The following is a 127,928-nucleotide window of genomic DNA, read 5'->3' as shown; positions in this document are numbered from 1 at the left end:
TATCAATATATATATAAAGATATAGATTATCTCTATTTTATTGCTGTTGTGTTGTATCTGACTAGTAACTATTAGTGTTACCTCGTTTTTATCAATATGCTGCAATGGTATTTTTTTTCTTCATCATAAAAATTTTTAAAAACCATAGAAAAATGTTGGCAAGGTAGTAGCATTGGTTTGCTTCTCTTTGATGCTATCAAAATCTTTAAAGATAGTTTATCGGATCTGTTTGTCAACAGAACAAAAGTCCCTCCCCCCCTCCACATTCAAATTACTTTTTAATGTAAAAAAAAGAATAAGGTGCTATTTCAGTCGGAATTGTGCAAAGGTATCCCCAACCATATTGATAACTCCCTTTTTCAAATCGATTCTTCAAAGAGTGGAATTTAAGATAAATCTTGAATGGTGCTTGTTTTTCTTTGTTCTTTATGCTTTTAGTACTTCCTTCATGCCATCTGCAATATTAGTAGGGCAATAACATATTAGTCCTCAATTTTATAAAAAAATGAATTAAATAACTTAGAAGTCTCTCTGTTTCCACATGAAGAGATAGGAGCAACTACCAATGTATTAGTGGTTACCACTAAATGGTATGGCAGATTCTTGGTTCAGATAAAAGCAATCATGTTTTAATTTAAAGAAAAGGTTAATTTGACACTGATGCCAGTAGGATTCTTGGTTCTGTTATGACAGTACACTTTTGCGGTCAATTGGTATCTCCATGGAAATCTTGATTTTGAAAGGCTAAATGGAACAATTTTGGTTACGCACTTATGCTGTCACCCTCAAAGGAAACTTCATATATATAGCTGGGAAGGTATTTGATTAAGTTTCCAAGCTTTTCATCAATTACATAACCCATTTCAATTTAGTTTACTCATGTAAATCAATGCTACTAGCTTTGTCCGGCAAAAAAAAAAGTACCTCAAAAGAAGAAGAAAAAGAAAGTTATGACTTCGTCACCTGCCTCGGATTTGCCTTATAAATTATTTAATGCTTGATTTTATCAGGGACAATTAACTTGTAGCAAGTTGTGATCTGACAAGGGGTGCTTTCAGGTATGATGTTATTGTTGGTTTTAAGGTGAAAATGAGGGTGCTTCAGTGAGTACCAACACTAATATGTGTTTGGTAATGTGATGCCACTTACATCATTCAGCAAGTAATTATTCAATCCTGGCATTAGCCTCATTTCAAATTACATTTGGTGATGTGTCCCCTTCACTAACACTAGCATTTCACACTGAATTGGAAATTGTTCATGGTGTTTTGTTAGATTGGAATATTTCAATCCAGAATGTCATTTATTTGAATATTGCAGATCTTTGTGGTGTGGAGAGAAAAAAACAAATACCATTGTCTATAGGGGGACGATATTAAGCATTTAAAAAAAAAGATTGGTAGTCCATGCCAATCATCGATTCTACATTTTTTTTCTTGGGGGGATGATAAAATTTTGTATTATGCAATTTCAGAAATTGTCCACTGTGCTTGACATAGTAATTGTGTTCTTGGAAAAAATATATTTTTTTCTATGTGATAGTAATTGTAGTTTGAAAACAGTAATGTCTGACATTAACATTCCTCACTAAAATCACATTTTAAAGTTGCAAAGCAAGTCATTTATAATACAGAGGAGACACTTATGTTTATTGATAAGGACATCATTTCACATCTATTACAACATGTGTTGATTTATTTTAAGAATTCTGCAAGTTAATATAGATATTGAGATCACTATAAAATTTGTTTACACTTACTAAGTAACTAAACAAATTGCCCTGAAGATAGTGCTTTTCATAAAGTTAATCAGTATTTAGCATACAATCAATATATTCTTGGTGGCATCGACACATTTGCCACCAGGGCCCAGTGGCATAGGAATCTTAGTATTATCATAACTTTGTCATAAGGAGAACTTTTAGCATGGAAAATTTGATTTTTATTGGTTGCTCAGCCCTCTTACCATAGCAGTTTACCACATTTACTATGAAAGTAACATTTTATGCACCAGGTGGATGTTTCATAACTTGAAGAACGACTGGTGATCCTTTCTTTTGGTAAATGGTATACACCATAGGCGATGGTTTAGCGCGTAAGAAAGGATCACCAGTCGTTCTTAAAGTCGCTCTTAGGTTACGAACAGCTTTATGAAACGGCCTCCAGGGCCCAGATTCCTATATCACACCTAGGTGCGATTGCGTTTTGTTATATCATCTCACACAACCTTTTTTTTTTAATTTTGGATGCTGCCTCATTATTTGTATTAGTTAATTGTTCATATTTAATCGTCCTCAAGTACTACACATCATCACTGATAACTCAGTCTATAACAATATCAGTATACTGAATGCTGCTTTCAATGTTAATAGTAATTACTCCTAAAATGTGTAGAGAAATGCGGTCTATCCTGTGAATTTGTTACAAGCTTGTACAAGGTCTTGGGTGATTGGTAATAGAAAGTGTCATTGGTTAAAGATCAAAGGTCACACAGGTATTCATCCAATCAGATTTGAGAATCGTGATCACCTTGTGCTACATACAGCATTCAGGAGCTTTGTGCTATGAAGGTTACAAAATGTTAAGCTAAGTCCACCGCAAACCACATGCCCAGTCTGTATATTTATTTGAAATCGATTGCCTTTTGTACATTTAGAAAGAAAAAAAACATGTCAAATCATATGATTCAGACAGTATACAGAAATGCAGATTTTCTTTTTCAAATTTGTTTTTCATTAGGTTTCCATATTTATCGGTTAAAGGCAAGCATTGATTTTTAGTAAATGATGTCGATTGCATTACTGCTGAGACCTCAAAATGACAAAGAATTGATTTCACTTTTATACCTAAAAGATGCGATAGCTCAGTCGGTAGAGCGGGGGGTTCGTATTCCGGTGACCCGGGTTCATTCCCACTTGGTGCGCTAGTGCCCTTTGGCAAGTAAGGCATTAATCCTCAGTACCAGGTCCTTCGGAGATGACCTTAAAGGGGAATGAAACCTTTGGAACAAATAGGCTTGTGTAGAAACAGAAAAATCAAAGAATAAGAATAAAGAAAGTTTGAGAAAAATCGGACTAATAGTGAGAAAGTTATGAGCATTTGAATATTGCAATCACTAATGCTATGGTGATCCTCACTTTGGCAATGCGACAAGGATGTGTGATGTCACTGATGAACAACTTTCCCTTTGGTGGACTATAAAATACCCTCAAAATGTCTCTTTTTGCTTTTTCTTATGATGATACAAATTCTTTATCCATGATGTGTTCTTAAAAAATATGTATTACATGCCCTCATGTAAACAGAACACATTATTTATGGATAGATGTGATAAAAGAGGCAATTGTAGTGAAATATATACCAAAGTAATGGGAAAGTTGTTCACAAGTGACATCACACATCTTTGTCGCATTGCCAATTTGCTATCTCCATAGTATTAGTGATCGCAATATTCAAATGCTCATAACTTTCTTACTATTTGTCCGATTTTTCTCATACTTTCGTTGATCTGTTTCTTTGATTTTTCTGTTTTCACACAAGCTATCTTGTTCCAATGGTTTCATTCTCCTTTAAGCCGCCGGTCCTCTGGTTGCTTGCTTACAAGCATTCATGCTTTCTTAGCAATCAGGTAAAAAATCACCACCAATCACCAAAAAAAAGGGTCTTGCAGTGGTCATGGATATCTATTGAAGAATTCTTACTAAATTTAGAAATGATGCTTATGATTTCCCATGCATACATGTAATTATTATTCATATCGATACAATCAATAATATTTTCTGCAAGATATGGTCACAGACCAAAGCTCTGGGCTTTAGCTTTATTTCATGTGATAACCCAAAACTCCTTTGAAGTCAGTTGGACAAATGTCATGCTTTGCCCTGACTGCTTGTGAATTCTTCAAAAATGTTTAATAGGCTCCTGGGGTTGTTTCGTAAAGGACTTGCAACTGTTGTAACTTGCTCAGCAGCCAATCAGAATCAACGTTACCATGGTAGTTGCCACATTGGCAAACTTATAACAGTTGCAAGTTCTTTATGAAACGGGCCCCTGGTCATGCGTAAATATCCGATGCACTGCAATGTCTGTGACGGTGGATAAATTTGTCCAATTAACGCTCTTGACCTCAACTGCTATTTCTATAAAGCTATGGGTATGATGATACACGTATTCCTCAGTTTGATCATTCTATTTTGGACGGGATCACCAAACGGGTTCAATATTATTACTGGTTTTTACTTATCATAACATTTTAATCATCTATGATATGCAAGGATGAGAAGTCAGACTCGGTTTTTACTACTTTTTAATGATAGAATTAAGTATTTCTTAGTGATTTCACTTTATTGCAGAATTGATTGCTAGCATTAATGGTGTACTTATGCATGAATTTCTGGCGATCAGGATAAAAGTCTTGTTGTATCAATTTTATTAATATGAGAATTTAGACCCAATTTATTTTGGTTCTGCCACATTTTCCCCCTGTAAAAGTCAATTTTTTTCAGATTTCAGTAAATATAAGATTCATGAATAAATATAAGCTGCAACAAACCTACATGTAAGTGATGGTGATATCTTTCATTTTAATCAGATCAATTTGACAAATTTGATCCATAAGTTTTTTAGTTCCCCTAGACAGTTCTGATTTGGGAACAAAATAAAATTTCCTCCTTCGTGACCTCGTATCTTGCATAACTTGGGATTTTGTACTATTGAGATCAAGAATATCAATAGTCATTGCAAATTTCATTTCTTTGTGGCTTTAAATAAATGCAGTGCTCAGCATATTCCTATAAATAGCTCTGGGATCATCGGATCATGGATTTTCCTCTTTTGAGGTTTAACAACGCAACTGGACTTAAGAACAAGGTGTGTCAAGCACAACAATTTCTGTAATACTTGTAAAAAAAAAAACGATTAGTGAGAGAAGATTGCATGTCAGATGAATTTGATTGTAGTTGACAAGCCAGGAGAATTGATGATTTTAAGGAATACCTCAATTTGTACATTATCATCTACATGTACAGTGCTTTCTGTATTACCATATACCAGTCTTGCTGTATACCATATACGCATTTTGCTGCATTCATGTATGTAAGCTGCATGATTTTCTGCATCTTAAGTTTGTTGATTGCAGCTGGTTCGTGCTGATTGTGTCTTATTCTTTTGAATTTTCATCATATATTCCTATTCATATTATTTGTACAGTCACACAAGGTAAACAAAACTTGAGACCATCAAAAGTTTTTCTTCTTTATAAGTACAGGCCACTGTCTGGCGTATTGTCGTACTGTCGTTCATTGCCGTATTATCAGGCGATTTGGAGTAAGTTTCATAGATTATGTGACTGAAGTATGTCTCTCGGGAAGTTGTATTCAAATTAATATGCAGAATGCTATGGTGTCTCTACTGATATAAAAGGAAAAAAAACAAGTGCATTTTCACCTACATTGCTCTATTTTTTCCTTTTATACCACCATGTATATGAATGAGTGAAGTTTTTTCTTTTTTTTTTGCTTTAAAACAAAAGCACTTTTGTGGTTAAACACCTCATTGTTTTCATTTTAAACATGGATTCATACTGTTGGAAAACATGTTCACACTGAAAAGCACTTTCATAACATCTTGTATGTAAAATAACATATAACAGCAAAAATATTATTGTAGCGGTTATTTTGTAGAATTGCTTGTACATTCTTCATCTTGGTACTACTATTACATAAGGGCATTAACTTTCTTTCCGTTCTTTACATGTCATCTGTCAGTACATTAGTAGTTCTTCCTGATCATTTTGTTTCCATCCTTTTTTTTTCTTGGATTCCATATCCTCATATTTTCTTGGCATTAAATAAGAATCTACTGTTGTCTCGTGGAATGTATTTAGGGTAATAGACATTTGTTGTTGTTACATAATTGCTGTACTGTAGAAGCAATGGTACTCTCATGTAATCACATTCATCATTAGTTTAAGATAAATAACACCCCCCCCCCACAGGCATTGTAGAGGTGCTGTGGCTCAGTGGATAAGTCTCCGGACTGTGAACCACAAGGTCCAGGGTTCAAATCCCACCGCAGCTCTAGCGTCCTTTGGCAAGGCGTTTATCTACATTTGCCACTCTCGACCCAGGTGTAGTAAATTGGTACCCGGTAGGAAGAAATTCCTTGAATGCTTGTGCGCCCGATCAGGGTAGCCATGCTAAAGCCGGGGTAACAGTATGCAGCGCTTAGAAACATTTGTATTAAGCGCTTATAAAAAAAATTGCATATTATTATTATTTTGAGAGTCTTGTAATTCAAAATTCAGTTTTTGTGTCTCATCTTCATTCAAACAACCATGGCTTGAAATGCAAAATGATTATTTTTTTCTGATTCGAAAAGAAATAGATGAAACTTATTGGAGAATCGTGTGGTGTGGAAATTCTCACTCCCTTGCTTGGAACAGCTCTTACACCTAGAAAAGTTGGGCATAAATTTAACTTTTTTAAAACTTTTTTAATGTCTTTTTGGGATACATCTTCAAAGTGGGGGGATTCAACGAAAATGGCACAATGTTATCAAAATATATAAATAACTATTAGTTTCACTACACACTCTTCATGTGAGTGTGTGTGAGAAGTAAGGATATATTGGTGTTAATATTCCATTGCCATGGTAACAAATTAAAATGAATACTAAAGCCCATACATAACGTTCATGGAAGAATAGGAGAACATTAAGTGCGCTCTGTCATTTTTCATGCTGACGGCTTAAAAATTGTAGAAAATTGTGTGTCTATGCAATAATGTGTTAAAGAAAATGTATGTGTTCATGTATATTTGGTAAAGTGAAAGGCCAGTACAATTGTACATTACATTGTAGCCGTGTTTGCATTCTATATCTTTTTTGTTTCCAACTTCATCAACCTTCCAAACTATCTAGTCGTGCTTCAAGACCTGAACAGCTGATGGCATGCTAAATGTTGTATTATTTTGTAATTAAATCTGTATGATATGCTATGCAAATAAGGAGAACATAAGAAATGGTGGTGCCCAGAGGGTGAGAGATGTCAAACTTCTACATTCATTTTCTGTTGATGATTTGTGCTCTTTACTTTCAATAAGCTCTATGTTTGTACATGGTTCAACATTTAATTCATGCTGATTTGAGCTTTGATTGGCAGGGAAGTTTTCACTTCCAGTGTCAAAGTTCATTATTACCCTCCATTGATGTACTATATCATGAATGTGAAAGAAACTATTTTCTCAGAAAGTATTGTTGTATGTGGTGTCTTAATCTGCAGCTAACTCTATGTATAGTCAATCTGGTCAGAGATTGACAAACTAGTAGTGGGTTTTCATAACAAATTTACTGTCTAACATATTCATTTTCATGTGATCCATTGTTCTGTCATTGTAGAAAAAATGGGATATATAAATATATATAAAGACTATACAATGTTCATTATAACTAGTTATATTTTCTTCAAGTATTTTATAAATGTGTACATATAGTGTACATAGCTGTTTTTATGTGTTCTTTTTAAGCTTGTGCAAAGCACTCGTTAGATATCAAACAAAGAAGGTTAATGAAATATAACAAATTAGGAAACTTTTGGGGTTTTTAAAATATCATAGATCTACTCCATGAGAGACAATATATTAGGTGTATTTGTCATTGCTATGGAGTTAATTTGCCTGTGTGTTCTTGGGGTTTTATCAGTTTGATTAAATCATCTTGCTCACTTTACATTTTGGGGGACATCCAAGTTGTAGATAATAGATATCTATCTATGTCTGTTTTATGCCGTCATCACAAGTGATCTAAAATAATTTTCCGTTACAAAATTCTGAGGTCTTAGTCATGATTATGATTAATGAGCAAATGAGTTGTAAATCACAAATGTTTTAAATTTTTGAAATGAATATGATCTGAAATAAAATTTAAAAAAATTAAACATACGTTATGCAATGTTAATTTTTATCTTTGCAAATAAAATATCTGGAGTAAGATATATGCAGGCAAGTGAACATTTGAATTCTCCGTTTATTACAAATACAATTATTGCCATCAATAATAATTAATTTGGTAAGAAGGATATATAAACAGAATTGATTCCCAGGTTACATTTGGTTAATTTTACCATAGTATAGACATAATAAGAATGTTTTTTTATATTAATTACTAGATCTAGAAATTGCTGATTTATTGATAAATAGTGCATGGTATGTGAACTTTTTTTTATTGAAATCAAAGGCATCAAACAATCATTTTTTTATTAATGTATGATGGCATTAATGTGGTCTGTTTTAGAAAGATGTATAACTTAAATTATGGCATTCCATATTGTTATAAATAGAGTACTAGTATAAATGTGCATGCTCATCCTTTGATTGTGCCTTATGTAAAAAAAAAATTAAAAAAAAATCAAACTACACATGTCTGTATACATGAGGTATATCTTTTGTAAATAGGGGAATATGTATATGAATATATATTACAAAATCTTGTGCATATAATTAAACTGACCAACATGAAAACAATCTTTGAGTTTTGTATTTTGTTTGTAATATAGGTCCACAGAGTGTTTGAATATCAATGTACTTGATTTTTACGCTTATCGAAGGTTGACTTATTCAGATTTAACTGTTCATTTACTTGTCTTTTAGTATTCTCTTTTCCTAAATACATAGGCCTGTATTCTGAAGTCAGGTTTAACTTGGACCACGGTCTAACTCGACGCTAAAATTATGGGGAGCCAAAACTTCAAAAATTATGTTTATATTGTATATTATGTTTACTATATTGATTCCTTTTGCTTTCATAATGAAGAAGAATACTTCAGTTATCATTCCCAGACAATTATGAACAATGTGGGTGTCATATGAGTTAATAGAATGTGTATTGTGAAGGATTTATGCCACAATTGGCTCTTCATAGTTGAACCACAACTTAAAACCAGGGTTTACGTCAAACCCGACTGAGGTCTGCATGCTGAGCAAACTTTTCACTCAAGGTAAGGGTTCTGAATGACAGAGTACAATGACTTGTCAAGAAGGTGCTTATTTTATAAAAATCCTTGTGTTGATCAAAGTTTCAATCAGGGTCTATCCCTTCAGACCCCCCCCCCCCCCCCCCCCGCCCATACAATCAGTAATGGAGGCATACTATTTTAGACAAGGCTAACAACTGAGTTTAAAGCCACTTTGAATTCATCAACACCTTGTGTGGATGCTTATAATCCATGTTTAAATGTTGAATAATATTATGTGGGACAAACAAGTCAACTAGTGATTGTTTTACGAAAGAAAGGTTTCTTTTAGGTGGGTCAGCCTCAGGGAGCTGAAATACGCCGAGGATTTTAATTTTTCCATTCAAGTCACCTTTCATCCAACACCTTTAACAAAGAATGGAAATCTGAATTAATTACAGGACCGATGATGAAATGCCCCCCCCCCCCCATCTCGAAACTACATCATAAAAGGGTCAGACTGGGAAGAACAAAATCTTATGTCAATAGGTCATGACTTTATACCACTTTGTATCTGATTTTATAATATCAAAATTATTACTCTTCACCACATTCCTCCATACACATACATGTGCCTCATTGTGCCTTAACGGGTCCCTCATTCTAAACATCACCATTCCATCACCAATCATTAAAGGTCAAGTCCACCTCAGAAAAATGTTGATTTAAATCAATAGAGAAAAATCAGACAAGCACAATGCTGAAAATTTCATCAAAATCGGATGTAAAATAAGAAAGTTATGACATTTCAAAGTTTCGCTTATTTTCAACAAAATAGTTATATGAACGAGCCAGTTACATCCAAATGAGAGAGTCGATGACGTCACTCACTATTTTGTTTTTTATTGTTTGAATTATACAATATTTCAATTTTTACGAATTTGATGATTAGGACCTCATTGCCTGAATCACAAAATGTTAAAATAATGGAATTCCACGTGTTCAGGGAGGAATGAAACTTCATTTCACATGACAATGATGAGAAAATGAAAATATTTCATATAATAAAATACAAAAGAAATAGTGAGTGAGTGATGTCATCAACTCTCTCATTTGGATGTAACTGGCTCGTTCATATAACTATTTTGTTGAAAATAAGCGAAACTTTAAAATGCCATAACTTTCTTATTTTACATCCGATTTTGATGAAGTTTTCAGTGTTATGCTTGTTGAATCTTTCTCTTTTTATTCAAATCAAGTTTTTGTTGGGGTGGACTTGTGGATTCGAGAAAGATTTGTTCTTTCTGAGAGGAATGTTAGTTAATAAAGAAACCGATTTCTTCTGATGTTATCGGCCTCAATATATCATTACACTATTCCTCACAATATAGTTCACTTTTGTGTGAATTATCATTGTCCTGCTTATTCCATTCCGATGTCTTGGTAATAAGGAATAAGGAAATTTCCTGTATATAAACTAGGTTTTAAAGGGAAATCCTACCCAAATAAAAACTTGTCTTTATAAGGAAAAGAAAAATCAGACAAGTTGATAGGTGAAAGTTTGAACAATATTGGACAAATAACAAGAAAGTTATGAATTTTTAAAAGTTGTAAATATTGGTAATCACTATACCCATGGAGACTTCAAATTGGCCGCATATGGGATGTCATAGTGATGTAAGGCAAGGACTACTCTTCCATGTACTCCAATACATATTATGGCTAAAATGTAATTTTTCCCAAAAGTTTTATTTCAAATTATATTTTTCTTTCATGAGGACATACTACAATGTACTACCTGGGTTATATTTAGATTACTGCCCCAGGGGAATGGGTACTTAGGAGAAAACCACAAATCCCTGATAATAAAGTACATGGCCTATGGGAAAGTTGTCCTTGCCCCTTGTCATAATTTACTCACACAGTTGCCAATTTGAAATCTACATAGTATCAGTGATCTCAATTTTAAAGCAGCTATAACTTTCTCATTGCTTGTCCGATTTCTTTCAAACTTTCACCATTCTGTTTAATTTATTTTTCTCCTTCCCAACATAACATTTTATGGCCAAGGCTGGATTCCAAGGGCACAGCACAAATTCCACTCGGTCAAACTGAACGATATTTTACACATGCTAGCTTCAATAATCTCTATTATCAACCAGTGGCGTACCTAGGATTTTCCAACAGGGGGGGGGCAAATTTGACAAGCCCCCCCCCCCAAAAAAAAAAAAAAAAAAAGGTCTTCTATAAAAAAAAAGTTCAATCGTACCGGAAAAAAATTGACAAGCACAAAAAAGAAAAAAAAAAAGGTCTTCAAGCTCGCCAGGGGGCAAAATGCATGCATGGGTTGTGACTCGTCAGGGGGGGGGCAGTCTGCATAGGTACGCTAGTGCTATCAAGCACACGTCAATAATGAGATGTTGGTTCAATCACAGAGAGGCGATAGCCCCTCACATCAATTTGTTTCAGAATCAAAAGTCACAAAATAGCAAAAGAAAGACCAATGAAAGTGAGATGGATTAAACAAAAATCCAAGCTTATTACTCATGCCCTTCGCGGGCATTGTTAAGTCATTGTATCAATCACAAAGAAGCTATAGGAAGTCTGGAGGGGGGGGGGGACAATTACGTGTAATCAATCGCAACTTCAAACGATAAACACAAGATGATGTCGACCAATCGGAAGCCATATAATAAAAATTAGTTTTGACATGGACTTGTATGTCCATGGTTTTGATCGCAATCTATTCAGACTATTATGATTATTATAACATGTTGTCAGAATTTGAAAATGGTTGAATAAGGCTGTAAGCTAAGCTAATATGTGAATGTATAAGGCATGGAATGATGTTGATTAGTCATGTTTCAAAATATATTACTTAAAACCTGGTGATGAGATTCAAAAATTGTTTCAGCTATTGTGGCCCAGTGGATTGGTCTTCTGACCGAAATTCATCCACATTGTGCTGCACTCAACCCAGGTGAGGTGAATGGGTACCTGGCAGGAATTTATTCCTTGAAATTCGTATGCGCTGTAATCTTAGTCATAACGGCTGCCGAGCTACAGCTGGGGTAATAATATCCGAGTCCTTTGGAAGCGTATAGAGACATTATTCATAATGTGATATACGCTATACAAGAACTGTATATTATTATTATTCCAGCCATTTTCTTTATTCCTGTTTTGTAAAAATCTTTTTCGCTTATAAATTATGTCATCACATTTTATGACATATTAATTGCACTTATAACTTTAGTCTCTTTTTTTTGGGGGGGATGAGTTGTCAATGCTCTTAGTGAAGCTATTATGGACCAATACACTGTGAAAAAATTGGGCAATATTTTACCCAATATTTTGCCCAACGTTGGGCCGATAGTCAACCCTACCAACTACTGGTCAATATTTTACCCAACGTTGTTGGGGCATTAATGTGCCCAACTGTTGGGTAATATTTTGAACTACATTTTGGGGGACATTAATTTGCCCAACTTTTTAATAAAGTTATTAACCCAACATCTGGGCAAGGCCTTTAATAATCACCAAGAAAAATGGCATAATTTTACTAAGTTGTTGAGTTATTATGATCCCTCCCTGCAATCAATAATACTATTTGTTGGGCATTTTTCATTTGCTTTACACAACAAATGGTCATTACTTGACTGGGGTTTTGATGTCGATCCGGAGACCTTATCCGAAAGTGCTTTGCATGCACAATAACGCTGCATACAAGTGCAAGTGCATATCTCAAGTGAGTGAAGCAAAAACAAAACAGCGTCAGATTATGTCATGTATGTAGGCCTATTCTGACAAATTCCTTACAAATTATGCTTAACGTAAAGTCCAAAATAAAAAAATTAAAAAAACGTTTAAGCAACTCATCTATGAAAGATTCAGCGAGGCTCCCCAGCCCCCAGTCATCTAGAAGCTCCTCCATATCTTATCGACCGTGTGTAGCATGCTGCAAGCGCAACTCGTGATCGTAAAGTTTCGCAACATTTACCACTCAGCAGGGCAATTACTAGCCCAACAATTGGACATCTGTATTTTGGCAGCGGCAGAGTAAAAATTTGCCTAAGTATTGGGCACATAATGCCCAACAAAACAATAACCAACGTATATATTACCCAACAAAAAAATGACCAACGTAAATTTACTCTTTTTTTTCACAGTGTATAGGAGAAAGGGTTTTATATAAAGGTCAATGTCTGAAAAGTGTCCCACACATGATATGCTACCTTGAATATGCTTTTCATGTTTTTTGCTAAAAAAAAATTGTTTTATTTTTTCTTCAGTACTAGATGTCACTGAGCTGCATAATTCTCTGGGCTGGCAATTTCTTAACAAAAGGAGTAATCAGCATTCTATTGTCTTTATGTACAAGGTAATGCACGAACTAACTCCTCAGTATTTACGTAATGAATTCAAGGTCGCACCTCAATATTACTCTTCTCGCTATGGCGAAAAACTACTTTTACCTAAACCACGGACAGAATTCCTTAAGAAATCCTTTAAATATAAAGGTGCCAAGGTATATAATGCCCTAACTTTGGATTTAAAATTGTCTCCTACTGTAAACAATTTCAAAACTAAATTATCATCTCACTCCGGTGACCTGCTTATCTTGTCATGAAGTAAATATCGTATTTTTTTTTTCTTTCTACCCATTGTTTTTTTTTTTTTTTTTTTTTTTCTTTCTTCCCCATTTCCCCATTGTTCTCTTAAAAAACTTCAAATTAAAATCTGATCTTGAGCTTATCCGACTAAACAGTTCCACAAAGTGCATTCTCCTTTTTACTTTTTATTTTACTTTTTATTTCTTACTTCTCATATGAATCCAATCAGTGTATGTACATGTTTTATGATTTAGTTGTTGTCTCAATGCAATCTGTACTTTCATCCTGAATTCCTTTCAATATTTTTACGCTCTTATATTGTAGTCCTCTTAAAAATCGTATGCGTGAACCAGAATTTTGTGTTATTAGGACAGTTTACAATCATTACATATTCATTTTTATTCATTGTACATTCATATTATTCATTTTATTATTCCTTGCTCCTTGTGAAAACCTTTTTTTAATAACTTGACAGCAGCCTTATTCATTCATTTTATAAAATATTTAGTGTAAATTCTTGCCAAACTATTTAATTTTATGATCTTTTCTTATAACAACATATATCATGTCACTTTTGTTATTCTGTTTGATTTACCGTATAATGATATGCTCTTTCGTATGTGTTTACTTTTTACTTTGTATTGTATATGGACCCCATGGAAGAGCAGTTTAGTCATGTCGACTAAACTGAAAATGGGCAATCCATCCGTTTTGCTTTTTTTTTTTATACGGAAAATAAATACTATACTATACTATACAGAATGTATCATTCAATTATAGGAGAAATCATCGAGATAGTATAGTTGTGACTACATTGTAATTTTCTTGTGTTTAATAATGTACAATTATGGTTTGGCTCCGGTATGGACCTTTGGAATATCCCTTATTATGAATCATTATGATTCAATCGAAAGCTTCTTTATTACCAAACCTGTGGAAACATAAAACATTTCTTATTATGAAATAAATATTTATGTGCAACGTTATTTGTTTTCATTTTCGCATTTACATGCCGTAACTTTCTTTTCGATCTTGATGAAATTTTCAACGTTGTGTTAATCATTTCATTTTTCATATTGATTCAATTCAACTAATTGTTCGAGCGGTCTTGTATTTCAAAATGGAACATTGCTTGATCCACACTCACATCCATGTGTAATTCAGTTCCATTGGGCATGTTTGATCTGTGTGCATAGTAACACTGAAAGGGTGCCCTCTCACTGTGCTATTGGGCAAAAAGAAAAAGAGGGATATAGATTTACTGAGCAAGATTTCTCAAGGGTTTACATTTTGTGGGTCTAGTCGATATTTGTGGTCGCTTCAGCAACACCATCCCATAACAGTTTCCAAATTAAAAAAAAAGTTCAAGAACTTTTTGAAACCTGTTAACGAACATTGTGATACATTTAACGCACCTCGGAGAAATCTCAAATTTGCTAATTGTGCAATCATTTGCCTCTCATGTACACAAGAAAATTATTCAATAAATTTGATTGTCGCAAACCGCTTTCTTTTCACAGAAATTCTTTTAACATTTAAGAGTTTAATGGCTCCTACACAGGCTAACAGAGAAAAAAAGTACGTCTAACATTTGCGACGAAATTATCGTCCGTTGAAAAAAATACAAATACCAATTAAAACTTTCGTATGACATTAATTTATTGTGCAAGATACTCTTTATAGAAGTGTGTACTACATAATGTATAGACTACTTTACTTGTTTGGAACATACGTGGCTTACAACCCCGAAGTTTTCTTAAAACATTCTGAGCTTGTATCATCTTTTTAGTATTTCATTTATTGACTCTGATGAATTTTGAATCCCCAATATAATAATTATATTTTTGAGTATATAATTACATTGTAACATCATTAAACTGTTAATTGTTGATCAACGAGGTATTTCAGGCTCAAAGTAATACGAAAATATTAAAATCTTTCGGTGAAACATTTTTATATGACTTATAATCTTTAATATTATGCATGTATATTGCGAATATGCTTGATCGAGCTTTTTTTTTCTTATTCTAATTTTGAAATATGAAGCTTTTAATTTTCATTTGTTGTAACAAATTAAGCTGCAGCAATGACGATCTTACACAATAAATGACACAAGAAACCCGACCATTCGAGAAAAGGGTCCCATAAATTCTCGAAACGTCAGATCCAGTTTACCCGACCATTCGATAACTTTTATATAATTTTCGCAAAACATCGGGTAAACGGAAGTTCTCTTTTAGAATTTAGGGTGCCTTTTTCTCGAATGGTCAGGTTTGGCTCGATAACCTGATGTGAAGACACAAGCCCATTTTTTATCTATTTATCTATCTATCATGATGTGCATACAACTGGTCCTACTCACTTAAAAGACATTTTCTTTTTGGGGTCCGTTGATGACTGCTCCTCGTAATATTCACCTTGTTAATAATCATAACCACAATTCGTTACGCTTGCAACGACTCAACCAATGTGGTACTGTGGGAGAACCTGCACTTACAATGACAAGGTTCTGGCTTCGAATCACAGCAAGGCAAGAAATTATTTCCCAAATTACTCTCTTTTTGTTTGAAATTGATGTGAGACTGAAAAAATACAAGTCTAAAATTTCTAGTGTGTAGTCTTCAAAATATGTGGCATTAAAAGGAAAAAATACGAAGAAGTCGTATGACAAACATAATCGCCTCCCGCTCACAAAACAATGCCGAACTTCAAAATGAAGTATACTTTTCAGTTTTAATTGATTCTTCATGCATGGTCATGATCCCTGTTTGTTATTTGTTCTACATTGATTCTTCTCTACCCATTTCTAGATTGGATCTAAAAAGGATCAGGGATATTTGATTTTCCATGCTCCACCATCAGAAGAATTCTACAAATAGACTAGAATGACGTCAACAGCCCCTTATCCGGTCGACCGGCAACAATCACGCGAATACGAAGGCACTTATAATTGATCATGGACCTACTACAATATTGATGTACATGTTTTATTCAATTAACATTTGGCGGATTGGTCCCAGAACCCACGACGTGCGAAATAAAAATCTGTATGCACCAGTCTTAACTGTTCCTTCTTGTAACTTCATCCAAGTCAGATATCGTCCGCTCAAAACATCCAGCCCGACATCATCGGATATCGATGGATAGCGCCGGCCTCCATACTAAACTCAACCAACCAACCCGGGCAACCAACAAACCAGGTGGGTGTTTCACAAAGCTGTTCGTAAAGTTACGCACAACTTTACGCACGACTGGAACATGTTCTTAGGTTATTAATCTATTACATAGGGATAACATAGCACAAGAAAGGATCACCAGTCGTGCGTAAAGTCATTCGTAGCTTACGAACAGCTTTATGAAACACCCACCTGAAGCATTTAAAAGGAAAATGTCTTTCAATCTTCCCCTCTGATACAATGTTGCAGCTGCACTCGACATGGTTTCAACTGACACGAAATCTTCAAGTTCTTGAAGTACCTCTGGAGTTCAGCTCGTGCCTGTCGGTTCATAAAGGTATAAATGGCCGGGTCGAGTAAAACGTTTGTGAAGGCAAACCACATGGTCATCACACCAAACCAGTGATCATCGGGCAATGGTATGATATCCAGATGGACAAGAAGGTATGGTATCCAGCAAATGATTGTTGTGATCACTAACACAGCACCTGCAAAATAAAGATGGATTCTTTGAGTTGAATAGAGAGTGTGAATCTTATCAAATAATTTTGATTTCTATACGCATGACAAAGATAAACAGGACTATATTAATAACAGTTTCAAATTACTCAAATGTTCTGTAGATTAATTTTAATATTGGAACAAACCATGTACACCCGGATCGAGGTATGACTGGTACGACTATTGGTGATAAAAAGAATATGGTGATACTGTTTCGTTTCTCCCAACCTCTAGCATGACCGATGAGAGTACATATATCATTTCTAACAAAAGTGAAAAGTGATCCACATTTTCCATTTCATAGGCATGATAGGTGACGATATCTGAGAAAATGTGCCACAGAGGCAACTACAATAAAAACTCACCAATCGTAGCAACCCTTCTCTGTGCAGACCATTGCCTTTTCCTCGCTCCAAAACTTTTCTGCTTAAAAAGTCGCCTCCCTTTAGTCTTCAAATTTGCTCGTATCCTTCTTCCCATTGTCTTAGATTCTACTTCACCTGAGGATAAAACTGTACCCTCGGTTGAAGGGGTAGCATTTGGAATTTCTTGAACAGTCTCTGAATCAACCTCAGGATCATCCTCGAGCGGACGTGAGACTGAAGGTGGAGGCGAAGTGGTGTCATCACCTGTGGCAGAACACTCTTTACAGGGTTTATCCCGCAGTCCTGTCTTTTTCAGTTTGGTACCAGTTTTCTTGAGATTGTAGATAATGGCGGCATAGAGGAGCAGGAGTAAAGGGATTTCAACTACGAGTAAGCTTATCCCAGCGACGTAGAAGACGGGATCAAGCCAAGGTGGGGAACAGTGCCTGGTTGTTGGGATGTAACTGTAAGATGATATCCAACCGGTCAGTGGTAGGATTGCCGCGATCAATGATGTCCCCCATGATATCGCGATGAATATGTAAACGCGTCTTCTGTTTGGCGGGAATCTTTGAGAGAGATTGACGACCAGGAATCGTTCTAATGTGATGGTGAGGATGAGTGATGGGATAGCGAAGGTGAACAACACAGCAAGGAAACCGTTCACCTGAAACAAGACAAGACAGTAACTTAATTCAAATGGGTAAAATAAAATAAGTAGGTCAGCTAATCTATTTCAATATGCCCTATATGAGTTTTAGCCAAGGTTTATGGGGATTAACTATGGTAAAATCATTACGCAACTGTTGACCCCCCCCCCGCGCAAAAAGTGTTTGCATTTTGAAAAAAGGCAATTCTGACAAACAATAAGAAAATTACGAAAGTGGTAATGACTATCGGAACTTGAAATGACATAAGATAATGTATGTAAAGCGATTATTATTCTATATTCCCCTCTCTTCTTGTTCCAATACACATGATCACGAAATTACCCTTTTTCACAATATTTTCTCATAATTTTTTTGTTCATTTACATTATGGTCTTATAAGATATACTAAGATGAGAACACACCAAATTCTTGATAATTATGTCGGCCCTACACGGGAGATCAAATGATTTTCTAGTCTTGTCGCACTTTATTCACCAAATCGTTAGTCCAAATTAACATTATCGCTGTGATCCATTTTTTTTCCAAAAATACATTCTCATTCCTTGTCCGATTTCTTTGAATAGATTACCATTCTCATTCTCTAATTTTTATCACTTCACGCAAAGCAGTTGTCAGAAAAGAAATGCATGGTTTTATTCAAGGTTACATTGAATGATTACTCTGGGAAATGAAGCATATGAATAGGATATAGGAACTTTAGGTTAATTTTCATCAGAGGGAGAGAGAGAGAGAGAGTATAGGTATATGACTTGATATTTTATTATATTTTGTATGTTTCAAGGAAGTATGGTTCATTCGCATAATAGCTAGGTGTTTTGTCTGCTTTCCCAAATAAACATATTCACTTTCTAGAAGTTTCTGTTTTTAATCAGGGAATGTAATTTGATAGCCAAGCGCAAATCCTGTATGTCCCATTTTCTTTGTTTGATTTTCACATGGTGCTCATGTAGGCCTACATACCTTGCATGCGTTGGTGTTTGTCGTGAGATATTTTCCACCATCAAATACAGATATCATCGCGCATGGCATGGTGAAGAGGGCTACTCCTAGGTCCGCAATATTCAGAGAAAGAATGAGAAGATTGTGAGCGTGTTTTCGTAGACTGCGTGTGTTGAGAATGACAAACGTGGCCATACCACTCGCCAAAATGGAACCAGGCATGATGATGAACAGACTAGTGATTGAAAAATAAACATGAGAAGGAAAATTGAGTTGCTGTCAAAATATCGATGTCACTTATGCTTATGTAAATGAAAAAATAGTAAACGAATCAAATTTGGGTTAGGCAAGAAACAATATTTCTTTACACATGTGCACCGCCCCCGCCCCCCCCCCCAAAAAAAGACTCATGAAGAAACAAGTTCCGAATGGAAATATTTAATTTGATGCTTTGTCGTCCCGCATATCTCCACCAATATTTATATAATATTGGATGGCCTTGAGGTTAATACAAGGAAATATTGGACGAGCTTTGCATAAATATTGGACGAGTCGAAGACGAGTCCAATATTTTGCAAAGCGAGTCCTATATTTCCTTGTATTGACCGAAAAATGGGACATCCAGTATTATGATTATTATTCATACAGAGAATTTTAGCAAATAATTTTTAACTTTCCCTCCCGCCCTCAGACTCTGACTCTGCTGTATGATGGGGGGACCTAAAGCTACGCACTTTGTTTTCAAACAATAAAAACTGTCCCAATTTTAATATTTCAACAAATTATATTTCACTAATTTGTGGCAAACATTCTAAAGATCATTAACCAAGTCAGTGGCGTAACTACAGGGGGGGCATGGGGGGGGGCACGTGCCCCCCCAATCGGCTGGCCAAAAAAAAAAAAAAAAAAACGGGGAAAAGGAGAAAAAGAGGGAAAAAGGAAGAGAAACGTAATGGGGGAAAGAAGAAATTGTTGTTTATCATAGTGTTATATTATATTATATAACATACGAAGCATTTTTTCACAACTTTATGAAACATTATTTGCTCGTGTCTTCATTGTTCCTGGTGCTCGCATAGACTTTTTAACGAGATATATAAACCCGGGGAGCGTTTCATGAAAGTTGTCAGCACTGAAAAATTGGCTTTCTCCGACAGTTACCATAGTAACAGTCAGAGGCAAGTGCCTTAAACCCCTTTTCCACTAGGGCCATGACAGCGTCAGGACAAGGCGCGGAATGTAATAATTACAATCCGCGACCCTTCCGCAACCTGTCCGGACATTCCTAGGAGTGTCCGCACGCTGTCCTAAACCCTTCCTGGTGTTCGGGAAATCAAAATTTGTCCGCATCCAAATTTTGGTCGAGACCAAAATTTGGACGCGGATAATGAATTCCCGACACCTTCGGGACCCTGTCCTGACGATGTCCTGATGATGTCCTGCCCTTCCTAAACCCTTCCGCGTCTTCCGGAAACCATCCGCAATCAGGTCAGCTTCAAGAAGGAAAGAAGAAGCCATGCGGATTTTATCAGGAACATGCGGATTGGAATAGGAAGGCAAGCGGACATTTTCAGGAACGTGCGGACAGGAATAAGAAGGCAAGCGGACTGTTTTGGGAACGTTCGGACTGGAATAGGAAGGCAAGCGGAGTGATTCAGGAATGTGTGGATCCAATGCTAATATGTATGGAACGAGTACACAAGTAGCAAAAACCATTTGCAAAAGCACCAGATGGGGCAACGGGATAATACAAGACAAGAAAATTACAAAAAGTAAAGAAATACGTGGTCAAGGGGCCTAATTAGTATATACTAAACAAACCTGAGAACCTAGTATTTCAAGCAGTGTTTTAAACATAATTACGCGAGCGCAAAGCACGAGTTGATTTTTTTTTTGGGGGGGGGTTACAGACTTGAAGAAGGAATATTTCAAGCATTTTCTACTGATCTGAAAAGTGGACTTTTAAAATATTTCTTGCAATAGTGAAACTGGCAATGATGTGAGCAGATTATTTTATTCTGTACTGAACATAAAAAGATGTTTCATGCAACGTTTGATTATGAACTAGATTATTTTAATGTACTCGACTGAAAAAAGGACCTTATAGGCAGCGCTTGACTTTGCAAATAGGACAAATATCATAACAAAATTAATAATACAGGTGTAGATTCCAAACTGAAATTCAAGTGTATATTCCTATTACATTTTAAGCACTTTGTTCGATCATGAATGAGGTGTCATTAATAAGAAATAATAATAAATGGTAGCAAGTTTATAAATATCGCTTTTATCAGAACGGCTCAAAACGATTTACAGCAGGGGCAAAACGATTTACCCAGGATTCATTTCAATCCCGCATGAAAAGTGCACAATTTCCACACCCTGGGAAGCATTCCTTGCATTTATCTCGGTATAAAAATTGCGCTGGCAAATTCAAGCATACAATAACTTTCGCTTCCAAACGGGTACCCATTTAGCACCTGGGAGGAGAGTGGCAAGGGGCTTATTTCGAAAGGGTGGGTGCTGTCGCGTTAGGGTGCGTCAACGCGAACGCGAAGATTCGTCCAAAGCCCCCCCGGTTTGGCCGAAAGGGTGCGTTAGGAGCGCCACGTCGCGTCGCGTTCACTGGAACGCGCCCTTTCGTCCAAAGCCCCCCCGGTTTGGACGAAAGGGTGTGTTTAATAATAATGAATAAATAAATACAAATATTTATAAGAAAGCTGAACAAACAAAAAAGACGAGTGATATGTGAAATTTGCATAGGAACATAAATCATCATATGGCACACACATTCTTTTTAAGGTAAAAAAAAACAATGACGGCATGCTGCATGAGGATTTTTCGGTGGAAATGTTTTATGGTGTAATATTGATACATGTAAAAATTATGACTGATTTCAAGGTTCTTTCAAATAAAAAAAAGGTAACTTACCTTCAATTTTATACTTTGCAGGTGTGTATTTATTACAAAGGAAAACATTCGTATACCTGGAGATATTTGGTGTCCCCCAAATTATAAAACTTACGGCAGATGTGTCCTGGAAGGGCAAGGCCAAAATTGATGTCGGGTCAGCACTCACAACGTTTAACTCTTCAGACCCTACCTTACTATATTTTACACTTGAGACCTTGCCTCAGTATATTTTGTGAGATGTATCTGTTGTGTATGTGTGCGTGTTGTGTGTATAATAATAATAATATATACGTGTTGTTTGTATAATAAAAATAATAACAATAATAATAATAATACTTATAATAATGATAATAATAATAATTTCACCCCAAAGAGTGAATTTATGGAAATGAATTTGGAGTGAAAAATTGGCGCCAAGTGGCTTATTGCAAGGGTGGGTATCTGATTTTATTATCATTATTATTATCATTATTATTATTATCATTATTATTCTTAGTTGAACTTTTCTTTCTTTTCCTCAAATTGTCAATGCTTTAAATGATTGAAAATCCACTATTTTACGTGCAAATTGGCAATGTTTGACAAAATACCTTATATTCAGCTTTCTTATAAATATTTGTATTTATTTATTCATTATTATTAAACACACCCTTTCGTCCAAACCGGGGGGCTTTGGACGAAAGGACGCGTTCCAGTGAAAGCGACGCGACGTGGCGCTCCCAACGCACCCTTTCGGCCAAACCGGGGGGGCTTTGGACGAATCTTTGCGTTCGCGTTGACGCACCCTAACGCGACAGCACCCACCCTTTCGACATAAGCCGTGGCAAGGTATGCAATACGTCTTGCCAAAGGACGGTTTAGACCGCGGTGAGAATCGAACACACGACTCTCCGTTTACAAGGCGGGAGTCAGAACCACTACACCACGACTCTTTACAAAAAATAGGCCTTCCTGAAAAAAAGTCGTGCACAGAGCATGTTTCTCATTAACATAAAATATGAGCGCGAAGCGCGAACTCACTTCTTTCAAACATCAAGGACGAAAATAAAAAGACCTAAGTATTTTTCGTAAAAAATGAACAGCGTGCACAATCTTCTTATGATTAAACTATTGAAAGTATGAAGCGTGAAATGGACCATTGTTTTCTACAAATTGAACTAGCTGAAACGCAGATATTCTCCCCGTCTGCAGGTCTGTCAATTTCTTCACTCTTCTTCCTTTTTCCCCCTCTTCTTTGGTTACTCCATTTTTCCTATTTTACGCAGTCAATAGGGCGTAGCGTTCGCATTCGGCCTCCTGGAATTGCCCATTTACATTTTCTTACTTAGTCTATTTCAATTGGTACAAGAGGAGGCAAAGGCGATTAGACACTGGATTCACATTTTCGTCTATAAATTAAAACTGATATTTCTAATCTTACACTTTCATAATCTCGACCAATTATTTTCTGTTCATTATCGCGATTTTTTTTCCTCGATTCTATTTCACCTTATTTCATTCATCTCCTTCGTTTATTCCTATTTCTTTTGTGCTGTTTGTATATCTATTTAATACTGGGAGGGGTAAGCCAGCAGCAGGGAGAGGAGGGCCGCATCAGCACGGCACCCCCTTTTTCTTTTCCACCATATCATTTTTTTTAAGTTTCCCTTTCCATTTCACTTATTTTTCTTCTGTTTGTATTTTTTTAAAGGGGGAGCAAGACCACCTCACCCCTTGATCCGCATGTACCTGTCGAATGCAATTTGCATCCTAACTTCCTGTTTTCTTCCTCTGTTGTAATATATGATTATGTATTAAATTGTAAAAAAAATTATAAGAAAGTAATGTTATAAAGAGAGCCCCGACTTTGCTATGAACATATGCAGTCTTTTTAAAGTTACCTTAGTTGAAAAAAATCAAGATCCGAGATAATTTATTGTTATGTATAAAAATGCAAAAAATCTGCTTTCAAAAAGTGAATACTACATTACACCGCTAACACACTTTCCTTTATCCTCCACATTTCAATCAAATAATGCGAGCGCGAAGCGCGAGCTGAACATTTTTTACATTCCTACCTAAATACTGGGCATTCTAAGCACCTTTTAAAAGCATGAACAGGAAAGGAGTATGACTATACACTTGATGTGAGCGCGAGCCGAAACGAAATTCGACATATCACGTTTTGTAAATCAGAAAAAGGATGGATAATTGGATAGATGGATAATATTCCTACATTAATAATAATATTTGGTAATCTGATCTGAAACTGGCACAAGATTCGTATCTAAATAAACATGCGTGCGTGTGTTTAGATCCGGACCTAGAATCAGGAACTTCCAATTACATTCTTTATTATAATATCACTAATAAGAGCGCGATGATCGAGCTAAATTATATTTGATTTTCAGATCTAAAAAAAAAAAAGAATTTAAGCGCAGTTACGAATTGGATATTGATCTCGCTTAATAAATGATGCGAGTGCGAAGCTCAAGTTTATATTTTTATCATTACATATATTTTGAGTAGCAACCGGGACATTTTAAGGTCATTTTTGTCTTCAAATGACTATGATGACTATCTTCCTAAGCGAGATATGAAACTTGTCGATATTCCATTCTGAAAAAAAAACGGACAATGATTATTAGGAAATCATGAAAATATTGTTACATGACTTATTAATCAAATGAGGGCTCGAAATTGATATTAAGGTCAGATAACTGGACATTTTGTAATCATGAAAAGGATACATGGGTTGATATATTTTTAACAAAAATAATGCGAGCGCAAACTGTGAGCCGAAAATTTTAATAAACTGTCATAAAAGAGGAATTTAAAATAATTTGTTACAATTGATACAGGTATACATAACTCCCCAATCAAAATGCAAGCGAGCAGCTTTAGCTGATACTATTCACAATCAGACCATCCTAAAAAGGGATATTTAAAAAAAAATATGGAATACACGAAGAGAATAGTTTTTTGACAAATCAAATAATGCTAGCGCGCAGCGCGAGCGGAAAATGTTCATATTTAGACCATAAAATATAGTCATCTTATAGAAAACTATAAAATCTATTTGTAAATCAAACAAATTGAAAACTTAATTTCCGAGAAATGTTTTGTATATGTACTTCAAAACTTGATCTTTTAAGCTCAATATAAGTCTATTGAGCAAGTTATACATCTCATAGATTAGGCAATGCGGGCACAAAGCGTGAGCGAAAATTTAACATAGTGACATGAAATCCCCCCCCCCCCCCATCTTATATAATTCACTCGTCTTTCTCCTCTTGTTTTTCCTCTTCGTTTTCTCTTCTCTTTTCCCTTCTGGTTCTTTTCCCTCTCTTTCCATTTTTTAATTTTTTTTTCTCGTTCCAAATATTGGGGAGGGGGGCATTTGATATCAAATGCCCCCTTCCAAAAAGTGAGGGGACGCGTCGCCCCTGTCCCCCTGGGATGTCCACCAATGTATGCAATTTGATTTGAAATAAAAGAAAATCCTATATAGTCTTTGTAGTCGAAGAAAACCAAAATAACACCCCTAAATTCATTAAAAAAATATATGGATGATAATTTTCATGGAGTATTCGCAAGTTGTCCGATTGTCCTAGTCCTTGAATTTACCACTCGTGACGTTGTCCTAAATGTCTCCGGTTCTGTCCTTATACGATCTGCATGCTGTCCGCACCGAACGCCGACACATTTATTTAGATAATCTTGTCCTAGGACAGTCCCAGGAGTGACCTACGACAATAAGCAGACAGTCCTGGTTGTGTCCTAGGACAAGATCATTTGCATAATCTTTTACGGAATTTGGTTGCGGACAGCATGCCGAAATGACAAAAGTAGCTTCCGCAACCCTTCCTGGTCTTGTCCGCGCCCTAGTGGAAAACCGCCTTTACAGCCAATCAAAACCAAGGATTTCACTGAAATTGTCAGCACTGACAATTTAGTCAGTGCTGACAACTTTCATGAAACACCCCCCTGCTGTACTAAAGCCTCCCGTTTTCAAATCAATATACAACAAAATAATATATTTCCTCGCAATTAGAGTTATTATTGTTTTAAGTAGTGATATATTCTTATTTTTCATGACTACTGAAAGTTATTGCCCTATTTTAAGGTCTTAATATAAAACATTTCCTGTCCGTGCTAACGTTCGCATTAGTGGATTGGTGAGATTTTTGCTCTTCATGAACTCTTAAAATCAGTCCTTAAAATGTCAATTTTTCTGATCTGAATATCAAAAAAATTTTAACTCGCGCTTCGCGCTCGCATCATTTGGTTAGTGAAATACGCGGGGTCTTAGTGAATTCCTACAAACAAGCCTTGGAATGCCCCTCTTCATGTCTAAATTTCCTAGATTTTCAGCTCGCATTTCGCGCTCGCAGTATTTCATTAGTGAGATGCGTAAAATAATCATGATTACAATGACTTCGAAAAGTGGTCCATGTGTTTAGATGTAATTCTAACAAAATCAGCAAGCGCTTGGCACTCGCATTAGATGACTATGGTGAGATATGTATAATCTGACTTAATATAGTCCATAAAATATCCATGTTTGTGGTCAATATATACAAAAATTTCAGCTCGCGCTTCGCGCTCGCATCATTTGGTTAGTCAAATACGTAGGGTCTTAGAGAATTCCTACAAACAACCCTTAGAATGCCCCTCTTCAGGTCTATATTGCATAAATTTTCAGCTCGCGCTTTTGCGCTTGCAGTATTTGATTAGTAAGATGCGTATGATAATCATGATTACATGACTACAAAAGGTGCTTCATGACTGTGTTTAGATGTAATTCTAACAAAATCAGCAAAGGATGGCAATAGCATTAGATGACTACGGTGAGATAATTATCCTCTTAATGGATTCTAAAATATAATCCTTAAAATTTCCTTGTTTAGGGTCAATATATACAAAAATTTTAGCTCGCGCTTCGCGCTCGCATTGTTTGTTTAGCGAGACAGTTAAGTATCTTGGTTACAAAACAATTCGCTTATAATGTAAATTTTTAGCCGTCAATATCAAAAATTTTCAGCTCGCGCTTCGCGCTCGCATTATTTAACCAGTGAGATACATATCCGTTTGATAGCACTGCATGTCATTCAAATGTCTCTATTAGGTCAGTATACCTGACAACTGAGCGCGCTTCGCGCGCTCCCTAAGTGACCCGAAATTTTTGCTGGTGCCCCCCCAATGCCGTGACCCACGGTACGCCACTGAACCAAGTAGAAAATATCACAAAACTCACTAATACGAAAATCCCGTCGTGTTTTTCGAAAACCTCTTAGTTTCGCCGCCCGATGTAGAAGGGGTCCTAAAGCTATGCACTCGATTTATCATGCAAAAAAATAGTATTTCCTGTGCCTCAATTTCTAAAATATATTCAAATTATTATAGGATAAAATGAAATTAAAGCGAATATAACTCCAAACTTCCTAACAGTTGTTGGTTTTCTCTGCATTTAGAGATTTACTGCAGCCTCTGTAGAAAAAAATTTAATAGGAATTGTTCATCACTCTGCAGTCACAGTTCCACACACAGTGCGCATTTGCCATTGAAAACTGCATGCGCGCGCGATGAGTGGTGCGTACACTTCGGGAATTCCCCTTCTAGTCGTCCAATATTTTCAATATTGTGTCACCTCGTAAAAAATATTAGGCGAGTTCAACAAACTTTTTAAGTGGGTCGAGTGCACCAACAAAATAACACTTGTATTTGGGCTCTAAAATTGTCTGTATGAATAATAATTATATAATATTGGATGGCCTTGAGGTTAATACAAGGAAATATTGGACGAGCTTTGCATAAATATTGGACGAGTCGAAGACGAGTCCAATATTTTGCAAAGCGAGTCCTATATTTCCTTGTATTGACCGAAAAATGGGACATCCAGTATTATGATTATTATTCATACAGAGAATTTTAGCAAATAATTTCTAACTTACCCTCCCGCCCTGAGACTCTGACTCTGCTGTATGATGGGGGGACCTAAAGCTACGCACTTTGTTTTCAAACAATAAAAACTGTCCCAATTTTAATATTTCAACAAATTATATTTCACTAATTTGTGGCAAACATTCTAAAGATCATTAACCAAGTAGAAAATATCACAAAACTCACTAATACGAAAATCCCGTCGTGTTTTTCGAAAACCTCTTAATTTCGCCGCCCGATGTAGAAGGGGTCCTAAAGCTACGCACTCGATTTATCATGCAAAAAAATAGTATTTCCTGTGCCTCAATTTCTAAAATATATTCAAATTATTATAGGATAAAATGAAATTAAAGCGAATATAACTCCCAACTTCCTAACAGTTGTATTTGGGCTCTAAAATTGTCTGTATGAATAATAATCAACATTATTATTCATACAGACAATTTTAGAGCCCAAATACAACTGTTAGGAAGTTGGGAGTTATATTCGCTTTAATTTCATTTTATCCTATAATAATTTGAATATATTTTAGAAATTGAGGCACAGGAAATACTATTTTTTTGCATGATAAATCGAGTGCGTAGCTTTAGGACCCCTTCTACATCGGGCGGCGAAATTAAGAGGTTTTCGAAAAACACGACGGGATTTTCGTATTAGTGAGTTTTGTGATATTTTCTACTTGGTTAATGATCTTTAGAATGTTTGCCACAAATTAGTGAAATATAATTTGTTGAAATATTAAAATTGGGTCAGTTTTTATTGTTTGAAAACAAAGTGCGTAGCTTTAGGTCCCCCCATCATACAGCAGAGTCAGAGTCTCAGGGCGGGAGGGTAAGTTAGAAATTATTTGCTAAAATTCTCTGTATGAATAATAATCATAATACTGGATGTCCCATTTTTCGGTCAATACAAGGAAATATAGGACTCGCTTTGCAAAATATTGGACTCGTCTTCGACTCGTCCAATATTTATGCAAAGCTCGTCCAATATTTCCTTGTATTAACCTCAAGGCCATCCAATATTATATAAATATTGGTGCAGATCCACCTATATCCCTGGCTTATTAGGATGATTTTTTTGCAGTTTAATTTTCAAGGGCAGTACTTTCGTGCTTTCACACTGCAAAAACGCCAGTGTTAATTCAACACCAGGTTGGTATCTATATACCTGTCCACACCAGAGAAGCGTTGAAACAGTTAAGAATCAAAACGATATTGGTTTAACCATGGAGCTAACACAAAAGTAGCTCTATGGCTTAACACTTAAATTAGTGTTGCTTAAATGCCAGATTGGTGTTAGCCTTACACCAAATCTGTGTTGTTTCAACACCTTTCTGTTGTGGAAAGATACAGATAATAATAATAATTTGATTTATATAACGCTTTTTCCAGAGCTGGTGTTAAATTGACACCGGCGGTTTTGCAGTGCATAGAAATATTTCATCGTAAAATTAAATGTAAAAAAATTCAACGTCACATTGATCAGGTTATATGCTGAGTAATAGTAACATAACACGATGGTACTGAACAGTCATGTAACGATAATAAATCATCATCAATTTCATAAATAGGTTCAGTTGTCATTGCTTAAAGCAAATAAATACAGAAAAATAGATTGCTATTCAGTACTATACGCCCTTGTAATATTTCCTGGTATCTGGATATTGAATATTTATCTTATAATCGGCATCGTGTATACGGCATATGCCATAAATATTAATTGCTGGATTTCCTTTTTTATGCTTTTCAAGGTTGGCTTATTAGAAAAGGGAGTGAAGAGAAGTTGCCGTCAAAATTTATCACCATCACCACCACCATCATTACCATCATCACCACCACCACCACCACCATCATCATCATCAACACCGTCAAAATCATCATCATCATCATCACCACCACCATTATCATCATCATTTGCCCGTTAATTGGGGGCGTGTTGCTAGTATGTCTCGTAGTGGGAAAAGTGTTTCTAAGAGGAGTCCTAGTTTTTGTGTCTTATTTTCCTGATACAAGCACGATGGCGTGAGTAGAATTACTTGTTACTTTTAAATTAATCACAATGGCATGATGAAAAATAAACGTTAGAGTGAGTAAATAATGAGTCAAAGTTATGGAATGAAAGAGTTGTTCACGTAAAGATATTACATTACGTGTATATACGTGAATGTTATGTAATGAAAGTGTGTGAAGTCGTACGTAGTCGGGGCGAGGTGCCTTCGGGCATGAGTTTGTAATTTACATAAGAAGCATAAACGAGACACCGTTGTTGAAGATGCATACTCAGACATTTAGGCCAATAGTTTCTTTGACCAAAAGATGAACTATGTAGTGTACTTGACTTTGAAGGAGGTCTTTACAATTTACTCGACTCCCTATTTAGAATGATATGTTGTAATGCAAACATTTTTTTTGGGGGGGTATGAAATCATTTGCACCATAACATACTCAAGTCAGCTTATCAATCTGTTTTTTTTAATTGAATTGCAGATTGAGCTGCAATGTTATCTGCATGTTCACCAAATACAACCAACTGTGGTCGGTTGGTTGGTTGGTTGGTTGGGTGGTTGGTTGGGTGGTTGGTTGGTTGGTTGCCTTGGTTGGTTGGTTGGGTGGTTGGTTGGTTGGTTGGTTGGATGGTTATGTGCCTTGGTTGGTCGGTTGATTGATTGGTTGGTTGTTTGGGTGGTTGGGTGGTTGGATGGTAGGTTGACTTGGTTGGTTGGTTGCCTTGTTGCCTTGGTTGGTTGGATTGTTGGTTGCCTTGGTTGGTTGGTTGGTTGCCTTGTTTGGTTGGGTGGTTGGTTTTAGTGATGATGGCGCTATCCAATCGATATCTCCGATGATCTACACCAGGCTAGGCAAGAGGAATTCCACCTTTCCCTGAATAACTCGCGTCATTCGGTTCTACTATTTAATTGCACTGTGTGCGAGATACGGAAGGTATACTGCAAAATTAAAAAGATTTACTTTTTTATTTAATAATCATCGGTTGTTAGACTTGAAAGTTAGTACTTGTGCTTCTCTTTTCCCTTCCTGGACATGAGTGTTAGTTAATTGGTTTTAATAATATCTTTCGAAAGCATTAAGCGCTCCTTGTATAAATTGTTTACTCCATACATTAACTCTGATTTATCAAAAGCCCGAGGTAAATAAAAAAGAATACAACAGGAGAAGGAAGTAAATCATGCCATCCACATGAATATTTTTTATATTAACATATAGGAGAGAGTGCACTGTAAAATATTGGGTAAAATTATAACCAGCACGAGAGTAATTAGGTATCCAATCAAGTAAAGACAGTACTTTACCCAATGCGGGAAGCGTAGTGTCCAGTAAGGTAAAAAATAGGCAGCAATTACTTTAGAATGGGCAAAGTTTTTACATAATTACCCTCATAGAGCATTTTGGCAATATTTTCAGAGAGTGGGGTAAAGAGGGCCACTGCTCAAGAATGGTAGGATAAAATAGATTACTGTTTGTGTAGTATTTGAAGCATTTCCTTAGCACAGATTTCAAGCATAGAAAACATCTCACAGTCCAGTGCACATGGCAAGCAGGAGCACAAACCAAGCAGCACCTCAAAATCAATATTTTGAAAGTAGCATTGCCACTTTAGAGTAGAGAGGCGAGTATAAATGTGTATTAATTTCTATCTTAGTTTAATTGTGTAAGGTGTTATTGTGCATGCCAGAACACTATGAATTCAACATGTCTGATTTGGGCAAATGAGGCCACCCGGATTAATACATAATTAAACTTTATAGTTAATCTGTTAAAACTTAAAAATGCAGTGTAGACATCACCACACTTGATTATACTCCGCCACACTTGTGGAGGAGCCGTGGTATAGTGGTTCTGACTCGCCTTGTAAACAGAGGGTCTCGTATTGTTCGAATACCACAACGGTTTGGCGTCCTTCGGCAAGGCACTTTGCTACTTTGCCACTTTGCCAGTCTCGACCGAGGCCAAAACTTTTTATGATGCATTTTTAAATTCACCTCTTGGGTCAGAATGTAGTTCACCGCATCACATGCCACAAACATCACCATTATCATCACCGTCGTCGTCATCATCATCATCAACGTCATCATCATCACCATCATCATCATCACCTTCATCACAATTACCAACATCATCATAATCATTTATATTTTGTTCATTTAATATTGTTGTTGATTGTGAAGGTGACTGTATGCTGCGTTGGATCTGTCGTTTCCTCTTTCGAATCATTGACTGAGCTCCGGTTTGCTTGGCCAACTACATGTATAACATACCATGACAATTAAAATAATTAACATTATATGATCTTGAGCCAATATAAACAAAAGACAAACGCATTTTATATGTACGAGAATCGTCTTCCTCCTCAGCCAAAAATAGAATATCAAAATTATTATCATGCCTAGATCGATAAGAAAGTTCAACTCAACTTATTTTAATGCACGAATATGACTAATAATTGAATGAATGTGTTCATTATTGTTCTTTCTCTTATTTTGGGGGTATCTATATCTATTTCCCCAATCCGAAATATTCAAAACACAAAAAAGAGAAATTCAAGATATGAAACGAGACAGCGTGATTGTGGAAAGCATCAAATTTATGACAAATTATTTAGTTCTAATGATAATATTTCCCTTGCTTGTGAAATCAAGAAAGTGATGAAGTTTAGGAGAGTAATCATTAACAAGTCAGGGTCACATGGAGACCAGGGGAGTGTTTCATCACACTTCCATCCGACAAGTTGTCAGATCTGACATGTTTCTCTGATGTTGATTGGTTGAGAGGTACTGTTACTATGGTAACTGTCGGATAAAATGGGACTTGTCGGATAAAACGTCCGACAATTCTTTTCATGAAACGCCCCCCAGTTGATTCTTGTCTTGTATTTCGTCGAAATTTAATTTACCATAATTTATCGGCCTGCGAATCCCTTGTCTTTGTTCTTTGAAATTTTTCTTAAATAAAAAGTACGGAGATGATCCGGTGTAAAAAAAAGAGAGAAGTCACTGATTGCTAATTACAGGTAAGATGTACTTTGCAGATGAAAGTAATATGTAACTGTCTCTCCAAAAATATCAGTATTCTCTCTGAATTTCGGATAGAGCTATTAACATATAGACTATCTAATTTTCACACCAACGATGACGTGCTATATCAAAATATGAAATTCCATCGACTAACAATTTAGAAATAACGTCCTTACCTTAGCGATTCCAGGGCGACATTGGCTGCACTGTTAGAAGACTGATTATACATGGTTAGGATTTTTTCCAATGATGTCCTTTCTATGCAGGAATTAATTATTCCACTTTTGAGAAATTAGGATGATTTGTGACCTGCATATATGGTAAACAGCGTCCAGTTCATAATTACACATACAATTCTTTAACTATACCACGCAAAGTACCGTGATGTTTCATGTGACTATATTCCAGCCAGTAAAGTGATATTTATAATCCATACTTTCGACTCCTCCGCGATCAACAACCTTTCAATATTAGCGCGTTCACACAATAGTTTCTTTTTGGCTGATATTTAATAAGCTAAAGTTACACATTCATCCAAAGTAAATAATTCTAGTAAAATAATTCAAGTCGATCCTTTTAGAAGTTTCAATAAAAACGAGAAGGGGAAAATGACAAAATTTACATCCGAATAATAAAATTGAGAACGTATTTTTAAGAAATGGATGAAGAGAACAATGGTAGGCGTAGATTAAATCAAGGTTCCCTAGACAGAGCTACCCTTTGGAAATTGGTGATGCCGAAAAAGTCTCTGCTGGGAATCGAACCCAGGCCCCCAGCTTTGAACGCCGGTGCCTTAACCACTAGATCACAGAGACGGGTTAGTGGCTTTGGCGACCCCGATCCGATTGACCGTCAGATAGACAGATTTTCGACACTTTACCAATTATAATTTCCTTTGTCGGGTGAAGGTGGATTTTGAACAATGACAAGCCGCCATGCCTCAGCTGGATCAAAGCTATTGCTTTGATACAGTACACGTATGTGAAATTATACATGTACAACAGCTTTAGCATTTAATATCAGTTAAATAAAAGAGTTGCCAAAGCTGTTTTATATATATATATATATATATTATATATATATATATATATATATGGTATTTTCTAGTATAATATATATCGTACCTTTACCCTTTTCTTTCATATCATTTAAATAAAAAAGAGTTGATAAAGATGTTGTACATGTGCAGTATAATTTTTCACACTATCTTATAATATATAAAAATATAGCGCACAATATATTGGCTTTAATCAACAAAATACATTTAAATACACAATAATGAAATAAGAAAGTTGAGTGTGGTGGTCTTAGGAAGAAGTGTTTTTTTAGTGTCACATGACATCAAATCACTGCCACTATTATCTTACATACCACTTGATATACTTGAAGAACCTCAAACCAAATTAAATATCGATACAAATGTTATACGAAACTCGCTAGTGTAAATGAACCCATTGTCACGATAACTGTTATTCGAAACCCGAAACATGTTTTATGTGCATTCATATAAAGCTAAAACATCGAAACCAGATACAAGGATTTGAAAAAAATAAAACCTGCCATACTTCAAGTTACTGGTATTAGCAAGTAGTGAATCAGAATACTATTATGTTTGAGCAATCAAAAGAAAGAGTGTTTAAAAATGCTACCCACCCTTTTTACCGTCAATGCACTTAAAGATCGTATTGAAAAAGACAGAGATCGCACGGTGGATAGCATGATTAATAAGCAAGTACTTGTACGTAGTGATCTACGCAATCAGGAATAAGGCCAAATATAAATTGATGAAATTATTGGTAATTGGTGAATATCAAAATTGATAGTCTTTGCGCTTCAAATAGTAATTGAATTCAAAGAATCCAGAATGTCAAATCCATTAAATTTGTTCGTTTAATAGCATCATAAAAACTTGTTTTGCTTTCGAACAAACAAGACCATGAATAGACATTATGCATTTAACCATGACTATGGTTAAGATACGGTTGTATTATTATTTTTAAAGTTTTGCTGATCATACTTAAATTTCAAGAAATATACGCTTTTTCTTCATAATTATTTAAAACCCCTCTGGTCTGTCAGACTGTGTAGCGGGGTAAACAGCCTGAAAATCTTAAAGGGGCCAAAAATGGCGTATGGGGCAAGATTTCTAAACAGGTGCGAGTGAGCGAAGCGAGCGAGCAATTTGATGAACTTTTTAATCCAAAATTGTAATTATGTGATAAATTTTTACACAATATTCAGAAAACAATATCACATTTTACCCCTTTCCCGCTTCTTTATTTCATTTCTTTTTTTTTTTTTTTTGGGGGGGGGTCGTGAAAAATTGTGGGTCCATGCCCCCCCCCCCCATATACCCCAGCCAGTGCTCCTTGGGCACCAAGGAACCATTCTGTAATAGACAAAGCTTATTTTAGAATGCACTTTTCAAATATTTATCAGTCTCACCACATAGGCCTACATGGTTTAAAGAGAACGATTGGATCATAGTTATTCGCAGTATCACAAATAACCAGTTCATATTATATATATGCCAACAATGTAAAGTTTTGGTAATAATGCAGTATTTTTTTTTGAGGGTGGCTATATGCCCCTCCCCCAGAAAAACTTAATAACAATACAGACGATGTTATCATTGCTGCACAGATTTCATATTCATTTACTCAAGAGCTCCTCGAGATAATTAACTATGTACACATAATGTTTTTAACGACTTTTCTTTCATTTTCATTAACAATATTCTGTTTCCTGAGATTGAGCAACATGAAAGTATCGATACTCACTTTCATATCGCATGCTTCCTCAGTCTAATGCCCTTTGTCTGAGCATTATGTTTCTACGAATCACCAGACTCAAACTAAGGTTGAATTTCAAACTGTGTGTTGCAAATGATGTGACCAGCACTTATGGGGAGTGTTTCATGAAAGGACTTGTCAGATGTTTTATCCGACAAGTCCTGTTTTATCCAACAGTTACCATAGTAACAGTGCTTCTCAGCCAATCAGAATCAAGAAAAGATGTCAGATCTGACTGCTTGTCAGACAAAAATGTTGATGAAACACTCGCCAGGATGTCGTACACGCTTTCATCAATCATTAATTTAGCGTGTTTTTCTGTTCATAATTATGATCAAGTTCAAAGGTCAATTAGGTCAATAACCCGTGACTACGTCATGGTATCAAGTCTTATCAATGTTACTTTTTTAAATGTCATCCTAACTTCAAAAGTATATGGATCTATTTCATATCAAGTATCGCTTATCATCATGTATGAAATAGGGCCAAGTCAAAGGTCTTTTAGGATCAATTAAATTTGACCATGTCGGGGGCATCAACATTAAAATCTTAACCAAGGTTAAGTGTTTTTTTTTAATGTCATCGTAGCTTTATACGGACTTATATCATGAAACCAGAAAATAAGAATATTGAAGTATCAATGATCATGTACATCATGTATTATCTTTATTGTCATCTTTATTTCATTTCTTTCTTTCTTTTTTTGGGGGGTCGTGAAAAATTGTGGGTCCATGCCCCCTCCCCCCATATACCCCAGCCAGTGCTCCTTGGGCACCAAGGAACCATTCTGTAATAGACAAAGCTTATTTTAGAATGCACTTTTCAAATATTTATCAGTCTCACCACATAGGCCTACATGGTTTAAAGAGAACGATTGGATCATAGTTATTCGCAGTATCACAAATAACCAGTTCATATTATACATCTGCCAACAATGTAAAGTTTTGGTAATACTGCAGTATTTTTTTTAGGGTCGCTATATGCCCCTCCCCTGAAAAACTTAATAACAATACGGACGATGTTATCATTGCTGTCACAGATTTCATATTATTCATTGACTCAAGAGCTCCTCGAGATAATTAACCATGTACACATAATGTTTTTAACGACTTTTCTTTCCTGAGATTGAGCAACATGAAAGTATCGATACTCACTTTCATATCGCATGCTTCCTCAGTCTAATGCCCTTTGTCTGAACATTATGTTTCTACGAATCACCAGACTCAAACTAAGGTTGAATTTCAAACTGTGTGTTGCAAATGATGTGACCAGCACTTATGGGGAGCGTTTCATGAAAGGACTTGTCAGATGTTTTATCCGACAGTTACCATAGTAACAGTGCTTCTCAGCCAATCAGAATCAAGAAAAGATGTCAGATCTGTCAACTTGTCAGACAAAAATGTTGATGAAACACTCCCCAGGATGTCGTACACGCTTTCATCAATCATTTAGCGTGTTTTTCTGTTCATAATTATGATCAAGTTCAAAGGTCAATTAGGTCAATAACCTGTGACTATGTCATGGTATCAAATCTTATCAATGTTACTTTTTTAAATGTCATCCTAACTTCAAAAGTATATGGATCTATTTCATATCAAGTATCGCTTATCATCATGAATGAAATAGGGCCAAGTCAAAGGTCTTTTAGGATCAATTAAATTTGACCATGTCGGGGGCATCAACATTAAAATCTTAACCAAATTTAAGTGTTTTTTTTTTAATGTCATCGTAGCTTTATACGGACCTATATCATGAAACTAGGAAATAAGAATATTGAAGTATCAATGATCATGTACAGTTTCATTTGAATTAAAATGAGACGAGCGCGAAGTCTCTTGCGGCCGGCCGTGCGGGTCTCAGGGTCCGCTTTAGGGCCCTGGAAGCGCTAGGGTTTTCGATGCTCTCTCGTGCATGCTATCTCAGGTTAATTTGTCAGTATATGATGCCACTAAGTAATTAACAATTCAAGGAATCAAATCATACATTTTGGATTTAAAAAACTGCTTTTCATAATTCATCGCGCGCGGTGTTGACGCACTACTTAACTTGAATATGAAAAAACTAATTTCAGTTTTTAAATAGATATTTGGGCGGGAGGAACATAACTTTAAGCGTGAGACACAGGGCCTGGGCAGGAGATATTAAATCCCAAGCGGGAGAACGGGAGATTTTGAGAAAATGGGCTTTCGGCGGGAGATCTCCCGATGAAAGCGGGAGACTTGGTGAATCTGTTGCTCTAATATGTTCAAGTTTTATGAACGAGATCCATAAAACGTGTAAGTTATGATGACAATTCTACAAATACTCCCAACATGGCCAAATTTCGTTGACCCTAAGTGACCTTTGACATTGGTCATGTGACCTGGACTTAGGGCAGGATCTTTAATCCATCATCCTAATTTCTAAGTTTAATGAACTAGCTCTATATACTTTTATGACGACATTTCAAAAACTTTGATTAAAACTTTGGTTAAGATTTCAATACTGATTCCCCTAACATGGTCTATAAGTTCATTGACCCTAAATGACCTTTGATCTTTGTCATGCGACCTGAAACTCGAGCAAAATATTTAGTAATACTTGATTACCCTTATGTCTAGGCTTCATGCACTTGTAATTTACTTTCTAAGTTATGATGACATTGGAAAAAAAAACTAAAATCGGTTAAGATTTCAATGTTGACGACGCCGACGCCGTCAGAAAAGCGGCGCCTGTAGTCTTGCTCTGCTATGCAGGCGACACAAAAATGCAATGACTTTAGCTTTAACATGATTAGGATTTTATTGAAATCTGGATTAAATATAAAAAATACACTAAACAAAACAAACAACAGAAACTGGGTAATTTGGCACTTATCAGAAGATGGGGAAGAATGAAAGATGAAGAGAGAAAGAGAGGGAGAGAGAGAGATATAGTGTTTAAGTCAAAATCGAAAGTTAATCTGGAGATAAAGAAGATCACATTAGTTTTGAAAATGAAATTATAAAATATTTGCAGGAAAACAGACAAGACAAATAACTTGATTTTGGTGCAACCACGCGCTTTTTATATAGTGTCCTATTAACGGGGCTTTCACAAAGATTTCTCATGCGATCGTTTGCGATCATTTGGTCACATTTTGTGACCGAGGTGCCTTGGCCGAGTGGTTTAAGGCGCCTGGCTATACATGGAAAGTCCGGGGTTCGATCCCCGGCCGCAGCACAAGGCACATGAGCAAGACATTTAATCTACAATGCTGTTTTATCCTGCTTTCAAATAAATCGAAATGCTATATGCATTATTGGCAACTAGGTGTGCACTTGTTTAAATAAAATAAAAACGGTCGTAAGCAGTCGCACCACCAATTGTGAAAGGGGCTTTACACGTTGAGCGAAGCACAATTAGTTTTTGTTCAGTGGCAGACATTTGGAAAGTGTTTGCTCGAACCCCCCTCCCCCTGACAGGTGTTTGTTTTCATCCATATGAACAATATTTCGTACAACATGAACGAAAGTTCAGTAATGCATATCCATGCCTTTAAGAGGAGGGAAAATAATCCGATCATCGCATTCGAGAAGAAAGGGTGTACGCATATGGGTCTATTTCCAATTCGTCTAATGCCAATTCGTCCAATTGCCAACTCGTCTTTTATCATTTGGTCTATCATCAGTTCGTCTACACACCACATGGTCAACTTTCATTTAGTATAATTCCATTCAGTCTAATAACCAGTTGGTCCAAAAGCCATTTACTGCATATACCATTTGGTCTTCATGTGCAAAATGAATGAAAAGAAAATGGGTATTAGACCAACTGGTTATTAGACGAAATGGTAGTAGACGAGCCGGTGATTAGACGAAGTGATGATTGGACCAAATGGTAATTGGACCAAATAATTGTTAGACGAAATGTTGATGGACGGAATAGCATGAGACTAAATGAAAGTAGACCATGTGGTGAGTGGACGAGTTGGCAATTTACCAGCATAGGCGGATCCGAGCGGGGTCGAATGGGTTGCCTCCTAATTGACGACCATCATCAATATGCATAGTCATACACATTAACAAAAATTTTGATGACTAACTGGTACTGGTACTAGCTTTTAAGTAATGTATCTCATTATCAGTAGTCAGCTTAAATCGTAATTATCTTCGGGGTATGAGTATAGATTGTGTTGGCTCACAATCGGGAGGTCGAGAGTTCAAACCCCGGCCGCGTCAGACCAAAAGACGTTAAAATATGGAAGTTGTTGCTACCCTGCCTGTTTGATGTTCAGCAATACAAGGGATAGAGCTACGTCCATCTGGCAATATGATAACGTTACGCTTATTTGGATATTGATCAGACAGAAGTTGTGGGAGGAATCGTGTCATATTTAGTTCACATGCCATTGCTCCTTTCAAATATAGGTTTTCCCGTCCAATTTCGTCAAAATTTCAGCCGATTTAATGATGTAATAATTCAATTTACAACTAATTTGAATGACTTATGAGATCAACATTCAAATAGTTAATTCAATTTAATTCTATTGACACGCGTTTTAACGGTTAATCAATTTAAACAAGTATAAAGAACGATCAATTTAAAATAGCTAAGAAAGTGTTTTCAAATTCGCACCGGTACCCTCCTTGCGAACGTGTGGGAATTCAAATTCATTAATATGAAATCACTTATAGGATATGGACAGTGTTTTTCGTTGTTGTTTTTTATACTCCTTTTAATTTATGGAAATGGGTTTTACTTCTAAATTGGATGCTTACAACTTTACTGAATTCTATCACCCATCTGTCAAACCATCTTCGGAATAACAACTCGTTTTTTTTCAACCTTCATAACTTCATGTTTCTCATCCCTTCCCAAAACGATATAATATACAATTATGTAAAATAAGTAAGAACAAGATGATGAAGAAAAATACCTACCATTGGCATATGTCATCCACTCACTCACTGGCGGATCCAGGGGGGGGGTGTACAGCCGGCTCGTGCCCCCCCCCCCCTTGAGAGGCACAATTTTTTTTTTCGCTGACGAAAAACCCTATTTTTTGCTACTCAAATTGCCCCCCCCCCTTTGGGAAATCGTGAATCCGCCCCTGCAACCACTTATTAAATACCGTTTACAACCATATCCTATCGTTACATGAATTACGTCTTTAGCAAACATAATGGGATAAAATAATTTCAACTGAAAAGATCAGAAAAAATACAAGATAGGGTGAAATTTTGATAAATGTATTGTATAACGTAATAAAAATTGAACACAGAAACATGTTATCTTAATTTCGACGTTTAAAGTGCAAATATGTGTTCCGAAAAATGAAATTGAAAATGGTATCTTAGGCGAAATTAAACGATCAGTTCGTTGTCGCGAAATTAAATGACAATTTTGTGCCATTAATTTGAACGAATTTCTCTCTAAATTGAATTTCTACAAAATTCAAAGGAATGATATAGAACGGAATTGAATGCTGAATAAATTAAAATGAACCCTGTGTGCAGAGGGTTGAGAAAATATTTGGAATTTGAATTTCCTTTCATTAATTTAAATGCAACTCTGATGAAATTGGACGGGAAAACCTATACTAGTATGATCATGGACTCTTCCATTAGCTAAACCAGGGGTGGTGCCTGGGTATTTTGACATGATGTGGAACAAGACAACCTAAACATAAATTAAGTCTCGAAATATTCATGACTAAAACATTTCTTTCTTCTATTAAACCGGTCCTCATTTCCTTTCTTACTTCCTCTTTGTCTTTTTTTTCTACATGAAAATTGCAGGCCCCCATAGACATGGCAGCGATGTCACTCAAGCTGGCTTTTTTTTTTCATTTTAACAATTTATGTGATGAGGCTATCCTGTCGAAAATCACTGATAAGTTAAAGGGATGGTCCAAGCTGGAGATATTTACCTCCCAATAAATATAGTAAAATTCACAAAGCAAAATGATGAAAATTTGATCAAAATCGGATGACAAGTAACGAAGTTATTGAATTTAAAAGATGTGCATTATTCCAGTAAAGCCGTTCTAGGCATGTCTTTATGAATATTCATTAGGTGGGATAATGATGCCATTCTGACAAGAACTAAAACAATTAGATTGTCAACTGATTAATAGCATTAGTTTTTAATTGCTACAACTTATTTCATCATAATTGCACATATCATTAACACATGTATGAAAAATTAAACATTTATTACTTCATGTAATAACATAAGGAAAAGTAAAGTGGGGATGTGACATCATCAGCCCACCTAATGAATATTCATGAAGATGTGCATATAACTGTTTTCACAAACTATTGATAAACTTCAAAATTCATTAACTTCGTTATTTTGCTATCCGATTTTGATAATAATTCCGCATTTTGCTCTCTGAATTTTACTCTATATTATATTTCGATATATATGTTTTCAACCTGGACTATCCCTTTAAAGATAAAACAGTCTGCCTTCTGACTCTCGATTGTGTGTTGAAAGTGATTATAACACACTATACAGTGCGTCCTACAAAAAAGGAAACCCGTATTCAGAACTAGATTTCACAAATATTACAAATATTTTTACTCTGAATTTATATTATTATTCACTATTAAATTTATACCTATGGTAAGTGTGGAATCTTATCTTTAATTTAAGACCAACAGCTTAGCAAATAATTCATACATGGCAGATTGCGAACAATAAATATTGAGGCATATCAGAAACGATTTGCCAATCAGAATCCACTCTCATTTCAGGGATCTGTTTGTGCACAGTCGTCGTATCACGAACCAATCTTGTCCATTTTTTCTGCCCAACCTGATTTTTACATTAAAATTTCATACTCGTCTAGCTCATTAACGCGTGAAGTTTCGTCACATGGGTCATGGAATTGTGTGATAATGTTAAAAGAATAACATAATTAATTTACCCTAAAAAAAGGTGTGGGAATCCCGGTTTTCCTTTTTCCGGGACGCACTGTATAGCTAATACTTCACGTTTGGTCATTCTTCATCCAGGTGCTAAATGCATGAAATGGTACCGGTATGATGCGAACCTCACTGTCGTTGGCTTGTAACAATTATTAGAGTGTTAATTGACTGCTCTTTGTTTGAATACACAGAGAGTTTGGATTATTAATGTTCCTTGATTAAATAGATCGTTGGTTGGTCACTTGGGTTTTGTCAAGTTATATTCTGAGATGATGTTGGTTTAACTGGGTAACAAAAGTTACACAAACAGCTTTGATTCCTTACAACCACGCCCTATAATAACATGAATAACTCCTATCAAACTGTTATCTGTGGAAAAGAGGAAGCTCCAGGTCAAAACAATATACAATGTACTCTTCAAGGAAATGTCAGAAAAAGACTCTCGCACGTCCCGACCCCCCCCCCCAAAAAAAAAAATAACTCTTTGAATTGATAAGGTATATTTTTGTGATATATTATGTATTATATAAGAATCGTTGGTAAAGATTTTGTTAGTTTTCGTTTCTGTTGTTCAGCGTTTAGTCTAGTTCTTGGCTCTGGGGAGCCTTTCAAAAAATGATTTGGCAGATATTTCATCCAACTTTTACCGACTGAACAGTCAGTAAACTGTAGGCGTACTTCTCAGACATTTAAAACCAAATGAAAGTTCCATTTCCCCTACATTTACTTACGAAATTTGGAGAGTCACATGGAATTTTAGTTCTATTTCTACTATTCGCACTGTGCTTTGTTCTTCTCACTCTCAACTTTTTGTAGGATGATGCGATATCTAGCAAAAATAGATGAGTAATCAATTGAATAAATTGTTCAATATATCTTGCCCTTCACTTTCTTATCAAAGTAGTTCATGCTGCATACAGCCCTTTTGAATAATGTATAATTTCATACTGACAGTCGGGAAGTTTTCTTCACGGAAATGGTTAAGACATTATTACGTCATTGTATTCCGATAGCATGAGCTGAACTGCTGAAGCACGGATGAATGAAATGAGAGAGGGCAGGGGGCACTAAGGGAGACCCTTCTCCCGTAAAAAAGCCCGATCTCAAGCAGAAATCACCCGAAACGTAATGGGACGATGTTAAAAACAAAGAAAGAAATTCGTCTATGATGTATTGGAAATACATGAGCTACCTGAACCATTATGATGATGTGTCCAAAACTATGCACGTATCTCTTCTCCGCCGACAGGTCCATGAAAAGAAGTATATTACAAGTATCCCAATTTTATCGAAAACTGAATTGCTCTCGGGAGAAAGGGAAATCTCAATTTTGCTGTGATCGACGTACAAAAATAAATTGTTGTCATAAAATCATTCAATATTGTAAGAGTTATCAGAAAATGTAATAGAAGGGATACCAATGTCTATAAAATTTATGAAAAAATGTATCAAAGCCTTATGTCCCTATCAATCCGTTGGATTAATCACATGTGTGTCGACTGGGGTCGACTGTCCAGTTCGGTCCAGTTGGACAAGAGTCGCAACAGACGGTTATAACGAAAAGACAAGTGTTTCTGTCAGGGCGAGGCAAAAATTTGTCAGTAGCCTACGCGTTTCCCCTTGTAATGAAAGACTACTTATTTACGACCATTCGATGTACAGAACATTTCATTTTGCCCCAACAATCTAAAGTAAGCGGGGAAAGCATTTAATTTGCAGAATCTGAGAGGAGATTTGAATTTTATGTGGAGGATGCTGCCTGAAACGACTTGAAATGAATTTGGATTTGGGTTTCATTTCTTTACCATAGTTGAAATCAATTACTCAGCATATTCTCACTGGGGCGTTTGGTGCAATAATCCGGTAAGTAAATATTTTTATTGTTTATATAGCTATAAACTTACAGTATTATGCATGGAACAATAATTGTCGGCTGTCTATCGTTTTGTTCAGCAATCCATTCTTTTGTCTCCGTTTTTTTTTATTATTATTATTTTCATTATACATTACCAAATAATTATTTCTTGCTTGGTGTAAATTAGTTTAATGTCTTAAGAGCACATGAGTTCGCCAAAAAGTTAAATTTCGACAGAGATGAATACTTCAAGCACTATCTATCTGTCTATCAGAATTCATTATAAACTCATTATCTTTGTAAAATTACTCAGATATATTATTTTGAGAACTAAATGATGTGTACCGGTAGTAAAATTAAAATTTAGAATTACATTAAAATAAAAAACTGTCAATCAGTCAAAGTGATTTATTTCCAGCTTTAAAGCCAGCATGTCGGAACATTCTGTTTACACCGTTACTTTCTTCTTCTTTTTTCTCTCCCTTTCCTTTTATTTTCTTCCACATATTCAGTTTATCTCTATTTTACTTCTTTAACAACATTATACTAATAGAACTTTATTTGAAACATCGATATGTTACATTCCTCTCGCTTCTTTCCCAATGAAAACATCTTCATAGCTTGTAAGGTAATCTAGTTTTAAAATGTTTTTATGATACGATTTGATGCAGTTTAGTCCCTTGATTTTGTTTTCTTAATAAATATAAAATGAAATTCAGTGTGAATCTGAAATAAAATCTGAAATATTAAATCGCTAAATAATGATCAAAATACCAGTGATCATACAATGATAGTTATACAGAAGAAAACAATGGAATATAAATAGATAGGAGTACAATTATGTATAGGAATTTGAAAATGACATTCAGAAAGAGGTTGAAGGATGAATAAGATGATTCAGGCAGGTGCTCGTAAACCGACGGGGAGATGGCGGCTAGGAAGGAAGGGAGGATGGTGCCTCAATCAGACCACTGTCATTTCATAACATTCTAAATTCTACTCTGGGCAACCGTGCTACCTGTCACAAGAAAAGGAAATGTCAGAAACTAAGATATCTCGGATTAAAACTAATGTCGCATCGATCGAACCAGTCACGAAAATGATAGAGCTAAAGCAGGGGATCCACATCACATGCCCCAAAACATCACAAGAATACTGGTTAGGGTTCATGGTGTATTATCCTTATCCAGTAAATATGGAAATTTTTGAAAAATCTTTCTCTCCCCCGCGCGCACACCCCCTCCCACACACACTGGCTGATCCAGATGGGGGCACATCCGACCCCCCCCCCTTGGATGACAAAAAGATAGGGGAATATGTCATGAAATTTGTAGTGATGACCTTTTTTATTCTTTTATTGTTGAATTTTGCTTGTTAAATTTTTCCTTGGACAAATTGACCTCCATTTTGTAGTGACAACTTTTTTTCTTTTTTTTTTTTTTTTGGGGGGGGGTTGTCATTTTTTCCTGCACAAAAGTGCCCCCCCCCCTTTGGAAAATCCTCAATCCGCCCCGACACACATCCATTCGTCTGTCTGACTTTCACTCTGCCTGTCTGTTGTCTGTCTGTCTGTCCGTCTGTCTATCTGTCTTCTTTATCTTTATGTGTTCCCGATATATCTCTATTCTATCACTCTAGATAATTGAGCATCACGCTGAAAGTATTGTATGAGAAGAACCACAGTAATGTAAACATGACTTCAAGACTGTTTCATAACCATGGCAACCAGACTCACTATGAAGAAGAGAATGATGCCCTTTCTCAGCAAAACAAGTGGCTTCTATTGTGTGAGAGTATCAGGTACAAAAACTGTTACCAGTCAAAATCAAAATTTTGAATATAATAAAAAAAACACATTGTTTTTTCACAGACGAATTATTCCTCATTTGAGCTAGACCATTTAAGTCTACAAAAAGAAAAGAAAAAACGATTCCCTTTTTGTGGCTTTTCAGCATTGAGCTAAATAATTTGGATAACACATTGGATGTTTAGGGGAAGGCGGGGTAAGTTGAGCATAGTTGAGCCACCACCCCCAGGCTTATAATGAATGAGTCAGGCATTGTGGTGGTGTCATGTATTGATGAGCCATTAAATAACCCTTAACCCAACCACTTTGTTTGCAATTTTGAAACAAAAGTAATTTTTTAGAGGGAAAAATACAAATTTCATCCATAAAAGTAAAAAAGGGTGTAAAATAGATAAGTGCTTTTTACCCACACACATCTTTAAATATATTTTTTTTTAATAGAACAATATTGTTAGTCCGCGTATGGATTCTCATTTATGTCATAGTCTTTTACATGATGAATGCATGAGAAATGTGTAGATGTGAAAATATCGCAATAAGTTCGGACTGGGGGATTTTAAGCCAAATCAACATGGGGCAAGTTGAGCCATGATAATTCTTATGGTGATGTATAATAAAAAAAGAATTGAGAATGTAAAAAGCCATTGATATGCAGGCAGAAAGGACCAAATTCACATGACAGTTCTTTTGCTTTTAGATGATGTTAGTATTTATTGAGAATTAGCAAGTGAAAAGACTTTAAATGAAAAATTGACACCCTGGTTCTTCCGCATACATTTTGATGATTTCCCAAGAACTCACGAGACACAGCTTACATTTTTTTTCTCTCAAGTCCGACTTTTCTTATAATGATTTGAATGCTAATTGGGGTAAAGTAGAACTTGATAGTTCGGTATCATCGTCTGTTTTCCGACATTTGAATCAGATTATTAGGTTTGATTAATTTTCATCCTGCTTTTGAAAAAATTAAATATCCGTCTGAGGCATGTTAGGGAAGTCGTCAAAGGATAATAGAGATATCAATGTCAGAATACTCAACAAAGATAGTTGATGAATATGATCTTTAAATACCTTGTAGAATAATGGATTTCTTAGAAAATGAGTTACGACTGAAATAGTGAATGAGAATCATTCATTATCTAAAGATGACGTCCGAAAGACTAATATTAATTGAAATTTCACTTATGAATTATAAAATTTCGTACAACTGATTTATTACATTGGTTGTAATCGTATTATAATAAAAAAAAAATAATGTTGACGCTTTTATTTCAGATGGGAATCGGTATCTCGATAACTACTTTTATCCCATGCACGTTCATTTTTATATTCTTTCAATATTTATTGAATATAAATCAACATTTATTTTACAAAAATGTTTTGATGACGAGATAATCGGAAACATTTTCGTTCGAAATTTGAGATTGCAAATTGCTCAAATTTTAGTTGTACTTCATTATTGCCTTATCATTTTTTTTTACTCCGACAATAGTCTTGGGGTCATTATCATCACATCTCTTGTTGCCAATATGGTTGCCATAGGAACGATTATGCGCCTGCGCAGTCTTAGGAACGTCCCTCATCATCTTCTTGTCTTGAATCTCAGTATTGCCGATTTAGGGATCACACTTACCAGCATGCCTTTCGCCCTTTATTCTATCTTCGATGGTGGTGTTCTTTTGAGAAGCAACGCAATACTTTGCAAGGTATGTCGAATAAACAATTTAATGTATCGTACTATAGATATCATCTGTATTCATGGTAATACACACAAAAAATCAAGTCTTGAGAATTATTACCCCTTGCAATTACAAAAGCCTTGCACATCTAATGTCACATAGAATATACAAAAGCAGAACAAGAATCGTGTGAAGCACCTTAAAAAGGGGGGATATTGACACCGAATAATTGTTAATTCAAAATTTCTCTCGTTGTCTGCCGCGGGTTATAGTAATCTAAATATCAGAGGGATACTCCGGGTTGAAAATATTTGAATCGAAATAAATAGAGTAAAACTCACTTAACATAATGCTGAAAATTTCATCAAAATATGATTACAAATGAATAAAATTTTGCAACATTTTGTGGAAACATTTATATGCATTTCGTCATGAATATCCATTAAGTGGGCTGATGATGTCATGTCCCCACTTTTTCTAATGTTATTTCATTAAATCGTAACTATATCATATTTTCATACACACATGTTTTTATGTGTCTCCCTTAATAAAATACAGCAATTGATATCATGATACATTAAATCGGTTCTCAGTCCAATTTATTTTATTATTGACGGATGAAATTTGAATAAACATATTTCACATAATATAATACAAAAGAACAAATGGGGACATGACATAAGTTTGCTAATTGAATATTCACGAAGACATGAACAGAACTATTTTACCGAAATAATGAAAAAAATCTTTAAAATGTCATAACTTCATTATTCTATTTCCGATTTTGATGAAATTTTAGTGTTTTGTTTGTCTGATTTTTTCTTCATCTGTACATATCATATTATTTTCAGCCTGGAGTACCATTTCAATCAAATGAAACAGCCGGGTCGATAATAGTTTTGTTGTTCTGTATCTTCTTTGATTAATCAAGTAGTGAAAAAAATGGGGGGGGGGTGGAAATGAAAAGAAAAGAACAGACGTCACCCTTAGTTCGTCTTAATGTCCCCGCCTATATTAACATATCCGATTGACAATCATGAATCTATTAATGAGGTGTAATAATGATCTACCCGGGACCAGCTGAGACCCATCTCACTGTCACATCTACGGAAATGGTCTGGGTCATCTCACAGTGGCGAAACTACGGGGGCATGGGGGGCACGTGCCCACCCCCCCCCCCCAAAAAAAAAATGGGGGGAGGAGAAAAAGAGGGAGAAAGAGAGACAAACGTAGTGGGAGAAGAAAAAAATATTGTATATTTTATCATGCTATATCATATTATATAGGAAATTCATAACTTTATGAAACATAATTTGCGTAGGCCATAGGGCCTATATAATGTGTTCATCATTCATGGTGCTTGCATTATCAGTCTATGTATTCAAACATTCAAGTCAGAATACATCAAATATATTTGTTACTAGGCCTACTTAAAGTGAATGGCCCCAGTCCATGCTGACGTGAGATAATTATGTCTGCTATTCATGATTTCCTAAAAACAGTCAAAATGTCAATTTTTTCTGGTCTGAATATCATGATTGAAATGACTACAAAAAGTGTTTCATGTATTTAGGTGGATTTTTTTTTTCAATCAGCAAGTGCTCGCGTTAGATGACTATGTTGAGAAATTTATGCCATTCATGAATTCCTAAGAGTTCTCAAAATGTCCGCTTGGGGTCAATATATAAAAAAAAAATCAGCTCGCGCTTCGCGCTCACAATGCTTGTTTAGTGAGACAGCTACATCACAAAAAGTTGCGTATAATGTCCCTGTTTTAAGTCTGAATATAAAAAAAAATCAGCTTGCGCTTCGCACTCGCGTTATTTGATGATTGAGATACATGCATATCCGCTTAATGGCACAGTCCTTAAAATGTCTCTATTAGGTCAGTATACCTGGCATTTAAGCGCGCTTTGCGCGCCCACTAAGTCACTCAAATTTTTTCTGGTGCCCCCCATGCCTCGTCCCACGATACGCCACTGGTTATTTCGGTTGATTCAGGTCTTCTAATTGTAAGGAATCATTTACTGTTTTATGTTTTAAATATAAAATAGGAAAATGGAAATATAGGCGTAGGCCTACAGTAAAAACAACAAGGCTTTGTTATCAGTCCACATTTCAGTGATTATCTCAAACTAACATGACTAATAATGATTAATGCAGAGGTCACTTTACCCTTCAGAATTAATATTACATTGTATCATTCATATTTTAGGTCAACGGTTTCTTTGCAACAATGTTCACCCTTGCCAACTTTCCGACAGTGCTTGCCATAGCCATCGATCGATTCTTGATAGTCGTCTATTCCAGCCGTTTCCCACCAAACACCTTCCGGATATTCCTAATGATCACCATTTCATGGTGTTCAGCTTTTATCATGGCCTTCATGCCCAGTGTTCATGTCCTCTCCAAGTATTCCTACTCACCAAACACATGGCACTGCTCTCCTAGGTGGGGTCACAACATCTTCCGTATCGCTTGTGCCATTTTAATCTTTGGGCTGGCGATTCCGATGGTTGCCGTCTGCTACGCGGCGATTGTGTACTTCATCTGGAACAAGCAACAGCTTCTTAGGTCATACAGCAAGAGGGAACAACAAGTTTTCAAGGATCGCAGAAGGAAGTCACGAGATCAAAAACCGTCCGTGCCAAGATGCTACAAATCGACAGTGACCTCGTTTCAGCCATCTCCATCACCTGCATCCTGTGATGAAGTTGGTGAGTTATGCAGTTTAGAACAGCAATCCGGATGTCAACCAGATGATCTACAGGATGCTCAGATGAAATACAATCAAGAGAACAAGACCATACCTTATCTCACAAAACTGCAGAATCCAACCTGTGAGGAGGATTTTAAAGAAGAAGCTTTAAATACCGAGGCTCCATTAGAACCACGCAATATTGATAAGTTGGATAAGAGATCTTTTCGCAGTGTTGCCGTAGTTGCAGAATCAGCGAAGACATCGGCTATTGTGAACAAGTCCCTGACACAATTTACCGCCTTGTCTGAACCAAGCGGGGAGGAATCTGATGTCGTTGGTCAAGATCGTGATCGAAAGAAGCAGCATGAAGCCAGACAGAGACAATTCTCTGCAGACAAGAGGGTTGCAGTAATGGGTATGAATATCAACAGCAAAGCTTAATTAGTAATATCGTCAAACACCTTTCATTGAAGAAAATTAAGATTCAGACACGACTTGTTGTGGATGTTCGTAGAAGAAAAAAAACGCCTAGCTATCAGAGTGTTGCTATCAATGTGACGAAAATAACACTTCTTTGTTTTGTCAAACAAAGGTTGTAAAAAAAGTTAAGTCTTCATTCGGGTGGTCAAAAGATCATAAATTTCAGATCTTTTTTTTTCCAAAACAAGCTCGTTTCCAGAGCCCATTTAAAATATCATTATTAACCCCCACCCCTTGCCACCATCTTTCAGAAAGTGACTAACTTGTCGTGTCTTGTTCTACAATAAGGTAATATTTGCTATCACCGATATTTACAATTTAAGTTTACAGATATAAGTTTTGCTCTTCCTGTCATGAAAAAAAAAACCCGAATAATTTAAACTTCTTTTGTTTTTTCCAGGTGCCCTCCTCGTCTTAACCACACTAATCTGCTGGATGCCCTATCTCCTTGTCCATTCAAACTACATCCGGGTCAACGAAGGTCATTGGTTTGGTGTCTTTACCATGTTACTGGGATACACAAATGCCATTTGGGATCCGCTTATTTATACTTTTATCAACAAGCAAGCCAGGAAGGAATGTAAGAAATACTTCCGGTTCATCGCAACATCCTCTAGAAGCCTTCGCGGTTCGGTCGTCAAACAAAACTGAGGGAACTTTATATCTTCATTTGATCTCATACTATACAAGCTTTTATATGATTATGTACTTAACTTTATTCAATGAATATACTCTGAAAGAAGTTTTTCTGCAGAGAGCGTCAGGTATCATTAACGGGATAAGTTGTGTTCATTCACCTCAAATTGTGATTAATAAGTCCGTTGTTGACCCCGGGATAGATGAGGGGATGAGGGCACTACTATTACAAGTTGTCATTTTTTCAAACAATCTGTTTATGATGACAAACCTTATGCTATTTTAAGGTTAATATATTTGTGATACACTCATTCTATGATTCATTCCAAAAACAGTAAACGATTTTATGTTTGTTATGTTATGAGAAATTGTTTTATACGAATCATAATAAAATGTATGCAGAAGAGAACATTAAATCAAATCAATCATACAGAATAGGTAGAATACTCGCATGCAAAAAAGCACTTAGGGTTGACTTTCACGGCCAAGTGGTGTACGAGCGTGCAAGGACTAATGATCCTTAAGAAAATGTCGTTACCATGTGCGTATTCTGGGAGGGGGGCTCATGGCCCGGTCCCCCGGGTTGGCGGAAACTGGGGCGCCAAGAAGGAGAAAAAGAGAGGGAATGATAAAGGGGCACGTGCCCCCCCCCCCCCTGAGATTTGGTGTGCCCCCAGGTGCCTCCCAGAAAAAAATTTGGCAGAGCAAAAAAAAAGAAAGAAAAAGAAGAAGAAAGACAGAAGAGGGGCAAATAAGAGGAGGAAGACTGAAATAATGTGAGGGGAAGACTTGCAATAAAAAACAAATCGTTCATGTTACTATATAAAAATTTTGCTTGCGCTTCGCGCCAGAATTGCCTGTTCGATGAGATTCATATCTTGCTCAATAGGCTGATATGGAGCAAGTTTTGAAGTCAATATACAAAACATATTTTAGCTCGGACATAGAGCTTTCATTATTTTTTTTTCATTTACAAATTTAAGTGCTCTGTAAAATGTCCGTTTTATGGTCTATATATCAGCATTTTAAGCTCACGCTGCGTGGTCACATTGTTTGATTTGCCAAGTTCATGTTTACGTGTATTCCATGATGTTCCATTAAACATGTTAAACAAATGTATTCAGAATGCCCAGATTCTAGGTCTAAATCTAAAACGTGCGCGATAGCCTGCATGTTCTTTATTTCAAATATACTTAAATTATCCAATTTCACATCAGAATATCAATAATTGTCTGCTGACGCTTCACGATTGCATTATTAATGATACCCAATTGACTATATCCTATTCATGATTTACAAAATATGAATAGAGTGTCCCGCTTTTAGGTCTAAAATCTCAGTTTTCTTCCTTGTTTACTTACATACCTATCCAATTTATTAATACAAAAATTAGAATGACCAATTTTTAGGTCGGAATGTCAAAGAAAATTGCTCGCGCTTCGCGCTCGCATTATAGAAATGTATAGGCGTTTGCAGTAACCATCTAGTTACATACGAATCTTGTTCAGGATCACACATAACATTGCCCAGAAAATTAAATTTTCAGTAAAAAATACATGAAAGTAAAAAAAAATCGCTCACGCTTCGCGCTCGCACTTTTCATAAGGCTTATGAGATTATTTCATGTTTCTGTTGTTTTATAAGAATAAAACTAAGAAGTGACTGATTGGGGAAAATATAGGTGAAGAAATTCGGGCCCCGTCCCCTATTGGCGAAAGTCGGATCCGCCCTTGTGACACATACACACACACCGGAAAAATGGCTGGTGCCCCCCCCCCCCCCGAAAAAGCAAGGACCCCCAGTGCCCCCCCGGGAAAAAAATCCTAGCTATGCCACTGGTTTGGAGACAAGACGAGAGAAAATCAGAGGGGTGGGGAGATGGGGGGGGGGGTAGGGAGAGGTGGAGGGTTTATAAGGCCAAATTAACTTCAGGAAATATAGATCGAGACATGCATTTATTTTATATACATAATTATTAATGCATTTCATTTTGGAATATCTTACTACATTTTTACTTCATTTTTATTAGTTTCAGTATCTCATCTTCAGTAGGAGATTATGCGACTTCAAAATCAGTATTTCCTTGATATGAAATGCTAATATTCATTGGCCAATATGAATAGATCGTTGACAAAAGATTTAAACCTTTGAACCCGAAAAGCCGGAACACCAGCTTCGAAAAACAAGGGTTTATAAATGGCGTCATTTTAGAGATATTATGTCGATATCATCAATTCATAATTTCGTCGACGATAAGCTTTCTTTGAGGTTTTAGCCTAAAATATGGCCAAAATATCTAACCCGACCAAGGAGGCTCGTGCGATAATACACGACGAGTCGCACACTGACCATGTGTAAGCTATTGTTGAATTTTCTTCCGTCAAATAAGTGATTTTTTAGATAACATTTGAGATTATCGTACCGTACGATTCGTACGGGTAGCTTAACAACATCAGCCGGCGAGCCAGGCCGCTGACATGGCCTAGCGAGAATCATGACAATAGGAGATCATTTGATTTATTTCAAACGTCATGTAAGCTTGATATCTGCTCAAAATTCAGGGTGCAGGGTCACGTCCGTCCCAATTAATTCAGGGTTTCAAAGGTTTTAAATATGGGTGCAGTGAAAAAAAAATGTATATCGTACAGGACGACGTACTTTGAAATACTGTATGAGATTTAGTCATGAGTAGATCTAGAGTTGGATAAGGCGTAATCTTCGGCATTTGTACTGAAATGCCGCGGGGGTTGGAGTATCCGAAGGCTCTTTACAGACGGCAGATATATAGTGCGCCGTTTTTTTACTTGTGGAACCATAATAACCGCCGAAAACATAAAATCTGCTAGCCGTTGCATTAGTCCTACAAATGTTTCTCCATTATTATTTCCAGGATAATTATAACGTAAAACGATCTATTTGATACTCAAATAAATATACCGCCCTCCATGGCTAAGTCGGAGCATGAGTGTAAAGAGCATCTATGTGTTACAATGAACGTAGTCAGCATGAACATGAAATATAATATCCTACGTATATCAATATAGGCAGAAGGATGACATTGTATTCTAGATAATTTGGCACATTTGGATTTAGTTTGACAAGTAGCCAGACTGTTGCTACTTAAAGTGAAATACACAGATATGTGGTTAAACGTAATAAAGAAATAGTTTATTTTCATTATTACACAGCAAAAACTGTGATGTTAACCGGTGTACATAGAGGACCACACCACTTATTTTACACCGGTGTTAAATTGGTGGTGTTAGTTATTACAACACCTTTGGTTGTTGCATTTACACTCTTTGGTGTTATGTTCAATCTTTAGGGTGTATTTTTAACACCTCAGGGTGTGGTCCTCTATTAACACCAATTGTGTCAGTTTTAACACCACAGTTTTTACAGTGTAGTATTATTATTTTCAACATTATTATTATCATTCTCCTCCTCCTCCTTCTTCTTCTTCTTCTTCTTCTTCTTCTAGTCCTTTTTTTCTTCTACTCATTAGTATTATTACTATTTTTATCATTATGATTATTTACCTGCTATGTACAGATAAACGCTATAATGAAGTATTGAAATAAATTGAATGGCCGAGTTCTGGATAAGATGCATCCAGAAAGTATTTGCGAGCGAGTAAACTGAGTTAGCTAGAAAATGGATTTAAAAGAATGTGGCATGTAAAACGTCAATGAAAGAGCGATTAGTATATGATATTGAAATAAATGATATTCCACTTCTCTGAAAATTGTGAATGATCATCTACGCCCCACCCATCACCAGTACACTATAGTGTACAGAGGACATCGTTTTTTTAATGCAAATGATCATCATAATATACTGCCAAGATCGATTAATACTGATGCATTTTTATTTTTTTTACAAAAATAAATCATTTTGGAGAGAAAGGTGGGGCGAGGGAGCTTTTTAAAGCTATACTTTTAACAGTTTGCTCCTTCTAATTAATCCGAGAGTTCTTGTATTTGTTCATTTCATGTCCTTGAATACAGCTTTATGCCCCCTCCCCTCAAAAAAAAACCCGATTGATTTGATTAATCAGAAGGAAAATATTTCCTTTTCGGATTTTGAAAGAATGTTTTGTGTTCATGGAGACTCTTATCTCATACATTTTTCTATCGTTAAATTATTTTATCTATCTCTGCAAATTTCAAAATTAAATCCCTGACATTGCTCGATTTAAACCTTACTTAATGAGTAACAAAGAAATGAATACACCATCGCTAAAAGGAAAAGAAACTTTCTGCTTATATTTTTGTAAATGGGGATTCATTTTTTTACATTCTCTGTCTATACTCTTTATATACTGTATATATGTAAATTACTATGTTTGGTCGCAATTCTCTTGCTTTATTTGTGATGAATGATTATGTTTCTTGATAAATATAAAACATCCTTTTACAGTATCTGCATTGAATCGTAATAGCGAAAATTATGCACGAAATTAAACACACCCTTTATAAGCCATCTATGTATAGAGGTAATCAAACTGATTATGCGATTACTTTGCATCGTTAATTTATTCACGTGTTGATTTATCTTTCGTAAATTTTATCTTATTTGATTTGATTTACTTATTTCCACATTCCAATAACAAAAGTATATTCAAGTGTAATCATTTTTTCTCAGCATAACATAAACAAATGACATAAAGAATAAATTATGCCTACATACATTAAAAAAATCTAAATTTAAATATATCTATACCTGATTTTTTTTTCTCGAAATTATCAAAACAAATAGCAGAAAAAATATACATAATTATATCAACATAATACATTTTGGAATGTGGGAGACGTCCATCTTAAGCTTAGAGCTTGAAATTGACAAAGGCCTCGAAAGGAAAGGGGAAGGAAAACCAAACAGTGTAATAATTTGTTATCATAAAATTCATTCATAATAACACTTTAAGCGAAACAAGAAAGTTTATACCCCATAAAATCAAAAGATTAGTACATCGTATATCACCCACATAAAGTTAGAGGCATTTGAAGGAATGGAATAGCTAATTAAACGAGTTTATGATCATCTATAAATCACGACATGGGCATGAATCAATGCCAAATCATTCATCGATGTTTGGCACGTCTTCATTGAACGGTTTGCTGAAAAGAACAGATTATAAAGTTATCAAGATTCATTTAAAGGACAAGTCCACCCCAATTAAGACTTAATTTGAATAAAAAGAGAAAAAATACAACAAGCATAACGCTGAAAATTTCATCAAAATCGGATGTAAAATTAAAAAATTATGACATTTTAAAGTTTCTTAAAAGAGTTATACGAACATCCAGGGGTCAGTAACACAAAGCTTAGCAATGATCGTACAACATTTTTCTACGATTGATTGCATAGACTACAATGTACAATCAATCGTAAAAATCAAGCATACGATTAATCGCCAACTTTTGTGTTACGGGACCCTGGTCTGTATGCAAATGAGGGAACTGATGACGTCAATCACTCGCTATTCATTTTGTATTTTATTATCTGAAAAATGAAATATTCTAATTTTCTCCTCGTTGTACGGTGAAAAGAGTTTTATTCTTTCCTGTCCATTGTTCAAACATTTTATGGTCCTTATTGTCAAATCGGTAAAAATTGAAATATTGTATAATTCAAAAAACAAAAAAACAAACAGTGAGTGGTGGACATCATTGATCGTCTTATTTGCATGTCACTACTGAGTTTATGTAACTGTTTTGTGAGAAATAATCGAAACTTTGAAATATAATAAATATTAAGCTTGTTTCGTTTTTATAGATTGATTAATTGGGGTGGACTTGACCATTGATGGCGATAATGGTTGGAGTGTCACAAGTACTCTCGTCCACACACATTCGAATCAGTCACTCGAAACAATTGATATAGAGAACTATTACTGTCACACCCCAAACTGAAATTATAAAAAGAACCAACGTTACATCTTGCCATAAATCAGACGATATGTTACGGTTTACATCAATCCACCACTTGGTCAGTTGTTTGACAGAAGGACTTTGGAATCCAGTACATATATCTGAAAGGTAAATCAGTTATCATGTGTTTATTTTTGATATCCTGTTAATACGGTGAGTACAGTACTGACCTGGATCTGGTTTTACCCTAGAGTCAGTTTAGCTTGTTTGACGTTATCATCGGATCAGACGTACATGTATATGCCTAGAAACCTGCAACTATAGGAGTCACTTGGATTTTCATTCTTGTTAGCATGAAGGTTATTTTAGAAGGAAATCACACTTTTCTGGACAATTTGCTCTGGATGAAAGCTGAGCACAGGTCGTACCGTAAATATGATAGTTCGACTTGTGAAATTTAAGTGGATTTAGCGAATTTAAGCGATATTATAATTATGAAAGATTACTTTCTGCTGGTACCTTAGCTCGAAAAAACGGATGCAATCCATATAGCTTGTAGATGTCCGTTATAAAAGAGTACGCTCCAAAAACATTATTCTCTTCTATAACCTAGGGGTTCGTCCAAAATCATCGTCACCTTCGTTCTCGGTACCATCATCGTATCCAATGTGATCATGGCCGCATTCACTGTCAGGGTCGGTGTTTTGATGGTCTTTGTGTGTGGAGTCGTATTCACATCGTGGAATTTGGACGTTTTAGTAAACAAGCAAGACTTTAATCATGGCAGGTAATGTCTTCGTTAATTACTTTGGCCCGTATTCTGAGGTCGGGTTTAAGTTAAACTCAGGTTTAAAGTTGCGGTTTAATTACAGATAGCCAATTGTTTCATAAATAACTAACAGTATAGAGATATTATATTTTAGCTAATTTGGCTCTCAAATCATTCATAATTGTCCAGGAAGTATAAATATATGATTGTCTTCACCATTTAAGAATCAGGAAAGAGCACAGTCAATATAAGAAACATACAACTTAATAAAAATGTTCCCAGAATGTTGGCACAGAGTTAGACCATGGTCTAAGTTAAACCCGATTTCAGAATAGGGATCTTTGTGTTAGGAGTCGGTCAATCAATTTGAATTTAAGACGGGTGATATTTTCCATCTCTTGTATTATTGAATTACGTAAAAGCCATGGGGAATTAAAAACTTATTTCAATCCAATTCAATTCAATTTATTAATAATTCATAAAATGCAAAGCAGATATATACAATAGAATGTGTATGGGTATCACAACAAAAGCCTATGGCTTGCTAAACAGTGATCCCCTTATGAAATACTTGAATCCATTGTGGACCAATAAAGTAATTTTGTACGATGTATATTTATACGTGATTTCATTTGATGTCCAACAAAATAAATCAAGTAAATACAGGTCGGTCAAGTATAGGGCCTATATAAACATGATTATTTATTGTAATGCTTTATTAAAAAAGTTGAAGCTGTATTACAGATATATGAAGAACAAGCATTTAGGCTCATATGAATATACAATCAATGACTAAAGAACTATAGCATATAGCCTTGCGATAATGTGATTTATATTTTTTGTAAAGCGTCGAGATCAAAGGGCCGAATGAAATATGTAGGGCCTACATTAATCAGATTTATTTTTTATCATACAACAGGTCAAACAGTATACGGAATAAGTATACATAGGGGTCTCAAGAAGGTGGGGGCAGGGGCGACCAATCCCGTAATTATTAGGGAAAATGCCGTGGCCGCGATTGGTCAAGGCCCCCGTTTTTGGAGCCGCCTTCACGCCTGCAATCTGAAAAAAGCTGAAAGCTGAAAAGAAGATAGAAGAGGATTGAGAAGAAAGATTATATTTTGTTGTTTTACATAATATCATTAAAGGCTACCCTTTTTATTTAGAAAGAACACGTAATGCCCTGGATCCTTTTCTGAATGAAAAAATAGTGACAAAATGAAACTTTAATAAAAGCATGAACCTGTTGTAACTTTGGATTGTTATATCACCGCTAGCTTGTGCTTGGGTATAACATAAAAAGTCACCCATTTACATGATTTAAAAAAGGATTTCAAGTACATCACCAGTGGCCGATATGAAGTGGAAGGGTTTAGGAGGTTTAACCCCCCCCCCCCCCGCTGGTGCTGCCAAGCAAACAAACAAGTAATGACCTACATTTTGGAGCCAACCCAAACTACCTTCATTTGGTAGTGACACCCTTTTTTTTGCTTGTAAACAAAATTCTTGGTGCCGTAATGACATTAATTTTGTAGTGAAACCTTTTTTGCTTTTTATCTTTTTTCGGTTCAAACCCCCTCCTTGTCGAAAAGCTAGACCCGCCCCTGATTACCATCATGTCGGACACAGTCATCGAATTCCAAACGTCCCCATCTGATACTAGGCCTATTTATTTTCCTTCAAATTCATAATTCGCACATTGGATCAATATCTTGACTTATTATATTTCAATTAATGACAGAAAACAAATCATCAATAGTGACATCGATGACCACCTGACAACTAGCAATGGCGATAAAAAGGAGAATGTGATTAGCGGAGGGAATCTTCAAAGCATAAATCTAACCAATGTGGAACCTGGACAAAGAATGGTGATATCTGATAAAGTTCCAGGATATGTTGGAGACCCGATCTATCCGTTCGAGGAAGAAAACACTGGTGAAGAAAGTGAGAATGATGATGATGGATCAAGATCAGATCATGATAATGTGATAACAAACAATTCCTCTCATCAAGATATAAAGACATTCTTCACGGCAGTTCAGACAACGTGGGTAGAATTGTTTTACTTTTATTGTAATCAAATACAACAAATAATCATTGTAATCAAACACAATAGATAACTAATTACTAAAACCACACAAGAGACTTTATCAGATTTACCGAAAATAGGCAATGAATTTGATTGTTGGTTACGATCGCTGCTGTTGAAATCTCCTCTTCCGAATGTTCAAAAGTAAATGAAGCAAATAAAATTGATTCCAAAGTAAAATGTAACCAATGTGTTGGCAAATGATATGTGTCGTACAGAAAATATGGAGAGAAAAAAAATTCTGGTGCGCCTTTATGAAAATGACAATTAATTTGGTCTTTATCTGTCAGATACACAAACACATTGGTTATTTTTACCAATATCTTATTATGTATGACATGTCTATGTTGGACCCTCCTTTAAATTACTATTCTTGTCACAATCTAGAGTCGAACCAAAAGGGTATCAACTAAATTCTAAAATGAAATAAATGGCTTAGTGATAGAGATTAGAATGGATCAATCAGTGATGATGTTTTCCCACTTTCATCTTCGTATGTCACCCAGGTTCAAAGACGTTCAAATTTTACCAAACCGGTCTATTCCGACGCTTGAATTTCTTGATGCCTGTCTCAATGCAGTTCAGATACTCAGTAAGTGTTAGGCCTATACTGAGATGATAGTAGAGCGAAATAAATGAGTAAATTGGGCCATGTACCTTCTGACATTATACCAACAGATCATTTCACTGATACTAGATTATTTCTTATTCATAATAACACCGGTAAGGGACAATCTCAATCTTTGTTCAGGGATATTATGATTCGATAGACAAATAATAATAGATGTATAATTACGGCAGGTGTCTCACATAGTTATACAGGATCACAGCTAGCAAAGAATATGGTGCTATCATCTTTAGATATTACATTTTTTGAAATTGCTCAAAACCTTTAAGTAAAATGGGCCGTGCATGCTTCTCAACTCTGTGCCATTTAGGTATTATTGATATTAATTACACAATATTTGGTAGAATGATTCCCATCGAGGATTTCCTTTTTTACCGAATGTGATAAACTGTTTTCGAGTTGTAGAGTCTAAATTCGTTTCAATATTACTATACAGGTCACCCTCAAAATATCAATATTTTTTTTACTCTTTATAGTGTTTTGAATTATATATATATATATATATGAATATAGTGACCGTTTGATTGAGAACAAAAGAACAATGGCAATCGGAGTTTAACCACACTGATTGATAACGGTTAAGCATATAGAGTTCGTTGACCCAATTTCCGTTTTATAACGGAAATCAATTACAGGAAATAATATACTGCTCAACCAAGAACACCCTACTTCGCATAAATTCGTCATCATAACACTTTGCAAACTTTTAGCTCATGCGATAATTTCATTTCTGACCAACGAGCTATGCTAATTTAAAATAGTGTGGTGCACTTTTATATTGAATGGTCTAGGTTTAATAGTTTACAATGTTAATCAAATAAAATTATGTCAACTGCAAGGTATTCTCTGAGGTATATGAAATAGGCACTGGTGATTTATTTCCGTTGGGTAGTGGGAAGGGCTCAACAAACCCCTATGATCTTGGATAGTATTTCTTTCTTTCTCTAACTCCATCCTCGTATTAAAGTTGATACCATTTCTTTGAATATACAGGAGCCATTTTATTTAGTGCCTCTCTTTCTCTGAAGAATATACACACCAACGTTATGTATGAAAACATCAATTATCCGAAATATCGATTGCGGGCTTAGTTTGGATAACTCACTGGCCAAAAAAAAAAAATTAGCAAAGCGTTTAAAGTCCTCACCTGATGGTACTACAGGTCAGCAGGAAGATCTAAGTATTATAAGCAATCATGATTATATTTCATTTTGCACCCCTCCCGTTGCCATAGTTGCTATACCATGTAGCTGATCAAAGAACGGCGCAGCAAGTGACCCTCGTCTTCTGATATACTGGTATAAACTTTTCAGTGACCCAATTTCCATTCTGCAGGGTATTCATTGCATAACTACTTCATGATAAGAACACATTCATACTCGTCCACATCGTACTGAGTATCTACCTGGGTGGAGTGTGGCAATCGGACCTTGCCTAAAGAAGGATTTGAGCCAATGCAGAACATCATAATACATTAGGGGCCCGTTTCATAAAGAGTTACAACTGTTGTAACTTTGCCAGTATGGCAACTACCTTGGCAACAGGGCTCAGCAGTCAATAAAAATCAAGGTTATATACCCTGGTAGTTTCCATGATGGCAAAAATACAACGGTTGCAACTGTTTATGAAACGGGCCCCTAGATGCAATCCATGATAAAGCTTATTGAATGATGCGGGATGTCTGGAGTACAATGATATATAGAAATAACGGGTTAGAATTGTTCATTCAATTATTTTTGTCATCGATAAACGAGAAACATTAACAAGTTTCTAAATTTCCTTTAAATTCCAGAAAATATGAGAAGAGCAATATTTGATCGGGTGGAGGCTGATGTACAAGGAAATATAAAGGTAATAATGAATACATATTTTTTTTAACATTTAATTTTGGATAGTGGATTTCACGTTTTCTTTATAACCGTGTAAACGGCATGATGGAACTAATTTTATGCGAAAGTGTGAAAGAGGAGGGGTAAGGGTGTCTCTGTTTTTATTATCACTTTATTATCTTCCCAATGCATAATTATTTTTATCTGTGAAGATCCGAATGGGTGGTTCAGAGTTATATGCAGAAAACAAACGAAATCTTTATTTTTGCTTAATATTATCATTACAATACTCATCCAGATGAATGTTCTATTTGTTTTCGTATTGGCAGTCAGTTCACAGCCAAGACGAAGGCGCTGTAAAGTGCTTAGAGACACCCATGTATTAAGTGTTATATAAATACAATGTATTATTTTTATTATAAGGGGCTGGGGCTGTCCCTAGCTCTTATGCGGCTAATAATAGGCACGACTTACTTTTATTCTTTTTTTTAATATGCCAGTATATCGTAACACAGCTTCGAATCCTGCAATAATATTGACCAGTTATCAAATTCAAACGAAATATCATATTCAAATGGGGATTACATTTATTTTCTTTTTTTTTACCAAGAAAATTCGTGATAACTACAATAGTCATCCAGATGAAAGCTATACTCTTCAGTCTATGATCTTACATGATGTAGAAGAGTTAGAAATACTAAACAACGATCCAGACTATTATGCAACATCAACCATTCTTGCCCTGAAATGGCTCGTCAGGTAATATATCACATTCTATCGGCTTTCATTTACAATCAGAAAATTATTTAGGGTAATAGGGCAATTTACATTATGTAAGTTATATACTGTCTCAACGAATCATTATATTTTAGTCCGAAGTTTACAATAATCATGTAGGGAATACACCGTTCCATTGTTTTTCTTAAAAAATTAGCCACTTCACAACGAACAAGTATACGAATTGAAAAAATAAAGAGAAAAATATTTCGTACAGGAATAAATAATAAAATAATAATGTAATCATCCTCACTAAGTCGGTTAATTTGTTTCTCTAAAAAGCGTATTTTCCATAGAAATATATACTAATGACACAAACTAGCAACTAGTAATATACCTCAATGGTATTTTCACATCTTCAGATTACCTTTTAATCTTACTAAAATCATGTCTTTGGTGGGATGACATGTTGAACCGATATCGCTTGTTTGCCATCACAGGCGTATGGGGGTGTTGTTGGCACTGAGCCCTCTCAAAGTTTGACAACCTACCAAAATAAGGAGATAAGAATTGAAAGGAATATTGGTTATGTGATGTTTATTATAAACATGATAAACTGTATAGATTTTTTGGTTTTATACCCACTTCACTCACAAGCAGATTTTTATAATTCATCGGACAATAAATACACCAGCTTCCCTCTTTTCTCTTTAGTTTTATTTTGCTCTCTTTTGATTTTCCGCAGAGCATTTCGATTTATATCAAGGTTCATGAAATATATCATCGAGGGACGAGATCAGATTCAGAGCGCTAGTGAGTTACATTGTGATTCTGATGGGAAGTTATCAAATAAATTGATTATTTTGTGATAGGTCGAATGTGTGTGCTAATTTTTGTTTTAGTATTAAAGTCTGTGAACACATTGGAAACGTCTTAAAGTAAAGTACTCTAAAGTTGATTCAAGATGTTTTATTCATAATCTTTATAGAATAGTTAGTAAACTACGATTTTCTCACATCCATATTAGATTTTATGAAAGGGGCCACGGCGAGGGGGGGGGGCAGCCCCTAGCTACCATATCAAATATTTCGGTACCGGTATATGAATGATAATGTATACTCCCCAGGTAAAGTTCTTTACTTCTTTTCTTTCTTTCCACATTATGATTATAATTATAATAATTATGCGTTCAGCATAATTATCTCCTGGTGAACATACCGGTAAAACTTGAATATTATCTTTATGATTATGACAATAATAATTGGATCTATGTAGCATTCTTTCTTTTGATATGTAGCATATTTATCATAATTTGGAGGTAAATGAAACTTTGTAATAATGTTTTTGTTTTTGATTTTTCAATACGTGTAGATAAAGCCTATGATGAGACGCTAAAAATGCATCATGGGTTTATCGCCAGGGCGATTTTTAAGGTAAGACATCATTCGAATCTTAGTATACCCACAATGTCCTTATAGCACAAGCCGCACCATATGGTTTGATAATCGTTTACATAGTTTAAAATATATAATTCAAGTCTTTGCATAACTACTATTTTCCTTATATGGTAGCATAAAGCCTCCATCACACTTATCAAGAATCAGCAGGAATCAAACAGAATCAGCTGGAATGAATAAAGATAAAACATCCAGAAAATTGCGGGAGGGGGTCCAAATTCACCCAACTGGAGTTCTAATAATGTAAATTTGCCAGGCGACTCATCATACATTAGTCACACTAGAGTCAAAATGATCCTCGATGGAGTCAGGTTTAAAATTTGTGATGCGTTCTTGGATATTCGAGGGGCATTCTAAAAAATCTGACTGTTTTATATTTGCATTCGGAATATTCGGGCCAGTTCTTGTGGGCGCTCAAAACGTTTAGGCCATGTTCGAAATTTTTGAGGTGCGTTCGAAGTGGAAAGAATATCAAACGGTATTCAAATTATATTCTTACTGCATTCTGAATGCATTCTATGTATTTTTATTTTTTCCTAAAACCGGGCCTAAAACTTGACTAGTTTGTATACAATAGTCATTTAATTCCAGCTGATTCTGCTTGATTCGGAATAAGTGTGTTGGGGGTTAAGCCATTATTGTGCATCGTTTTGTTACTGGAAAAGTAGACCCCTGTGATGACAAATAATCTTTCCGCCCGATATTAGAGTGGAACAAATCGGATCGAGCGTAAGTGGTGGATTGAGCATTTACTTGGGCATCATTTAGCCTAGGCCCTAGGACAAGGCGATGTATTATTCGTAACATTAGCGTACCTACGGGGGGGGGGGCAGACTGCCCACCCCCTGACGAGTCACAACCCATGCAAAGGACGTACCCTGCCCCCCCCCCCTGACGAGTCACAACTGATCCTTGACGAGCAACAAGTGGCCCGCTCCTTTGAACTTGAAGACCATTTTTTTTGCTTGTCAATTTTTTTCTGGTACGAAATCCTTTATTTGTGGTTGAAGACCTTTTTTTTGCTTGTTAAATTTGTTGCCGGACGAATTTGCCCCCCCCCCCTGGAAAATCCTAGGTACGCCACTGATTCGTAACTACTAACCACACAAAACAATTGTCCTTTCAAAAGCCTGGGTCGCAATTATTGAATGATCTTCGGGGGGGGGGGGGACGTGCCCCCTTTGCCCCCTTAAATCCGTGCCTGCAATAATAACGTCAGTGTTGTTGTTGATGGCGTCGTTGGGTCATTTCTATCACATTTTAACTCGTCTTAACTCGTTATTGTTTGCATGAACTTTTAACACGAGATGTTGAGTCCGCTAATCATCCGATTTCTTTTTAAAGAATAGTTATGTTTGTTTTATCTGATAAAGGTAAATCCAACACTAAACAAAGTAATAATATCAGCATGGTCCCCAGTATACCCATAGGCCTATTCATAGTCCATTTCCAAAAACCTTCCAAATTTGTGGAAGATAAGATGGACGGGGGGGGGGGGGGGGTGGTAGGGAGAAGAGGGGGTAGGATGGTGTAACTTATATGTCCAGTTTGGACCCATCCTATGGTACAAGGGGTATATATATTTTTTCCCTCTATTTGTATGTACACGATGCGTTTTTCATTTACATGTGGTTACCCTTATTACTAATCAAAGATGTGAAATTGATTAGTCGAGTGTGATTTTGATTATTTTTGATGCGTCGAATTAGATTGTTCACGGATTTAGAAATGATATTAAGTTGGTATATCAAATTGGTAAGAATAAGCAAAGTGACATGTTTTATACCATAAAAAGGATACAAAAGTATATATTTTCATTGTTCATACAAACAGAAAACAATTGTATCTTTCAGACTGCATTCTTGACACTTTCAACTCGACGTGACTTCCTGAAAGAATTTGCATTGAACGAGGCTGACTTCGCTAGACCCGATTTTGAAGAAAAAGTCATCGCAGATTCCCGGGATTATTTCATCGCCTTAGATGAGAGATTGGAAATCATCGAAAGATTCTTTTTACAGCATGATATAGAACTTTAATCATCTTGAATATTATATCGTCATATTATTTTATGCGCTCTTTTTATGCTGAATGAACTGCTGCTTTTGAAGTATATGATGCTCTTGTTTTTTACATATATATATTCATAAAATGATTTTTAAATTCATAATCATTCACACGCGATCAGTTGCCTACGATGTGTTGTGATTTTTTATCAACATAAAAATGTGTTCTAAACTTGTAATCTGTATTCGTAAATATAGCCTGTATACAAGAACATTGAACTAACATATATGAAAAGAGAAGGTAAATATACAGATAGATGGATGAGTGGAACCGGGGAATGGATAGTACTTTCAACATTGCTACTGCATTTTAGTCTGAACATATTAGTCCATTTGCATTAATGCAGAAATTACATGAAAAAATATTCCACTCAGGTTACAGATGTTTTTTTTTCTCTCACGCCCTTAGTTATTTTATACTGTTTATAGCATTTACTCATCTTTTCTGCAACTCTTATGTCATAATATTGTATACCTCTTACTTTTTTTCAATGTTGTGTTTTACTAATATGTTGATTTGTGTTTTGTTTTGGCGTTGATAATGTATCCGCAAGGCCACATCGAATACCATATCTTTTCAAAGGGATACCGAGAAAAAAAAATAGAATAGAAATATACATGTAGATAGATTAGATAGATACACTACAGACCTATTTCTATTTTAGGTGGAGATGGTATAAACATTTCTCATAGAGCCCTATAGACTTGCCATATTTATATATTTCTAAATACACTGCATACAATTCATAATCACTATTAATACTGAATTTTTAAAAAATTATAACAATATTCCTATCATCTCTGTATTTGAAAATAAAGTTAGGTACACCATGTTCTGAAATATTACTGTTATTAGCCCAAGAATGTACTAATCATGATGGCAATTATTTATGTGCCAAAATATATATTTACCAAATAAAGGATAATGAATTTGAATAAAAAAATATTGCCACTGATGTAAGGAAAAGTGTTGTTTATAACTTTTAATTTTATTTCCAATAATATATCATCAAAGTCACTAAAGAAGAAAGGGAATAAGTGAAGAGCGAGAAACAAAGTGTGTGTGCAAGAGAGAGATATGAGAAATAAAGACAGATAGCGACGTAGAGAGAGATATAGTGGAAGACGGTGGATGAGAGAATGCAAATAAAAAGAAGTATGAGAGTTGTTGAATTGATAAAACTTCGGAGACTAGTCATTACTTTAAGGACAAAATAAAGAGGGGCTAGGTCTAGTGAGATATAAATAACATCAAGATAACTTCATGATGCTTGCAGGCACTTATTAGTTGACAGTTACCATAGCAACAGTCAGAAACTAGTCCTTCTCAGCCAATCAAAACCAAGGACTTTATATGAAACACTCCATGGACTCAAGAAATTGTTTGTATTTTTAAGTGAATAATTGACTAACATTTCTTGCCAAAGCAGAGTTAACTGTGCAATTCAATCACTTTTGGAGTTTTTCAAAAGAAGATTGTTAATGCTAGTCGCGTGTTTCCAATGGGACAACAAGAATTCAATGATAAAGATCATACTTTCTTGAATTCACTCTCCAAGAACAAATGCAATATTAGGATTATTGATGTTTCAAAATACAAGAAAGAAATAGTTGAAATACTTGCAATGAGAATGATTGTTATTCATAACTTCACACACACACACACAAACAATGCAACACAAGAAACCAAACACACAACATGCAAGGCAACGAACACGAGAAGTAACTTAAGAATTTTTTAGGTGTATTTTTTTCTTCTGTTTTTTTTCATCTCCCCAGCATTTCACAAACCCCAAATGCACATTTTTGTTATATACGTACAAATAACAGCAGAACAATAATACGAAACACTACATTCATCTCAGAGTACACAGCTTGAAATGAAAGAACATTATAACAGAAAATAAAGGCAATATATATCCTGCTATGATTTTGGCATTGGATAACACAAAATAATAAAAATATGCAAGTATTGTTACTTGATACTAGCTGATCACATTATACAATGCATTTTCTTCTACACTGCAAAATACATATTGGCATCATATAAATAAGCAATTACATATTCACTTAATAATCTTTCATGTCTACATTCATGCATGCATCTTCTTTATTTAAAAAAAAATCCTCACCTCCATCTCGGTAGAAAGTACAACCAGTTTCTCAACATTATTTTCAAATTTTACATCAATGTCCTCCATATAAATCAACAGTTCAAGCCCTCTAACCAAGATTTGGACATAACTATGTGAATAATATAAAATCTGCTTGCTACTATACTCAATTTTACAAACGTGTGGAAGATAAAGATATATGATCATATATAATAGTCTGTCTTTACATGTCATTGCAAGATATTTATAAACACACAATACTAGAGTACATGACAATTTTCATACAAAATATTCACAGAAAATATACAGGGAGCGATGGATATAATAGGTGGTTACAACTATACAAATTGCAAACTTCAAATGAACTAGTTATGGGCAGTAGCAATAATGATAATCTACAACAGGGGATTGTTATACACAAGATGTTATAATAGCGCTTACAAGAAAGCTCACCACTACCTGAACAATACATGCCCCAATTCGACTAACACAACTAGTTTAAGTTTACTTCAAATATTACAAGTTCAATTAACAGGGCTGTTCCAAGCAAAGGTGCAATATAAAATATCTCAAAGTTCTTTGACAATGTTACTTTCAAAATGGATTCTCCTGATACAGCACAATAAAACAAATAAAATACAGAAATAAATACATTTCACATTAACCTCAAAAATAATATATTTGTTTTTATTGGCCAAAGAACTTAATAAATAATCTCAAAATTTTATAACAAATATTTATGTTTGAGGCAATTTCATAACCCATTATATAATGATAAATTCTTTTTTTTTTGGGGGGGGTGTCATTTTCATGGAAAGAAACTATTTCCTGTGTCATTCAATTATAGTGCTGAAAGCAACAGTTGCAATATACACAACTCCATAAAATTGAAGAAAGATTTGTGTAATAGCATCAAAGCAGGGTCCATTTTTAAATACAAAATTTATGTAAGACTCAATCATTGTAAAATGTATGCATTGTATGAAAACATATCAGTTATCAGAGAGAAAGGTCTTGAAATAAAATCATCTCTGCATACAAATATATGCAGATATTATTTTACTTGCTAGCATACAAATGACAAATGATATGATAATACTTCTAGAATTGAAATAGATAATACCCATCTGTGATTCTTATCTTCATGTCTGATGTAATTTAAAGATCTTAGTATAAAACTTCCTCTAGGTCACTTAACGATGTTCAAAAGAAGATTTTTACAATTTGAAATACTTCAAATATAAAGAGGCATATAAAAAGATTTCAAAGTATAGACATCCATACTGTTTCATAGTAGTATTAATACAGTAGTATTAATACTTATTGACATGAATTAGTGTGCTCTAACACTTACAACATGAATGGGTGATGATCATTATATAAATACTTTCATAGTTTAACATAGTAATTGGGAGCTTCTTACACGTTTAAAATGTAACAATTGATCAAGCTGCAACGACACAGTTACTAAGCAACAAATCAAGGCACATATCATTAAAGCAAAATAGATCAAGAATAAATCATAAAAATAATATGAGGTGCTCTGAGAATAATGATAAAATAACATCAGTTACAGAGAAAATACTGTTCACATTACTTAGACAAAATGGCACAATAAAAACTGAATGAGCAAGTGTGAACAAGTCTGCTTTTAAAGTGAACATCAATACATCCAGACTGACTGAGTTAAGACAGTAAGGTTACAAGCCAAGATTTGTAACAGGGTCTAAGTAATGTGAACATGGCCATACCTACACACTTCATACCATATCTTATATTTCATAATTATAATTCTTTTTCCGATCGTACTAACTACAATTGCACAAGAAACTACCGCACCACATGGTATATAATTCTTCAGACAATGAAACTGCTTTTCAACGGTAAATCTACAGGATTAGACTTAATTGCAATATATATAGATAATGTACATATTTCAACAGGTTATACAAGAGTTACAAAAAAGCATACCATCCGATAATCTTCATTGCCAATCATTGATTTTTGTACAAAATTTACCATGTGATTGTAAAATTATACAAAAATATCACATTCAATAGCAACCAAGTCCAAGAAGTGGAAACTTCCAAACTTTGTTTCTGTACAGGTCATAAAGTTTAACAAAAAAACCCCCCTAAATTAGCAATTCACCATGTTTCTCATTTTTTGAAGAACAAGGAAGAGATGGTCCATGTAATAAGTTAAACAGATATTTCTTTCATTTTAAAATCATCATCGGTAATGATTACATAACCAACTGGAATAGCTCCACCTCACATGTCTAACAAAGAAATATCTTATTGTAAAAACAAAGGATAGTTGAATGAAGTAATTTGTGTCTAAGTAAACTACCATATGAAAGGGAGGGGGGGGGTAGACAAGAAAGAGAGATTAAGAAAGATAATAAGAGAGAGAGGGCAGAAAGAGGACAGAGAAGTAAGAGATAGAGAGATTATTAACTAACTGATTCTTACAGTGAGTATGTACACATACTGAAAATAAGATCATTATCTCTACATATTCAAGTACATTCATCAGCTAATGTACAAATATACACAAATGAAACTTAATGTGAAATACATTACCGATACCTCAATAAAGCCACCAACAACCTTATATATAAAGTGATGTGCAGCAGAGTATTGTTAACTACATAGTTAAGGCTCCATCGTGTATTGTGCATTTCTTGCTATAACAAAATAGGCTGAAGTACACAAGATTGATTTGGCTGTGGTAGACCAAAGAATTGCAGTGTCCTTCCTGTACTTATTTCATTCTAGCAAGATAGCGCAAAAGAGGCTTACGCGTCCTCTTCCATTAATTTCTTGTTCAATTATCCATGCTCCTGTAACATGTCGCAGGCAACACATCCATGCGGCCTCAACATGCTACAAGTTCTTCAACAGAGAATGGGGGCACAACCCGCCGGCACAGAACACGGTCCAGCCGCATGCAAGGATGTCACTTGGCAATTCCACATGAAGCCTGATGTAAACACCAGCTCTTAAGGTCCATAAATGAATATGATTGATTGGAATTCATGATGTCAAACTGATGATAACATGACCTTGATAACTTCCAATGAAATCTACATTGGTTATAATTCAACTAGTAGTCCCATCAAAGCATTACATAATGCATGATATCTACATTCATTTTAAACAAGAATCATATCTACAGAGTACACAATACAAGTTGATTTCAGATACACTACTGAAACATACAATATATTTTGGTACTACGGCCAAACTTCAGATTTAAACAACATTTCCATAAAGCAATATGGTATTGCTCTTGGTGGTCGATGAAAGGGTCTTACAGCCTTCAATATAATAGACATCCATGACACTATATCATCTTGATAGGTCACATGGTCTAAGAGAATACTCAGCCTTAATCATTCCAGTTGGCATACATGGTATATGTATGTTCCAACAAAGACTTGTAACCGATGGGTAATGACAATAGATGCTCACCTACATATAGATCTTAACAGATAGCAACTACTACAGATTACTGTGATTGTCAGATAGCTTGTAAGGGTCTTCCTTACACAGATCAACCTTACTCACAGACCAATCCTGTGCCACACCACAGAGTGTACCCACCATTCTCCTAAGGTTGCTACCATACGAGGCAGGCAACGCAGGACGTGTTGCCTCTACATGTTGTAGGCCACATAGATGGGATCAAGTTGATCAGCGAGGAATCCATCCCTGAGATGCATACGTTGTTTCTCACCCCTTGAGTTAATAGGGATGACAGCAGGGTCTACCATCACCACCACACCAACGATCAGGTAATGCTCCTCCAGGACAGCGTTGGTGACCAAGGGGACAAGGTCAAGGGCTTCTGATTCCTTCCCATCCAGCTCCACGACCACCACCAATAAGTTGGTCCATGTGAAGACAGCACTGTGGAAAGAAGGTACAAGCAAAATTATTTACTGATTCTAAAAGAAATAGCTGCCCTAATCGCATTTACTGCTTACTATCATTCCACAACTTGTAATAAATCCATTACTGCATTTCTTGAACTTATTCCTATTCTTGAATAATAGTAAATAATACATAATTTATATCCTTATATCATCATCATTCGAATTATACAATGCATCATGCTTAACACGACATATTTTCTTTATGATCATAAGTGGATGATTTAATATTTGAATATATTTATTCATTTCAATTTATTTCAACTTTCCTGTAATGAAAAGGATCATTACAAAGCAATCACCACAATGAAATTAATCAATTAAAAGTAAAAACAAATTAGCAAAGTAAAATGGATACAAAGCCTTTGATTAATTCTTATGATTGGGGAGACACGTCCCTTCTTAAAGTTATTGCTGTCCATCTAATAATATTTTAAAATAATTCTTGTACTTACCATTCACACACATTCTTATGACATCTTAGTACAGTGTTTTCAATGTCTATAGGATGGTACCTCATTCCTCTCATCATCAATGTCTCATCCAATGACCCAACAACAAACAGAGCATCGTGACGATCTGAAACAACAACAACAACAAATTTGTTGGTGATAATTATAAGATGATTTAGGTAATTTTCTCAATAAGACCTTATGTACAGGTGAAATTCGTTGTAGTATATTCGTGTGTAATTAAAAACTGCCTTTTCCTGTAATCTGGAAATTGTCAAATCCATCCTGTTATGTGATCTTGTATGTAATGTACATTGGTCCTGGCATATAGCTTCTTTTGGGATTATCCTGGCTTCATTGTTTAATCTATAATCTGATTTTCTGATATAGGTAGAAATTACAACACCAATTCATGATAGCCTTGTCTAAATTGGAGGTGATACTTAAATAGAATTAAAGTTACACATTATTTGGTACATGAAAGAAAATTTCTCTCAGATTATCTCCTTTAATATAAATATGATCTCTCAATATTAATCATTTCTATGAACACGTTTGTAAGTCCAACCCTAGTTTCACATGAAATATTGTAATGCTCTCAAATCATATCTTCAGCAGTTTAATGGAGTGAGGTAAGATCAGAGAGAAAGGGAATCAGACTTAAATGTTGACAATTTTTATGGAATTGCCATTATATGAAAGTATGACAGACACTGGAACCTACCCCCATCCGCTTGCGTTAGATCAGTCCTCTTGAGGAAACCAAGATAACCTGTCCTGGCAAACGTGCCATGCGTCTCACCGGTCCTTAGTTGAGCAGTGAAGTGATCATTATGAAGGGATTCATCTCCATAGATAGTGAAGTATCCACATGAGTTGTGCGGTGATGAGACCCAGATCTATGTCAAAGAATATCAGATTGAATAAGTATGCATATATCAAAGTCATGTGGTCACTTGTGAACTATGAGAGACATAGTGATAAAGACAATTCTCAAAGGTGGCTAAAGTTTTTTTTATGCAATAATCATCGTTCCATTAGAAAATGTCTGTATGACACATTTGGGTAATAAATGAGCTCTTGGCAAGCACACATGAATATATTTCATATAAAAGTGGCATGATACAAATTAGTATTCATTATCATTATTCCTGTTTTTACACCATAAACTGGCACAATATGATTACTCATTGTTCCTATGTGGGTGAGGAAAATACATTTATCCACTCTTATATCATCAGCACACTCATTTCGATACAGCCCATGTATGAAACTTCATGAAATCATGTGAAACTAGAACATACCACTTTTCATTTTCCCTATGAATGTAATAAAATTTTTAGTTGAGCTTGTGTCTCTTTTGTTCAAATCAAACTGTTAGGGTGGATCTCAGGCCAGTATCACAAAGCTTAGCAATGATCATAGAACATTTTTCTATAATTGATTGCATCGACTACCATGTACAATCAATTGTGAAAATCAAGCTTACAATTAATTGCTAAGCTTTGTGTTACGGTTTCCTGATCTTTATAGAATGGCTTTAAAATTCTGGCAATAGTTACCTCTCCGAGGTGAGAGTCTGCACACTGGCCCATGGTCTCAGGATGGGCTATGACAACCTTCACTCCAGGTAAGATCTACAAAGATTAATACCAAGATAGAGAAAAGCACAGATGAAGAGCAATTATCATCATCATCATAATCAAAATAATTATAGCCATCAATCATAGTCATAACAATAAGAGTAACAATCATAGCTATAACCTTGTTCAAAGTCCTAACTATGATCACAGTCAATTTAGAACAGTCCATACCATCCTGTCACCTTACATCACAGAAGATTGCATGTCCTTGTAGCTCTTTAGCAAATTGAGAGTCACCTTATAATTGTTTTCAGATGATAAACTTTTATAACTGAACTGCTCTCTTAATTAATCTGATTTCATTTAACCTTATAGTACTGTCACCTTTCATTCAAATAAGGAAAAAAAATGAATAGGCACAACCCTCTCATGAGATTCCTCATCTAAACAGTTTGTGGAGGGTATCCTCAATGATTAAACATTAATCGGGAGGGGCAACACTACTTTATGTCCAATGTGCATATAATGGTCTCTTACTATTTATACATAAAATATACCCCCCCCCATGGCTGTGAGGGTTGTAATGTTTGCTGTTGTAAAGAAAGTGACAAAAAACTTAATTGTGAGGATTTGTGTGAATACCTTGCCCGATTCCATGACACAGAGACTGTGAGGGCTTCCTTTCTCTACAATGGTAACCCTGTCATTCCTCAGAGCTCTCGTATCAACGTAGACGGTGGTAGGGTCTGGACTTGATGCACCCTGGTAAAAGAAATCGCAGATAACATGGGCATAATATCCAGACAGGATGACAACCTTGATACAGAAATTAACTTTGATGTAGGCAGAGTATAATATGTTATATATTATAAATAATAAGGCAGCTGTTACCTGAGCTCAGCTAGCATATATACAAATACTCTTTGTTTATTCAGGTCTTGGAATTTCTTGTATTTGCACTTGTTGGATATCATTTTTAGTTAGATTTTATGTAAACTTATTACAAACAACTCCAGCTATAATGGAAGTTAGGTAAATAAGATTACTCTGTAGACTTCAAAAAGAATTGCACTATTGATCATACCTGTAATGCAATAGCCATATTGACCCTGCAGCCAAAGGACGTACTGACGGCTCTAGGTGATAAACCAAGGCTGGAGAATAGCTTGGAGAAGGAGTTTGTAAGAGCTACTCTGGGCCTCTCTTCAGCCACTACCACACAGTACCTTACAGCTGACAATAAGATGCCTCGAGTCTGGAAATTCAAATTCATTACATGGCTTTAAATTCAGAGTTTACTTTTAAATTCTAGGCAAGAATGTTCCCAATGTATATTATTAAAGTTATAGATACCACCATTGTAGAGAAAATTTTCAGCTTAAAAACTGACTACACTGCATGAATTATTTATTTGTAGTCTCAATTTGCTTCAATTTTATTTGAAAAAAAAAACATCTACAACATATATTAATGAACATCCAACTTCTTATGGATTTTCAAGTAAAACACATAAGAGTATCAACGTATAGTCTTATCCAAGGTTGGTTCCCTACACAGAAGTGAAAGTCTTATATACCATAAACTAACAGCTGATGCAAATGGATAACATATGTATAATGTTCATGAGTGTAAGTGATATTTTTGTTGTCCAGTCAATTTTTCATTTTGAAATAAACTCCTACTACCAGGACAGGCAATGGAAGCCCATTTACCAAAAGAATAATAAATGTACATAATGTAAGTTACCTTGAGGGTAGAGACACTCTGACCGAGTCCTTTAGTACAGATCTCCATGACGGAGTAGGAGCAGAAAGTGTCACGAACTGCATGGTGGAAGATAGAAGAAGTATATATGATAAGAGAAATATAATCAAAGAAAGATTACTTTGAGAAAAAGACATTTGTTGGAAATATTGTAGAGGAGAGAAGGGATTATGGGATACTAGTGTTGCAGAAGGATATCAGCTGAAAGTTCTTACCTTTATGTTGACTGAGAGCTGTCAACCAGAGTGCTGGGTTGGTCTCTATTTCAGTTGGAGGAATCAGGATTGATTGATGACCAGAGTACACACTGAAAGAACAATAGAGAGAACATTAACACCAATAGGTGTTATATTGACCTACATCAGGACAGATTGATGCCTACATAATTATACACAGCATGTATGGTGATTTCCTCAATGCTCGCAGCAAAGACATCAGGTTTGTATTATACATGAATGTGAATTCCTTCATTCTGGTAATACAGGTAAATTTCAGAATGACACTTATGGTCCAGCCTTCATTTGTTTATCATTCATCTTGATGGGAAAAACAGTATCTTAATCTTGTCCGTTTCTTGCTAATTCATTTGATTTGATAAGGTCTTACCAAAAATTGAGATGGCATTTAAACACATCTGTGATGATATTGTTTCAGAATCTAGCTGTAACACAATCATCAGATACCAAAGGTTAGCAAGATAAAGAGTAGTGTTAGATTGAGACATTAGATTTAGAGATTTGTTAATATACCTGCTGAGTACCCAAAGGACAAATCCTAGTCCACAGTAAGGATCCAGACAAAGACATACCACCCTAGAAGGGTAGAGTTCACAGGCAAGCTTCTGGGCTCGGCAGACTGCACTCGCTGCTGCATGAGACATCTAAACAGAGAAGAGGAGAATGAACATCATATCATAATGAATGCATTATTATTAGACCTTGACATTCCTACAATACAAGATCTGAAAACAGATCATCCTCATTGCCACTTATCTTTCATAATTCTACCTTTATACATCTTTGCTGTGCTCTTTAAGCCAATACCTCCAATAAGAACATGTAATCCAATTTTAAAATTAAATTTGTAACTCTATTGGGGCATTGCAAGAAACTTGTGTTCAACTGCAAAACCATACAGTCTTGCCTACCTTGACCCCAGCAAGCATGCCTGTAGTTGAGACACTGAAGTCTAGGAAGCATAACATCTCAGGGGTAGGGGCTCGATAGATACCCGATAGCTTCTTCTTCGGAAGGTCATCGGTGTCCAGGAGAGGGGGCCATGTCTTGATATCTACTGTTCCCATTGCCTCCTGTGAAAACAATATACAAGGATCATAAAGTTTGTAGCATTATCAGGGCTTTCATAGTGTACTGTATGAGATATTTTTCTCTGTGGCTTTCTGTTCATCAATTTCGTTGGCAACACATGACTAAAAATTCTCACTTCCTAATGCTGCCATTACTGCATATGAAAACAAAGTCGACTTTGTGAAAATAACTTTTCATTGGCGGTGAAAATATCTGTATGCTAAAATACTGGCCAATACAACTTATGTACAAACTAAAAAGGCTATTCTGAATTTCTTGTCAGGAATGTATACTGAAATATCATTTAATCAGACTTGAAGAAGCTTTACAGAGGGTGTGTATCAGATTGGCTCTTTGATGAGATTACATTTAGCTCTTTATTTTTAATCATGAAAGCTTGTTCCATTGTACAATCAGTAACTATGTATAAGAGAGTCAGATAAAAGCTGGTAAAACAATAGCAAGCAAAATGTTCCACAGAAGTTTCTGTAAAAAAAATTCATACAAATTTCATAAGATTGTTAGGATTCATGACTGACCTTTGATTTGAGAAGTTTAATGATGGTTGCTGTTGAGAGAACAACCACCGACTTGCTGACCTCAACCACCATACGAACGGTAGGCAACGTCGTTACAAGGCTCTGAGCATGGGGAGGACGTACAGTCACTGGAACAGCACCTAATTTGAAAGAAAGACAGTGAATAGAGTGTGAGATCCATGTACATGTCTGATGTCTGATGTTTTATCTTACAAATTCAGTTTGATCTGATCTGTTATAATACAAACAGCCAGAAACATGTGCTTCTAAGCAAATCAAAACCAAGGAAAGTTGTAAGATCTTTCTTGTCAGACAAATATGTAGATTAAATAATCTCCAGGATACTTTTCTCTGTAATAAAATCCTTGGCTTTTTACATTATAGTGAGGAAGGGAGAGATGGTGAAGATCTCCCCAAAAGAATGAAAGAAAAAATGCATTGTTGAAGGTGAAAATACTATATAGGGGTTACTACAGGTAGAGTTATTTGGAGACTTGAAACAAGACCCATCACTCAAGGGAATGTGAGATGACATACCAGAACAGAAAGGTAAAGAGGGTACTTACCAACATAAAGACATCCATAGAAGGCTACAATGAGATCCAGACCAGGAGGATAGATAAGAGCTACATGGTCACCAGAGTTAACCCGACCCTTCTCCTGAAGCAGCAATGCCACTCTCTCAGCTCGCTTGTGAAGTTGGCTACAGTTCAGTGTCATGCCAACCTGACCCTGAAAACAATACAAAGTCAAAGGTCACCTACGAATGACCTTTACTGACATCACAGGATGTATGACTACATTCCAAAGGTTGAAACAGTGAACACTCTCTGCATGAACCACTAAAGAATGAGAATTTTTTTCTCTCTTCTTTAGAGGGCAAGTAATATTTACAAAGTACAAGTCATTTCCATGAAAAAAAAAAATGGAGGTTAATCTCAGACACACTGTATTTTGTTTCCAAGTATAAACCTCTTACATAAAATCCTGTTATCAATAACCATTGCAATAATTACATAGCACAATTTTCCCTCTGATAATCAAATGGGAGCAATATATATTTTAAACAATTGTTGCTGATTTGTTTGATGAAACAGGGTTAGGTCAAAGTAAACATACCTTGTTATTTAGGAGTGAGAAGAGAACATGGTCTGGTGTACTCTGCGCTCTCCACTGTAACACTTCGGCTAAGAACTGATTCTATATATTTTAAAAGGGGATAAAGACATACATGTTCATGTAAACATCCATGATTATGTAAAAACTTTGGTGAGGTTGCAATTGTCATATAAGGGGGAGGAGGAGGAATTGATAGTCTCATTTTATGCTGGCCATTGCAACAGAAGAAACTTTCACAAGACATCCTGTCTTGCCACCTTCATTAGTTCACTAAAAACTAGCTGGTCAGAAAGGAATTCCAGCAAATGCAACTCTTAACCACATTTAACTTAGCATATGTATCTATTTCCTTTCTTTACTGTATCATAAGAATCTTTTCATGATGAATACAGACGCATTACAAATGTTATTATCATCATCATCACCATCGTCATCATCATCTTCATCTTCCTCCTCCTCCTCACCATCATCATCATCATCACCACCATCATTACCATCATCATCATAACTATTATCTGACCTTTCTTGATGTTTCTGTATCTTCATCCCATGTTCCAATCTCTCTTCCTGATGCTCCTGCTATTCTTGATCCTGCTACCAGGTTACCCATCATCACTGATGCAGGACCAACATCTGTAGGTTTTATCCTTGGCTTAGGAAGGTTGGTCACACACCTATATAAAAACAAGAAATTAATTTGATAACACATGCAATCATGCACCAATACATGGAGATTTGATGTATATAACCAATCGATTCCCACATTCTGTAATTTCCATTGATTTGTACAGGGACAATCCAGTTACAATAGGCAACAGTTAAGCTTAAGGAATTAAAAAAAAAGAATTATGGGGTGGGGTTTCTTCTTATCTTCATGAGCAGTATTAAGCACATGATCCATCCATCTATCTAAGCCTCCATCAATCTATCCTGCCACCAATCAATCCTTTATCAACCATCTTCCTATTGACATAACTATCTTTCACTCTATTTCTTGCATAAGATCGATTCCTCTATCTATCTACCAATCTCTCTCATAAACTACGATGTTAGTTATCCATCAAATGCACAATACACACAAACTTTCCTATAGTGTAAAAAGATAGGTCTAGATGTATCTAAAATTCAACCGGATTGTCACAAATAAGAATATAAGAAATTGAAACCAAAACAAACTTTGATATGTATACGACACGATGGATACATCTATCTACTTACGTATGAGGGCACATGAGTACATTGGTAGGATGAAGTGTTCCATTGATGAATCTCTGTTTGGTCTCTGACAGGTGGATTCCTCCAAGAGGAGTCTAAAAAAAAAATAAACAATCAGGAGACATGGATTCCTTATATCATATTTTGAATCCACTATAAAACTTATGGACCTTGGCAATGAGGATATCATCATATGAAACAAGAGAAATTAAAAGTTAGGAAGAAAAACTGACTTTTTAATAAACGGAACATGCTTCAAAGTAAACATGCCTCATAGTCAGCATGAAAATTATACACAGAGCCACTGGTATTATATACCTCATTAATTTGTTTGCTATCCGAAGTGTAGAAGACGGTCTGTTCTTACTATCCAGGATATTATCAATGCCACAATCCTACGATCATTATGCTACGAGACATTCATAATATCTCATTTTGTGAGCTGAGAGAATTTCAGTTGCAAAGCTCCACACCAATTAGTGATACACTTTATTAGGAAATTGATACTATTGTTGATAAAGATGTGATCTTACCTTGGGGAGTGAGTTTGGAGGAACTAAGGCCAGACAGTACACTCCAACTTGATGAATGCTGTCCACAGCCTGTAGTACTCTACTCATCCATTGGAAACACTAGGAAGAAAGGAGGAATGACAAGGAGAACAAGTGGTGCATTATCATTTTTTATATAAAAATATAGCCCTAATATTATGATGGATTCTTCAATCTAAACATCTGATAAACATATTTTGGAATCAAACAATTTTTATGGTTTGAGGGTTAATAAATCAAACAGTGATTAACTGAGACTAACTCTTATCATAATGAATGATAATGAATACCTTACTACCCGTGCTTACGAAAATCATAAATCTCTCATTACATGATGCCAAGTGTTATTCGGGTTGGAAGCTAGCGTTAGTTAGGCCTGTGCCAAAGAAACCTAATTCAGAAGTAAACTTCAATAACTTCAGGCCAATAAGTAACCTTCAATATGTGTCAAAGTTGGTTGAAGGGGCAGTCACTGCTCAAATTCAGGAACATCTCGATCGTAACAACCTCTTCCCCTTAACACAGTCAGCTTACAGGAAGTTTCACAGTACAGAAACAGCCCTACTAAAAGTCAAGAATGATTTACTAATGGCTATGAACCAACAGAAAGTTACCTTTTTAGTACTATTAGACCTTAGTGCTGCGTTCGACACTATTGACCATAGTATACTTGCTGAAATATTGGAAACTGATTTTGGGATAACAGACTCTGCTTTGTCTTGGTTGCAGTCTTACCTTTCCGATAGGCAGCAACAAATATCAATTGGTGACATTACCTCAAAGAAATTTGATGTTAGATGGGGCATTCCCCAAGGGTCCAGGCTCGGACCTCTCCTTTTTTCCCTTTATTCTAGTAGGCTTTTTTCGGTTATCAAAGCATACTCTGAAAAAATATCTTGTCACTGTTATGCAGATGACACTCAATTATACATTTCCTTCAGCCCAGTCAGGGAACAAGAACAGTCCTGTGTTTTGTCTCTTGAACACTGTCTACAGGAACTTCGTAGATGGATGTTGAGCAGTAAGTTGAAACTCAATGATAGCAAAACTGAGTTTCTTATTATTGGAACACCTAGACAAGTGTCTAAACTAAATATAGATTGCATAACAGTTGGAAATACTGTAGTAAAGCAGACCATGGTTGCAAAAAACCTTGGTGTCTGGTTTGACTCGCAGCTAAACATGGAAACCCACATATCCAAAACATGCAAAACTGCCTTTTATCATCTCTACAACTTACGTCATATCCGAAAATATTTAAGCAGCACATGTATTGATACACTGGTCCATGCATTTGTAACAAGCAAGTTGGATTATTGTAATGGACTACTTTTTGGCTTACCAGATTCTCAGATAAACAAATTACAGCGTGTTCAAAATGCATGTGCCAGACTCATTTGTAATTCGCCCAAATTTTCCCATGTAAGGCCCCTACTCATCCATCTACATTGGCTTCCAGTACGTCAGCGAATCAAATTCAAAATAATGCTCCTAACATATAAGATACTACATGGCATGGCCCCCACCTATCTCAGTGAACTCCTTAAATTAAAATCACCCACCCAGTCTTACAGGCTTCGTAGTTCCCATGACACAATGCTCCTCAGTCTCCCAACATGTAAAACAAAGATCACACTAGGTGACCGTGCCTTTATCAGTGCTGCACCCAAACTCTGGAATAGTCTCCCTTCCTCAATAAGAAATGCATCCTCTGTCAATTTATTTAAAACCAAACTGAAATCCCACCTCTTTCAAGATAGTTTTTAATAAGAAGTCACTTTTTCATGTTTTTGATTATGTATTTTGTAGAAATAATTAATCTTTACTTATTTTTCTTCGATTCATTTAGTGAACTAAATTTTTGCGTATCCTGTTAATAATTGTTTTTCTGCTTATCTGTTATGTATTGTAATGCGCAGTTGAGTATATCCAAATAGAAATTGCGCAATATAAATTTACAATTATTATTATTATTATAATGAATGAATGAATTGGCCCATATCAAAGACATTACCATAAGACTTGGGTATAACAAAACAGACAAATAATATTTACACTTTATTTCAATCATTTGTATAAGAATTGCCATAGACTTACACTTACAGCACCAAAGAATGTATAATTGATATATTGAGGGGTAATAGAGAGGGGTTGTTACCTCTTCTTCTGATGCTTCTGGTCTTTGTTCTGCAATGATGATTATCCTATCATCCTTTAGGACCTTTATCGAGAACACTGCAATTCTGTTGGAAGAAACAAGTCAACTTGTAAAGAATACGTATTGTAACAGAAAAATATCCTTTTTTTTTGCCTCAATAATTCAAGATATGTAAGGAGCAAAAATGAAAAAAAATCCCTCATTTGGTGTCCCTTCAGTGCTCCTACAGCAATGGACCTTGTCTTAATTTCTCTAGAGGTTTTGGTTCAGAATATTGTACAGATTGGGTATTAAGGCTATGGTTATGTTTGAGGTTACTTATTTAATTTTGGCTTAATAAGAAGTTTATGCATAGGGGCTGTTATCACTGGAGCTAATTTCATTGAATCCTTCTAAAATATAAGAATTTTTAGATCTGCAGGAAACAATGCCCACTAAACCCATTTGACACAAGAGAATATGATAAACAAAAAGGACCCCAAAATGAATGAGTTGAACGTACCTCCCTCTGTAGATGAATTTGAGTGGTTCAACAGCCAGTACAGTAGCTATGATGTCATCCATGTTATGCCTTCTACCACTGATGATCATCAAGCCATCTACCTTACCACAAACAAACACTAGTCCACCCTGAAAACCAAAAAAAGAAAGAAAAAAACTTGTGTTTGAGGAATGTTGAAATGGCAGAAGTATTTTTCTACATTTTTTATATTTTCCCTTGAATTTCTACGACAGCTGTCTAGTCAAGTCTAGGTGGAAATGTTTATAACATCTTCTTTGCTGATTCTCAAACCAACACTTTACAACGTTCCTAATCATGAATCCCAGGAAAATACCATAAAATTTATGATATCAAGTTAAGGATGGAAGAAATATACAAGGAAAACATCAATAATGGACAATGAATTCTATGCTTTGAATTAAGATTATGAAATAAACAGGAAAAATTAACAGGAAAATTTGAGAAAATTTGAAAAAAAAAGAAAAAGAGAATGGAGAAGAAAGTAAACTTAAACTTACTGGTCCAAGGAAACCAAGCAGTCCGGTCCTAACAAAGTGCTGATCGCTGATTGGCTGCTCATAGTCCGTTAATGCTGTCACCTGATATTCATGAAACAAATAAAACATACTTGATGAACATAATCTCACACGGTTCAGTTATGCCAAAACAGAATGTTATGAATGCCACGATACAAATTGACATACCTACTTTCTCATCATTAATGAAATAAGTTCATTACATACATATATATATATATATATATATATATATATATATATATATATATACAGAGAGAATCTTAAGACGTCAGTCCTCTGGTTGCTTGCTTACAATCATTCATGCTCTCTTAGCAATCAAGTAAAAATCACCAACATGCAACCATAATGGTTTTAGAATATCATCACTTACATTAAACGTAGCATTAGTCTTTCCCTTCAGACCCCAGAATGATCCTCCAACCGATTCTGATGAGACACAAAGTTCTCCAATCTCATCCGTCTTACACAGGACTGGTGGACCATCAATCTTCACTACAACCATAGCAGCTATATCAAAAAAGATAAAACGTATGATACAAATGAAAATGAAAACCAAAATGATAATGATGACATGAATTTGCCACTTCTCTCACTGACAGTATCTCAATGTAAAATATGTAGAATTGTAATCATAATTTAAATAGCAATTTCCAGCATGATGGTGACATCAATCAATGAAAAAAATGCCTTCCATCGCTACAAGCGATTTCAGTCAATTTATAGCCTTTGTGCAGACCACAACCATTAAAACAGAACTCTACTTCACTCTTAAAGATTTGTTTGTGGTTTAGAATTAATCAAAGATGCATGCACATGCAAAAAGGCTTTGAATTCATGCTACTCACGACTGATTTTGTGAGCCCACAGTTTACTAAATTTAAGCTACTTACACCACAAAATCTGTATTAAATTAGGTTCTAATTTAGAAAGGATTTCTAAATCATTATTTTTGTGGATTCAAGCTCACCTCCTGGCATGACTACTCCAACATCCTGCAGCGTTAATGATGTGAGTTTGTCATCTGTATCCACCCTGACAACACCGTACGACAGACCAGCCATCGATAACACCCCTCGACCTGATGCCGTCATACCGGTCTTACCAGGCCTGTTACCATGACAACAGAGAATACATAGATGTGATTAACAATTATGGTAGTAGATATTGGATAGGAACATTTAGCAAGAAAGACAGCCGATGAATCAGACAAAATAAGAGAACAGAATCACTAGACAACTGTTATTAATCTTTTTATCCTTCTAAGATCCATTTTCACTCCTGGAATTTTTTTTACCTGGTGCGTTACAGGGCAATACCTGGTTTCAACTGGTTATGACTGATGTATACTTATACATGGATAGAAAGCTTCTTTTTTGTTTCATTATCTTCTTTTTATTAGCGCCAAATATTCTTTATTGAGGAAATGAATGAAGGGGGGGGGGGTGGTTAAATCATAGTTGAAAAAAAAACATTAACTCAAATCGAATAACATTGAAACAAATTTTCATGCTTTGCCAACTATGACCTCGTAAATATAAAATGCAATTTTTATATTTCAATACAGTATATGATTTTCTTTGAAGTGTTAGTCTGTGCTCATATTAACTCGTGAGATATCATATTCAAAACCACAAACCCAGAATGTAACCCAATCACAAATATCAGTATTGTAAATAGGAAGTGCTGTGCTAAAGATGCTTTAGTACCCAACTACAGAGTATATACATTCTGATATGAGTGCAAATGTGGTCTATTCCTTTGTTTTAATTTTCCTATGTCAATTTTAGACAATTAGTAAATAGTAGTAATCCTTTCTAAAATTCACTGTACAGATTCCTTCAATGCTCAATTTATGGGTAAGTCAACTATCACACATTTTTCTCTTCATAATTCCTATTATGAGATTTCCTATTATGAAATATAAATAGTAAACATCAAACATGTCACCCTGCCGAATCCATTTTCTATCAACATCACAAGTAATAACATGTTCAATGTCAAATATGTTGAACAATATCAATGTTTAAGCTATAAATGTGTAACCTGTATTCAGTAAAAGCATTCTAAAACTCAAAGCATGCACACTGGCATACCTTTTGAGTAGCAGACAAACTTTTGTTATCATCTCTTATCAAAGGAATTTCATTGGGTTTAATTATTCATATTGCCAGGGGCATCACTCCATGCCTTCAATAACATCTCAACATGGAAGAAAGTATGAAATAGGATTTCAGGGAAGAAAAACATGCCTTTCTTTAAAGAGCTTGAGGAATAATGATTAACCTAATGCCCAAATGAGTAAAATATAACAAGTTTAGAGGAATATAGACAGGAATCACAAATTTTCATACTTGTACAGGCCTTGGCCATGTCTGCATTGTAACAGAAGATGCATGGGTTTTAATGTTATGACAAACACACAAACGAATAGTTAAATCAAGTTCAGAGCTCACACAGAATAATTCGCTTACCAAAATTTACCACTGTTGACAAATAGATGAAAACAAAGAGAATGAGACTGACTGTCTGAAGATGGTTTCAAAATTCATTAATGTAAAGTTTCTAGCAAAGAAAGATCATATAGAATGACCTACAAATATCAAACCAAAATTCAAATTTTATGACTACAGATTCAATGTTGTCAGGGGTTTAATTCTCTGTTAAATATATATTATTCACAGGAATTGAAGTGCAAGTTGTGATGAAATAATTTTCTTTGTAAAAAATATTTGAAAATATTTCCATATTGACTCGAATTGAAAATATCAAGAAAAATGTAAAAAGAGCAATATACAACGAAGTGAAATAAAAGTAGGCAGACTACTCAAGAAAGAAAAATAGAAAAAATGTGACTTTTATACATAAATCAGCCAAAAAGTATCATTGTAAAAATGGAACAAGAGGAAAAGAAGCAAAAAGCTCTTGGGATTGAGAAGGAAATTATCACCAGTTTGATATGAGCTAAAAGGGTGAGATAGAAACCGACATCCAATAGGAAACATTCGACACCCATTTTCACTATCATTTGATGTGAGCTAAGAGGGTGTTATAGAAACCAATGTTCACTAGGAAATAGTTGACACCAAATCTCTCAGCAGTAACTATTCATTCTCAATTTGTTTTTGAGGGAGAGTTTGATTTACCTTCGTATTGAGACAGTGAGAGCCTCTGCAGCACAAGCACATGGACATAACACTTCAGGTTTGAGACCTTTACTCTGGAAAGTACTCAAGAATGCATCGCATGATGACAGGGACCCTAAAAAGAGGGGAAACAAAGGAATTAAAAGGGTTTAATCTGTCCAATTTGCTCTGCCAATAGCAGAGCCCAACACATCCTTATCATGATCTATTATCTTCCTTCTTTTCAGAAGTGTTATATGACTTGTAACCTTTCATTTCTGATGTCATTATTTATTTCATTGGAGTCTGATTTTTCCGAAGTTGCATTAAATTAGTACTACGCAACAGGTTAAAGATCTTCATTTATTTCTGGAGTAAAGAGGAAAACAATTTCAAGGGCACATTGAATTGCATTCCTTTACAAAGCATTTATGACCCCCCCCCCCCCATTTTTCTTTTTTTTTATACATTACTTCAGTTCCAACATCGTTAATTTGATTGTTTGATTCTTTATGTACCAAAATGTAAAGAAAGCATGTTGACAAGTGATTGATATGAGACTTACAAGGGTTAGCTCCATCAGCAACCAGAAGCATTCTTAATGAGTTCAGGTTGATTCCTTTGTGTTCTTTCTGGGCCATCAGACCCCAGTGCATGTCTCTTGATTTCACAATGGCAAGGGTGGCTGTAGAAAACAAAACAGAAAAGAAAAAAAAGGATTCAAATAGTGGGTCAATTGTGTTTAATCGGCCATTGCGCGAAGAAGGGTGTGTATGAGGTAAATGCAGCAACCTTTATTCACAAGAACATAACTCAATTTATAAATGTGGATTTACTCCCATTACAACTGAAGGGTCTTTCTTCTTCATTTATTTTCTTTAAAAGTTTCATTCAACAGTCTAGATTTGAGAGAAAATTCTAATACAGAGATAAAGAAGGTTTGAACAAGTCAAGTAGAAAATCTCAGTTGAAACTTTGAAGAAGTAATGATAAGCCTAATACTTTTACAGGGTGTATATGAAATCCCTTTTTGTATTGGACATTACAATGCACCCTGCTATATTCGCACATGATAGTTTTATCATTTGACTTATAAGATAAAAACAATATGAGAATGTTCCTGGGAAAAGGATTTCAAGTTAAAAAAAAAACTGAATTAAAAAAAATAAATAAAAAAAATTCCTCATAAATATCATTTTTTAAAATTCGTAAACCCGGAGAATATCATGCCTGAATAAATAAAGATATAATTAAATTAAATGAATTCTTACCTTTGTACTTGGTTACAATGTGCATCCATGATGCTGGATTTACTTTCATGAGTGAGTAAGGAACAAAATATACTTGCATCCCATTGAAGACACTCTGGATGAAAACAAAAAGAGATAATGGTGATAAAGTCAATCAATTCATTGACATATTCTGTTTTGAACGCAACTGACAGAAAAGAAACAGCAGCCTTTGTTTGTAGACAGTGATCAAAGTAGACAAAGAAGGTTGTCATAATAGACATGGTCTAGGGTATAGGTATGTCCCAAATAAAGGGAATGTATTTTTTTTATAGTGTACCCCCCCCCTCCATTTCTTTAGATATTCAGACTTTTATTTAATAATGCCTGTTTGAACTTGAATTTATTTGAACAAAATAATTATGTGTATATTCATTTAAAGGCCACCGCACACCTTACGACCCGACTGGTCTGTGACTGGCTTGCGACTGAGTGAGGGGAGATAAATCGGAAGGTGGTCATAAGCCTCGACACTGCACACCTTGCAATCCGACTACCACGCTGTCAACGACTGACACATGCGCTTTTTGCCATAACAACTGAGAAAATGCGCTTACTACTGCGTATGCGCGTTGTTTATCATTTACGCGTCATACAACTCTGCTGTCTGATTGGCTGGAAGTTGGATTGAGCTTGCGATCCAGTCATAAGGATTTGATACGTCAAATCCGATTTTCCTTGTGACTTGTCTCTGACCAGTCTGCAACTATCAAGCTGACAAGAGCTGTGACGTCACATCTCCCCTCACTCAGTTGCAAGCCAGTCGCAGACTAGTCGGGTCGTAAGGTGAGCGGTGGCCTTTATCTGTCCAGTAATCACATGTATGCTGGTACTTTAATAATGCCTTTGTATTTTATCTGTTGGATATGGTAAGTATTATGCAAATAGTGATTTTAATTCATTCACACCTTTTTGCCACACCAGTCTGTTTGATTTTACATGTTTTCTCTTCAAGGAATAAAAGTACTGTTGAAGAATCACAATTAAATGCTATCTTTCTGTACTGGTACCTGAAGCAGAACAGACTGTACAATGGCTCTTGAAGATATACCTGTGTTGTCTATACTTACAGCTTGTACACTATGCCATAATCCTACATCTCTTTTGAAATCCAGGACGTTCACCATGGTCTCTCCTTCCCCATAGCTACAAGCAACAGTCAACGTCCGACAGTGATAAACCATCGACCGTCTAGGAATCGTCACACCCATCACGCTGCCCTCGTTGTCCGTTGTGTACTGAGAAATGAAAAGAAAGGCTTTTTTATTTTAAATCTCTTGAATCATACAAGGTATAATGTTGTCTGATTTTGACTTGTATCAAGGCAACCATGATCAAGGCTGCTTCACAATGGACATCTGCAACTAATGTATGTCAGTGAACAGAATTTTATCTGGGATCTCACACAATCTCATTGTTTTTTGCTAAAAAATGATCACATACTAACATCTAAGGTAAAAATGCATTCCATATCACTGTCATAGATTTGAGCAGCCAGCCTATTGTTGAAAGAAGTGAAGACCACATATCTACATCCATGTTCCATGCAAGTGACTTGCTAAAAAGCAATGCCTTGACAGAAGGTTGAACTGTTCAATCAACAGAACCCGACATCTCTCATGTCTTACCTCAATATATGCAGCCATATCGTCTGCAGGGCGGGGTGGGATCTGCCAATCCTTGGGAGGTTTTGAGAGGTGTTCTGTTACGTGCCACGCAAGCTTCGGCCAACCTAGAGAACATAACAGATAGAAAAGTAAATCAACAGTGAAATTTGATTTGACAATGCTTCATCATTAGTGCATGGAGGCAGCAGTCTATAAATGAGTAAGTATTTGATAATTGTAATGCTATTGATGGCTAAATGTTTTTTTTGTAGACAGCTCACCTCAGACATCTTTGAATTGAAGTCTGAAATTTCCTCAAATCAAAGAGCCTAAATGTAGAATGTCGTAACAACAATCATGAGGATGTGGTAACAGTGGAAATGGACAAACTGCAACCAATGTAGAAAGATCCCCAAAACAGATCAGAAACACACTTATCCTACAGTCCTGTATTCTTACCAAATCTAAAGTGTCTTCTCTTCATATTTTACCAGTATGCGTGAAATCTTTGGACGAATACCTGAAACATTTACCTTTGAATCTGGACACCTCCCCTGATTGTGTCTTTGGTAGCTCCTTGAGACAGGCACTGGTTGTCAAGGCAACAGAGATGCCACAACCTCCTAGTAGGAAACCAATCTGTTGACTACCAGCATCCTAGGAAAGACAGACACAAGCCAAGATGTGGGGAAACAAGGTAAGAAATTTTATTCATGGATGGCCCAAATTCACAAAGATTGAAATCACAATTCATGCAGATACCAGGCATCAATTATACTTGATTGACCAAGTAAGGGTCCAATAGTGAATGTGTGTATTTGTCACAGAGAACTTTATTTGTGTTTTTTGTGCATGAAACCATAGTTTATTTTAGTTGATTTAGATCAATAACCAAGGGGCTCATTTAAACAAAGAGTGGATTCATTCCAATGATTTTGAGGTGATCCAAAATAATTTATAATGATCATAATAATAGTTACATTTATATAGAGCTTACTACATTCTGTTTCTAAGTGCTTTTAACATGAAAGATATTTACTCTATATACTTACTCCCTCAGCATATTTTATAACTCATTAAAAATATACTATACATCTTAGAGGTAGATAATATCCTTACTTGTAGGTACCTACCTTTTTAGTGACTGGTACATCTATTGCAACTGGTACGATCCCTGCAAAGAGACAGCCATAAAATGCACAAACGTATGCTGCTGGGTCCGAGTTGGGATATACAAGCGCCACCTAAAACAAAGAAAAGAAAAATATGGATGAATATTCAGAGAAAAATTGATAATTCAAAAGAACATTTTAATTTTGTTTCGCGGCAGAAACTGGAAATAATTCTTAAATGCACTTGTTATGCTCACTCAACAACAGCAATGTTTGTGAAGAAAGTAACTTATCAACCTACATTTTGTGCAATATAATTGAATGCCTGAATATCATTCAATATCATTTTCCTTTGGCTAGTGCAATTACCATTCTACCTCATTTGAAGCAACTCTGGATACTCAAATTTGTTTTCTACTCTTTCCACTTTTTACATGATCTTCATTCATTTTGTGTAACTTTGATAGATTTTGATATGCAGGTTACAAAAACAAAATACATAATTGATGAATCAATTGTGTATACATGTAGTTTCAAGCCAACATCTAAGAATCTTTTTTTAAGAAGGCAGAACTTACTCTGTCCCCTGATTTCAGTATGGGTTCTTTTCCGCCTAGTTTATTCAGCAAGAAATAAGCAATTTTGTTTGCTCGGCTGAGAAGTTTTCCTGTGGATAAGAAAATTGAAAAATTCAGAGAGGGGAAAAAATAAAAAAAATGATTGATAATCACAAGCATTTATTCTTATGTAATATCAAAATATGGCAATGGAAGTATTACCCATTCCCAACCCTTTCCCCCACCAATCTATTCTAATCAAGTAGCTAATCATCAGTGTATTTGTTTACTTATCAATCACTCGCATGATTATTCAAAACTGCTTAAAGGACAAGTCCACCCCAACAAAAACTTGATTTGAATAAAAAGATAAAAATTCAACAAGTATAACACTGAAAATTTCATCAAAATCGGATGTAAAATAAGAAAGTTATGACATTTTAAAGTTTCGCTTAATTTCACAAAGCAGTTATATGCAAATCTCGGTCGGTATGCAAATGAGGGAACTGATGACATCACTCACTATTTCTTTTGTATTTTAATATATGAAATATGAAATATTTTGATTTTCTGGTCATTGTCATGTGAAATGAAGTTTCATTCCTCCCTGAACACGTGGAATTCCATTATTTTAACAATTTGTGCTTCAGGCAAGGAGGTCCTAATCATCGAATTCGTAAAAATTGAAATATTGTAGAATTCAAACAATAAAAAACAAAAGAAATAGTGAGTGACATCATCGACTCTCTCATTTGGATGTAACTGGCTCGTTCATATCACTATTTTGTTAAAAATAAGCGAAACTTTAAAATGTCATAACTTTCTTATTTTACATCCGATTTTGATGAAATTTTCAGCATTGTGCTAGTCTGATTTTTCTCTATTGATTCAAATCAACATTTTTGTAAGGTGGACTTGACCTTTAATAAGATACTTGAATAATCAAGAGATCATAAATATCAAGTGTAAACTAAGGGGTTATATAAAAGTATATTTTTCAATTAAATATGTGCATTTGAAGATGAAAAACATTCCAATATAAAATAAAGATGTGGTAGAATACAGTAGTTCTCTAGTGATACACTTACAAATCATGGGAAAAATTTTTAGAACTTTTTCATTTGAACAGAGCACTACAAATAACACATTCTGCAAATTTTATCATTACAGTGCATTCAGTTCTTCACCTAACATTCAAAACAAATAAATCAGATTATTCTAGATAATTACATGTGGCTTACCATATGTGAGCTGGAAATGTATTTTGCCATTGGCATCTAGTGATGAGATGACAGGAACCTTGGGGGTTGCAGTGCCGTATCTCTGGACCGCCGCCTCTAAATTCCTGGGTAAGCCTGTCGGTACCTGAATCAAGGATGAAGTTAATGAAAGATGATAGATTCAGATGAGGGCAAATAATTGTGTTTATAGATAGGTGATGAATGGTGAGAAAGATTGGTGGAGTGTTATTGTGTAGATGAATTAGGATTCCCAAATATTGATTTAGATCTACTTTATGCATGTGTGTAAAAGTTAGTCTAAAAAATGTATCATTTCAGGGTTAATGAATACCCAATCAATTATCTTTTTAAGGCGGAAACAGTAAATTTTTATTGTCACCATCATTTTTGCCATTTCCAGGTATCACCACCATATCACGATCAGGACTTTAATAATTGTTTTTATCATGATTAGGAATTTAATAATTGTTGTCATAGTTGCCATTATCTTTATAATCATCACGACCTTCATGACCACCATCATCACCATCATCATCATCATCGTTGTTATTGTCATCATTGTCATCACCACCAACACCGCCTGCACCCCATCACTGTTTGCATATGTACAGCTATGCTTATCATCTACTAATTGCAATGTTATTTCCACTTACATTTAGCTGTTCTCCGATGGCAGGTGTGATTGTATTACCCTCAGGCTGGGGTGCGTTGGGGTCCATTTCGCTTGCAGCTGATGAAGGATAAAAAGCACAAAAATATCTTCTTAAATTTTTGTTCAAGGTTGCTGATGTCCCCATAATCCCCGTTTTCCTTTACAAATATGTCCTTGTCACACAGGTGATGGCCCAGTCCAAGTACATAACAATCACCATGCAGAATAGAAACGAGAAAAAAAAAATGTTTACCTTCTAATTCTTCTTCTTCATCTTGGAAGAATTCTTGTAGTGGTTTTCTCTTAGGTCTCTTCAGTGTGTTTAGAAGCTGCTGAATCTTGGCAGACACCTTACTGTTCACCATCGACCCTGAGAAAAAAAAACATTGAATGAGAGAGGATATTGGGGAGGAGGGCAGCGTAAATGAAGATGGTTATGAAGTAATTGTTGTTGTTGTAGAAATGGCACTATAATTCTAAAGATCTTGTGTGCCAGGCACCTTGTAGTGAATAGGCACTTCTATTTGCTTTTCAACCAAGATTGATACTTTTTTGTTTTTAACAGTACTAGAAATAAGCATGTTCATTTCAATATCAATAGTTTGTTACACCATATCAAATATGCATGTAATACTCATTAAAATCGAACTAAAACCAGGACTATTCCATGCCATGTTCCACCACAAAAATATCTTGATATTTTTAAACAAGCACTTCCAGACTATCGAAAATATTATCTGTTGTCCATGAAACTTGATTTTAAAACTTTTATTCACTCTCATTTGAGTATATCAAACCCACAAAAAGATTAATATAACTGGTTACAATATGTACATCACAACATGTACATACATGGATGTGTACAAGGATCAGATATTGATGCATTGTATGAGTCACACTGTCAAGCACACCTGGGACCATCAATGATAATTTATTGAATGCAGCCTACCCTACATGACAGGTATTCAAGAGATTTACAATTGTTTGGATGATTACCATGCATAACCTACTGGTACATCACCTGAATATCATGCATATGATAAACTACATGTATAACAAAAACAAATTCATATTCAGCTTTACAGTAAAGTAATAACAGTGACAATGCATGTTGAATATTTGCTTAAATTCTCAACATCAGTCAATAAAAATACAAACAGCATTTCTCTCATATCAATTGTACTATAATTTTTTACTAATTAAAAGAATCTTACAATACCAGAATGACTACATGTACATATATGTATATAAGGACACAAATGAATGAAACAAAATTGAAATCATTGAAAACTGCTTTGTTTTATAATCATAATCCAAACATGACATATTTGATATTTGATTCTACATGCAGCGTTTTCTGGGTTGATGAAACAGAACTAAAATATTGTCAAACTGCATCTAATACGATTCTTGCTTTATCTTTAAATAAAAATTTAATACTACTAATAAAAATATCTTAATCTTACCAAAGCTCAAAGAAATGTAAGACACACCTTTCTATCTGCACTCCTCAATTTAATATGAGCTGATATTTGAATGTATTGTTTATTCAACAATCATACTAATATGTAACCTTGAATGTGGTAAACTTGCCCTGTTCACATTTTCACTTGGTCATGCCAATTTTATCTATCAAACACTGGGATCATTCCATTTCTAACATTTATATTGGAAAAATGTGGAGGGCCCATCAGGACCAGTCCACAAAATTATTCAAATTCCAAGTGAAAAAAAACAAGATGAATAACAGCATCCCATCTAAAAGTGATTGCTCGGTGAACTACATGTACAGGTTTATCCTGAAATGGATGGAAATAAAAGTTTGAAGCCAAATATTACTTATAGGGTTGTTCCGGGCTGAAAATATTGATATATAAATAGAGTAAAATTCACAGAGCAAAATGCAGATAATTTCCTCAAAATCTGAAAACAAATTGCAAAATTATAAAATTTTACAGTTTAGCAATATGTGAGGAAAGTAATATGCATGTCATCATGGATATTCATTAGGTGGGCTGATGATGTCATATCCCCACTTTCCCTTTTCTCATGTTATTACATGAAATCATAATTGTTTCTTTTTTTCATACATGTGTGAAGGATATGTCTCCCCTGTAATGAAATTAAAGTGCAGTGCATATCTAATCTCATGCAATTAATCAGTCATTATTCCAATATTTTTGGTTCTTGAAAGAAAAAAAACTGAATTACTAGTAACCTAATTTCATGTAATAAAATATAAAGAACAAGGTGGGATATGACATCATAAGTTTGGCATAGAATATTCCTGAAGACATGCCTAGAACTGTTTCACCAGAATAATGCAAATCTTAATGCCATAACTTTGTTATTCTTTGTCTGATTTTGATCAAATTTTCCATTCTTGTTTGTCTGATTTTTCTAATCTGTTCAAGTCATTATTTTCAGCCTGGAATACATCTTTAAAACAAGGAAACAAAACAATATATTCTTACCACAAACATTAAAATTTTACAGTAATGGCAAAATCTTAATCGCAAAATCTTAATCGCAAAATTAATTAATTATCCTTAAAAACAAAACAAGTTTCCCCACAAAAGCTAATTTTCTTGTTTATCAGTTTTAAGGTTTGTAATCCAGATGAGCTCGGTCCATTTTTATGTGAAAGGGGTATCTGAATAAATTCCTTCATCCAACAGCTCTTTCCTGCATGAGGCTTTTACTAATCTTCAATAGATCCACAGACAATTATACATGAATTCCACTGATTCTCCGGACCTTGATTGAAAATTCATTGTAATTTTAGAAACAAGTACAACAGAATGTTCCATTAAATGTCATCAATGATTGAGAATTTGTAGTTCAAAATATGATCTATAAAATCATTACGAAGACTGATTTCATGAGACCAATGGTAGTCTATATCTGGGCAAAAACAGTATTTTGGGCTTTATTCAAATACCCACTAAAGTATATCAGAAAGGTGAAAAATTAGGAAGCCATGGTTAGCACTAAAATTGCACCCCTTGTTTTTTTTTACATGTTACTTTTTTTGTGTGCCCAGGGCAAATGTCTCCTTGCCCCTCCCTAGATATGCCACTGAGAGAGACCTTGTTCGTAAATTCATTTATGCACAAAGAAACAGACATCATTCGATGTACGTGTATGTATTACTGGCAAACTTTTTTGTTGTGTTCTGCTAAGCGAGTATAGGCTATTATTTCAATGTGTGTGTATGCATGGACTTTGCAGCAACAACTTCATAACATAACATTAAACCAAAGACAAGTTTTATCTTACGTGGGCATAAATGTTTATTGTGTTAACTTCCATTTCATTAGGAATGACCTGACCACTATAGGTGGTTTCAGACCGCCTCGAAGTTCGCCAGTTCCAGGTATTCTCTGATCGGGAAATTTACCCCGATCCGAAAATACCAGGTATTTTGGTAATGTGAAAGCAAACTACGCGTAATTTCCCCGAAAGTATAAATAGTAGGTACTTGGCGAAATTACGAGAACTTTCGTGGGGATTTTTCCAAGGTCGCAGGTATTTTGGCGATGTGAAAGCAAATTAAGGGAACTTTTAGCCCAGCGTGTCGTTGGGCGCGGCGGTGTGGGTGGCTGCTGGGCTAGTGATTTTTAATCTCGCGCCTTGCCTGCTTATCAGACCATACTGCGCATGCTCGTAACTTCGGGAACTTATCCCGAAGGATGTGTTTCGGGGCGGTGTGAATGCAGGAATAATTAACGGGTATTTTGTAGCCTTAAAAAGTTCTCGTAATTTAACGGGGATTCTTGTGATCGAGGCAGTTTGAAACCACCTACTGAATGGGTTTGCATGTTTGAGAGTATGTCTGTGTGCCATAATAAAATAAAAACAATACCCCCCTTACAACAAAGAGGGGGAGGGGGTAGACACACTGGCATAGATTATGCTCCAAGCATCTCAAAGTTGATTTAAATTTTGAAACACAAAAAGTTGCCATGATATATCAGCCCAAACCCAAACAATGAAGAAAGGGCATTGATTAAATATTGTTACATTAATTGGAATTCAAAATCATCTTTTAATAACTCCAAATACAAGCCTCTAAAATCTGAGTCATCATTTTAGAGTGTGACAAACTGCCAGCAACAATCCTAAAGAGGTCTCTATGCTATGAGAAAAGAAGATTAATGCAGGTTATTCATTCTCTTAACCTTGGACAATAAAATCCCTAGAAAATCGCCCCTTCCTGTACTTTTTCACACTAAGCAGTATGCATGCCTACATGCATGTAACAAGTATCTGATATCAGCACACACCAAAATGATCATAAAAACAACTTGAATTACATGTAAATTCAAAGGTAGATATCCTAAAAAGTAATTGTTGTTGTTTTGTTTAATTGATGGAAAGCCAGCTTTATACATTGTTGTTTACTCTTTATTTTCTTCACATACCTGTTGTAAACCATTCAAGCGGCTTTAGCCCAACATTTACAATATTTGTTTGCAAAATGGATAAAATGACCATGACCTAACAACTTAAGAAAGCAATATTTCGAGAATAATATATTCTTCTATACTCACATTACTCTACTATAATTGCAAGCATAGAAAACACATTCACAGAAGAAAAGTCTTGTAAATAACCCTTTAAGGAGCCTGTTGCAGAAAGAGTTGTGTTTGAACACAACTCAAGTAATCAAACGTAAGTCAGAAATGTGCACTTCTGATTGGTTGTAGATCAAGTTGCATTTGATCTCAACCCTTGATGCAACAGGCCCCTGGTGCGATAAACCTTGCCTAGAGTATAGAAACTGAATTATATAAATGGACATTATTATTTCGATTAAATTCCATTAACTTACATAACTGCACACGAACACTCCATAATGAATAGCTATGTATTTATCCTTCCTCAAAGAGAACATCAATTAACAAATACCGTTGGCACCTTCCTGAAATGTTCAAACAGCATTCACACACCACTGTAGGCATTCATCGGTCTGTGTCTTTCCTTTGAACATCCAGTATCCGTGACAACGTGGGGATCCTGAGCCGGATGGCAGCCCACATCGCTCAGGAAACACAGGGCGAACTAAAACTCTCTTTAGAGGCTCTTTGACTTGCTCTTAAAGACACTGCAGGAACACTTCATCGGCTCCATGCATAATTTGATGCAACAATGTATAGTCCCACCAAATCAAATCTGTGTCTCATCCATGATGAATGCTAATCTTGTAACACTTCTCAATGCCTTTGTACATGTATCTCTCAGACAAAAAGCATTTCTCCTGCATACATATGCATCCAGTTTGCTACTACTGTCCTTGGTGTAGTGTTTTAGGTGGAAAAGAGGGGTCTCTATATACAAGTATTTGTTTATGAATCATCTGGGCCATTCTTAAATGGTCTAGGAAATTACTAATTTCTTCTCTGTACTTCAGGGCCTTTCAACAAAACATATGCCATGTAGGGCCTGTACTTGTAGTCAATCATTTAAACAATATTCACACTATAGTTTGTGTAATAAACAAATATCTACATGAAAATAAACATATCAGCAATACCCAGGCCTGAAATCTTGCATGTTTATTTGGTCTTGTTGACATCTCTTAAAACTGATAAATTATTCAAATTCTAAACTTATTAAATAATAAACAGAAATTGATAAAAATATCTCATGTAAAATAATCTCAATAATTTCTCCATGAACATAACAGGAAACTGCTGTCCACATGCCAACAGGTGCATATGCAAAACAATAGCACTTTGATTGAAAAAAGGTTAAGTTCATTTTTGCAGTCATACCATAAAACATCATGAAGCATGAAAGTTGTCAAGATAAGTATACCTTATAATGGAATAATTCATTCCACAGAAATGAAGCTTTCTTATCATGTTAAAATAGAAATTGTAAGTTCCACTCAACGGTGAAACTTCCAAACTGCTTATCAGTGATATGCAGCCCCCAGTTATTATTTTCCCAATGACAACTTCAAACACATGTTGTTATAGTGATAGCACACTGGATTACTCATCTGAGCTGAGAGAGATTCCTTGTTGCTACTCAAGTAATCTAAGAGAGGAAGGAGAGCAATAGCAGAATTCATGAAAAAAATATGAAAGGAAGTCAAGGCAACTCACCTGAATCGTCTGCGTGCTTGCTTGTTCCCTGAACGTACGCGATGTGGCCCGAGCTTGCTGTCACGTCAGGAGGCGGCTGCACAGCGCCACCAGACCCTGTGATTTAACGTAATCAGGACAGAGGAATCGTAGAGTGATGATACCTCAACCTGCTATGCTTTGTCTCAAACACTGAGATGCACATAGCATATCACAGATGTAGCCTGCCTAAAGGGCATTTCAAACCCCTTATTACCTCATATTATTGCACAAAGGAATGCGCTTTGTAGGGTATGAAATGACAATTAAATATGATCTCCTTTGTTAAGATGAAGAAAGAGAAGTTGATGAAATCTATCCTGTTAAAGTCTGCTACAAGACCTGAATGGAATCACTGATACTGAATACCAGCGGGAATGTGTCGCGTGTAATATAGCCATGAGCAACGGCCTGCTTCTTTCAACATTCAGCAGAAACTATGACAGATGTGGAGGTGGGGAAAAAGATTTGCTCAGATCTTCATTTTCCAAATATATTGCTGAATAACCTTGACAGAGTTTGGTAAAGACATAATGATTCAATGGTTATATTTTCTTTCTGATACTAATTTCAACTTGAGGGGGATATGTGAAGAATCAGAGGAGGCTAGAGGTTGACCAATGTGGGATGTCGTCTTCTCCTACAGGAAATTTCGAAGGATAGGCACGAAGGAGTTGCCGCAGCACTTTATTGGGTGGGTGTGTGGCTCAGTACATCCGACCCCCAAGGCAATTGAGAGAGGAAAAGATCATTTAAGACAAACACAAATGTAATTTCTTTCCCATTCTGTCTGTCTGCTTTGTCTCCTGTTTTCAGAGAAGTCATTTATGGCATCACAGTCACAAATGAATTATGAAGTACACAAAGCGCTCATGGTCTTTGAACTAAGAGCTCTTACACATCCCATGGATGAGAAAGTACCTTAAGTTACCTCCTTGGAATAAAGAAAAGTGATGTATAATATTTTGATATCAGATATCCTTGTCTGCTATTAGGACAGTTTGGCACCTACTAAAGAAGCAAAAACAAATGTTGTTTGATAACATTTCTTGACATCTATCTTTATGTACAGAAATATCAGTGCATCAAAACAGAAATTGGAAATCACTTGTAATTCAGCATGACCTCCTCTATATTCATTTCATGGAAGTTTAAAAGAAGATAGAAGAAAAATACAATCAGTATAAACAGGAGAATATTTAATGCACTCTTGTACCAGTATATTTTAAAAGCTAAGATATAATATTGAGAATAAATATACATTGGTTTTTCTATTGTGTGCTGTTGTCTGAATTTGTACAATACATGGGAATGTAACATCCATGTTTGTGAATAACAAAGTGCACTTTAATGGACTATCTTTGTGTATGTGTGTTAGATGGCAAAAGTGTAAACCCAACATGCTTTGCTCCAGATTTTGAGTCATAATGTACAAGCCCTTTGAAACACCCAAAGTTGTTTGTTTCTACTAGTTTGTAAGGGAGTAGACATTCTTGAACTCCAAAGCATTATCCAATGAATCATACGCTTAGGATGATAATAGAGGAAAAAACAGATTTTGGTCTTAGAATGTAGATACAATTTTCAACTAAAGAAGATCTATACAGGTGGAAGATAATCTAAATGAATGTAAATTCATTTTTTTTTCTAATGAAGATGACTGTTCCCCCCTCCCCATTGTTTTTCCCCTCTGGCACAGATTTCGAAATGACGTAGAGCTGAATAAAATATTTTGTCCACTCTTCAAATACAAAGTGGCTGAGCCCCTCTAACTGTGAAATAACCAATGTGTTAAATTTTTATGCTCACTTGAAATATCCATAACTTTCTCCTTTTTTGGTCCGATTTCATTAGAAAATCCAACCAATCAATTTCTTTTAATTAATTTAATTCATCTCAGACTGACTGTTTGTTGTAGTCTGCTGATAGGTCATAAGAAAACCCAGACTTACAGCTGCTTGCGATGTCAAGACCCCTCGTACCGGACACAGCCCCTCGTCCACCACTAACATGTCCATTGGCTGGCTGCAGTCTATGGTAATGTGGATTAAGACCAGGTTCACCACTACCCACATAATGGAAGCTTGAAGACCCCGCCCCAATGTCATGTGTGTGATGAGAGGAGGACGAGGAGATGGAGTCATCATCGTCTGTCTCTGATTCTAAAGATGAAGAAGATGGAGAAGAAACAAAAATAAACAAAGCATGTGCTACAATTGAATCAGAGTGATACACAAAATAAAAATCATTTCTTTCAAAATTCAAGTTCAAATTAATACCACTAACATAGAAAGGAAGTACAACTGTCTGTATTTAAATAGAGTGTATTGAAGGAGAGGATATGAATATTAAAGGTAAATGCTAGTTTTGGTAACGATATAAAAATGAGTTCGTACAGAATCAAATAAAATGACCACCAAAGTGTCTGTTTGTATAAATAAAATGCATGTGCCAAAGGATTCTGGAAGAAATTGTGTAATTGCTGAGAAATCAGCAAATAAGCACAGGATTCGGGTAGAGCGTCGGGCCCGACGCTCTAAGCGATAATTATACACTGTCCCATGTGCACTTATCTGTGTTGGGGATCTTCGGTGTGAACCTTTTTCAGCGTAGATTTCAAGATTTCACAAAGTTCAGTTAATGTAACTGTACCAGATCTAGACCCTCGATGATATACTGACAATTAAGCCTTGTTTTACAGACTTTCTCATGAAATCAGTGTTTACTGCAACTAGTGGAATTTCTCTTTAACATTATGTAAAATGAAAGTAGGAGAGATTTATGATCAATGCATACATAATGTAGTGCACAACCTTCAAGAGATTGAAACCTAAATTTATTACTGATTGTCTTCATTACTCTAAGTGCAATAAAATCATGTTATTATTGAGCATTGTAGTGCGGTAGTTGAACAGAAAACAGAACTACGGAAAGGAAAAAGATCATGTTAATTAAAACAAAAGTATCATATAAATGCTACAAATATTGTGAAGAAATAACTTGAGAACTACCTTCCTGTTTCATGAGAATACAAATCTACAATACACAGAAAAGTTCACTGACCTGGTGGTGTTTCTATGGGAACAACGTTGGCATGCAGCGAATGCCTTTTGGAAGGTAGGGGCATCTGAAGGTCATTGTGTTTGGCAAGGGCTGCTTTCACCGCCTCCTCCCGAATATCTACACGACGTACAGGATGAAATACAATGAGAAGACACAAGCAACGCTTATTAGGGAACAAACAAGATAATGCAACAATTCCTAATCATATCATAACAGTTCATCAGTTATAATTAGAAGATAAATTTAGATTGATGTGTTGACTTGCAGTTGACCTGGCAGACTTCCACATTCCAACACTACATACATAGCATGGAGGCCTATGTACTTTTCACTTCTCTTTATATGGCCTTAGAAGGTATACCAACCAGGAATGTATCCACTTCTTCATCTACTAGTGGATGGTCTTATTCTCATAGTATTAAACACTTTTGTTGCTAAAACCACTTTGTCTACATTAAATTGGGTCCAAATCGGTGGATTCACACACGGTGCACCACCTATAGCTTGCAGCAAACAGGCCAAAATTTGCAATGCCACATGGGAAAAAGTCAACATCTGTTGTGCATGTCAGAGGAGCATGCATGCAATTATGCTGCACTGGCCAGGGATTACCAGGGTCCAAAAAGTGGGAGAGGAATTTGCCACATATGTCTTTTTTTTAGCGAAATTTGGACAATTTTCAGTGAATTCTTTCTCCACTTTTGCAAAATGATTTCCATTTTTGTAGCATCACAGTCGTATTACGTCCACCATAGAGGAGGATGAAATAAGTTTATCCACCTTTATGCAGTACACTAGCACAGTGCGCTGCTTGCATGCAACGTCCGCCACACAAATTGGCCTGTCCTTTGCAGCTGCAACCTACTGTGATTCCACCAAATTTTCCTTTGTTCCTACCATAACTTGGTTTAGTTATCATTTAGTCTGATGCCAAAATGGTCCATTTCCACTTCATCTACTTACATGTTTGCACTTTGCCAAAAAAAAACTTAGTTCATAAACATATCATTTAAACATGCAAATATTAGACCGAATAGCTATTAAATTTGCAAAAATAAATCATGGATTCAACGTACAACTTGATATACATTTAAAAAAAAATCATCAGGGATAAACTTTCTCCTACAAAGAGATGTGGTTTCTACAGCCTAAAATATGTTAAGTAGCAGGAATCCAAAATTTCTAAGGTCACTAAAACTTTAAAATCCAATGAAACTATTATTTGAAGAAAAAAAATCATTAAAAAAAAAAATCAAATTTGATAAAAATACAACATCAAAACAGAAGCAAATGGTAACAAAATTGTACTTTTTACAATTAGAGATTTGAGTCTTTCTATAGGGTATGAGTTCAGTCAGCAGATTAAAAGATGGGAACAAACCTGATCTATATCTTGTTTCTGGTTCATGGTGTTCTCTCCTCCTACTCCTTGAACTTCTGCGCCCCACCCCTCCTGAACCAGCACCTTGATCTGGGGGTCCTCCTGCAAAAGAAAAAAAAGAAAATAAAGACATGCAATGAAATTATTGCTTTAAATGCTTTCAGACAACATACAAACATACTTGGTCAATAGCCACAGTCATCCATATATAACAATGGTTGCACATGTGAAAGATGTTAAAGAAACTTCATTTTGTTAAAATTATCACAGAAGTACTGAAGATATAAGCAACCAAAAATATAGATGGTAATGGGCATTGGCCAATTCTAATCACTTATGAATTGAATTTAACACAAACAAGAATGGTTAAGTCACAAACTATTTGTAATGAACTTGCACCTAAAGCATTAATCAGAACAAACAATTTACCAACTTGTTTTCAAATTTCACAATTTGTCAAGAATTTGTTTTCTTTAAAATGAAAATAGAAAACAATATTTATCAATGAAATACTAGTAAGTGGCAAAAGATATAAAATCATTGTAGAAATGTTCCAGATTTGACAATCAATTTCTTGAGGATGCTGCTGTACCTGGTTGAAAGATGTATTCATCATTGCCTTCCAACAGGAAATGAGATAGTCGCGATCTGGCGACTTGATAATCCATGACTTCTACAATTAAATCCTCAATTAATAACTTGGTCCAAGAAAACAGTTTTCACTATGCTTTCACCAAAAGCACAAATCCAGCCTGGTAGTTATCAATTAGAGGTTGTTGTTTTTAAAATGTTTTTATGAAGCAGTTCTGTTATGGTCTCTTGCTTTGATCTCCAAAGAATAAATTCAGTAGAGAAAAGTTTCATGTACACTGACAAAAAAAAAATCCAAATAGTTGGGTACAAGAATGACTTTGCAAAATAAATTGAACTTTCCAATGTTGAAATGCATCTTGTGAAGCACAAACTTGCCTCTAATAAATAGGGCAAATGCATTCAATGGCAAAATCACTTTCAATTCCTTGGTGATAGATAAAGGAACCAGTTTGCTTCTCAATAGCCAACATGATAGAATGGAATAACTTGAAAACCAAAAGTCCTGATAACAAATCCTGGCGGATCTATTTCATTAAAAGTTGTTCATCTGAAAGGAAACTCTTCCGTCATAGTCAGCAAAGTATGAATATATCCCAAAACAAAGAAACAGCAAGGTCGTACAGTCTGCAACATTCCTGTATATAATGTTGCAGACTGGCCATACCCCCAACATACATGAGCAATAGGGCATGAAGGTAAGTATGATACATGAATTTCTCTGAACCAAAGTTCATGCTATGACTAATAGGAATATCCACATTGTTGAATGCACACCGGCATTGTAAAATGAATGCACAAATGAAAATAACAATAGATACGAAACCAACCATGGTTAGAACCGCAATATAGACATTCTCCTTTCACTCTCAAACAAATCTTGTGAGCTCCAGGGGAAAGAAATAATAAAAATTGTGATGTTTGTCATATCCAGTGGATATATACTGTGATGGTATTTTATTTAGCCAACTATGATATTCTTGCATTAAAATCTTACTTGAATGAACAAACAAATTGAGACTAGAGGATTTTTTTTTCATTCTCGCAGCCCATTTTTAATTACATGTATGGCAAATCTCCAAAAGCATGTTTAGCCATTCCAAATCATTACCAGACTACATGAATTACATGAAGTAGGCCTAAACCCCAAATGAGTTAGGGTGTAAAGGACATCAAACATAAATGAATTTTACTCAAATAATTTTGAGCAATATGCTATCATTACCCTTCATTAATCTAACTGCTGAGTGACTTGTCACTTGTTATACATGTAGGGCAGAATGAGCCATTTTCTTAAAGACCCTGACCGATGTAAAAACAATCATATATAAAAATAAAGGTAATGATTCATACAATACAAATATACCAAAAATATTACATATATCTCCTTCCAATAGTTAAAAATATTAAATAAAAATCGAAGAAACTGCTCCTCCAAATTACGCTTTGATTGAGCACCCCCACGTCGCCTGGAAATGATGACGTCACGTTGTGTCTGGAGGGTTGTGATTCCATAGGTTTGTGTACAAAAGCATTGGGTATTTTCTTCCATTTCCATGCTATGAATTCATTTTTTTTTTCGTTTTCAGATGAAAATGGCACTCAAAATTATTCACTGTTCAAATTGTTGTAAACCTACAACTATTCACTACCTTTTTTTGTGATTTCTTTGTTTGGCTCTTAATGGGCCTAAATTGCTATGTCAGGAAAAGTTGTTATACATAATCAAAATGCAGATAGAATTGAAATCTGTGCCAAACAAGCAGGAAATAAAATATGGCTAAAACTAGTTCAAAACTGTAGATTTCATAAATTCAAGCTTGTGGGAAAAAATATATGTGATATCCCTCTGTGATAGAAGTGAAGAGAAAGAAATGCGTCATCTGGAAAACAAAAAAATCACCCAGTTTTTCTGTGTACAAACCTATGGAATCACGACGCTTCTTACACAACGTGACGTCACGGTCTCGAGGCAGGTGAAAAGCACAATAAACCCTATATTTTCTAAACGGGGTCCGAAGCCCGATAATTGGAATATTCTTAAGCAAAGTACTCAGCTGGGAAGCGGTGAAAATGCATAAAGCATACCTTGCTGTATTTAGTAGCTTATAAGCTTTCGATTGGTATGTAATTTGTCAGTTTAATTTTTGGGTCCGGTCTGGATCTTTAAGTCACTAGGGTCGAACCCATGACCTATTTTCAAGGAAGGCATGCTACCAGTGTTCTACTCAGCCACCATGCCCAGTTTTGCAGGTTTATGGATTATTACATATTATCCCCCCCCCTCAAAAGCAAAAAAAAAATATTAAAAAATACATCATCATAATAATCCTTGTTCAAAATAAGGACTGAAAACAAAAATTAAAAAAGAAGGGAATTCCCATGGATAGAAGTAGTTTCCTCACAATGACACAGGGTATCATAACTCTAAGATTTAATCATAACATAACCATAATTAAATCACAGCCCCTGGAGGTGTTTTATAATATGCAACTCAACTTTCACTCTCAACTGCTTCATTCACATCAGGGCAATTCATAACAGGTCCATTCACATAAAATAAACATGTAGTTTTTTTTTAACATGTAGTTTTTTTAAATCAATATTAGGTAAGTCAAACTAATCACAAAGAATGGAATTGAATGAATGAGCAAGATGTACTTGGCTACTTGCAAATTCTCCTGCCACATCATAGATCAAATAATTGATGGCAAAAATATTTCCTAATCCACGTAAGCCTACATCCATTTGCTGCAGTGCAAAATACTCGTCATATCCTTTTATAAATCCACGCCCTAGCAAGAAGCATTGGAAGAGGAAGAAGCGAACACTGGCAAAAGACTGATTTTCAGATGAAACAAAACTTGTATTTCAACAACTGCTTGTCAAACCATCTAAAACTTGTCAAGGGTGCTCCTCGGCTGCACAATAAAACAAGATATATTTGCTGATGTTTCTATATAAAAAGTAGAAGTAATCTGCAATGATATTGACAAATACATTGATTCATGATCAATGTAGAATCCTAGAGCAGTGTTGGCGCAGAAACTGAAATGATTTGCTCCTTCACAGACCACCGATGGATACATTTACTAGAGAATTGTAGGGTTCCCTGCATTTTGCGAAACAGCAACACGTTGTGGTCTGCAGGTCTTCCGCAATCCACAGCCAGCCAGCTAACGAGATCGAGGTCTGTGTGACCCTTGGCATGATTGATCCATTCTGCTCAGACAAGCAGACACAACAACAAAGGTCACCCACAAATTCCTCTCCACTTCAAGTTGATTGGCAAAACATGAAGAAAGGGGGAGGAGGAGGAGGTTGGAAGATGGACAGTCTTTATAAAAATAATATGAAGAATAAGATGGGGGGAGAGAGAGATGGACAGGAGGTACATGGAGGAGAAACTACTGAAGAGAAATTCAAAGGTGAAACATTTTGAAAATATTTAGTCTGGACTTTACAAATCATACAACTTGCATGCTTCTAAAGCTTTACGTGAATCCTGCAAAGTACTATCATATGACCAGAAATATGTGTAAATGCAATAAAATCTATAAAAATCACACAAAAATATAATTTTCATGAAGAGAAAAACATGTAAATTAAACCTGCTGCATGCTACTCAATTCACTGTGTATATGGTTTACTCATTTAATGACTAGATGACATTTCAATTTTCAAGTAAAAGCTTTATACCAATATTCATTATCTATATATCAAATGTATTTGCGTGTGAAGGAAGAACCGAAAGCATCAGCTGCTTGGAATGATTTTATCTTAAAACAAGGCAAATTAATCAAGTTAATTCACAATGTTCACCTGATACAAGGAAACTTTTATCTTTCCATACCACACCGATTTTGAATTTCATGGCAAAATGATTGGCAAACATCAGCTGCACAAATGCTAAAAGGAAAATGTGGAATTATCCAGGTCAATGGTTCACCAGTTAAAGCCAAGAAATATTTCTCTCTTATTAATATTGTCTGGGACGGAGATGTTAGAAGTACAGCTGTGTCCTCCTTTCTACATCAAGCTTGCTGATCCCTAGCGTCTACTTAAATCTCTTCGCTTTGCTTTCTAGTCGGACAGTACATGTATATTCACGATACAAACCACAGTATTAGTAATACGGTCATGTAAATTCATAATTTCATGAAAAATCTCAAATCATGATATGACAGGATGGAAACAAGGAAGAAACTGGCAAAATGCCACATTAAGAAATATTAAAGGGAATTCCTTTTGGAAACAAGCCACATCTTGGTGTTCAATTTCATTTTTGTAAGCCACTGGGACTTAATAGGAATTCTTGCAATTAAGATGATGTTGCCCTTAAAGATGAAATTCAATATTCATCTTGAAAAAAAATATGACTCATTCTACATCTCTGTCACACTTTTAGACCCCCCCCCCCACTTTTTAAGGGGGTGTCAACATACATGTGTAAGTGCACTAGTATCAAATTATATAAAAGGTCAAGTCCACTCTAGAAAAATGTTGATATGAATAAAAAGAGAAAAATCAAATGATCATTATGCTGAAAATTTCATCTAAATCAGATGTAAAATACGAAAGTTATGACATTTCAAATTTTGCTTATTTATCACAAAACAGTGATATGCACAACTCAGTGACATGTAAATGAGACAGTCCATATAATGTCCATCACTCACTATTTCTTTTGTTTTTTGTTGTTTGAATTAACAATATATCATTTTTACAGATTTGAAAATAAGGAACGTCATTGAACCATATAGCATTAAACAATGCTAATTACACGTGTTCAGGGAGGAACTAAGCATTGTTTCACACGACAACAGGGAGAAAAATTGAATATTTCATATAATGAAATACAAAAGAAATCGTGAGTGATATCGTCAGCTCATTTGCATACCGACAAGGATGTGAATACAACCGTTTTGTGAAATTAAGCGAAACTTTAAAATGTCATAACTTTCTTATTTTACAACTGATTTTGATGTAACTTTCGGTGTTGTTTGTTGGATTTTTCGCTTTTTATTTGAATCAACTTTTTGTTGGGGTGGACTTGTCCTTTAAATACAATCTCACAATATGATGTATGGAATTCAAAACATTCACTTAAATGTGGAACTGAATTAGAGATGGGGAGGGGTATGCTAGGGGAGCATGACCATCCTTCATTCTCCTATGTATCTTGATTCTTGTTTTTCAGACAACCCAAAGTACATATTGTGGTATAGGTGGTATGTGAGTCATTAAATGACTCAAGGGAGTTGAACAGCACAATGGTATAAAGGGCAGAGGATTGCTTTCAGACCAGAAGGTTTAAAGTTCTAATGCACGCCATGAACCTCCTCTTTTAATATGGATCTGTATCATATAAATTTTGGCCTGTTGAACAATTCTGATTTTTTTTTGTATGTAAAATTTTCCAAGCTCATCCAGTTCTACATGTACATAATAACCTTCATGTTACACATCGCTTCATCCACAATCCAATAGTGTGTTTGAAGCACAACAAAAAAAAACTTTTTTTTTTCATATAACATTGCATGATACATGTAGTAAGCCTACCATACATGACTGCCTGCATACAAGCGATGGATAACCACATAATCATGAGGTCTAGACAACCAGACCCTTTCATTTCCATTTCAAAGTAAGACCTTACAGATGGCATAGTGTAATTTGTATAGCCTTCAATAAGTACAATTAATCAAACTAACATTAGTTTTATGGTGAAAGATTACAAGTAATGATACAGCAGTATTATCAAATGAAATGCATAGGCCTATAAAATGTATTCCGTTGGGCATTTTGTCAGTGATTATGAACCAGCATAAACTTCAGCTTGTCATATTTGCTATGTGCATGTCTAAGATATTGAGACAGTAGAAAACAACATGGATCTAACATCTCAACTAAACAATTTAAATCTGATAAAATAAAAACAGAATACAAAAATATTATAATTTTCCTATTTCCACAAGCAGCAGAAATATTGTTGATCAATCACAAACATTTTCCAAGTAATATCTTCTAAATTCCACTTGAGCCTATGACAGGTAGGCCTATAGTAAGATGATCAAAGAAGGTCACTTCCAAGAAATTTCCAAAATAAAGATGGCCACGAAATAGTCATCTTCGTGATTACAGCAAATTCAATGCACAAAATCTGATAGATTTCTGTTCTGCTGCAATGGATGAAGAAAAGGAAAACGTCTGATGAAATCCAATGGTACACAATTTGGTATGAATACATCTATTATGCCAAACATCTATCCATCCTTCCAAGCAAAGTAACAACTTCAGACACAAGATATGAATCAATCATAATACAAGTAGGCATAAAGCCTGCCAATACTCCAATTGAGACTTCACATCTAATGTCATAATAAAGATACAGGAAGTATGGATAGTTCAACAGAAGAATTTGATAAAGTTTTCAATAAGACAGACGGTAATCAAACTGCATGTAGGCCTACATTGTACGCTCTCCCCTAACATACATGTGTCCTATGTGGAATCCACTTCTCCACTTGACGGGCCAGGCAGGATGTACTAGTCTAGTTGAAGCTGGTTAAAGGGAGATGTTAATTAGATTGATAGCAAAGAAATTCAAGCATTTGTAAGCTTTCCAATCCTTAACGAAACCTCCAGCATGACTCACACTGTGTTTTTGCATGTTCAAGATTGTTACTTTAAAAAATCTATAGATATAAGTAACGACACATTCATACAGTACAAGAAGAGGCAGGTTTTTAATGGAATTCTATTTTCATTTACAAGTGCTCTATCAGTATTAGTGTGACATTTACACCATTATTTGGCATTATTATGTATTGTTTACCAATCAGAATTGATAACTTATCAACTCCAACCCCCAAGCTACAGTAAATTTGATGGGGTGCCATTTTTGTCAAAAAATGCCCTCTTCAAGTTTCAAGTGTTTTTACACTTGATATAGATATTACTTGATTAATAATGTTTTGCCAAACAGAACACACAACAAACCTAGAATAATCACTTTGCCCAAGTCCACTTATTTTTCAAACAGTTTATGTTCAAATAGTGTCAAATCCATTTCTGTCCAAATGTATCTTTTCTGCAAAATAAAGCAATTGACAGTAAATGACATCAATGGATTAAACCCATATAAGAAACAAGTGGGGACCTTATGCCTTGAATTTAAAAGAAATTTTATTTTACTTGTTTGAAATACACACACGCCCACACATTAAAAAAAATTGAGGAAAAACAAAAACAATTTTTAATAGTCAAATGAGATAATTAAGTTACTCTGATTGTAATAACCCATGACACTAAAATACAAAATAAAACTGAGAAAAAATTGTGATATAAATGAGAAAAAAGGATGCTGCTCTTTAACAATAAGATTAAAGTCTGATTTTTTTTAACAGTATCTAAATACTTTTAAAGGATGATCAATGATTAAACCATGTTTACTAGCATCTATCCATGGTCTATCCAAGTTTAATAGTGATTTGATCTCTACTTTCACTTATCATACCTTGCAATATTAAATGTGAACTCTGAAAGACACTTTTACAGATACTCGTACACATAATTAATTTGTTGAATCCAATTTATCAGTTGCTTTCTTTCATCTCTTAATATGAACAGGATATGGTATACCACATACATGTAACCGCTACCCTACAATACAAAGCGTGTGAAATATTCTTAGCATAACCTTCAAGACAGACCTGAGTACATGTATTTGAAATTAGAAATAATTTCAAAGGATAGGTTTTAAAGGTCAAGTCCACCTCAGAAAAATGTTGATTTGAATCAATAAAGAAAAATCAGACAAGCACAATGCTGAAGATTTCATCAAAATCGGATGTAAAATAAGAAAGTTATGACATTTCAAAGTTTCGCTTATTTTTGACAAAATAGTTATATGAACGAGCCAGTTACATCCAAATGAGAGAGTTGATGATGTCACTCACTCACTATTTCTTTTGTTTTTTATTGTTTGAATTATACAATATTTCAATTTTTACGAATTTGACGATTGGGACCTCCTTGCCTGAAGCACAAAATGTTAAAATAATGGAATTCCACGTGTTCAGGGAGGAATGAAACTTCATTTCACATGGCAATGATGAGAAAATCAAAATATTTCATATTTCAAACAATAAAAAACAAAAGAAATAGTGAGTGAATGACATCATCGACTCTCTCATTTAGATGTAGCTGGCTCGTTCATATAACTGTTTTTGTGAAATGAAGCGAAACTTTGAAATGTCATAACTTTCTTATTTTCTTCCGATTTTGATGAAATTTTCAGTGTTATGCTTGTTGAATTTTTCTATTTTTATTCAAATCAAGTTTTTGTTGGGGTGGACTTGTCCTTTAATAATCAATTCGGGCTGACATCTTTTTGATATACATGTATATGTTCTGGGAGGGGGGAGTCGAAATCAGGAGATACGATTCATTATTTTTACAACTGGTTGTAAATTTTGTACACAGTTTGCAATAGACTGACAGATTGATGCTTACATTCACCTGAACAATTGATTAGTAATATCGTCTATAACAGTGTTTACACAGTGACACGGCTCGGGGGTTCGACACGCGAGCCGTGCTCAACACGGCAATTTTATGCTGTGTAAACGCGATCAGTGTGATCCGCAAGCCGTGTCGAACACGGCTTTTTTGATCCGCCAAAATCGTAGGTTTCAACCCGCGAGCCGAGTCAGACTCTGTAAATTTTTCGTGTGTAAACAGAAAGCCGTGTCGAACTCTCTTGACCAGGTCACTGCGCGCGCTTTCACTTTTGGCACTGTTGTTGTTCGCACGGACAAGATTCGATTCCGGCGGTGAATTTCCCGCGTTTAATTTGCGACGTCATAATTCTTCTTCCGTTCGAGATCCGCGAGCCGTGTTGAACTCGCCTTTTTATATGTACGTATAAACGCGATCTCTGATCCCTTCTTCGCAGTGTTCAACCCGGCTCGCGGATTCAACACCCGAGCCGAGTCAATGTGTAAACACGGTATCTGTCACATCATCCGTATAAGACAGTAAGGGTAACTATGTGCAAACCAAAATAATTAAGAAAGTAATTGCACAAAAAGGGATGTTAATCTATGTACATTTTGATCTGGTTTCTCTCTTCAGATATGAATCACTGTACTGTGTATTAAAGATCAACAACTTTTCATTACTTGGAACTTCTAGAACATACGGTATATGCAAATGGGCATGGTTTTGAATTTGAACGTTTATAAGAAGATTCCTCCCTTCAATGCTGGATATCAAATGTTATTTCCTGCAAAATATTTCTAGTCTGCACATGCAGACACTGTTGCTCCCAAACTTCTCTTATCCATATGTTAGCATAACTGTATATTGAAATATTAACCAAAATGTGGAATAAGGCATGTGGCTTTATCAGTATAATGGTCACAAAAAATTGGGGCCAAACGAAACCAAGTACGATAGAGATAAGGGAGGTTCTAAAGAGGCAGGATATGGACCCCCCATCCTTGCTAATTACCAATGAACCATCCATCCGACCCCATATACCCATCTAAACATCATCCAATAGAACAACTCAAAAACATCACCAGAGCCAGCTGGATAATATCATCCTGTTTCACCACTACTGCTTCCGTTTATTACCATCAAAATTCTCATGAAAATAAGTAAAATATCTTAAAGGTTAAAGGGGCAGTTCACCCTCATCATAAGTTGATATTAATATTAAAGCATAATGATTATTTGTTTAAAAAAATATTGGCGAAGATTTCACAAAAATCTATCAAAGGATGAGACAGTTATATTTTTTTTATTATTGTTTTGTGATGTCATAGGCAAAGAGCTTTTCCATATATCAATCAAACTCCCTGTAAATGCATTTCTCAAAAAAATTGAAAATGATTTTATTTGTGCAGAGGATATATCAGACATGCCATTACTTACCTTATTCTATAAGAAGTATAATTTTATGTTTCTTTAAAAAATGAATTAATTTTTAAGTTATAGTTCATGGTAATATGAGGAAGCTGCTCACGTATGACATCACAAAGTAAAAAAAAAAGAAGCTCTTATATCATATTTTTTGGTGGCTTCCCGTCAAAATTTTTTCTCTATTTTTTTTGTATTGTCATGGTAAACTCTCTTCTGATACATGTAGAAAATAGAAAATAAGAAAATAACATACAGATAATTACCCACCTTCGTCTATGCTGATAACACTATCATCAAGGGCCCACTCAGAAAACATTGTCAAATATTTTCACTAATCCTGGTCAAAATCAGTCTTCTGATATTCTGAAGTCAAATAATGTTCTAAAAATGAATTTTCAACCAAATCCAAGCTAAGGAATCATGGTCACTGATCAAATACTTTTTCCAAATGTAAAAAAAAATATCAGTCCTATGATATCTTCCAATAAAAAATCAGTAAAATCCTTATTGTAAAACTTTGTTTAGTATCAGTACAGGTGTATGCGGACAAATATTATAAATCTGCTTGAAAATAAAGCAACTCATGCAGTTGTCTTTCTTTAGATTGAATGCTTCAACAAATTGCAGTAAAATTATGACCATATCATGTACACACTACCTAGCGCATGCTAAAAACGATACATGCATGTTAAGCTTACTCCAAGTCTCCAATATTTATTTGCTAACGATAAGAGACTTACAATTACTTTAAAGGTATTCACTCATTCAAACCAATACACCTGAAGTACTACATTTAACATAGATCTGCTTTGACCTAATAAAATTTCCACTATTTTTATTTCAAATTATAGGAAGTACAAATTTTCTTCTTTTAAAATAATTAAGAAATATCATGTATTTCCTTAAATGATACTAATTTGGAAAATAATGAGCCTGCCATCATTATTGATGTGTAGACCTCATCCTATACCCTCATGTTGGAATTAAATAACAATATCTGCAAGAGGTAAGTACCACTGCGACCTTTCACACATCAACAGGACATTGTAACATGATCTACACTGGATGAGGCTATAACTGATCATAATTTGAACAGGAAAAAGAAAAAGACATGCAATCCTCCAAGTGTAATTGTTAGCAGTATATTTGTGTTTATGAATTTGAAACTAAACAAGTATTTCATGAATGTCCCAGTACAGAAAATATTTTCTGAAAGGGCAAGGGGTAAGTGTGCCTATAAAAAGGATGATGTCACTGTCTGCCTACAGTGTACTTGTAGGCTTACTCTGTACAGTGTATGTTCATTTTTATTTTTGAAGTTGAACAATGATAATTGGTCAAGTTTAAATCTCAAATGTTAAATTTCAGTTTGACATTTAAGTCTACAAATCTAAAATGGAAGACATTGAATACACTCTTGGTTTCTCATTATAATGTTATAACTTTCTTATTTTACATCCTAAAACAATGAAATTTTCATTGCTACACCGTGAAAACTGTGGTGTTAAAATTGATGCCAGTTGGTGTTAATAGAGGACCACACCCTCTGGTGATAAAATTACACCCTCGAGATTAAAATATAACACCAAAGAGTGTACATGTAACAACCACGGGTGTTGTAATAACACCTATAGTTGCTAAACTATAAAAACACTGTCAATTTGACACCGGTGTAAAATAACTGGTGTGGTCCTCTATGTTCACCGCTTAACACTGCAGTTTTTGCTGTGTATGCTTGTTGGATTTTTTTTTTGTTGGGGTGGATGTGTCCTTTTTAAAAACAACCTAACAAGCCATACAAAAGCGAATGATGAAGTAATTTACCTGTAACAAATGTCTGACGTTTGAATAAAAATGGGCCCCGTTGCACCCACCATGACCAAATTGGAATCCTTGATTTTGATTGGCTGTTGATTTGTTTTCATGGTAGTTACCATTGGATGGCAAAATTACTATAATAATGGTAACTTTTATGCAACAGGCCCCAGGTCATGTGAACAACTTTGTTTACAAGCAAACACAGTGTATGGAAGGGTATCTTTAATGGTCACATTTTCAAAATAAAAATTTCCAACCAGTACAATATCTGATACTTCTCTACATCGTTAATTTTGTCTAAAAGCAAATTTAATCATCAATACCAATATTTACATAGAAGAAGAAATTGAAGTAATAATATGTACGCTGCAACACTGAGTGGAAGTCAACCTTAATTTTGGAAGCGCCTTGTAAGTTGATTTAACCTGATTATTACCAATTTTGAGCCGATACTATCTCTTCATATACATTTAAGAGTGATTGACAACGTTCAGGAGTAATTTTGAATCATGGCTAGCAATAAAACTAAGAAGAAAACTAAGTCTCGAAACCAAAGTGAGGCCTTAGAAGAAGTCATCGAAGTTGCAGCCGAGTCCTCGTCCGAAGATCCCCCGGACCGACTGCTGACGCATAGAAGCTTATTGCCAAATGAAATCGCTGGTCAACGAACCGTAAAAGAGCGCTCAAATTCAAATTCTCCCGCCGATATCAGAACAATGATTGCCGATGAAGTAAGGAATGCTTTGATTTCTGAACCCGTTCTCAACACGATTGTTGATGCCGTCTACAATAGAATCTACAAAAAACTTGCCGACGAGCTTCATGCTTCCTTTCAACTGGAACTCGGAAGAACAGAGCAACGCATGGATGCCCTTGCAACGACCTCTGACCTCCTTGGTAAGAAGATCAAAGAACTTCAATCGTCCGTCGAAGAGCAGGAGCAATACTCACGTCGCCAGTGCCTTCGAATCTACGGGCTGCCAGAGAACCGCAACGAAGACACCGACGACCTCGTTATTGCACTAGCTGGAAAGATGAACATCACGATTGGAAAGCAGGACATCGATCGGAGTCATCGAATTCATCTGAGACGTGAGAGTCAACAACAAGCTTCATCATCTCAACCGATTCGCCCGAAACCGTTGATCGTAAAGTTCTCGCGCTACAATGCTCGGCGATTGATGTACGGAGCGAAGTCGCGACTTAAAGGCACCGGCATCGTCATCAGAGAAGACCTTACGACGACTCGACAGGCCTTGTTCTCTAGAGCATCCTCTCACCAGAATACGAAGTTCACATGGAGTATTGATGGCAGGATCTTTACTGTGACGAGGGATGGTCGTAAGGTCCCCGTGAGGAATAATTCCGACATTGAACGTTACGATACCCAGCCTTCTGTTCAAGGTCTTGTTGATTCTTTTAATTCATATGGCTTATTTCCAATAATTGATAGGCCCACTCGTGTTACAAGAGATAGTGCGACACTCATTGACAACATATTTACCAATGTTATCAATGAAAACAGTTCATCTGGGATACTTTTGTCAGATGTCAGTGACCATTTTCCCATTTTTCATATAGCAGAATTTAACATTCCAATAAAAAGAAATATCAGTTCCACAGTTTTGCATCGTGATGTGACTCCTTTTGCTTTAGCTTCTTTTTTAAATGACCTAAAAGATCACGACTGGAAAGAAGTGCTGAATTCGAATGATGTTGATAATGCATACAATATTTTCTTACATGATTTTAAATATTATTGTGATAAACACATCCCTTTGAAAGAGCGATCCCCTGTTAATATGCGAATTAAAAAACCGTGGATCACACGAGCTCTTTTTAATTCCATTAGGAGAAAAAATATTCTTTATAAACGATTTCATTCGAAGCCAACACTTGTAAATGAAGACATATATAAGAAATATCGTAATAAATTACATACACTTATACGTTCTGCAAAAAGAAAATATTTTTATAACAAATTTGAAAAAATAAAAGGTAATCTGAAGAAAACATGGAAGTTTTTGAATGAAATTCTAGGTAGAAACAAACCGTCTATAAGCAATGGAATTATGCATCATGATGTAAAGATAGAAAATCCGTTTGATGTGGCAAATGTATTCAATGACTTTTTTGTTACCATAGGGGAAAATCTTACTCGGTCTTTACCGAATTCTAACTCAATATTCTCTGATTTCATGCCTAAAATATTTGATAAATCTTTGTTTTTTAAACCAATTACTGAGCATGAAGTTGCTAATATCATAAAGAACATCAGTCCTGGAAAGAGCCCTGGATACGATACTTTGTCAATTGATATTGTTAAACCTGCTGTGTATTTCATTACTCAACCATTGACTCACATATGCAATTTATCTATTCAAACCGGTGTTTTTCCTGATAAAATGAAGTTAGCAAAGGTTGTGCCTGTATATAAAAAAGGAGATAAACTTGATTGTAATAATTATAGACCGATATCTGTTTTGCCATTGTTTTCGAAAGTTCTTGAAAGACTAGTATACAATAGGTTGTACAATTTTTTGATGTCCAATAATTTACTCAATCCCAATCAATATGGTTTTATGAAAGACTGTTCTACCGAGTTTGCATTAATTGAACTAACTGACTTAATTTTGAATTACATTAATAAAAATAAACATGCAATCGCTATTTTCATGGATTTATCAAAAGCATTTGATACTTTGTCACACTCTATCTTGCTGTCTAAGCTTTCTTTTTATGGAATTAGAGGCTTGCCTCATGCCTGGTTCTGTAATTATTTAAAAAATAGGAAACAATTTACCGTGTACAATGGCCAATCATCAAATTCCAAAATAATTTATTCAGGTGTTCCCCAAGGAAGTATTTTAGGCCCCCTTTTATTCTTAATTTACATAAATGATATTATCAACTGTTCAAACTTCTTTAAATTTGTACAATTTGCAGATGATACCTCATTGATTGCCTCTAATATAAACTTTCAATCTTTAATCCACATGATCAATATAGATCTTAATTTTGTTTATGACTGGCTTGTTTGTAATAGATTGTCATTGAATATTTTGAAAACAAAATTTGTGATTTTCAGAAATAAGCAAAATAAAAGATTAGACTACTCTAGTGTTAAACTGTTTCTGAACAGGTCTGAAATAGAACAATGTTCTACTTTCACATACCTGGGCGTACAATTAGACGAGTTTCTTACATGGGATTCTCACATTAATACAACAAGTACAAAAATATCTAAAATTACTGGTATTATGAATAATGTTAAGCATATATTACCACTCAAACTTTTATTTACAATGTATAATGCCTTTATATTGCCCCATGTTTTGTATTGTAATGTTGTGTGGGCTTCTCTACATGCTTCTAAGTTATTAAGAATATATCGCTTACAAAAGAAAGCCCTTCGCATATGTGCAAATACCCATTACCTAGCTTCTTCCCTACCCTTGTTTCGCCGTTTTTCAACATTGAATGTGTATGACTCTAACAAATTATCGGTTGCTTCATTGATGCAAAAGTTTTTTACCAAACGTCTCCCTCCCTATCTAACTCAAATGTTTTGTTTAAATGTGAATGTTCATTCTTATTCTACCCGGCAGTCAACCAACTTTCACCTCTGGAAAACAGAAACCAATAATCTCTCAAAGTCAGTCCGTCATCTTGGCCCTATTATTTGGAATTCCTTGCCTCTTGAAATTCAACGCACACAATTCAATTCACTTTTTAAAAAACGATTGAAAAAATTCTTCCTCTCCAACCTAAATAACCGTTAAACAATTTTCCACTCGGCATTTTAGAGGGCCGGAGTGTGGCGTCGCAACAGTATTTCATTCTTTATCCATCTCAGGCTGGTTGCTTGCATTTATCAAATGCAGCCCTATTTTCCTGTTTGTGTTTTTTTTTTTTCATGGTTCACTTAGCGACCGGCTGGCATGTCGTCAGTGTTTTGGTTTGTAAGAAAATACTGACGACGTGCCCGCCGATCATCGCAATCAAGCTATACTGTTGGGGCGACACATTCCGGTGTTCTATTTGTTAGCTATTATCTATAATCATTCTTATGTTTTATTCTTGGTTTCCCTTTTTTCAAGCCTTTGAGGCTTTTTGGGATACCTTTTTCTTTCATTATTTTTTCTTAATCTCAATGTTTCATGATTATATTTGTATATTTATGTTCAAAATAATGTATGATATTTGTATGTTTTTACTTGTATATAATATTGAAAGAAATAAATGAGAGTATTTCTGCTCAAATTTCATATCACAAATGAAAAAAGTAGATACATAAGTACACAATACATTTACTCTATTAAAACAACTTGGAAAAAAGTGTCAAAAGTGACATATCCAGTCTATACAAAGAAGCCAGAGAACCTATAAAAAGACTGAATTCCACTTCCTAAAAAAAATATTTCCTGATATCAAAATATGCATGAAAAGCCCCTCCCTTACTAATAAAAAAGAGGTATCATCTTGTGACTGTCATATAAAAGGAACATCTATATCAGTGAAAGTTTTATCCATGGTTAGGTGAATATTCTTGGGATTACTTATTGCATTTGAAGTAATGTTATACATTTTGACATGCATATATATGTCATAAACTTTTATCTAGTTATGTTTAATAAACGTGGTATCATCTATTGTTTTTAGATTGTCTATTAAAAAAAATTAAAGGCCAACTGGACTAATTTAGATTTGATTACCTAAAATTCATTACCTTTCTTTTAATGTATTTTGTTCTTATTTCATGTTATTTTGTAAAAGAATCTACGACTTAAGTTTGTTCGATTAGCAAATTTAATAAACCTTTTCCCCCTTCAAATTAATAGAGTTCAGTTAACTTACCAATTTCTGAATCGTACATAATCATGTAAGTTCCAGAAAGATATTGGTTTGGGGCTGGCCATCTTTTGGAATGACTGTCTTTCATCATTTTGAGTATAGTTCCAATGTAATGTTCAGCAGTTCCTTAAAATTGGCTCACATAGCGTATGGGGAGATATCCAGTAGGCATTGGCTTTATCCAGTTAATAAAAATGTTTTGATAGATGTAATCCATAGTTCATCTTTAATTTTGATCCAATTTATCACATCTTCATATTCTTATATTCCTTTAGATTGTCTGTCCTGGATGATGAAGATATCCACAGTAAACATTTATTCATAAATCATCTTGGAAAGAGCTACGCAGCCATCGGAAATAAAACATCTGGGACTAGTATTGAATGCAAACACAAAGGAGACTTGGAATACAACAAACTTTACAAATGGTCTATAATAAACATTGGAGAAAGGCTGGAATACAAACTTTGATGGAGTTCAAACCTAGGCATAAACAGATCACAAACTTAGGTGTAAATATGCACAATTAAATGGTACATGTCTCTAAATCCAAAGCAACAATGTGGAATTATCAGACAAAAGTAGTGTCAATGCCAGGAAGTCTGCTCACACTAAGGTTAGTGTTATCCTGGATGCGTTCTCTATCTCTTGGCAACTTTAAACCAAACCAAATCCAATCCAATAAACAAGAAGAGTTCAAGAGACACGCTACAAAGGAAAAAGGAATCGAACAGATGTAATATTCAAACTGAAAGACACTGGAAGAACAAAGCATTACCAACGATCAACAAAGCAAAATGGGAAGGGGCATGGAACACAATGTTTATGACAGAGAATGAAAAGAGACATCTCTTGTTTTATATTCTACAGCCATGGTCTGGCTGAGTAACAACAATAGTAGATGAGTCTATAATATTCATATTGCTGATCTCATTGTGATGGACAAGTTAATCCCAGAAGGCCAGAATGCTTGAACTCTTCAGTTCAGTACCAGCATACCAGAGGGCTGGCCACATACCAATTTATCCATAGATGAGATGTCACTCACAGAGAAATTATCCTCATAATTAGCTCCAGTCGGTCAGCTCGACTAGCCATTATTCCTCCAGTATATTGCGAAGAGGCACCAGAGTTGGGTTCTTGAAGAAAACAGCAGAAGTCTACATCAATCAAACATTGCTTTACGTGACAACGACTCGGGGAACTTGGCAGAACAATTGGAAAATCATTTTATCAATGTCTTCAAAATGTTCTTCTCTGTGACAGAAATAATATATTCATAGACCACACAAAAGGCATTGGATTCAAATACACAAACAGCAATCATATCTTTGGTGCAAAATAATAAAAAGTAGACATCTAAAAAAAAACAATGTCTCTTTGAGAATAGATCTACTGCACAACTACGTCCCTTTATTTCAAGTAGCCATTAAATCATCTTCCTTTTATCTGAATGCTGTTTACATGTAACCTGTCATAAAGTAGGCTAATATCTTGAAGTACCTTTCAAAACAAAAGACACATGAAAACAAAAATCATGTTACTTTGCTAGGTGAATCACTGTTGAGAGAGTCATAGATTGAAGCCACTCTAAACACAAAGTTTATTGTTTCCCAGAAATACTGTAACCACAATGAACCAGACCCAGGGATTGAAAGCAAGTTATGAACTTTTCATTTTCATTCTCCATGGTCCCATGCACCTAAACTCGGGTCATGTTTGTCAATCTATTAAATTCAGAAGCAAATCGGTCTGAAACACAAAGATCCACTGATTGCCTTGCCATTTTTCCCTCTATGACAAATCCTGATGAAAATTCAAATTGAGAACTGTTTTCAAACATGTATGATCCAAACTTGAGAAGTACAGATGTGACAATGGAAATATCAAGCATGGCATGCCATTATAATTCTATGCAACGTTATTCAAGTGCATTTGACAAGCGTGATGCACTCAAAATATGGAATGAGACAATTTTAAGTTCAAAGATCATTTAGTTGTGTCTCCTCTCCTGATAGTGCAAGACATCACTATCTATAAACAATGCATGGTTCCTTTAAAAAAAACAGAATGACATAGAGCAGAAATGATAACTTGGAAGATACACTATTCAACAAACAGGTTTCAATATGTACCATTGCAGCCTACAAGTCACAAACTGCCAGTCTCCAATGCAATAAGTCCTTTGGTACCATATGGGATCCTAATGAATAAGATTTCACATTCAATATCAACCTCCAACAATGAAACATCAGCAATATGGAGGACTATAGGACCAAATTTCAGAGAACAGAACTGACCTACGAATAGCTCCAACAGGCAACAACCAACATGTTTCTGAACAAGCAGTACAGATGTAGGTATTTGACAGACCCATCATGTAACCGACAAATGAAATTGTCATGCTTTCTCAATATGCTTCTTTCAGTCTGCACAAATAGTAATCATTAGTTTCTCAATTAGATTCAGTTGGGTCCAAGTGATCAATAAAATGGGGCCTCACCTCTGCAACAGTGTTCTCCTCATACCATCCAAATGGATGCCACGAAGGAAGACTATAACTATGTCCAGTAGAACGCAAACAGAATATCATCAACGGAACATGTAGATAGTAGATTTAATCCCTCTACAACATGATCTATACTCATTCCAACCTAGTACCAGGACAGAGCCCATTTCACAAGGCAACACCCATGATAAGCTCACCTGATACAACACAAATCAAATCCTCTTCCAATTCACTTGAAAAACCACTGCACCATACAGATCACTAATTCATTTGTGGACAGTTAGAGTTCTGTGAGCTAACCAAAAATCCCCCACTTTATTTTGAATGGGAAGAAAAGAAATGAATAGGAGAGAATCTGAGGATCTTTTGTGTCTCTAGAAAAACCACAGATTATAGAAGCCCATGGTGCATACGAAAAGACCACTGTATGTATGCATTTAATATGCTCTTCCTTATATGATCTTCCTTATCACTATGATTTGAGATTAGGGATAAAATGGAATAAAATCTCATAAAAAGAAAGTGAAAATGAGGGGGGAAACACATCCATATACTCTAATACACACTGGCAGTGGAAAAACAAATACTGGTACAGCCTCTACTTACCACTGAACTGGACATACATGTAAGTGTCTAGACATTGGCACCTGACATTGGAATATTGAATCTTGGATGCGATCAAGGCAAAATAAGATCAAACTAAAGCGAAAATAAAAAGCAATAACAGCTAGGCCTAATTAATGAAATTCTGAAGAAAATAAATATCAATACGAGTAGGCCTAAAAATAAAAAATACAAAAATCAATCAATCTTGCAGTAAAAATATCAGGAAAATCCCATCAATTAATACCTTACTGCATGGTGTCACAAGAAAGAAATACCTCTAGCATCATGAACACCCAAAAACTTGTTTTAAAGTACTTTTATGCCACTTTCCGTCTTGATGACTTTGCGCACATTCTGGTCATAACAAGCAACTAATCATTAATCAGAAATTCAGATATAAAGCTCTCTCACCAACAAGCAGCATAGTTCCAACAAAGTCATTGACCTTGAATTTCCCAAAGGTAGTTCCTTAAGACAGGGAATAGTAGTAGTAAACAATCGTGTTTGTTTTGTAACTGAACCTTTATCAAGCTCAACAAACATTGCTACCATATACTCCGGTGGTTTAAGAATCATTACATGTAAAGCAATATGAGAATGGCAAAATAGATGCAAACAAAACTATCTAATAAATTCTATTAGAAAAAAATAGGAGGAATATTAGTAGTGCTGGGGAAAAGGTACATGTATATCAATCAAAAAGTATATCAATCAAGATGGAAAAGTAACAATTCATCCTACCAAAGAATTGATTCTGTCTAATTATTCTGTCTTCGCTATGTACATCACTTCATCTATAATCAGTTGTAATTCAAATGACAGTATTCCTCCCAAGTTTCTAAATTTCAGACTTTTTCGTCCACCCATCCACAAAGCATTTGGTTTACAGCATTAAAGGCATTGTTCAAAATGTAGACTTCTTCAACAATGCTAAAACCACACCTTTAGTTTCTGAAAGTGACAATCCTAGCTCAATGAAAAAAATATACCTTTAGTTTAAGTTTAAAGTTAACTATAACTTAAGTCAACTTTCTTGGCTTGTTCACAATGCTCAAGACAGAAGAGCAATCAAATAGCCAGAGACAACTAAATGGGACTTTGTCTACATCCTTCCTAGCATGCATTCTTCACCATGACTCATCAAACTGAATGGACTTTCCTCTTCCAAATATAGAATTATCTTTTGGCATACCATCCATATGACAGTATCAAAAACAAAAACAAACAACGCCACCTTCTGAAGTGCAGCAAAATACATTGCTGAATTTCCTCAGTCAACCATAACTAAATGTACAACTTTCAAGACAGCATGGTAATAGTGAAGGCCCAGAGCAGGGAATTGTAAAGCTGTGTAAAATCAATGACATCAGATCAAGGGCACATGCAGATGTACATTTGTACCATGCTATCCACACTTCAAAAAAGAACTTCATCTAATAATTTAATATGCCTATTATTATTTTTTGCCCACAGCTTACATTTATCATCAGCAAAACAAAGTTGCTGAAGTTTAATAGACATACAAGACATAAACAGGAAGTAAAATACAATACACCATGGATACAAAATTATGGAATACACCGATATTAGTATCAAGAAGAGCTGAGTTGATTGATTCTGCAAACATTATTTTCAGGGCAAAGGTGATTTGACATCAGTTTTCAGAATTCAGATCAGTGTTTTTCCCCCTGTCAGAGTATGTAGAAGCTTCTGAACTTAACCCATCATGGAGAAAATTATGAAATTGTTAAATACACTCACTTAGTCACTTTAGTATCAATTATTAAATTACCCTCAAATAATTACTCTTAATACAAGACCATTAACACTGGCCACAAGAAAATAAAGTAACACAAATTATCCATGTTGTACACTCTTTATTTTGTTTGTTTGAACAAAATTGGAATACATATAAATGACATGAATTGTCACCTCCTGAGTCACTCAATCATTCCATGAATGCATCACCCAGGAGCTCAAAAGGTAAACAATTTGTTCTTGACCAGCTTCTAAGCTAAACAATGGATCAAGGATGACACATTTGAATGTCCAGTGTCTCAAGAGTTTCAAAGTCCAGATGTCTATGTTAGAACTAATCCTTGGAAATAACCAATGACTGCCCAAGGTTTGTGAGACAAGGAGAAACAAGGAAGAAAGATGATGGCTTTCTACCAAAGTGATGATTATTCAGACAAACTGATAGCTATGAAAAGCATCAAATACATTTTTTTCAAATAAATTTTAGTTAATAATAATCTCATAATTTAAGAGAATAATAGGTGAAACAGGAGAATCTATCAAATACTTTGAAAAACTTGAGGAGATGGTGGTATGAC

General features: G+C 35.3%; 4 protein-coding genes across 8 annotated transcripts; 2 read left to right on the top strand and 2 right to left on the bottom strand.

Moving 5' to 3' along the window:
• Positions 1-15,200: 15,200 nt before the first annotated feature.
• On the bottom strand, positions 15,201-33,486 carry LOC121429647 (5-hydroxytryptamine receptor 1A-alpha-like). The gene is made up of 5 exons (XM_041626793.1): positions 33,252-33,486; positions 19,233-19,446; positions 17,602-18,268; positions 16,931-17,223; positions 15,201-16,759 (listed from the first exon to the last, which is right to left on the bottom strand). The coding sequence occupies exons 1-4, from the start codon at positions 33,302-33,304 to the stop codon at positions 16,955-16,957; spliced, it is 1,203 nt and encodes a 400-aa protein (XP_041482727.1). The 5' UTR covers positions 33,305-33,486; the 3' UTR covers positions 15,201-16,759; positions 16,931-16,954.
• Positions 33,487-44,538: 11,052 nt separating this feature from the next.
• Positions 44,539-52,409, top strand: LOC121406602 (D(2) dopamine receptor A-like). Its single transcript, XM_041597611.1, has 5 exons — positions 44,539-44,623; positions 46,254-46,415; positions 47,915-48,128; positions 50,317-51,217; positions 51,683-52,409. Exons 2-5 carry the CDS (start codon positions 46,309-46,311, stop codon positions 51,931-51,933), a joined length of 1,473 nt encoding a protein of 490 aa, XP_041453545.1. The 5' UTR covers positions 44,539-44,623; positions 46,254-46,308; the 3' UTR covers positions 51,934-52,409.
• A 1,740-nt stretch (positions 52,410-54,149) lies between these two features.
• On the top strand, positions 54,150-68,505 carry LOC121429638 (pleckstrin homology domain-containing family A member 8-like). Its single transcript, XM_041626781.1, has 9 exons — positions 54,150-54,272; positions 58,405-58,578; positions 60,302-60,610; positions 61,159-61,244; positions 63,073-63,131; positions 63,720-63,868; positions 64,572-64,639; positions 65,198-65,259; positions 67,137-68,505. Exons 1-9 carry the CDS (start codon positions 54,202-54,204, stop codon positions 67,320-67,322), a joined length of 1,164 nt encoding a protein of 387 aa, XP_041482715.1. The 5' UTR covers positions 54,150-54,201; the 3' UTR covers positions 67,323-68,505.
• Positions 68,506-69,074: 569 nt separating this feature from the next.
• On the bottom strand, positions 69,075-125,202 carry LOC121429611 (disco-interacting protein 2 homolog C-like). 5 transcript variants are annotated; one of them, XM_041626733.1, is made up of 39 exons: positions 124,981-125,202; positions 122,481-122,762; positions 105,285-105,386; positions 103,904-104,020; positions 102,793-103,002; positions 100,823-100,918; positions 94,963-95,079; positions 94,711-94,787; positions 94,058-94,181; positions 92,838-92,926; positions 92,281-92,391; positions 91,681-91,804; positions 91,169-91,272; positions 90,611-90,778; positions 89,523-89,616; positions 88,817-88,936; positions 88,273-88,387; positions 87,601-87,612; positions 86,097-86,236; positions 85,500-85,636; positions 85,109-85,189; positions 84,591-84,718; positions 84,089-84,173; positions 81,913-82,011; positions 81,383-81,474; positions 80,685-80,838; positions 80,165-80,245; positions 79,612-79,777; positions 79,046-79,185; positions 78,347-78,508; positions 77,949-78,079; positions 77,415-77,506; positions 77,182-77,258; positions 76,520-76,690; positions 76,078-76,197; positions 75,415-75,489; positions 74,577-74,751; positions 73,856-73,979; positions 69,075-73,377 (listed from the first exon to the last, which is right to left on the bottom strand). In XM_041626733.1, the coding sequence occupies exons 2-39, from the start codon at positions 122,566-122,568 to the stop codon at positions 73,125-73,127; spliced, it is 4,551 nt and encodes a 1,516-aa protein (XP_041482667.1). In that variant the 5' UTR covers positions 122,569-122,762; positions 124,981-125,202; the 3' UTR covers positions 69,075-73,124. The 5 variants fall into 5 exon arrangements, with proteins under 5 accessions (XP_041482667.1, XP_041482676.1, XP_041482695.1 ...); XM_041626742.1 differs by lacking the exon at positions 87,601-87,612; XM_041626761.1 differs by lacking the exons at positions 122,481-122,762; positions 124,981-125,202 and adding an exon at positions 116,073-116,554.
• Positions 125,203-127,928: the final 2,726 nt, after the last annotated feature.

This window comes from Lytechinus variegatus, chromosome 1 (assembly GCF_018143015.1).
Source record: "Lytechinus variegatus isolate NC3 chromosome 1, Lvar_3.0, whole genome shotgun sequence".
NCBI lineage: Eukaryota > Metazoa > Echinodermata > Echinoidea > Temnopleuroida > Toxopneustidae > Lytechinus > Lytechinus variegatus.
Note: the sequence above shows the minus strand (reverse complement) of the source record. Positions and strands in the feature narration are given on the sequence as shown.

What these genes read in the sequence shown, in the direction of transcription:
- LOC121429647 (XM_041626793.1), bottom strand. Translation starts at nt 33,304, where the DNA reads ATGTATAATCAGTCTTCTAACAGTGCAGCCAATGTCGCCCTGGAATCG. An exon ending in GTCGCCCTGGAATCGCTAAG is followed by an intron (nt 19,447 to 33,251) that starts GTAAGGACGTTA and finishes TTCAATCACTAG; the next exon opens with TCTGTTCATCATCATGCCTG. An exon ending in GAGAAGGGTTGCTACGATTG is followed by an intron (nt 17,224 to 17,601) that starts GTGAGTTTTTAT and finishes TTTATTTTGCAG; the next exon opens with GTGCTGTGTTAGTGATCACA.
- LOC121406602 (XM_041597611.1), top strand. Translation starts at nt 46,309, where the DNA reads ATGACTTCAAGACTGTTTCATAACCATGGCAACCAGACTCACTATGAA. An exon ending in CTATTGTGTGAGAGTATCAG is followed by an intron (nt 46,416 to 47,914) that starts GTACAAAAACTG and finishes CTCCGACAATAG; the next exon opens with TCTTGGGGTCATTATCATCA. An exon ending in CAAGAGGGTTGCAGTAATGG is followed by an intron (nt 51,218 to 51,682) that starts GTATGAATATCA and finishes TGTTTTTTCCAG; the next exon opens with GTGCCCTCCTCGTCTTAACC.
- LOC121429638 (XM_041626781.1), top strand. Translation starts at nt 54,202, where the DNA reads ATGGCCAAAATATCTAACCCGACCAAGGAGGCTCGTGCGATAATACAC. An exon ending in GAGTCGCACACTGACCATGT is followed by an intron (nt 54,273 to 58,404) that starts GTAAGCTATTGT and finishes TCTATAACCTAG; the next exon opens with GGGTTCGTCCAAAATCATCG. An exon ending in AGATCAGATTCAGAGCGCTA is followed by an intron (nt 64,640 to 65,197) that starts GTGAGTTACATT and finishes CAATACGTGTAG; the next exon opens with ATAAAGCCTATGATGAGACG.
- LOC121429611 (XM_041626733.1), bottom strand. Translation starts at nt 122,568, where the DNA reads ATGATGAAAGACAGTCATTCCAAAAGATGGCCAGCCCCAAACCAATAT. An exon ending in CCATCGGAGAACAGCTAAAT is followed by an intron (nt 94,182 to 94,710) that starts GTAAGTGGAAAT and finishes TCCTTGATTCAG; the next exon opens with GTACCGACAGGCTTACCCAG. An exon ending in ATATGGCTATTGCATTACAG is followed by an intron (nt 76,198 to 76,519) that starts GTATGATCAATA and finishes TTCTTTTACCAG; the next exon opens with GGTGCATCAAGTCCAGACCC.